The 142,495-nt window shown below is 44.8% G+C and overlaps 1 protein-coding gene across 1 annotated transcript; it reads left to right on the forward strand.

Annotated features, from left to right (window-relative positions):
- Positions 1-42,489: 42,489 nt before the first annotated feature.
- ldlrap1b (low density lipoprotein receptor adaptor protein 1b) lies at positions 42,490-121,193 on the forward strand. Its single transcript, XM_063033656.1, has 9 exons — positions 42,490-42,712; positions 89,571-89,713; positions 95,123-95,235; positions 104,616-104,730; positions 106,513-106,585; positions 110,447-110,539; positions 112,017-112,129; positions 115,425-115,459; positions 118,064-121,193. Exons 1-9 carry the CDS (start codon positions 42,628-42,630, stop codon positions 118,206-118,208), a joined length of 915 nt encoding a protein of 304 aa, XP_062889726.1. The 5' UTR covers positions 42,490-42,627; the 3' UTR covers positions 118,209-121,193.
- The last annotated feature ends 21,302 nt before the right edge of the window (positions 121,194-142,495 follow it).

Raw genomic sequence — 142,495 nt, forward strand, 5'->3', positions numbered from 1 at the left:
TTAATTCATTCGACACATTTCAAAGGCTCAAAGGTACATAGGTACATTTATTATCAAAGTATGTTTACAGTATACAACTCTGAGATCAGCCTTCTCCAGGTAGACATGAAACACAGAAAACCATGGAGGTTGTTCAAAGAAAATGTCGACCACCACCCCTCCCTGCACAAACAAAACCTAATTTGATGACACAATCAACCCCTCGTACTGAAAAAAATTGCACAAGCAGCAAAAAGAAGATCCTCCTGCACATAAAAAATTAACAAATTGTGCCAAACGACGACAGGAAAGACCATAAGACCATAAGATATAGGAGCAGAAGTAGGCCATTCGGCAAAAGAACAGGCGAAAGCACAGAATATAAAAAACAGAACTGAAAGTAGGGGCAAAAATGTCGACTTATTTCATTATGAAGAAGGCACAACAGTACCTCTACTTTCTTAGAAGTTGGCACAGATTTGGCAAATTGCCTATAACTTTGACAAATTTCTATGGATGCACAGTGGAGAGCATCCTGACTGGTTATCCTAGCTTTCTTCCAGTAAGCTGTCAGCAGGTTCGGATGTAGCAGCCCCTCGGGGGCCAACCAGAGGTATTTTTTCTCTTTGTTAATTGGGTACTTGAAGCACCTTCAATTACTTCAAAAGACTGAGGTTTGATAAAATACTAAAAGGCTTTTATTCGCTGTACAATACGACCTCCACAGTGAGTGTCTGCCCCCGGACTGAGGGGGAGGGGCAAGGCGAACACCTTTATACAGGATTCTGTGGGAGGAGCCACAGGGGCAGTCAGCAGAGGTGTGTGTCCAGACAGGTAACCGAGTTACAACATATATACATGGTTTACCACATTCACCCCTCCTTTTTTTAAAAGGAGTCCCGCGGGGTGAAGTGACTGACAATATTTACAAGAAGTACATTTACAGGTTAAGTCTATCAGGCGGTCGAGTCCGTCGCTGTGATCTACGTAGCACTGGCGATGGCGGTTGTGCTGGCTCCGGCCTGACTTCAGGTGTCAGCACGTTAGGCGTTGGTAATCCCTCATGCGTGTGCGTCGCGCCCGGTATGGGAGTGTCGTGTGGTGTCTGTATAGGGTTTGGGGTGCACGGTGTCTCGTGGGTACATACATTGGTGGGTACGGGGTCAATAGTCACCACGGAGTGTTCAGGGTAGGGGCCCGGAGCTCCTGCGGGCGCCAGGTCGCGGATGGAGACCGTGTCCTCCCGCCCATCAGGTAAAACCACGTAGGCATACTGGGGGTTCGCATGAAGTAAGTGAACCCTCTCGACTATCGGGGAGTATTTATTGCTCCTCGCATGTTTCCGGAGCAGCACTGGCCCCGGGGACGTCAGCCAAGATGGTAGAGTGGTTCCAGTGGTCGATTTTCTGGGAAAAGAAAAGAGCCGCTCATGAGGGGCGGCATTGGTGGCCGTGCATAACAGGGAGCGGATGGAGTGGAGTGCCTCGGGAAGGACCTCCTGCCAGCGGGAGACCGGCAGTCCCTTTGACCTGAGGGCTAAGAGTGTGGCTTTCCACACTGTGCCATTCTCCTTCTCTACCTGTCCATTCCCCCGGGGATTATAGCTCGTGGTCGTACTGGTTGCAATTCCCCTAGCCAGTAGATATTAGCGCAGCTCGTCACTCATAAACGAGGACCCTCTGTCACTGTGGATATAGCATGGGTATCCGAACAGAGTGAAGAGCTTGCGCAGGGCTTTTATAACTGACGTGGTAGTGGTGTCGGGGCAGGGGATGGCGAAGGGGAACCGCGAGTACTCGTCAATTATGTTAAGAAAATACACATTGCGGTCGGTGGAGGGAAGGGGGCCCTTAAAGTCAACACTCAGTCGCTCAAAGGGGCGGGTGGCCTTGATGAGTTGTGCCTTTTCGGGTCGGTAGAAGTGTGGTTTGCACTCTGCGCAGACTTGGCAGTCCCTGGTCATCATCCTGATCTCCTCAAGGGAGTAAGGCAGGTTCCGGGCTTTCACGAAGTGGAAAAGTCGGGTGACTCCCGGGTGGCAAAGGTCTACATGTAGGGCGTATAGCCGGTCGATCTGCGCGCTGGCACATGTTCCCCGGGATAGGGCATCGGAGGGCTCGTTGAGCTTCCCAGGCCTGTACATGATGTCATAGTTGTAGGTGGAGAGTTCAATTCTCCACCTCAGAATTTTATCATTTTTGATTTTGCTCCGCTGCTGATTATTAAACATGAATGCGACTGAGCGCTGGTCAGTTAGCAGGGTGAACCTTTTGCTGGCAAGATAGTGCCTCCAGTGCCTTATAGCTTCCACTATGGCCTGGGCCTCTTTCTCTACCGCAGAGTGCCGAATTTCAGGGCCTTGAAGGGTACGGGAGAAGAACGCCACTGGTCTTCCTGCCTGGTTGAGGGTAGCAGCCAGCGCAAAGTCGGAGGCGTCACTCTCTACTTGGAAGGGAATGGACTCATCCACCGCATGCATTGCTGCTTTGGCAATGTCCCCTTTTATGCAGTTGAAGGCCACGTGGGCCTCGGCAGAGAGGGGGAATGTGGTGGACTTGACCAGGGGGCGGGCCTTGTCTGCATAGTTAGAAACCCATTGGGCGTAATATGAAAAGAAGCCCAGGCACCTTTTGAGGGCTCTGAGGGTATTGGGAAGAGGGAGTTCCAACAGGGGGCGCATACGGTCGGGGTCAGGGCCAATGACTCCATTCTCCACGACACACCCAAGGATAGCAAGTCGGGTGGTCCCAAATACACACTTGTCCTTGTTATAGGTGAGGTTGAAAGATTTGGCCGCTTGGAGAAATCTTTGGAGGTTGTTGTCGTGATCCTGCTGGTCGTGACCGCAGATGGTGATGTTATCCAGATATGGGAACGTGGCCTTCAGTTGGCACTGGTCAACCATCCGGTCCATTGCCCTCTGGAAGACAGATACACCATTCATGACACCAAAGGGGACGCGCAGGAAGTGATAAAGCCTGCCGTCTGCCTCGAAGGCAGTGTAAGGGCGGTCCTCCCGGCGGATGGGGAGCTGATGGTAAGCAGATTTTAGGTCTATGGTCAAGTACACCTTGTACTGTGCTATCTGATTGACCATATCCGCGATGCGAGGAAGAGGGTAGACGTCGAGCTGCGTGAACCTATTGATGGTCTGGCTATAGTCCACGACCATCCTATTCTCCTCCCTGTTCCGAACAACCACCACCTGCGCCCTCCAAGGACTTGTGCTTGCCTCAGTGACTCCCTCCCTGAGCAGCCGCTGCACCTCCGACTTAATGAAAGCTCTGTCCCCCGCGCTGTACCTCCTGCTTTTAGTTGCCACAGGTTTACAGTCGGGGGTCAGGTTGGCGAACAGCGGTGGGGGAGGGATCCTGAGGGTGGAGAGGCCACAAGTGGTGTCGGTCGTGTGGCAGTTGGCATGATGTTGGGTGGGATGTGCGGATCGGTGTGTGTGTGTGGTCAGTAGCGGGGTACGTGACATATCTCTACAAAACAGGGGATTTACGACAGTAATTGGTGGGAGGGGCCCATCATACTTCATTGTCACGCTTTTCAGGTGGCTCTGGAAGTCCAACCCCAACAGCACAGAGGCACACAGTTGAGGCAAGACCAGTAACTTAAAGTCCCGATATTCTGTGCCCTGCACCACTAGTGTCGCTACACAACCCCCCTGGATGTCTGTTGTATGTGACCTGGAGGCCATGGTGACCCTCCGACTTACCGGCCGTATCATGAGTCCACAATGCTGCACCGTGGCTGGGTGGATAAAACTCTCCGTGCTGCCTGTGTCAAATAGACAGCTTGTCCTGCGCCCCTCCACCAGGGTGTCCTTCATTGACCTTGCGAGCTGGTGGGGAGCGCTTTGGTCGAGGGTCATGGAAGCCAGGGTGGGGTCGCTGTCTTGGTCTGGCGTGGTGGGGTGCCCCGTGAGCACCCGTTGGTCGTAGGCGGTGGGAGGTGGCGCCAAGATGGCCGCCCCCATGTCTCACACGTGGTGGTGGCGTGCAGGGAAGATGGTGGCAGGCAAGATGGCGGCCCCCACGTCTCGCACGCGGCGCTGCTCGATCCCGCTCGCGGTTTTGACTTACAGACCTTGGCGAAGTGGCCCTTCTTTCCGCAGCTGGAACAGGTAGCTTGTTGGGCCGGGCAGCGTTTCCGGGGGTGCTTCTCCAGTCCGCAGAAGTAGCACTTCGTGGTCTCACGACTGGCGGCAGCCGAGGTCGATTCGCCGGCGGGTTGCGGGGTCTGCAGCACCCACGAGGCCATCGGGGGATCGCGTGCCTGGAGAGCCTCGGAGTTATGCAGAGCAGCCTCCAACGTATCAGCCAGCTCCATCGCTGAACTTAGGGTAAGATCGGCTTTTTCCAGCAGCCGCTGGCGCACGTACACTGACCTGGTCCCCGTGACGAAGGCGTCTCTCACTAGGAGTTCTGCATGCTGCGCCGCCGTCAGCTCCTGGCAATTGCAGACCCGCACGAGTGTCTGTAGGGCCCGGACAAACTCAGCACTCGATTCCCCGGACCGTTGTTGCTGTGTCGCTAAGCGATGCCGAGCATAGACGCTGTTTATCGGCCGCAGGTATTGTCTTTTGAGTGCGTTCATTGCGCCGTCGTAGTTCGGCTGGTCTCTGATCAGCGAATAGACCCGTGGACTGACCCTGGAGAGTAGAAACTCTGCGCTTCGCTACGGGGTCGGTCGCTTTAATCTCCTCTAGATACGCTTCGAAGCAGGCCAGCCAGAGTTCGAAAGTGTTTCCAGCGTCAGGCATTTGCGGATCGAGGTCTAATTTTTCTGGTCTCAGGACCTGTTCCATGTTTTAAAATGTACAGCGAATAAAATTGAAGCACCTTCAATTACTCCAAAAGACTGAGGTTTGGTAAAATACTGAAAGGCTTTTATTCGCTGTACAATACGACCTCACAGTGAGTGTCTGCCCCCAGACTGAGGGGGAGGGGCAAGGCGAACACATTTATACAGGACTCTGTGGGAGGAGCCACAGGGACAGTCAGCAGAGGGGTGTGTCCAGACAGGTAACCGAGTTACAACATATATACATGGTTTACTGCAGGTCGACCCCATCAGTTGGTCAGAGTAGCTGTTCTGCGTGTTGGAGGAGATGTCTGGTGTGTTGGAGGAGCCGGCCTGGGTTTGGAGCAGACTATGTTGCTGCCTGCTACTCGGAGTTGGTGCGTGAAGGCAGCCTGCAGCATAACTGTGGGTGATTGCCTCGGCCATTTCTCTTGCAATCGCAAGGCCCCGTTGGACATTGACAATGTAAGATGCTGCAGGCCTATTTCTCTTGGTTGGTGGAAGAACAGGCAGTGGGGAAGCTGTGTAGCCTCAGCTGTAGCGAGGACTAGGCCTTAAGTCGCGGACTTGCCTGCTGCGGTCTAGGAGAGGAGGTGCCAGAGGTGGTTCAGCATGGCACCCGTGCTCAGCTGGGGGCTGCCCACATCCGTCGGTGCTAACACTGAACCGATTGCACAATCTGTGGACTCACTATCTAGGACTCTACAACTCGTGTGCTTAATATTATTTATTTACTTAGTTGTATTTACACAGCTTGTCTTCTTTTGCCCATTGGTTGTTAGTCAGTCTTAGCGCGTAGTTTTGCATTGATTCTATTGTAATTCTTCGTATCTACTGCGAATACCTGCAAGAAAATGAATCTCATGGTAGTATATGGTGACGTATATGTACTTTGATAATAAATTTACTTTGAACTTTAATAATTTCTTTTAATTATTGCACTTTTCCTGAAATTTGATATGTGTCCCAATATCTCATGCCATAGTTGCAATTTGCTAATGAGTTGAAGCTTCCTGTGTATTGCCCTGAAATTATCAATGCTTATGCCTTGTTTAATTAGATTATTAGGCAAATCCACATGCAAGAAGGACTCGATGTTAAATTATGGAACTGAGAAACAAAAATAAATACAATTCTACTTGGAGAGAAAATATAACGGGAAACAAACAGATACTTTTCAGTTAATCTACAATGCAGAAAACAGATTTGTGGATAGGGAAAGCTAAATTAAGGGATTCCCAACGTTTCTTATGCCATGCACCAATACCATTAAGCAGGGAGTCCTTGGACTCCAGGTTGGGAACCTCTAATTTAAAGGGATGTGAGCCAAATGAGATCAGCTCAAGTAAGCACCTTGGTTGACAAGAACAGATTGGCCCAACATCACCTCAGCTCAAATGTGGTTATAGAAAACAAGAATGCAAGCTCAAAACCAAAGTGGAAGGTTTGGAAGCCTTTCTCACTGGAAAAGAAATCAATGGAAAACAAAAAGGTAAGCAAATACTTGAGGTGGGAACGATCAGAGGAATGTTGTAAGATACCCTTTGTTGAGATCATCACTGCCATTGGATCTAAATCCTGCTGCTCCCAAGCTAACCTTCACCAGAAGGACTGTAGGGGTTCAGAAAGGTGATTCACCACAGCTTATGGAGACATGATAAATACTGGCTGTGTCACGGGCCTACATAGTAAGTTAATTTTTTTTTCAAATAGAGCGATAAAGTCATAGAATGCTGCAATATAGAAACAGGTCCTTCTGCCCATCTACCCCATGCTGAAGTATTGATCTGCCTGGACCCATCAACTAGCATCTGGACCATACCCCTCTCATCCATGCAACTATCCAAATTTCTCATAGAGTCATAGAGAAGTACAGCACAGAAACAAGACCTTCAGCCCATCTAGTCCATGCCAAAACCAGTTAAACTGGCTACTCCCACTGACCTACACCGGATCTGTGGCTCTCCATACCCCTGCCATCCATCTACCTATCCAAACTTCCCTTAAACGTTGAAATTGAGCTCATTCACACCACTTGTGCTGGCAGTTTGTTCCACACTCTCACAACCCTCTGGGCGTAGAAGTTTCCCCTCATGTGCCCCTTAAACTTCTCACCTTTCACTCTTAACCCATGATCTCTGATTGTAGTCCCAAACAAACTGTTAAAATTGAACCTGAATCCACCTCATCCGCTGGCAGTTCATTTCAGACTCTCACCACCCTCTGAGTGGAGAAGTCCGCCTCATGTTCTCCTTAAATCCCTTCTATGGGCTACAGTCAAGAGATAATTAAGTGATTAAAGTCTCATTGAAATTAATGCACAATTCACCGAATGGTTTTTTTGCTTATCCTGTAGGCAAAAAGAACAGATGACTATTTCGGAGCAATTTGTGTTTGGTCATAGGCAATAAGTGTGAGGCACTTTGGCAACTTGTGGTAGTCGTGTCTACTGAGGTGAAACAACTGCCAGGAGTTTAAGACAAATTTCACCATTTCACCCCCACAACTTGAGGTAGAAAGTTGTCAAATAATTCATCTAGCAAATGCCTCAAACAGACAACGTCTTTAAATTACCGTTTGTCAAAATTAATAACTTTTAGTTCTTCACATCCCCAGTCAGTTGGACAATTCAATGGTCAAGATGTCCCAGCCCAGCTGTAGTTCTCTTCTTTTGAAATAGAGAGATTGAATGGTCTTTGAGGCAGAAAATTGAAGAAGACAACTGTGATTTTTGTATGGTGATTTTGTAACTACAAACACTGACAAATTGGTCTAATCTTCCCAACATCCGTTTAAGGGAGAAAAAAACACGATTCAAACTACAAAATAATGTCTCTCAATTTTTTTTCTACCAACTTGCTCAATAAAAATCTAGCCTTAATTCTGGTTTCTGGATGACCCTCCAGACGACATCTGGTACTTGAAGGATGCCAAAAAGGATCCTCCTAGAGATGATGTAATAACAAAAAGAAGACTCAGCCTTCCTGGAGATGTGTAAGGAAAGAATGTATTCAGGGAAGAAACCTTTGGCTTAAACACTCTAAACCTATTATATATTATTGTCCAAAGACTTCCTTGATGATACACATAAGATTAATGTATTCTGCTCTTTTCATTTATTGTATAAATGCAGAATTACGGAATCATGCAGAGTCAAAGGAGGCCATTCGGCCCACTGTTCTCATGATGGCCCTGGAAAAACCTCAGTTTGTGTGATATTTTCCATTTCAATTTTCATTTAGGTTCCTTGCACTGTTGTTAGGGGTGAGGCTGAAAGCATGGGTGGAGAAGATTTTGAAGAAGATTGCTTGCCATAAAGAAAAGATTCTAGGACGTACCTTTCCTTTCAAGGATGATCTTATAATGGTGAGCAGTTCTGCTGCTTTATGTGAATCCTGACAACTCATTAAGTTCAAAGTTCAAAGTCCAAAGTACCTTTATTATCAAAGAACATGTATGTCACCATATGCAACCCTGAGATTCATTTACTTGAGGGCATACTCACTAAGTCCAATAACCGTAATAAGAATTGATCAAAGACCGCACCAAGAGGGCAGACAATCTGTGTGAAAAGACAACAAAAAATGCAAATGCAAGAAGAAAGAAAAAAAATAATAACAATAATAATGAATAAATAAATAAGCAATAAATATTGAGAACTTGAGGTGAAGAGTTATTGAAAGTGAGACCGGAGGTTGTGGAAACAGTTCAGTTCCGTGGGCAAGTGAAGTTATACCATCTGCATTAAGCACCTGATGGTTGAGGGATAATAAGTGTTCCTGAACCAGGTGGTGTGAGTCCTGAGGCTTCTATACCTTCTTGCTGGTGGCAGCAGTGAGGAGAGAGCATGATCTGGTTGGTGGGGGTCCCTGATGATGGATGCTGCTTTCCTGCGACAATGCTCCACGTAGATATGCTCAATGGTTGGGAGTGCTTTACCCGTGATGGACTGGGCCGTATTCACTACTTTATGTAAGATTTTCCATACAAACGCATTGTTGTTTCCATTCCAGGCCGTGATACAGCCAGTCGATACACTCTCCACCACACATCTACAGAAGTTTGACAACGTTTTAGATGTCATGCTGAATCTCCGGAAACTCCTAAGGAAGCAGAGGTGCTGCTGTGCTCTCTTCATAGTTGCACGTACGCTGAAATGATAGCACTGAGGAATTTAAAGTTGCTGACCCTCTCCACCTTTGATCAACCTATTGAGGACTAACTCACGGAACTCCTGTTTCCTCCTCCTGACGTCAATAATCAGCTCCGTGGCCTTGCTGACATTGAGTAAGGGGTTGTTATTGTGGGAGCACTCAGCCCGGATTTTCAACCTCCCTGGAATGGGCTGGGTTGATCCACCCCAAACAATTCAAGTGTCTAGGAGATGTGGTAATAGATGTGCAGGCACAACAATGAACTGAAGCCTAATTTATTATCATAAAACAGAGAGCACAGGTAAACCACACAGAACACTACACGGCAAGTCACAAAGATTTCCACCGGAGCATTACAATGGTCTGTAATAAACTCACGGCTGGCAGGAGCTCGTTCACAAGTGCCTGGACTTTCTAGAGGAGGAGGGTAGAGATTCCTGATCCATCGGGTGAGCTTTCATAGTCACCAACATGAGGTGTGCATTTATTAAAAGGGAAACTGGTGAGACTAAAGCTTAGCGTGGTTGGGATGAAGGCAAAATGGGGCAATGAGGCTGGTGCTCGCAATGAGACAGCAGCAGTGGTACAGAGAGGGTCGGAGCAAAGCTGCAGGTTTATCCAAGGGCTAGTCAAGCCTGGACCTGCAGCAGGAGATCAAGAGTGTTGAAGGGACTGTTTAATACACGGTTTTCTTCTGAGTGCTACTTATCTGATGCTGTGTTCCTGTGCAGCTGCTGCAAGTAAGTACAGGTATTTGTGCATCTGAAATATGCTTGACTTTTACTTACAACTGTGATTTTGGAGGGCAGAGTTACTGAATGGAATGGTGACGGGAGTGGAAAATCAGAAGGAGGTGAGGTAAAAGGAGAGAATTATCCGGCAACACACACAAAATGCTGGTGGAACGCAGCAAGACAGCATCCATAGGAAGAAGCGCAGTTGAGGTTTCAGGCCGAGACCCTTTGTCAGGACTAACTAAAAGAAGAGATAGTAAGAGATTTGAAAGTGGGAGGGGGAGGGGGAGATCCGAAATGATAGGAGAAGACAGGAGGGGGAGGGATGGAGCCAAGAGCTGGACAGGTGATTGACAAAAGGGATACAAGGCTAGAGAAAGGAGAGGATCATGGGTCGGGAGGCCTAGGGAGAAAGAAAGGGGGAAGGGAGCGCCAGAGGAAGATGGAGAGCTGGCAAGGACCTATGCCCTGTCTGCCAGAGAAAGCAGGATCTCCCAGTTTAATTCCACATCCCATTCCCATTCTGATATGTCTATCCATGGCCTCCTCTACTGTCAAGATGAAGCCACACTCAGGTTGGAGGAACAACACCTTATATTCCGTCTGGGTAGCCTCCAACCTGATGGTATGAACATTGACTTCTCTAACTTCTGTTAATGCCCCTCCTCCCATTCTTACCCCATTCCTTATTTATTTATTATTTTTTATTTCTTCCTTTTTTTTCCTCTCTCTGTCCCTCTCATAATAACTCCTTGCCTGCTCTCCATCTTCCTCTGACTCTCCCCTCCCCTTTCTTTCTCCCTAGGCCTCCTGTCCCATGATCCTCTCCCTTCTCCAGCCTCGTATCCCTTTTGCCAATCAACTTTCCAGCTCTTGGCTCCATCCCTCCCCCTCCTGTCTTCTCCTATCATTTTGGATCTCCCCCTCCCCCTCCAACTTTCAAATCTCTTACTATCTCTTCTTTCAGTCAGTCCTGACGAAGGGTCTCGGCCTGAAACGTCGACTGTACCTCTTCCTAGAGATGCTGCCTGGCCTGCTGTGTCCACCAGCATTTTGTGTGTGTGTTGTTTGAACTTCCAGCATCTGCAGATTTCATCGCGTTTGAGAATTATCCAGCAGTGGGATTCAAAAGAAAAGGGAAGAGAAAAGTAGATAGAGAAATAATTGGCTGGACTCCAGTGCGGCAGTCAAATGAGTCTGCAGAAAGATATGGAAAACTCAAGGCCTGATAAGAGGAACTTATTTTGTCATACATATTCTGTCTGCATCAGAGATAAGAGTTGTTGGAGGGAAACATAAGGCCCTTAGTTTGACCTCGGAAAGATTATTCAGTGTCCCTCTTTGCTGGTGTTAACTCTCTCTTGTATCGTCTGTAACACCTCGCCAACCATCCTCGTATTCTGCAAACAGCTGCAAAACTTGAGCTGTTTATAAGGATGTAATATAACTTCCTTGTTTTTGCACTGTGTGCTTCTGTTTATAGACAACAATCCTGTTTTGCCTTTTTAAAAAATCAATCTTCTTAGTATGTCCTCCCACCTTAGATATTTTACTTACATCCACCCACAAGTCTCTCAGTTCCTGCACTCCTTTTAAAACTTTGTTTTAGCATACATTTCCTTTGTTCATTTTCATATCTAAAAGCCACCTTAGACTTCTCTGCATGAAATGTAATTTGGCGAGAGCTGCCTTTCACGTCTATTGAGAACTTCTACTGTCTCCTTCTTTTCTAAGTTTCACGCTAACCCGCAACTACTTTAGTCAACGTTACCAATATAAAAGAGGAAGTGTGACACCTCTACACTGAATGATGGAGACCATGACTATGTGAGCCAGCTGGTGGTGTACTGTCATCAGCACTGGACTTTGAGGTAAATGGTCCTGGGTTCAAATCGAGCCTATCCATCTGTGCTGGGTTGATTCTTGAGCTAACAACATGGCCTTGTAAAAAAAAAGACAAATTCTAGAGACTTATTTATACTTGTGCATATGACCTACGCCGTAGGCCTGAATTTCACTTCTGCGTAGGCTCTACGCCGTAGCGAGCATGCGTGGGTGTGCGCCAAAATGCTATTTGGCAGTCTGGCTTCTATGCCACGAGGAAATGAATTTCAAACATTTTCTCATGTCGGCAGGTAGATTTAACGATTTGGTTCATTTATTTCGCATCGGTGTACGGACACGGCGGAGAAGCAACCGGAAATGTGTAGGAGGAAATGCGATGCTACCAAGCGGACCAATCACAGTTGTTGCAGTCTGCGTTGCTGCGACGTGTAAGTTACTTTTTTGGGGAGGTGCACGTCACCCTACAGCGTAGGGTACGTGGTACCTATGGCGTAGATGTGACACAGAAGTATAAATCAGGCTTAAGGAAACAACAAGCTGCCACCTGATGTGCCACAAGGTGTGGGAATGAATAATAAAGTCCCACTCTTTGGTCTGAGAAACAACTTCTCAACCAGAAATTTTATCCTTTATCTTATGTCATATCTGTAGCTTTCACCAAATCTTTCTCTTAATTTGTCAAATAGTTTCATCAAGTTAGTTAACCCCAATTTGTCTTTCATTAATCCTGGTTGGGGTTTTCATTCATTAACCTTTTGGTTTTTTTAAGTACTAATTAATCTGAACTACATTAGTTTGGGGCGTATGGGGTGTCCAGAGAGAAGCACCTCTGGCGAAGGGACTTGTCGTGTCCATCCCAGGGCAGCTCGCTCACCTTTTGTGCCCACCAGACACTCAGTTCTCACCTCTAGCTCCAAGTAGCTGTTAGAATGTGACAGCAGCCACAATCCGGTACATTTCTTCGACAGGCGGGCTAATCCCGGTGAGGGTAGCTGCCAGCCTCATACCCCGGAGAGACAGGGGCATGACTGTTCTGGCATGTGAAGTCACCTCTGGCAGACTGGGTGGATGAGATCTACAGTGAGATCCAACGGCCAGGAAGGAGGTACTGCATGCTCTGTGGAGAGCAAAGGACATGACAAGGCACAGAAGACGACATGGTCATCCACTGCAACCAGGGAAGACCCCAGTTTGTGATGCTTGTTTGTACGACTGGACCCGGACTTCTGAGGTCGAGAGAATGGAACTACACCAGTGCAATGGTAGCGGTTTCTCCCGCGTAGGTTTCCTGCCATCGTCAGACGCAATGGACAACCACCATGGCCACAAATGATGAATTGACAGGCCAATAGTTACCAGGTGGATCAAGCTCTTTTTGTGTAGGAGTTAGAGTCTTCTCCAGCTACTCCCATATCTACTGAGGACTGGAAGATAAAGGTGAGTCTTAATAATTCCCACCTTCTTCACTCTCCGACAGATGTGAACATGTGCCACCTTGACTAGGTGTCTTTCTACTCTTCCAATGTAAACCCTGAGGAGACTGAGGTGTACAAGGCTCCCCAGCCCATTCTAGCAACTTTCTACAGGATCGAGAGTATCCTGTCCAGCTGCATCATTGTGTGGTATGGAAGCCGCAAGGCGTCAGACCGCGAGACCCTACAGGGGACAGTAAAAACCGCCAAAAGGATCACCGGGGTCTCCCCCTCCCCATTTGCGACCCTTGCCAGGAGCGTTGCAGACGAATGGCCCAAAGCATTGTTGAGGATCCCCACCACCCATCCCACAATCTCTTTGATCCACTGCCATGAGGAAGGAGGTACGGGGGCTTCAGGACTAGGACTGCCAGACTGGGCAACGGCTTCTTCCCTCAGGCTGTGAGGCTAATTAATACCCTGCCACCACAGAGGTCTCATCACTAAGTCAGAGCGCTGTTGACTGTTTGCTGTTTACTCGTACTGCAAACTTGCATGCATTTTGACTTATATCTTATTAACTTATTTATGATAATATTTTGTTTTACGTGCTGTGTTTGATATATATTTTGCGGGTGTGGTCTGTGTGAGATATGATATATATCTTGTGGGTGCAGTCACTGTGGTCTACAGGAATATTGTTTCATTTGATTGTATAGATGTACAGTCAGACGACAATAAACTTGAACTTGGATACTTTTCAACTAGCCTATCCAGTATTTTCATTGCCTCCTCCTTCACTGGTATTGGCAAGAATGGACCAAAGTACTCAGTTCCGCAGTCTTGTTATTTTTCTTTATGAGAAGGTTCTGTTTCTAGATCACAATCAAACTTTATCTCCCCTTTACATTTATTTACTATTTATACTTTTAAGTTCCCTTTTATGTTGAGCAGTGTTCTATTTTCTTATATTCTCTTTACTCCTCTTGTTTCCTTTTTCATAATACATTAGAGAACTAAGCCATTAAAACAACCAAGTTGTATGTGGCTTGGTTCTCCATTGGGTAATGAACCTTATATTTGTCGTATGCCTCCTCTTTTCAGAATTTTGAGACTGGTATTTGAAGGGCCGTGTCACTAAGAGAGACAAGGGGTCACTAAGAGAGGCACGGAAGCACGGGGTCACTAAGAGAGGAAATGGTTAACTCTGTTACGATGAGTGCTATTCTTTTTTTATTTCCTTTCTAATGTCCAGAAAGGTAGGGTGAAGGAACCACGGGTGATAAGTGAGGTGGATAATCTAGTCAGGTGGAAGAAGGCAGCATATATGAGGTTTAGGAAGCGAGGATGAGATGGGTCTATTGAGGAACATAGGGTAGCAAGAAAGGAGCTTAAGAAGGGGCTGAGAAGAGCAAGAAGGGGGCATGAGAAGGCCTTGGCGAGTAGGGTAAAGGAAAACCCCAAGGCATTCTTCAATTATGTGAAGAGAAAAAGGATGACAGGAGTGAAGGTAGGACCGATTAGAGATAAAGGTGGGAAGATGTACCTGGAGGCTGTGGAAATGAGCGAGGTCCTCAACGAATACTTCTCTTCGGTATTCACCAATGAGAGGGAACTTGATGATGGTGAGGACAATATAAGTGAGGTTGATGTTCTGGAGCATGTTGATATTAAGGGAGAGGAGGTGTTGGAGTTGTTAAAATACATTAGGACGGATAAGTCCCCGGGGCCTGACGGAATATTCCCCAGGCTGCTCCACGAGGCGAGAGCAGAGATTGCTGAGCCTCTGGCTAGGATCTTTATGTCCTCATTGTCCACAAAAATGGTACCAGAGGATTGGAGCGAGGCGAATGTTGTCCCCTTGCTCAAAAAAGGTAGTAAGGATGGTCCGAGTAATTATAGACCAGTGAGCCTTACGTCTGTGGTGGGAAAGCTGTTGGAAAAGATTCTTAGAGATAGGATCTATGGGCATTTAGAGAATCATGGTCTGACCAAGGACAGTCAGCATGGTTTTGTGAAGGGCAGATCGTGTCTAACAAGCCTGATAGAGTTCTTTGAGGAGGTGATCAGGCATATAGATGAGGGTAGTGTGGTGGATGTGATCTACATGGATTTTAGTAAGGCATTTGACAAGGTTCCACACGGTAGGCTTATTCAGAAAGTCAGAAGGCATGGAATCCAAGGAGGTTTGGCCAGGTGGATTCAGAATTGGCTTGCCTGCAGAAGGCAGAGGGTCATGGTGGAGGGAGTACATTCAGATTAGAGGATTGTGACTAGTGGTGTCCCACAAGGATTGGTTCTGGGACCTCTACTTTTCGTGATTTTTATTAACAACCTGGATGTGGGGGTAGAAGGGTGGGTTGGCAAGTTTGCAGACAACACAAAGGTTGGTAGTGTTGTGGATAGTGTAGAGGATTGTCGAAGATTGCAGAGAGACATTGATAGGATGCAGAAGTGGGCTGAGAAGTGGCAGATGGAGTTCAACCCAGAGAAGTGTGAGGTGGTACACTTTGGAAGGACAAACTCCAAGGCAGAGTACAAAGTAAATGGTAGGATACTTGGTAGTATGGAGGAGCAGAGGGATCTGGGGGTACACGTCCACAGATCCCTGAAAGTTGCCTCACAGGTAGATTGGGTAGTTAAGAAAGCTTATGGAGTGTTAGCTTTCATAAGTCAAGGGATAGAGTTTAAGAGTTGCAGGGTAATAATGCAACTCTATAAAACTCTGTTTAGGCCACACTTGGAGTACTGTGTCCAGTTCTGGTCCCCTCACTATAGGAAGGATGTAGAAGCATTGGAAAGGGTACAGAGGAGATTTACCAGGATGCTGCCTGGTTTAGAGAGTATGCATTATGATCAGAGATTAAGGGAGCTGGGGCTTTATTCTCTGGAGAGAAGGAGGATGAGAGGAGACATGATAGAGGTATATAAGATATTAAGAGGAATAGATAGAGTGGACAGCCAGTGCCTCTTCCCCAGGGCACCACTGCTCAATACAAGAGGACATGGCTTTAAGGTGAGGGGTGGGAAGTTCAAGGGGGATATTAGAGGAAGGTTTTTTACTTAGAGAGTGCTTGGTGCGTGGAATGCACTGCCTGAGTCAGTGGTGGAGGCAGATACACTAGTGAAATTTAAGAGACTACTAGACAGGTATATGGAGGAATTTAAGGTGGGGGGTTATATGGGAGGCAGGGTTTGAGGGTCGGCACAACAGTTTGGGCCGAAGGGCCTGTACTGTGCTGTACTATTCTATGTTCTACGTTCTAAATAGGAGGGGGAGGAGAAGATGGCGGTGTGACGCAGCGCGCGCGGCCGTTCTGAATGATATCGATATGTGTTAACTAGGGGGCCGTGCAAAATCCTGATTTGATGAAGACAGATGTGAAGAAGCATGGAGGAACATCTGGAGAAACTCCTGAAATGCCCGCTTTGCTGCCGCTGCTACTGTGCGATCGAGAATCTCTGGAGGGGAAGGCCCCAAATCCTTGGCTTTGCTTATCGCCTGTTGCTGGGGCCAGGGTCGAAGCGCTCGGCAGAGATGGTGCTCGGTGCTCGGTGTCGGAGGGCTGGTTGGAGGCTCAAAGTTTTTGGACGGACTCAAGAGTCGGCTGGGGTCGGGTGCTTCTAGGATGCTGCATCGGCAAGTTTGCGGTGCTGGAAGCTGATGGCAGGAAGAGTATTTTTTCTTCCTTCTACCGTCTGCGTGAGATGATGGGACTTTCGAGAGACTTTGGGACTTTTTTTTACCATGCCCATGGTCTGTTCTTCATCAAATTACGGTATTGCTTTACATTGTTGTAACTATATGTTATAATTATGTGGTTTTTGTCAGTTTTTCAGTCGGTTTGTTTTGTGTTTCTGTGATATCATTCTGGAGGAACATTGTATCATTTCTTAATGCAAGCATTACTAAATGACAATAAAAGAGGACTGAGTGTCCTCATAATCTAATCTAAAGGCTCCACCATTGTTCTGTTCCTGTATTGTGACAAAGATGACACAAACTCTTCGATATACCAAACACTTAAACACTTCCTGATTTTCTGTGACTGTATAATGACTTCACTTTTACTTCTCTAGAGCTCTCCTTTGCTACTGAAGTACTTCCTCTGATCTACTAATGACTCAATTGTATAAACTCAAGAAAGACTGCAGATGCTGGAAATCCAAAGCAATGCAAAGTCAGCAAGAACAAGCATTACGTACCTCGTAACTGGGTTGCCAAACCAGCAGAAATGGAACGCTCGTTGGAGTCTGTGATTACTAGGAACTAATAAAGTTTTATTAAAGAAATAAGTAATACAGTACACTAATCGCAAGGATATAAATGTAACAGGTTAGCAATGATAATACACACCTATACACAGAAATAGGGTAATAGAAATCAACCAAGCTCTATCGCAGTCTAGGGGTAAAATGATCAGTCTTAAGTGAAGCAGAGCTGAGTTCAGTTTAGTGCAGTTCGAAGTAATTGCTGTTGTTGTACCGTTGGGGAGAGGGGGAGAGAGAGAGAGAGAGAGAGAGAGAGTGAGAGAGAGAGAGAGAGAGAGAGATTGAGAGATGCAGTTAGTTTCAGGCAGATGTTTTGATGTCTTCTGATCCCGCTGTGGTCACCGACTGTGACCCCTCCGTTCTGGATACGATCGTTCTTCCGCGGTGAACCCGGCATCCAGGCAAGGGCGGAGACACACCCCAGGTTCCCACCGATCGTACCTTTACACCTTGTGAGCCTCTGACCGATTGCCACGAACCGGTCCTCCAAACTCACACCAACTTGTGGGGGCAGACTGCTCTTTCCAGGGTCTCATGGTGTGTCATGCCTTAGCAATCCTGCTCTTTTTATCCCCCTGCTGGGGTATAACCTGTCCATCAAACTTCAAACAGTTCAGGTTCAAAGCAAACGGTCTGTCAATATCTGAATTTTGTTTCTTTCTCATTAATTTCTCTCTTCTCTCTTATTAGCATTTTGAATGTTTCTCCATTGTCTTCCGTTATCTCTCTCATTAGCATCATCCGTCCGGTAGCTCTCCTTGGCGTCACACATGACACAAGGAAATGATTACAGACTTCAGGAGAGGCGAACCAGAGGTCCCTGAGCCAGTCCTCATTGGAGGATCAGAGGGGAGAGGGTTAGCAACTTTGAATTCCCGGGTGTTTCTGTTTCAGAGGACGTGTCCTGGACCCAGCACATAACAGCAATTACAAAAAAAACATGGCAGTGCCTCCACTTCCTTAGGAGTTTGCAGAGATCCAGCATGACATCTAAAACTCTGACAAACTTCTATAGATGTGCAGTAACTGGCTGCAGTATGGAAACACCAATTTGAACGGAAAATTCTACAAAAGGTAGTGGATTCGGCGCAGTACGTCACGGGTAAAGCCCTCCCAGCCATTGAGCACATCTACATGAAATGCTGTCTAAGGAAAGTGGCGTCCATCATCAGAGATCCCCACCGCCACGGCCATGGTCTTTTCACTCTGTTGCCATCAGGTAAAGGGTACAAGAGCCTCAGGACTCGCACCACCAGGTTGAAGAACCATTACTGACCCTCAACCATCAGGCTCTTGAACAGAAGGGGACAACTACACCCACTTGCCCCATCATTGAAATGTTCCTACAACCAATGATCTCACTTTAAGGACTCTTTATCTCATGTTCTCATTGTTTATTGCTGTTAATTTATATTTCATTTGCACAATTTGTTGTCTTCTGCAGTCTGGTTGATCTTTCATTGATCCTATTACAGCTCCTATTGTATAGATTTGCCGTAAATACTGAGAGCAGCTGAGTAAATGGGAAACAAAATTAACTTCAGCCATTAGAATACATACCAGGAGAAATCAGAAACACCACAAACAGATGGATTGGTACCGATGGTGAGGTTACTGAGTCACAATCAGTGAATCATCAGACCACAAGGTCAGAAACAGATGCTGAAGGAGTCTCGTTGGCTCCCCATGCCTTGTCTAGCTCCACTGTTCAAATGGATCATGGCTGTTCTCTTATCTCAATTCCATTTTCCTTCACTAACCCCTATATAAGACCATAAGACAAAGGAGCAGAAGTCGGCCATTCGGCCCATCCAGTCTGCTCCGCCATTTTATCAAGAGCTGATCCATTCTCCCATTTAGTCCCACTCCATATTCCCACAAGGGAATATCCACCCAATTCCCTTAATAAAAATCAATCCACAATAAAATGAATTTCAGGTTTTATATGGTGACATATATGTACTTTGGTAATAAACTTAATTTGAACTTTGAACACACACAAAGTCCTGGAGGCAGCATCTACACAAATGAACAAACATTCGATGTTTCGGGCCGAGACCCTTCTTCAAGACTCATTTGTATGTTTCGATGTACACCTGACAAACAAGCTTGAATCTTGAATCTTGTTGATCTATGCTCAGATCTCTAATCTCTAATGCATGTCAGATCTGTCTGATCTACAAAAGCGGTTGGAGATACTGTATCAGAATCAGGTTTAATATCACCGGCATGTCGTGACATTTGTTGTCTTTGTGGCAGCGGTACAATGCAATACATAAGAATAGAAAAAACTGTGAATTACAGTAAGTACATATATAATTGAAAAGTTAAATAAGTAGTGTAAAAATGGAAATAAAAGAAGAACTGAGGTAGTATTGATGGGTTCAATGTCCATTCAGAAATATACAAACCCTATGACAACATTGTGGTCATCTTGAAAGATGTATTCTAATAGTTCAAGTTAATTTCGCTTCTCGTTTTCTCAGCCTGTCTCAGTATTTTATACACTTCCTTTCTTCCTGAGCCTATGTAATGTCCCTTCTGATTTTCCTATAATACTGCTATCCATTTATAATTTGTTCTAGCGTTGACAAAGTGCCCTCATCTGAAACATCACCCCTCATAAATGCTGCCTAAACTGAAGATTTTTGACATCTCCTGTTTTCGACTCAATAGTTTTTATGTATATATATAGTCTTCTGTCCCTCAATTAATATTGTGGAAACTTTCAGTCAGCAATGGACTATTTTGCTAATTCTTCACAAATTGAACCACCAGTGAACAATGTCTCTGACTGTAAATGTTAGGGTAATCATGCATTAACATCATGATACAACTGAATATTGTGTGCATTTTTAATGTTTTACTTCTTAAATTCCACATGTTGATCGAGGGCAAAAGTAATGATCAGTTTGAGTTCTTACATATCTTTTTGCTGTTACCTGTGATACATATCCAGGTGAGATAGGGACATGTCTGTCTCAGCATGTGAAATTATCTCTGTCAGACTGGGCGAATGAGATCTTCAGTGAGATACAATGGCCAGGAAGGTGGTTCTGCAACGCTCCGCGGAGAGCGAAGGGCATGACAAGGCACAGAAGACATCATGGTCATTCACTGCAAACAAGGAAGACCCCAGTTTGTGATGCTTGTTCAAACCACTGGATCCGGACTTCTGAGGTTGTGAGAGTGAAACTGCCCAGTGCAACAGCTTTTCCACTTTAAAAACTCTCCCGCGCAGGTTTCACTGTCATCATCGGACAGGATGGACAACCACCACCACGTTTGAAGGAGCAAGGATTTCATTAGTAATCTCTTAGGGATCTGGAAAGGGTTATTCTTATGTTTCTTTTCACCAATTAAAGTAAAATAATTCTAGTCTGCGTCTCTCTCTGTAGTAAGGAAATATGGGATAAATTAGTAGGTTAATACAAAACCTGAACGTTTGCCACTGCTTGTACAGGACAAATGCGGTGTTCACTCACTGTGGTCAGTTAACTGTCTCTGTTTTAAAGATTCCCGAGCACACTGTTATTTGCTGAAGAATGACCTCAGTTTGTGTCGCTTCTTTGTATCACTGGACCTGGGCTTCTGAGGTCGAGAGAGTGGACAGGCCCTACAGCAATGGCTTTTCTCCTTTTAAAACCCTCCTGCACAGTTTTCCTGCTCAGCGTCAGATATGGCAGGCAACCACAATACCATTACAGTAGAATTACTCCACAAAAATGCAGTTTACTGTTATTCATCCAGGCAGATTGTTGCAGAAGGCAGCACACTGCCTCACAAGTTCCAGGATGCTGGGTTTTGTTCTGACCTCTGGTGCTGCGTACGTGAAGAATTGGGGGTGGAGGTGGTGTTGGTAGACACGTGAGAGAATAGTTTACAAATAAAATAACAGGACTAATGGGATTGCTCTGAGTGCTTTTATAGGTCTTGTTCCATATCATTATGAGATATGATGTCGTTCCTCCAAAGTCAACGTCTGTTTTAACAACTGGTGTGGCATGGAAAGTATTGCAGTCTGATCTAAATTCTGCTTGAATAAAGGATTCCATATCTGGCCATATGCAATGACAGATTCTCAATAGGCACAATTCTTCTGCCATTCATGTGTGTGTATGTCGCATCCAGAATTTTCTGCTAGAGGGCGATTTCCTTCCACGCCGCTCTGACGTATTGGGAATTCATGTACGAGGCAAGTTACAGCAGTAGTTTGCCATTGCCTTCTGCTGGGTGAGTTTTTTTTTAAGGGATCACCAGCTCTTAACCCAGCATGGATGGAGAGCGTGCAAGGATGTCGGCTGGAATCGAACTCAGGACCTCATGCCCCGAAGTCCAGCACTGATGCCACTACGCCACCAGTCAGCTTCATTCCAGGGGGAATTTTCAGTGGCCAATTAGCGTAACTCCAGACATATGTTTGGCTCAAATATTTTCAGGATACTCTGCTGTACCTCCATCACTGAAAGTGGGACAGCGCAAAATCCATTATCTCACCTCTCCCAGCCTTGAGAGTAAAGGTAAAGAAAGGTTACGGGGTGTAAAGTGGGTGCTGGGGTGGAGATATGTCTCTACCAAAGGAGGAGTGCAGTGCTCCTTCCATCCGCTTGCCTGCAGGTCACCAGGTCACCCTTGGGCAAGGCGTAGTACCTGTTTAGCCTCCCCCCCAATGCCAATCAGGGGTCATAAGAGCAAGTGGTGGATGGTCGTATAAGCAGCTGGTGCATATCACAACTCCTGGTTCTGTGACCACTGACACCAGGCAGACAATCTCTGAAGGGTATTGATAACAGCTGGGGTCACCCGTCTTGTAAAGACACTGCCCAGAAGAAGGCAATGGCCAATCACTTCTGTAGAAAAGTTTGCCAAGAACAATCAAACAATCTCAGTCATGGAAAGGTCATGATCATCCACGTTCTACGACACGGTACACAATAAACAATCCTTCCTTTACACCTTCATATGCTGCACGTGATGTCAACTTTCAGGCCTTTCCTTGGTGAGCGTGATCTTGGCGTGTTAGAGCAAGCTGGATAGCTTTACTCTGGAAATACTGATGTGTTGTGGCCAGTACAGCAAAGACGTTGTTTGATGATGGGAACAGAGGATAGTTGGCAACCACTTGATAACTGTGACCCGGCTCTCAGAACAAAATAAGCCCATCTTCAGCCAAAGTTCGGAGGGCAGCCATTAACAGCAAATTGCGCAATACCAGAAGCAAAGTTGCACACAATCTTCAAGTCTGCTCGGTTGTCTTTGCTAACCAAGTTTTGAATCTACGCCAATCTCGAAGACAGAATCAATGCCAAAACAAGATCAGAGCCCATGTTCTGACCTGCCAATCTTGCTGTCTCAGCATTGCTTTTTGTTTAACTTTTATGCTGTATATATGATCATACTTGGCATATGAATAGGCTTTCCTGGAAATCCAGCATTTATTGCTTAATCTTAATTATTTCTATTTCAGCATTTTTGCTACAGTGACTCTAACAGCATTTTCATCATTTATACGTCTTTCTAGAAGCATAAAGCATTGACCTTAGAACATTACAGTGCAATACAGGCCCTTTGATGTTGTATCAATCTCACCCTTTCCTGCTACATCATTCTCCAGAATCAGGTTACATATCATCAGCACAAGTCGTGAAGTTTTGTTAACTTTGCAGCGGCGGTACAAGGCAATACATGATAAATACAGAAAAAAAACTGAATTACATCAAGTTTATATGTGTATATTAAATAGCTAAATTAAAATAAGCAGTGCAAAAACAGAAATAAATTAAAGTAGTGAGGTTGTGTTCACGGGTTCAATGTCCATTTAGGAATCAGATGGCAGAGGGGAAGAAGCTGTTCCTGAATCACTGAGTGTGTGCCTTCAGGCTCTTGTACCTCCCTTCTAACGGTAGCAATGAGAAGAGGGCATGCCCTGCGTGGTGGGAGTCCTTAATGATGGATGCCACACCTTGAAAATGTCATGGATACTATGGAGGCTAGTATCCATGATGGAGCTGACTAATTTTACCACATTCTGCAGTTTACTTCAATCCTGTGCAGTAGACCCCCTCCATTTTTCTATTATCCATGTACCAATCTGAAAAGTTTCTTAAATGCCCCTTATTTATCTGTCTCTACCACCACACTTGGCAGGGCATTTCACGCACACACCACTCTCAGTGTAAAAGATTTATCTCTGACATGGCCCTATTCCCCTATACTTTCCTCCTGTCACCTTAAAATTATACCCCTTAATATCAGCCACTTCTGCTGTGGAGAAAAGCTCGTGCTATCAACTCAATCTTTACCTCTTATCATATTGTACACCTCCATCAAGTCACCTGTTATCCTCCTCCTCTCCAAAGAGAAAAGCCCTAGTTCACTCAACCTATCTTCATAAGACAGGCAGCACCCTGGTAAATCTCCTGTGCATCCTCTGTAATCCAGGAAGCACCCTGGTAATTCTCCTGTGCACCCTCTCTAACCCAGGCAACACCCTGGAAAATCTCCTGTGCACCCTCTCTAATCCAGGCAGCACCCTGGAAAATCTCCTGTGCACTCCTTCTAACCCAGGCAGCACCCTGGTAAATCTCCTGTGCACCCTCTCTAATCCAGGCAGCACTCTGGTAAATCTCCTGTGCACCCTCTCTAATCCAGACAGCACCCTGGTAAATCTCTTGTGCACCCTCTCTAATCCAGGCAGCACCCTGGTAAATCTCTTGTGCACCCTCTCGAAAAAACAATGAAAACAAAATAGAGACATCCTCCAATGAAGTAATTTTCAGATTGAGCCACCAAAAGTAAGTATAAATAAATTATATGCAATGATATAGTCTCAAATTCATTTAAAAGTAAGAAAAGTAATCATTTATATTTCTATTTATTGAGCGTGGAATTGGCCCTTCCGGCCCTTCGAGCCACACGTCCCAGCAACCTCTGATTTAACCCTAGCCTAATGACAGGGCAACTTACAATGACCTACTAGCTGATACGTCTTTGGACTCTGGGAGGAAACTGGAGCACCCGGAGGAAACCCACGTGATTGTGGGGAGAACGTACAAACTCCTTACAGAAAACAGTGGGAATTGAACCCAGGTCACTGGTACTGTAAAGCGTTGTGCTAACCACTACCTACTATTGTCTGCATGTTTTGCAAGCATAGGTGGTCAGACACTAGCAAAACATTCAGCAGGATATCCTTTATTGAAGACTGCAATCCTCCACTCAGTAGTAATGCCTATTTCAAAAAAGTCATGCAGCATCTCATACGTAGTTCTTGAAGATGTTCTTATACTTGCATCCACTACGGAAAGGAGACATTTCTTTCTTCAGCTGGTTGGGAATTCTCTAGCCTGAGGTCGAAGATTTCAACTCATCATAAGACCAGTGGATTTTTGGCCACATAAGGGGAGTGACAATTTGCCAAGGGACTGGATCATGTTCATGTTCATGAATGACACAACAAGCTCAAGTTCCTTTTTGGTTTCTTCCCATTTCTGATCTTCAATTACTTAGCACTAAAGTGCAGTCTGGTACCCCTCCCTTAAGCAGCACAGCTGTAGGTTAAATGAGGCAATGCAAGTAACTCCCAAGCATCCAGGAATCCATTTCTGGGTTTAGTTTTGAAGTAAATTTATTATCAAAGTGCATAAATGTCACCCTGAGATTAATTTTCTTCGGGGCATACTCAGTAAACCCAACAACCATAACAGAATCAATGAAAGACCACATCAACAGGGTGGACAGATGACAACAAACACTGCAAATACAAAAAAAGGGAAATAATAATAATAATAAATAACTAGTAAGTATTGAGAATATGAGATGAAGAGTCCTTGAAAGTGAGTCCATAGGTTATTGTGGAAACTGTTCAGTGATGGGGCAAGTGAAGTTATTCACTCTGGTTCAAGAGCCTGATGGTTGCGGGGTAATAACTGTTCCTGAACCTTTTTAGATTATGAAGACACGCAGTCCTCTTTTATTGTCATTTAGTAATGCATGCATTAAGAAATGATACAATATTTCCTCCGGTGTGATATCACAAAACACAGGACAGACCAAGACTGAAAAAACTGACAAAACCACGTAATTATAACATATAGTTACAACAGTGCAACAATACCATAACTTGATGAAGAAGTCCATGAGCACAGTAAAAGTTCAAAGTCTCTCAAAAGTCCCACATCTCACGCAGATGGGAGAAGGAAGAAAAACTCTCCCTACCATGCCCGACCACAATCCGTCTCTGAGTGATCCGAAAACTTCGAGCCTCCGAGCCACCAGTAACCCGGTGGTGAGAGTCCTGAGGCTCCTGTACCTTCTTCCTGATGGCAACAGTGAGAAGAGAGCAAGTCTTGGGTGGTGGGCATCCCTGACAATGGAGTTCCCTCTTTCCCTCACATCACTCCATGCTGATGTGATCACATCCACATGGAGGTCTTTACCTGTGGTGGACCGGGCTGTATCCACTGCTTTTTGTAGGATTTTCTGCTCAACGGCATTGGTGTTTCCATATCAGGCTGTGATGCAGACAGTCAATATATTCTTCACAATACATCTATAGAAGTTTGTCAAAGTTTTAGATGTCACAATGAACCTTTGCAAACTCCTAAGGAAGTCGAGACTCTGCCACGATTTCTTCATAGTTGCACTTACGTGCTGGACCCAGGTCAGGTCCTCTGAGATAGTAACAACCAGGGATTTGAATTTGCTGACCCTCCCCACCTTGGATCCCCCATTGAGGACTGGCTCATGGGCCTCTGGTTTCCTCTTCCTGAAGTCAACAATCAGCTCCTTGATCTTGCTGACACTGTGTGACAGGTTCATTTTGTGACACCACTCAGCCAGATTTTCAATCTCCCTCCTATGTGCTGATTCATCACCACCTTAGACTCGGCCATCGACAGTGGTGTCACCAGCAAACTTAAATGTGGCACTGGGGCTGTATTTAGCCTCACAGTCACAAGTGTAAAGCGAGTAGAGCAGGGGCTAAGCACACAGCCTTGAGGTGCACCGGTGCCGATGGAGATTGTGGAGAAGATGAAAAAGGAATTCAAAAACGAACTTTCAACTCTTTTTGTAGCGAAGTGACTGAATTAGCAGTGCTGACTGGTGTCTGTTGCTATGTCAAGTGTAACTAATATGTTAATGTGCCAGTTTTTGCTGAACTTTGGGTCAGCCTCAGAAGCTGATAAACTCTGCCGAATACACTTGCTGGACGTAGCCGGCTGAGCAAATACCTAGGGATCAGGAACAGCCGCCCCAAGCAAGGGTTTCACATCTTGTAACTGCGAACAACAGCAGCATTGTTCGCTCCAGGCTGCTTTTCTGGAAGAATGCAGCCTTCCAATCTGTAGCATCTGCTAACAGTTTGAGCTGGCCTTGGGGGCCAGAGTCAGTGGTACGAAGAGCAAGTCTATGCTCTTTGCCAACTAGTCTGACTAATCTTCCACTCCCGTCACTATGAAGTCTGGCTGGGGATCCAGTTCTCAGGAGCCAGTGCATAAGGAAAATTTGGCTGAAATGGATAATCAGAAACTGGGAACATGCAAGTGGCACTCACTCCCTCCCCCAATGGTGGACAAAATCTTGGTCTTCGGGAGCGAGATACACTCATGGTTGCAATATATGGCACAGGTGTGGCCTGTAACCCAATCCTCACCCTAGCAGTCATCTGGTCTTAATCTCCTGATCTGTTTAAATCCTTCTGTAGCCTCTCTACTTCCTTAAAACTACTGCCCTTCCATCTATCTTCATATCATCTGCAAACTTTGCAACAAAGCCATCAGTTCCATCATCCAAATTACTGACATGTAATGTAAAAAGAATCGGTCCCAACTCAGACTCCCGTGGAAAACCACTATTCACCGGCAGCCAACCAGAAAAGGCTCCCTTTACTCCCACTCCTTGCCTCCTGTGAATCAGCTACTGCTTTATCCGTGCCAGATTCTTTCCTGTAATACCATGGGCTGTTACCTTGTTAAGCAGCCTCATGTGTGGCACCTTGTCAACAACCTTCTGAAAATCCAAGTACACAAAATCAACTGACTCTCCTTTGTCTATCCTGCTTGTTATTTCTTCAAAGAATTCCAACAGATTTGTCAGGTGAGATTTTCCCTTGAGGAATCCATGACGACTATGGCCTATTTTATCATGTGCCTCCATGTACCCTGAGACCTCATCCTTAATAATTGACTCCAACATCTTCCCAACCATTGAGGTCCTCTCTCATGCCTCTGTAATTCCCTTTGGGGGAACGTCGACTCAGACCATGAGAGGCCTGCGTCGGGCATTTTCATGCCTTACAAGGCGCAGATTGGAAGTCTGTGTGGGGCGCCATTCCTCGCACAGACACTAGAGCAATGTGTGGTTAAGTGACTTGCTCAAGGACACAAACACACTGCCACAGCTGAGGCTTGAACTAGCAACTTTGAGCTCACTAGACGAACGCCTGAACCACTTGGCCACGTGCCCAACACGAATTCCCTTTACTGCACTGTAATACTGATACTGTATATCTGACTTTAGCTTCTCCTTCTCAAATTTCAGGGTGAATTTGATCATACTGTGATCACTTTCTCCTCAGAGTACTTTTACCTTAAACTCTCTAATCAATTCTGGTTCACCGCACTGCACCCAATCCAGAATAGCTGATCCCCTGTGGACTCAACCATGAGCTCCTCTAAAAAGCCATCTTGTGGATACTCCAGAACTTCCCCTTTCTAGAATCCAGCACCAACTTGAAATTCCCAATCTACCTTTCCTGGAAGAGAGTTCAATGATCCAAAAATCTTATGCCCTCCCTCCTACACCAAATCCTTAGCCAGGTATTAAACTGTATATTATTCCTCATTCTGGCCTCAGTAGCACGTGGCACAGGTAGCAACCCTGAGATCACAACCCTGGAGGTCCTGCCCTTTAACTTAGCACCTAACTCCCTATGCAGAACCTCATCACTCATCCTACCCATGTCATTGGTACCTACATAGGCCACACTTTCTGGCTGTTCACCCTCCCACTAGGAATGCTGAATATATCCCAGACCCAGGCACCCGGGAGGCATTGTACCATCCGGGAATCTTGTTCTCGTCCACAGAACCGCCTGTCCATTCCCCTAACTAACAAATCCCCTATCACCACAGTGTGCCTCTTCTCCCCCCTGCCCCTCTGGGTCACAGCGGCAGACTCTGTGCCTGAGACCAGACCTTTGGGGCTTTCCTCTGTTAGGTCACCACCCCTCCCCACCGACAGTATCCAAAGTGATATACCTGTTGTTGAGGGGGATGGCCACAGGGGTACTATGTACTGGCTCCTTCATCCCTTTCGCCTTCCTGACTGTCACCTGGTTTCCTGGATGTAACTAGCTCTCTATACGTCCAATCTACCTCCCCTTCAGCCTCCTGAACAATCCGGAGCTCATCCAGTTCCAGCTCCAACTCCAATTCCTTAACTCAGTTTAGTAGAAGCTGCAGCTGGATGCACCTCTCACAGCTGTAGCCGTCAGGGACACTGGGGCCTCCCTGCCTTCCCACGACCCGCAAGAGGAGCATTCCACTATCCTGCCTGGCACCTCTACCATCCCAGCTGAGCAGACATAAGGAAGGGAAGGAAGAAAACTTAACCTTGAGCCTTTCTTTTCTTTCTCTGACTGAAGCCTGTCTTCGCGGAAGTCTCCAAGAGCTAAAGCCTCAAGATCACCACTCTCACTCTGTCCACTCAGATGATGGCTGCCGCACTTGCCTCCGCCTTCCTCTAATTTGCTCTCACTAATCAATTGCAAAAGCCAGTTGGCTGCTGGTCAAAACTCTTTTCCACTGCTGCTGTCTTTCGTACTCGAGCAGAGGACCTGATTGAAGTCCCCTCCTCTCAAAATTTCTGATGTCCAGTGTCCAGATTGGCCGCTGGTCAAGGCTCTTTTTTTGACATGGACCCTCTATTGTGGACTGAGAGTGGGGACAAGGGCAGGGAGAGGAGAATCATGGTTGGGAAAAGGGGAAGGGAGAGGGGAAGGAGCGAGAAGCACCGGAGAGACATTTTGTAAAGATCAATAAACCAATTGTTTGGAATCAAATCACCTTGCCTGATGTCTCAGGGGCTGGGTGTGTCTGCACCTGCACTAACCCCAGCCCCTGAGACACCTCCTCTACCAGCACCCCACTCTTGCCATTCATAACATTTTAAATACGGCAGATGCAGGAAATCTGATGCAAGGTCAGAAATGACTGGAAACGTGAAGCCGGTCAGGCAGCATCTGTAAAAAGAGAAAAAATTGTAGCCGTATAAAAGTTAATTCACTTTTTCACTCGAGTGCAGTTCTACAGAATTTCTGATTTCATTTTGAGAATATTCAATGTGTTGTTGAAGATGTGATGCTTACTGACAGAACAGGGTGGCATATTGGCACCACGCTTTACGGTACCAGCGACCGGGTTCAATTCCCGTCACTGCCTGAAAGGGATTTATGTGTTCTCCTGTGACAGTGTGAGTTTCCTCCCACAGTCCAAAGACATATTGAACTTTAGAAAGCGTTTGACAATGACCTACTAGCCGATACGTCTTTGCACTCTTGGAGGAAACAGGAGCACCCAGAGGAAACCCACATGGTCGTGGGGAGAACGTACAAACTCCTTACAGAAAACAGCGGGAATTGAACCCGGGTCACTGGTACTGTAAAGCGTTGTGCTAACCACTACCTACTATTGTCTGCATGTTTTGCAAGCATAGGTGGTCAGACACTAGTAAAACATTCAGCAGGATATCCTTTATTGAAGACTGTAATCCTCCACTCAGTAGTAATGCCTATTTCAATAAAGTTGAAGAGACCGATTAATGGTCCAATGGTCGAGAAGGCAGGCCAGCAGACGTTGTGGAGCGCTAAGAGCACGACAAGACACTTAGATGTCCTGGTCATCCACTGAAAGAGGTGGTGATCTCTTTAAACTCACCCGGCAGTAGGCAAAGGCAAACCACTGCCGTAAATTGCCAAGTACATGATTTCCCAATATGTCAGAGCGGCGTGGAGGGAAATCATCTGCCAACTGGAAATTCCAGATGCAACCTAACGACAAACGACGGAGCTAGAAAAGGGCCAGTAACCTCATGAAGGATCCCACCCATTGTCATTTATTGGTGGTAGGTGAATTGGTTATTGTAAATTGTCCCCTTATTTGGCTAGGATTAAATCAGGGGATTGCTGGGCAGCACGACTCAAAGGGCTGGAAGGGTCTATTCCACGCTGTACCTCAATAAATAAATAAACCACTCTAGCTTCTGTCATGCACCAGGCCCAGACACGCCTAGGAGACAGGGACACTTATGTCAGAATGCTGTTTCTGCTTGGCATTCAACACTATTGTCCCACAGCCCTTGGTGAATAATCTCTTACTCCTCGGTCTAAATATACCACTGTGCAACTGGGGGTTGGACTTCCTAACCAACAGGATGCAAAACTGCCCCTCCCTCCCCATCAGCCCTGACGCAGTTGCAGTTCTGTGTGCAGAGCCCACTGCTGTACACCCCGCTCACACAGACAGACACCCAAGCAGCCACGTTGTCAAGCTCACCGATTTCTCCACGGCGGTGGGGCTCGTCACCAACAACGGTGAGACGGTCTACGGAGAGGAGGTGGAAGAGCTCACGGCCTGCTGCCCGGCAAATAATCTCTTCCTCAACGTCAACAAGACAAAGGAGATGGTGATCAACTTCAGGGGAACTCGCACCACGCACACCCCTCTTTACATCGTTGGCATGGCAGTGGAAACTGAGAACAGTTTCAAATTCTGGGAGTGCACATCTTGCACAATCTCCCATGGTCCCAGAACACATCCTACACAATCAGCAAAAGCTCACCAATGCCTCTACTTTCTGTGGAGGCTAAGGAAAGCTGCATGAGGCACATTCATACTCTCATCATTCTACAGACAAACAGTAGAGAGCATCCTAACGAGCTTCATCATTCCTTGGTACGGAAACTGCACTGCGACGGACAGGACGGCTCTACAACAGGTCGTCAAGACTGCCCAGCCCATTACTGGCACCAGCCTACCCACCATAAAGGATATATATGCAGGATGGAACTAGAAAAAGGGGTGTATGGAGTGTCTATGGAGGGGTAGTACCTCTGGTGGGGGTGGGCCTGTCGTGCCCTTTTTCAGGGCAGCTCGTCCACCTTTGGTCCCCACTTGGCGCTCAGCTCTCATCTGTGGCTCCAAGTAGGTGTAACACGCACAGCGGCCACATCCTGGTAAACCGTCTTGGCAAGACGGACCAAACCAGGTGAGGGTAGCCGACGGGTCTTCGACCCCTGGTGAGGTAGGGGATCTGTCTGTCCCAGCGTGTGAAGTCTGGCACTGGTAGATTGAGCGGAGGAGACCGACTGATGGTCCAACCGTCAAGAAGGCAGGCCCAGCAGACGTTGTGGAGCGCTAAGAGCACGACAAGGCACTTAGACATCCTGGTCATCCACGACAAGAGGTGGTGATCTCTTTAAACTCACCTGGCAGTAGGCAAAGGCAAACCACTGCTGTAAATTGCCACGTACATGATTTCCCAATATGTCAGAGCGGCGTGGAGGAAATCGTCCGCCAACTGGAAACTCCAGATGCAACCTAACGACAAACGACGGAGCTAGAAAAGGGCCAGTAACATCATAAAGGATCCCACCCACCCTGCTCGAGGACTATTTATCCCTCTCCCATAAGGGAGGAGACTCTGTAGCATACATGCCAGGACCACCAGACTCACAAACAGTTACATTCCCCTAGCAATAAGGCTGATCGACACCTCCACCTACTGACCCACCCCTCCACACACCCCCAACCACCACTACTTTGTTACTTCCTGTCAGTCATCTTATGTACTTAGACACTCCTGTGCCTAACATCATATTATGGACATAGACAATAGACAATAGTGCAGGAGTAGGCCATTCAGCCCGTCGAGCCAGCACCACCATTCACTGTGATCATAGCTGATCATACAACCAATCTATGTTTATAAGCTATCTTATGTACTTATATTAATTGTGTGTTTTTTAAACTGTGATTATTATTGTGTTCTTTATTTTACTATATTTTTTCTGCTGTATGAGATCTGGGATAACAATGATTTTGTTTTCCTTTACACTTGTGTATTGGAAATAAATCTTGAATCTTGAGATTTTAATAAAGGGAAACAAATTTACACAAGATAAGACATTTTCTTTCAAGTTAAGTGAGGCATCATCTGATAAAGTGTGTATTGCAGCTCAGAGATGGTCTGTGTTTGTTATGAATGTTCTGAGGTGGTTCCATTCGTAATGTTATCACAATATCAGAATCATGTTTGCCCTATCATAAGTCAAAACTCATTAGATCATTGCCTCCATCACCAGTTATTTCCTTAATTTGTCCATGTTAACATCTTAATTGGAGCTTTAACCAACTTTAAGTGGAAACTATTATAAATCTTTTATTTGAAACAGAACAGAATAAACCAGACTTCCAAAAAGCTCAGACAGATCTTAAAAATTATTCTGCTTTAGAACTGTGTTTGCAAAATGAAGATTTCATTACCATGAAAATAAAATTTATCTTAAAAAAAAACAATTGCAAAAGCCTTTTGATTTTTTTTTCTGAATGTAACTGAAATGATAATAGCATAGCTTTAAAAGAGACACTTGCAAAGTTATTTGCAAACGTCTATACTGTTGGCGCATGGCCAAGTGGTTAAGGCATTTATCTAGTGATTTGAAGGTCACTAGTTCGTGCCTTGGCTGAGGCAGCGTGTGTGTCCTTGAGCAAGGCACTTAACCACACATTGCTCCAAAATGACACCGATGACAAGCTGTATGGGTCCTAATGCCCTTCTCTTGGACAACATCAGTGGTGTGGAGAGGGGAGACTTGCAGCATGGGCAACTGCTGGTCTTCCATACAACCTTGTCCAGGCCTGCGCCCTGGGAACCTTCCAAGGCGCAAATCCATGGTCTCATGAGACTAACAGATGCCTATATATATACTGGTGGAACTCTATGTAACAATATAAATTATTTGTAATGTCTCTGCCTTCTTTAGATAGAAGATTTCAATGGTAGAAAACAGTGGGGGAAGAAGATAGCTCACACCAGCTAGGCATTGATGTCAACACAGTGCTACCATTGGTATAGCAAAAAGTAATCGGCATTCAAGAAAGGACTTCAGGAAGCTGAAAGCAAGAACAATTCAATAGATAACTTTAATTATCCAGGACCAAGCACTTAACTTGCAAATCTTTACCCATATTACATCAGAATGGATTTCCATTGTAACCCATCTTCAGATTCACACATCAAGTGCCCCTTGTATCATAATGGATACTTTTATGAATGATCTGGACAAACTTTTCAGCCACTGTCAACGAACTTCAAGTTCAACTTAAAGTTTATTGTCATTCATACATGTAAACTGCCAAACAAAACAACATTCCTCCGGACCGAGGTGCACCACACTGTACATATAACTCATACGTGACCCATAAAGTAATATTACCACAAATAAATTAACACACAATAAAATACAGTGGACTCTGATTAACTAGGAAACATCAGGACCAGTACATTTTGGCCCAGTTAGGTGAATTTTCATGGAAATGGTTAAAAAGGCGTAAAAAGGACAAACTGCCAATTAACGAAGTAACAATTTGTGTATTTAAATGAAATACAGAACAAATTAGAACTTGACCAATACTACTACAGCACCATAAAACTGTGTATTAGTTCCTAATAGCTATCAACAGAATTCATCTACCGTATCCTTTTGATTTACTGGCACAGACACTTCGTGCAGATAATAGACTGCCTTCACAAAATTGCCTCCTCCAAGTTCATTGAAAATTAAAGATGCTTGTCAATATCTTCAAATTCTTCGTAGTGCCTAATTTGTTGAAGTGGTGAAATTGTTTCATTTTTCACTCCTGCCATCTCCAAGCCTGAACGCTTGAAACCACGGCCAGTAAAAGTGAATTGTTTTACTGCTTATCTCTAGCCAACTATCAGTGATAAAATCACTGCTTTTTGAACACAAACGCACACAACTGGTGCTAATTAAAAACTCTTCACTCTAAACTCGGTGAAATGTCTAAATAGCCATGCAAGTGCATATGTCTGATGTTAGTTAGAATCTGTTCAGCAACAGTCTCCTACCCCAATTAAGTGACACAGTGTCCCAAATAAATAAAGGGGATCCAGCTATCTTCTCCATTTAGTTTTTTCCCAAAGCCGCTATCCCGATTAACAGGACTTCACTGTATATTCCAGTTCATCTGGGAGATTTAGCCCCACCCTTCCTTGCAAGCAAGGAGCCTGGGATCACAGATCCACAATTCCTTTAGAGTGACATCACGGCTTGATAAAATCATAAACAGAGCTTTTGCATGTTGGCCTTCATAAATCAGGGCACTGAGTACAGGAGTTGGGATATTATGTTGAAGTTGTATAAGACTTTGGTGGGGTTGAATTTCAAGATTCAAGGTTATTTAATGCCATTTCCTGTACACAGGTGCAAAGAAAATGAAATAATTGTTACCCTGGAACTGACGCAGCACAAAATAAAAACACAAAAGATGAAGAACACAACAATAGTCATTATAAACACAATTAACGTAAAGACATAAGATCACTAAAATACATAGATTGTTAACTGTCCACAAAGTGATGCTCAGCTGTACATAAAGTGACTGACAGGAAATCATACAGTCATGATGGAGTTTGATTAATGTTATTTCCTGTACACAAGTGTAAAGAGAATGAAATAATTGTTAACCCAGATATGATGCAGCAGAAAGAAAAAACCATAATAAGATAAAGAACACAATAATAATTTTAAGAACACAGTAAATATAAATACATAAGATTGGTTATATATATTGGTTGATTGTCTGTCACACGATGTTAAGCACAGAAATGTCTGCACGTAAGGTGACTGACTGGAAATGATAAAATAGTGGTGGGATGGGTTAGTGGATGGAGGTGTTGATCAGCCTGAATACTTGGTGTTTGAGTCTGGCTGTCCTGGCCTGGGTGCTATGTAGTCTCCTCCCTTATGGGAGAGGGACAAACAGGCCTTGAGCAGTGTGGGTGGTATCACTCATGATGTTACTGGCTTTTTTCCACCTCCTTTCTGTGTGTACGTCCTTGATGGAGTATTGTATGGAGTTCTTGTCACCTACCTACTGGAAAGATTTTAATAACCTTGAAAGAAAGCAGGGAAAATTTACAAGAATGTCGCCAGGACTTGAGGAGCACAGATATAGGGACTTTCTTTCCGGGAGTGCAGGTGAATGAGGGGAGAACTTATAGAAGTATACAAAATTATGAGGGGTATAGATAGGGGGAATGCATGCAGGCTTTTTCCACTGAGGTTGGGCAAGGCTAGAACTAGAGGTTGTGGGTTAAGGGTGAAAGGTGAAATATAATTAAGGGGAATCTGAGGGGGATCTTCTTCACTCAGGGAGCGGTACGAGTGTGAAATGAGATACCAGTGGAAGTGGCAGATATGACTTCAAATGTAACATTTAGGAGAAGCTTGGATAGGTACGCGGGTTAGAAAGGAGGGCTAAGGTTTGGGTGCGGGTAGGTGAGTCTAGGCAGAAAACCAGGATGGCATGGACTAGATGGGCCAAAGGGCCTGTTTCTGTTCTGTAGTGTTCTGTGACCCTGTACTAGGATCATTTACAATGCTTCATGCATCATTCCATTTTACATCAATGAGAAGTTTTTCTAAGAGTTCATCAATTTGAAATGTTAACACGAGGAATTCTGCAGATGCTGGAAATTCAAGCAACACACATCAAAGTTGCTGGTGAACGCAGAAGGCCAGGCAGCATCTCTAGGAAGAGGTACAGTCGACATTTCAGGCCTGACGAAGGGTCTCGGCCTGAAATGTCGACTGTACCTCTTCCTAGAGATGCTGCCTGGCCTGCTGCGTTCACCAGCAACTTTGATGTGTGTAATTTGAAATGTTAACCATTTTTAACCACAAATGCTGCCTAACCTGCTGAGTCTTTCCAGCACTTTTTGTTCTTATTTGAATGAGTTGAATGCGGATCAGTTAAATAGTTACAGCTTTTACCAATCTTGCAAAATCAAGGGAACTGCTTCTCAATTGTCTATGCACTTGTTACAATTATAATATCTATATAATCAATTTCTAACTAATTTGGCACAGCAGTTAGTGTAGTGCTTTACAGTGCCAATGACCTGGGTCCAATTCCCACCACTGTCTGTAAGGAGATAGTACGTTCTCTATGTGACCGTGTGGGTTTCCTCCGGGTGCCCTGGTTTCCTCCCACATTCCAAAGACGTATGTTAGTAAATTAACTGGTCAGAAGGGTGTAATTGGGAGGTGAGGGCTTATGTGCCTGCAGTGCCTGTTACTGTGCTGTATCTCTGAATAAATTAATTAATTAATTGCTTCTGGTTGAGATGTATTAAATAAACTACATCTGCCTCTCAGGTTTACTGGAAGAGATCCCAAGGAGCTACTTACCAACAGAAAAGTTGCCACTAGCACAGTTTGTTTTTATGCAAGGAGGTTGATGTTCTTGTTGCTGTTTGCATGATTTGATTTTTTTGCTTGTGGGGGGGCGGGGGTGATGTTTTTTCTTCTTTGAACGGGTTCCACGGTTTTCTTTGTTTCCTGGCTAAATGTGGGGAAAATGAATCTCAGGGTTGTAAACTGCATATATACTTTGATAGTAAACATAGTTTGAATCTCTGAACATAGAACACAGAATCATAGAAATCTACACCATATTACCGGCCCTTTGGACCAGAATATTGTGCCGGCCATGTAACCTACTCTAGAAACTGCCTAGAATTTCCCTACCGCACAGCCCTCCATTTTCCTAAGCTCCATGTGTGTATCTAAGAGTCTCTTAAAAGACCTTTGGCTATCCACATGATCAATGCCTCTCATCATCTTATACACCTAAATTTATGGAAAACTTTGAAGTGTGTTGTGGCCTATACTCTGGCCAATAATCATCCCACAATCAGTCCCACTAAAATAGGCCATTGGATCATTACTACATTACCGACTGTGGGAGTTTGCTGTCCATAACTTGACTGCCACTCTTCAAACAATACAACAGCGTTTCTACTTTTAAAGAAGTTCTTCACTGGCTGTAACGAGCTACAGTGAGGGTGTGAAAAGGAAAAAGAGTGTGTATCTGTCAGTGGAGATTTATTTCCGATTGTTATCCTGCCTTGTGGTGTGTTCACATAACTTCCCCATCAACTTTATCAGAGTCGTACAGCACAGAAGGTCCTTCAGCCCATTGTGACCATACCAAACCGAGCCTACCTTTAATAATCCCACCTACCTCCATTACCTCAGAACCCTCTGCGCCTTGTTCAATTAAATATTTGTCTAAGCGACTCATAAATGTTATTACTGATCCTGTCTCCATCACCTGTTCCGACATCTCATTTCAGATACGAACTACTCTTTCTGTAAAAAGTTTACTCCTCCTCAGATTTCCTTTAAACCCACTGCCTCAAGCCTGAAACCACACTTATCGATTCAGGAACAGTTCCTTCCCCTACTTACTTAATTTAACTTTTTAAATATATGGTACTGTGCAAAAGTCTTAGACACACACTGCACATGCAGCTAGGATGCCTAAAACTTTTGCACAGTACTGTAGTAATTTTATGCATTGCACTGAACTGCTGCCACAAAAAAAAACCAAATTTCATGACATGTGTGAGTGATGATAAACCTGATTCTGATATGGGTCTCTACTGGGGACTGAGAGTGGGAAGGGGGCAGGGGCAGGGGAAGCATGGTTGGGAAAAGGGGAAGGGAGAGGGGAGGCACCAGAGAGACATTCTGTAATGATCAATAAACCAAGTGTTTTGGAATCAAATGACCTTGGCTGGTCAGTCCTGGGTGAGTCTGCACCTGTACCACCCTCCCCCCTTGGTACTCCTTCTTTGCCAACCGTCCCACACCCTCTCCCACAGCTCTCCACCCTCACCATTCGCAACATCATTTGCTCCCACCAGATTTACAAACTTGCTCTCCGCTCCACGTTGACAAATAGAGTTCTGGGCAGAAGTCTTAGGCACACTAACTATATGCTGATTATGTGCCTAAGAGTTTTACACAGTACTGTATATATATAAGTACAGACTGAAGCAAGACTTTCCAGGCGCAGATCCATGGTCTCGCAAGACTAATGGATGTCACCACACACACATACATATTTCTTACTCTAATTGATATTTTTTATTATTACTTATTGTAGTGCACTGCTGCTGCACAACAACAAACTTCACAACATGTCAGTGATATTAAACCTGATTGTGATTCTGATTCTCATCTTAAACCCATGTTCCCCAGTCTTAACCACTCTTACCCCCTTGGCACGACTTCAGGATTGAAGGACGTCCATTTAGAACAGAGATGCGGAGAAATTACTTTAGTCAGAGGCTGGTAAATCTGTGGAATTTGTTGCCACGAGCGGCTGTGAAGGCCAAGTCATTGGTTGTATTTAAGGCAGAGATAGATAGGTTCTTGATTAGCCAGGGCATCAAAGGGTATGGGGAGAAGACAGGGGAGTGGGGATGACTGGAAGAATTGGATCAGCCTGTGATTGAATGGTGGAGCAGACTTGATGGGCTGAATGGCCTACTTCTGCTCCTATATCTTATGGTCTTACCATGTGGAACAGACACTGGCTATCACCACTCAGTTCCCTTTGTTCCGGGGAAAACTGACCTCCTTTTGTAACTCAAGCTCTCCAATCCAGGCAACATTATTGTGTTATATCCTTATATACTTCCATCCCCCATCAGGAAGGTCTCAAAGCTCTACGCTTCTTTTTGGATTCCAGACCTAATCAGTTCCCCTCTACCACCACTCTGCTCCGTCTAGCAGAACTAGTCCTTACTCTTAATAATTTCTCCTTTGGCTCCTCCCACTTCCTCCAAACTAAAGGTGTAGCTATGGGCACCCGTATGGGTCCTAGCTATGCCTGCCTTTTTGTTGGGTTGGTGGAACAATCTATGTTCCGTGCCTATTCTGGTATCTGTCCTCCACTTTTCCTTCGCTACATCGATGACTGCATTGGCGCTGCTTCCTGCACGCATGCAGAACTCGTTGACTTTATTAACTTTGCCTCCAACTTTCACCCTGCCCTCAAGTTTACCTGGTCCATTTCCGACACCTCCCTCTCCTTTCTAGATCTTTCTATCTCTGTCTCTGGAGACAGCTTATCCACTGATGTCTACTATAAGCCTACTGACTCTCACAGCTATCTGGACTATTCCTCTTCTCACCCTGTCTCCTGCAAAAACGCCATCCCCTTCTCGCAATTCCTCCGTCTCCGCCGCATCTGCTCTCAGGATGAGGCTTTTCATTCTAGGATGAGGGAGGTGTCTTCCTTTTTTAAAGAAAGGGGCTTCCCTTCCTCCACTATCAACTCTGCTCTTAAACGCATCTCCCCCATTTCACGTACATTTGCTCTCACTCCATCCTCCCGCCACCCCACTAGGAATAGGGTTCCCCTGGTCCTCACCTACCACCCCACCAGCCTCCGTATTCTCCGTAACTTCCGCCACCTCCAACGGGATCCCACCACTAAGCACATCTTTCCCTCCCCCCCTCTCTCTGCATTCCGCAGGGATCGCTCCCTGCACAACTCCCTTATCCATTCGTCCCCCCCCCCATCCCTCCCCACTGATCTCCCTCCTGGCACTTATCCGTGTAAGCGGAACAAGTGCTACACATGCCCTTACACTTCCTCCCTTACCACCATTCAGGGCCCCAAACAGTCCTTCCAGGTGAGGCAACACTTCACCTGTGAGTCGACTGGGGTGATATACTGCGTCCGGTGCTCCCGATGTGGCCTTTTATATATTGGCGAGACCCGACGCAGACTGGGAGACCGCTTTGCTGAACATCTACGCTCTGTCCGCCAGAGAAAGTAGGATCTCCCAGTGGCCACGCATTTTAATTCCACACCCCATTCCCGTTCTGACATGTCTATCCACGGCCTCCTCTACTGTAAAGATGAAGCCACACTCAGGTTGGAGGAACAACACCTTATATTCTGTCTGGGTAGCCTCCAACCTGATGGCATGAACATCGACTTCTCTAACTTCTGCTAAGGCCCCACCTCCCCCTCGTACCCCATCTGTTACTCATTTTTATGCACACATTCTTTCTCTCACTCTCCTTTTTCTCCCTCTGTCCCTCTGAATATACCTCTTGCCCATCCTCTGGGTCACCCCCCCCCTTGTCTTTCTTCCCGGACCTCCTGTCGCATGATCCTCTCGTATCCCCTTTTGCCTATCACCTGTCCAGCTCTCGGCTCTATCCCTCCCCCTCCTGTCTTCTCCTATCATTTTGCATCTCCCCCTCCCCCTCCAACTTTCAAATCCCTTACTCACTCTTGCTTCAGTTAGTCCTGACGAAGGGTCTCGGCCTGAAACGTCGACTGCACCTCTTCCTACAGATGCTGCTTGGCCTGCTGCGTTCACCAGCAACTTTGATGTGTGTTGCTTGAATTTCCAGCATCTGCAGAATTCCTGTTGTTAACATTATTGTGTGTCGTTTCTGCACCCTCTCTTTCCAAGGGTTGACCAGAACTGGAAGAATACTTCTCACAATACTCTGAACACGTCATCAGTGATGTAACCTGGGGTCATCGGGTGCTTTGGGTCTTTCAACATCAGACACTCTCACCAGGCGACCCAACCAGGGTTGATCAAGCCATGTCTTGTCTTCAGGTAGCACGTGCTGCAGATCCCCATGGACTTGCTCACTTCATCCAGGGCCGTCTTGGGGCTTTCTCTGCTGCCTCGGTCATGTCACCAATGGCTCTCAGCTTCCTCGTACCAGCGATGCCCAGTGCGCTGAAGGCTCTGTGAAGAAACTGTCCAGTAAAGACCCAGCAGCCCATTTCAATGGGCATGCACTTGGCCATCCCCGCCTCCGATAATCGCTGACCAGTTCCTCGTACCTGGCAAGCTTCCTCTCATGGATCTCTTCCAGCTACTCCTCGCAGGTCACTGTCAGCTCCAGCAGGATGACTTGTTGTGCTGCCTCTGAGACCAGGAGCACGTCTGATCTCAGCCAAACATCTTGTCCCAACAGTGACATGAAGTCCCAGCACTTGTAGTCAGAGCCTTGGCCAATATAAGCAAGTATGGCATATCCCTCCTTCAGCACCTGCGTCGCCATTTTTAGGAAACTATTTATTGGTGCTCTGGGTTCTCTCTGTTCCAAACATACCCCAATACCCTTCCATTCTCGTGTTGGTCCACTCTGTTTGAACTTTCCAACATGCGTCACCCTGCACTTGTCTGACTTGAATTCCACCTGTTTTTGCCTTGTCCACTTTTCCAGTTGGCCTACATCCTGCTGCAGCCTTAGACAACCATCTTCGCTCTCCGCCACATCTACAATCTGCAAATTTATATACCAAGCTACCGACCTTCTTGTCCAAATCGTTATCGGTTAGAGCAAGCGCTTTACAGCACCGGCGAAATCCGATTGAGATTCATTGCCCGCCGCTGTCTGGAAGGCATCCGCCCCCCACCCCTCCCGCGACCTTGTGGGTTGCCTCTGGTGTTGCGGTTTCCTCCCACACTCCAAAGACGCACAGTTAGTGTCATTGAGTTGTGGGCATGTTATGTGGGTGCTGGGAGTGTGGCGACAGTTGCGGGCTGCCCCCAGCACATCCTCAGACCGCCGACATCAATTGACGCTGTGTGTTTCGAAGCGTCCGTGATAAATACAGGCAAGCTCTCTTTTTTAATATAGATTGCAGGCACAGAGGAGCCTGCAGCACGCCACTGCCACAGGTCTCCGATCCAAAAAAAAAATCGCCGCCGCCACCCTCTGCCTCCTATCACCAAGCCAATTTTGCATCCAATTGGCCATCGTATTCTAAGCTTATGGACCAGCCGACCAATGTCAAAAGCCTTCCGGACGTCCCAGGGGTTCTCTACCCGGGGTCCATGGACCCCTGGCTTAATGATATCGGTCCGTCTACCGCCCTGTCAACATCAATCCTCTTCGCGGAAAAAAAAGAAATCAAATTCAAGATTTGCCTAACATTGTGGAGTTTGATTCCAACTGCCCCGATGTCCCTTCGTGGCCGAAGTCACCGAGGATTCTCCGCAGCCCCTTTAGATGACACAGTGAGCTCTTCTATTGTTTTTTGAATTTCCGCCCCATCAAAACAGATAAAGGAGTTTGGTAATCCACGGACGTAATGTCAGGGGCGGGCGGCGTCACGTACTTTACATAAATGTCACCTCCCCTGAACTCTGCAGAAGGTTGAGAAAGTTTACGCGAGGAGGGCAGAAAGAAGAGAAGGCGCGGTCGGAGCGCTCACAGCGAGTCTCCGTTCGGGCTATTGTATTTTTTTTTCCGTGTGCGTGTGCGTGGAGGTGATTAATAACATGGACGCTTTAAAGTCGGCAGGTCGAGCGATCATAAGGAGTCCCAGCATCGCGAAGCAAAGCTGGGGAAGCGGTAAACACAAAAGTACGTTTATTTACGATGCCGTGCTGGTGGGGTGGCGGGGCGTGTGCGTGTGTGAATAGCCGCCAGATTGCTCTGTGTTGCCGGGTTGCGGACCTGTTGCGTGAGATCTTTGTTGGAGAGGGCTGCTTGTTCCCTCCCTCCCCTGGCACGCAGCCGGGCCGCAGCTCGCCCGAACCTCCCTGTGGCACGGTGAAACTTTCTGGTAGTTCGGAGACCGGAACGCGAGTAGTGACTGAAAAGAGGCAAGAGAGCGGCTGGATGTGGAGACACCGACGCCAGTTTTTCTCCCGCGGTCACAGCTAACGTGTCAACGAGTGTAACAAACCAGGAAACTGTCAGTTCAGCCTTCTACTTTCTCAGTTACAAGTGTTCTGCAGTCCTGTGGCTGTGAAGCCGATACGCACTGTATGGTCATTTCATCCTGTTCATTTTCTCCTATAAATATATATATTTCAGATAAAGCAGCTCTTAAGGCGGCTCCCTGAGGCATCTAGTCTCCTCCCCTCTTCGGGCCGGCTGACGGGCTCACCCCACCAGGCAGCACATGTAGCCGGCACGCACCCTGACTTTATCGCAGAACCGGAAAGAAATCTGAACTATGCCTTTGGCTTGCAAACTGAGCGCCGACAAAACACCCCCCACCCTCCCCCAAACGCGCCAGCTATTTATTTCAAGTTTATCACCCGCTCCCGCAACCTTGCAAAGTTGCTATCCGCCGTTGATCCTGTAATGTGACGATGGCACAATTATCTGAAACGGCGTTGGTAACCAAGGGCTGGACCGCTGTGGTCTTACAGTGTAATGCTCTGTCACAGATTGAAGTGTGGTCCGATCCTTTCAGCATTAGACCGCCTTTAGGATTATAGATAAACTGTCGCTGTTTAGCATATTGCATGTGGCCGTATACCATTGGTATATATTGTAGATGAAGTGCTTTAATTTGTTTTGCGTTATGTTGTCAGCGTTTGCCACAGGTCTGGGAGAACCATTGGGCCCCCGTTTCCAGTGTGATTTCTGTGATTAAAACAGAAATTGAAAAACTGCTATAATAAAAACAGGAAAGGCTACAGGACTTTTATTGTGGAAGGGTAAACTCATAAAATTTCCAGGGCTTGGGGAGATTGTTTATTAGTTACGTCAGCATTTTATTTGTAGAAACGGAGTTTACCTCATTTCATTTTGAAGAAGTTCCAATAGGAGTAATCTATACTGGAGTTCCCAACCGAGGGGCCCCTCCGTTAATGGTAGGGGTCCATGGCATAAAAAGGTTGGGAACCCCCTGCCAGAGAAGAAGGTAATTTTTGTATCAGTTAAATCTACTAAAACACTCTCCAGAAGAGCACCTGGTTGCTGACATAAAACTTAATTTGCCTGTGCAAATGGCAGAATTTGCTGTCAGTTTGGCAGAGTTATGATGGTAAGCATTTGAGATTTTTACACTGTCAATTCAGGGCCAACATTTTTTTTCAAAAGTGATGGCCTGTCAGCAATACTGCTCCAACTGATTAGTCAGATTGTCACAGCTGCTTATGGCACAATGTAAGCCTGTAGAGCCATTCCTAAAATATCTAATGACGCTTATGGCTTCTGCTAATGAGATTTTTAAATGAAAATGAGAGTGGATCAGTGAACCTGCGGCTTTGGAGACCTGTTAAATGTGCTGTGTTTGGAAATGTTTTCGTCATCATTGGAGAATGGAAAAGGATAGTTTCCAGCTTGTTGTCTGAATGAATTCAATTACCATATTTGTTTTTACCCCAGGTATATTCTTGTCAGCATTTGTTACAAGAGAAAAAAAAATGCGAGTAGCATTTGATACCTGAATCTTAAATATGAGACTTATTTTCTAAAACTTTATGTATGTTTAAAGAAAAAATGTCAAAGTTCAAAGTAAATTTATTATCAAAGTACATATATGTTACCATTTTCAGCCATGCAATAATAATAAATAAACAATAAATATTGAGAACATGAGATGAAGAGTCTTTGAAAGGGGGTACATAGGTTGTGAGAATAATTCAGTGTTGGGGTTGGTGAAGTTATCCCCTCTGGTTCCTGATGGTTGAGGGATAATAACTGTTCCGACACCTGCTGGTGTGGGAGCCTGAGGCTCCTGTATCTCCTGATGGCAGCAGACAGAACAGAGCGTTACCTGGGTGGTGGTGAGGGGGACGGGGCTCTCTGCTGATGGATGCTGCTCATTGTACTCAGTCATTTACCTGTGATGGACTGGGTTGTATTCACTACTTTTTTGTAGGCTTTTCCATTCAAGGGTGTTGGTGTTTCCATACCAGGACTTGATGCAGCCAGTCAAAATCCCCTTCATCGCACACCTATAGAGGCTTGTCAAAGTTTTAGTTGACACACTGAAACTTTGCAGACCTCTGAGAAAGTAGAGGCGCTGCCGTGCTTGCTATGTAATGGCACGCGTGTGCTGGACACAGGGCAGGTCCTCTGAAATGATAACACTGAGGAATTTAAAGTTGCTGACCCTCCCATAATGTCTTGTGCCTTTAGGGCACCCTTATTGCATATAATCCCAATAAATATGCGTGGAATGTCCATTGTAAGTTCCTGCAGGTGGTGATTAATCTATTAATAAAGTTCCTTCGCGTTGAGTGACAGAATTAAACTTGCTCAGTCCGTGTAAAGTACCAGCTATGAATGTCTAAACAAGCACCTCTCACAGTGTGCAGATTATTGTCATTACTGCACTGAATTATGTACTCAAGGCCTTGAGCAGGCATTGAAATCATACCTTACAACTTGAAAGGGCTCAGAATAGTTATGTTGACTGTACAATGGTGCCAGTAGGCTTGAGAGTAATTTATTTAGAGGGAAAATGACTTGAGCCTGAAGAACCTTGGTCATGTTGCTCCCTTGTCCATTTGTCCCATGGCTCTAATCTCCCTCCAGGCACTTGTCCCTGCAAGTGGCCCAAGTCTGTACACTTCCTCCCCCACCTCCATTCAGGGCCCCGAACAGTCCATCCAGGTGAGGCAACACTTCACCTGTGAACCTGCTGCGGTCGGCTGTTGTGTCCTGGGCTCCCAGTGCATTGGTGAGACCCGTCGTAAGTTGGGGGACTGCACCGTCGACCACCTCCACACCGTCCACCCCAAGCGGGATTTTCTGATGGCTGAACATTTTAATAATGATTCCCATTCCCATTCTCCTTTCCCATTCTCATTCTGACATGGCAATCCATGACTGCCAAAATGAGGCCATCCTCCAGGTGGAGGAGCAACAACTTGTATTCTGCCACAGTACGCTCCAACCTGATGGTATGAATATCAATTTCCCCTTCTGGTGAACAAACTTACCCCCCTCCTTCCTGTATTTCCCTCCATCTGACCTTTCACCTCTTCTCACCTGCCTATTACTTCCCCCAGGGCCCCTCCTCCTTTCTGCCATTGTTCACTCTCCTCTCCAATCAGATCCTTTCTTCTCCAGCCCTTAACCTTTCCCACCCACCTGGCTTGTCCTATCAGCTTCAAGTCAGCCTCTTTCCCTCCCCCTCCCTCAATCTTTTAATTCAGGTGCCTTCCCCCTTCCTTCTCAGTACTGAAGAAGGGTCTTGGCCTGAAACATGGACTGTTTATTCTTTTCCACTGATGCTGCCTGACCTGCTGAGGCAGCACTTTGTGTGTGTGTGTGTGTGACTTTCAGAAATCATAAACACAAGAAAGTCTGCAGATGCTGGAAATCTAAAGACACACACACACACACACACACACACACACACACACACACACACACACACACACAATGCTGGAGGAACTCAGCAAGTCAGGCCGCATCTGTGGAAATGATTAAACTGTCAGAATTTTGGGCCCAGACCCTTCTTTTGGACTGGAAAGGGAAGGGGCAAGACACCAGAATAAAAAGGTGTGGAAGAGGGGGAAGGAGGATGGCTAGAAAGTGATAGGTGAAGTGAAGTGGGTAGGAAAGGTAAAGGGCTGGAGAGGAATGCATCTGGTAGGAGAGGAGAGTGGACCATAGAGGAAAGAGAAGGAGGAGGGGACCCAGGGGGAGGTGATAGGCAGGTGAGAAGAGGTAAGAGCCCAGAGTGGGGAATAGAGGGAGAGGGAGGGAATTTTTTTTTACTGGAAGGAGACATGGATATTCATGCCATCAGGTTGGAGGCTTGACTTTGAACTGACTTGGGTCCTTGGCTTCTAAGTAGAGCACAGACCATTGACGACCTTCCGTCTCCATCATCCTCTGAAGATGACGGTACGGTTGGAGTTTGTCATCACTTCTGCAATCCATTGCACCCACTGTACTGGGGAATTGGCCTGTTCACCCTCACCAGAGCCCAGCTGGCCGGCCTGGCCCAGTTTCCACTCGCACAGCGAGGACGTAGGGTTGGACTTCGAGAGGCTGGTTGGCAGCTACCCAGGAGGAATATATGTTGGAAGTCTCGGAATGAAGGTTCACAGTGTTTTCATTAAGCTAGTATCCTGCTTCAAAGCATGACATTTGATCAAAGTTCTGTTTAAACTTGTTCCATAAGTAACCTGTTAGGTAGAATACCAATATATATGTTTCCACTTGCTTCATGCCCAGTGTGACGGCTTCTTCTCTTCACCCATTCTTTCCTTGCACCAGAGTACACAGCCCTAAGCACTATCTCACTGTTGTAACATTATAACCACTTGGAACTACAGTGTGCTTTGTTTTGTTCTAATTATATAATCTTATAAAAATTATAATCTTGTTTAATATGTTTCTCTTGTGGTAGTAAACCTGACTTTGACTTTGATGACATGGGAATGCTACCAGTTTCTCCAGCAGAATCCCAGTTCACTTTTTGTTTAAGGTCATTGATAACTTGATTAAGACCAGACCAGAAATAATAAAAATTCTGCCATGTTCCTTTCTTTTCCCTGTCATATCTTATTTTACCCATTCTGAGGCCTCCGTTGGCTGGAGTCACCCATGGATGATGTGTTCTAGCTGTCTAGGTACACAAGGCCGGGGCAGTACGATATGGAGAGCAAGCTGTTGCCAATGTAGCGAGCTCCCCCTCTCCACAAAACTAATTAACCCAAAGGAACGGCAGAGACCGATAGTTTGGCACTAGCAGTGTCGCAGGAATTGCCAGTCAGCATTGAGCTCAAAGTAGGACTCCTGCTCCGGATTTTTTCCACAGGATTTACTCCTGAAGCCTTCCCCATGCGTGCGTATAGCTGCAAGGCAGCAGAGGATTGGGATCAGTTTTCCTTCTCCCAAAAGAGCTGCCAATCACAGCTGACAAGCCCCAACTGCCCGAAGTGACTGGTTTTAAGGTGCCAGGAACCTGTCTTTGCCCATTCTTCTGTCAGTAGAAAGGGTTCTTCCAGGTTTAGTAGCTAAGGCCAGGAGCTGGACTTGGTTGTCAGAGGCTACTTGAGGTGCACGCCATTGGGAGCATTTAATAGGTAGTGGGAGTTTACCCTGATTACCACCCCTGGCTATAACAGCCTTAAGGAACATTTTCACCTATTACTGTGGATAAAAAAATCTATTCTCGCTTTTGGTTCCATGTGTACCAGGATTGGATCCTCACGTTGTCCTTCAACAAGCAGATTATTTCAGTCATGCTGAAAGATTTATCGGATCATGTGATCAGTGATTAGGTATTAAAAGCTTTTGTTCAGTAGTTTGAAACAATGCATTTGTTCATATTTGGCAATTTTACTTTTGGATTTGAACTTTAGCTTCATGCAACTGGGGTTTCATTGTAAACTGTGTGGTCTTCTTGTCTTGGAATTCTGGAGGAGGCTAATAGTACGTTATGTCACCCAGCTCCACATTAGCGCTTGATACCAATTATCTAAATGAATTAGTGCAAAACCTTTGGAAATCCCTTGACAAGTTCCTTGCATGTTGTCATCCTTGAGATAGCATATTTTCAAATAATTCAAACAAATTTTATGCCATACAAGTCAGTAATAATAAATATGATTCTGGTTGTTCCAATAGACACACTGTATTTATGGATAATTATATAAATGTGGCTGACGCAATTGGCAACAGCATCATCATAATGTGCCATATCATATGATGTAGGCATTCATTGACTCATGACCATGATTGTTCTTGACAAATTTTTCTACAGAAATGGTTTGCCTTTGCCTTCTTCTGGGCAGTGTCTTTACAAGACGGGTGACCCCAGCCATTATTAATACCCTTCAGAGATTGTCTGCCTGGCATCAGTGATTGCATAGCCAAGACTTGTGATGTGCACCAGCAGGTCACACGGCCATCCTCCACCTGCTCCCATGGGTTCAGGTGCTACACCTTGCCCAGGAGTGACCCACAGGCTAGCAGAGGGAAGGAGCACCTTACTTCTCCTTTGGTAGAGACGTATCTCCAGCCTGCCACCCAGTACAAGATGATAGCCCCATTCTTAAATGTGAGGGTGAGCAGTTGGAGGTTATGGTCCATACCGGTTCCAATGACATGGGTAGGAGGGGTGATGAGTTCAGGAAGTTAGGTGCTAAATTGAAGTTCAGAACCTCCAGGGTTGTGATCTTAGGACTGCACCCCATGCCATGTGCTAGTGAGGCCAGAAGAAAGAAGATCATATGGTTCAACACGTGGCTAAGGAGATGGTTCAGGAGGGAGAGCTTCAGATTTCTGGATCATTGGGCTCTCTGGGACTTGTACAGAAAGATTGGTTTGTACTGAAGTGAATGGAGAACTGATATCCTAGTTGGGAAGGTTTGCTAATGCTGAACAGATACCGGAGTGGTTGTGGAGAAAGACGTTGTTAAGCCTACGTACAAAGTCAAGAATCAAAAGGTTGAGCATGGAGCAACTAATGTCCTGAGCTGCGTATATTTCAATGCAAAGTGTATTGTAGGAAAGGCAAATGAGTTTGGTGCATAAATCAGCATGTGGAATAATGACATTGTATCTATTAGTGAGACTGGGTTGTAGGAGGGGCAGGACTGGCAGCTCATTGTTCTAGGATTCCATTGTTTTAGGCATAATAGAGCGAGAGGGATTAAAGAGGGAGTGGTGGCATTTCTAGTCAGGGAGAATGTCAGGACGAACTTGGAAAGCTCATCTAGTGAGGTATTTTGAGTAGAATTGAGGAATAAGAAAGATCTAACCATGTTAATGGGATTATATTATAGACCACACGGTAGTCAGCAGGATTTAGAGAAGCAAATTTGTACATAGGTCGTAGAGTGACTAGATAGATACATCGTAGACAAGAACCATAAGGTTGCAATCGTTGATAATTTTAACTTTCCAAGTATTGACCGGGACTCCCATACTGTATAAGGGTTGGATGGGAAGGAGTTCGTCAAATGTATAAACTGTTCTTGGGCTTCCAGCTGGGGCACAGGTGTCGATTATAACTGACGTTTCGATGGCAAGAAGATGGCAGAGTTGGTCATAGAAACATCAGTTATAATTGATACCTGTACCTGGTTGGAAGCTGGAGAACAGTCTGTTCATCATATATGCCGGGAAGGCACTAGATCCTTTGTCAAATGTGTTCAGCAAAGTTTCCAAAGTTTTCCATAGAAGACCCAGCTACAGGGAGTGTGATACTAGATCTCCTATTAGGGAATGAGATGGGGCAGGTGACAGAAGTGTGTGTAGGGGAACACGTTGCTTCTAGTGATTAATATGCCATTAGTTTCAAGCAATTATGGAAAAGGATAGGTCTGGTCCTCAGGTTGAGATTCTAAATTGGAGAAAGGCAGTTTTTTTGATGATGTCAGCAAGCATGGATTGGGACAGGTTGCTACTGCTACATCGACTCAGGCCTAGGGGGCCGGCGTCGGGCATGATGACGGACTCTCCACTTCTCCCTCTTCCTCATCAGTGTGTTCAGTTCATCTACATTAGCCGCGCTGCTGTCTTCTAGGAGCGTGTTGACCATAGTCTTGGGAGGGCGCCCAGGGTTCATCCTCCCATATGATGACTAGGCTGGCGGGTAGCTCGGGCTGGCGTAGACAGTGCCCCGCTAGTTGCAGTCTTCCGGCCTCGATTTTAGTGGTGAGCATCGGTAGGTCGTCATAGAGCTCGGCGTCATAGGTTGCTATCTGGCAAAGATGTACAAGGTGAATGCGAGGCCTTCAAAAGTAAAATTTTGAGAGTGTAGAGTTTGTATGTTCTTGTCAGAATAAAAAACAAGGATAACAGGTTTAAGGAACCTTGGCTTTCAAAAGATACTGAGTCCCTGGTTAAGTAAAAGGAAAGAAGTGCGTAACAAGTTTTAGGCAGGCAGGAACAAGTGAGGTACTTGAGGAATATAAGAAGACACTTCAGAAGGTAATCGGGAGGGCTGAAAGGAAGCATAAGGGAGGCTTCTGTGGCAGACAAGATGATGGAGCATTCTAAGGGCTTCTACAGATATGTTAAAAGAGCAAAAGGATAGCAAGGGAGAAAATTGATCTTCTGAATGATCAGAATGGTAATCTATGCGTGGAGTCAAAAGAGATGATGGAGATCTTCGATGGTTTTTTGCATTTGTATTTACTCGGGAGATGGATACAGAGTCTATAGATATGAGGCAAAGCAGCAGCGAAGTTATGGACCCTACATTTAACAGAGGAGGAGGCGTTTGCTGTCTTGAAGCAAATTAGGGTGGGTAAATCCCCAGGGTGTGGCAGGGTGTTCCCGTGGACCCTCTGGGAAGCAAGTTCAGAAACTGCAGAGGCCCTAGCAAAGATACTTAAATCATCCTTAGCGACGGGTGCAGTACTGCAAGACTGCAGGATAGCTAATGTTGTTCTGTTGTTTAAGAAAGGCTCTAAGAATAAGTCAGGAAATTATAGGCCACTGATCCTGGCGTCAGCCGTGGGAAAGTTATTAGAAGGTATTCTAAGGGACTGGATATATGAGTATTTGGATAGACATGGACTGATTAGTGATAGTCAGCATGGCTTCATGCATGGTATCTCATGCCTAACCAATCTTATAGAGATTTTGAGTAAGTTACTAGGAAAGTTGATGAAGATGAGGAGGTGGATATTGTCTACATGGAGTTTTAGCAATGCCTTTAACAGGGTCTCACATAGGATGTTGGTCAAGAAGGTTCAGTGTCTTGACATTCAAGATGAGGTAGTAAATTCGATTAGACACTGGCGTACAGGAGAGCCAGTGATTGGTAATAGATGGTTGCCTCTCTGATGGGGGGCCTGTGACTAGTGGTGAGCCTCAGGGATCGGTGCTGAGTCCGTTGTTCTTTGACATCTAAATCAATGATTTGGATGATAATGCGGTAAACTGGATAAGCAAATTTGCACACGACCCTGGGATTCGGGGGGCGTGTGGGTTGTGTGGATGACTCTTAAAGCTTGTACTGGGATCTGGACCAGCTGCAAAGATGGTAGATGGAATTTAATTCAGACAGGTGAGAGGTGTTCCACCTTGGAAGGATCAACCAGGGTAGGTCTTGCAGAGAGAATGGTAGGGCAGTGAGGAGAGTGATAGAACAAAGGGAACTGGGAATACAGATTCTTTATTCCATGAAAGTGGTGTCAAAGGTGGATAGGGTTGTAAAGAAAGCTTTTGGCACATTGGCCTTCACAAGTCAAGGTAGTGAGTACAGGAGATGGGATGTTATGTTGAAGTTGTATAAGACATTGGTGAGGCCTGATCTAGAGCATTGTATTCAGTTTTGGCCAACTACCTGGAGGGAAGATGTAAATGAGATCGAAAGAGTGCAGAAAAAAATTACAAGGATGTTGCTGGGACTTGAGGACCTGAAATATAGGGGAAAATTGAATAGATTAGGACATTATTCCCTAAAACGTAGAAGACTGAGAGGAGATTTCATAGAGGTATACAAAATTATGACGGGTATAGATTGGGTAAATGAAAGCAGGGCGAGACTACAACTAGAGGTCATGGGTTAAGGGAACATGAGATGAGGCTTCTTCACTCAGAAGGTGATGAGAGTGTGGAATGACTTTCCCGTGCAAGAGGTGGATGTGGGTTTGATTTCAACAATTGAGAGTAATTTGGATAGGTACGTGGACGGGAGGGGCATGGGGGGTTACAGTCCGGGTGCAAGTCTATGGAACTAGGCAGATTAATGGTTTAGCATGGACTAGGTGGGCCAAAGGTCCTTTTTCTGTGCTGTAACGTTCTATGACTCTGTGTTTATTCCTCTCCATAGATGCTGCTGGACCTGTAAGTCCTTTAAGAATATTGTATTAGTTCTGCATGTTTGCGTGCTGATTGAGTCTGTAAGCCAGAACATGTCTTAATGTTGGGGATGTTGATTTGGATCCAAGTAGGATCCTATAAAAGTTGATGCAGTTCTGACCAGGACCAGGCCATCCTAACTGTGGTGTTCCTCATCGATTCGATACTGATTGCTGGGGCTCACCTCTCTTTGTTTTGTCCCTTTAATGGGCTTTTAGATGAATGGTTCGTTCTTCTGAAGTCTTACCAGTGCCTCAGGCAATTTCAAAATGCCAAGTTCAGTCCTGACTCTTTGGCATTAACTGTGGGGTTTGCACATTCTTTGCATTTCCTTCCCACATCTTGCTGCATATAAATAGCCTGTAGTCTGTAGATGGGTTGTAGATTTCAGGGGGAGGTGGAGATTATGGGAATGTGGGGGAGAAAAAATAGAACTAATGTAAATTGATGCTTTGTGATTGGCAGGGTCAAAGGGCTGTTTTCCATTCTGTATGACTCTGACTCTTGAATCTAGCTTTCACTTTGCACCTAATCAGATTTTCAGCATGTGACCAAAACATTCTCTGGATCTACTGGGGTTGTCTGTTGTTCTGGTGCTCCTGAAGTGACCTCCTGTACAGTGGTGAGACCCTGTTGTGAATTGGGGGACCGCTTTATCGAGCACCTCCACGCCGTCCGCCACAAGCTGGACTTCCCGGTGGCCAAACATTTTAATTCACATCCGCATTCCCGTTCCGACATGTCGGCCCATGGCTTCCTCTTTTGGCAAAATGAGGCCATTCTCCAGGTGGAGGAACAACATCTGTGTACCTGATGGTATGAATATCAATTTCTCCTTCTGGTGAACAAAATTCTCTGCCCCCCCCCCCCGCATTTCCCACTCTGTCATTTCTTCTCCGCTGCCTATCACTTCCTTTGGGTCCCCTCCTCCCTCTCTTTCTCCTATTGTCCACCCTCCTCTCCAATCAGATTCTTTCCTCTCCTGCCCTTGACCTTTCCCTCCAGCTAGCTTGACCTATCACCTTCTAGCTTGCCTTCTTCCCCTCCCCCCACCATTTAATTCAGGCATCTCTCCCTCTCCCTCTTAGTCCTGAAGAATGGCCTTGGCCCAAAACGTCGACTGTTTATTCTTTTCCGCAGATGCTGCCTGACCTGCAGAGTTCTTCCAGCATTTTCTTTGTGACGCCTTGGATTTCCAGCAACTGCAGATTTTCTCGTCTCCGTGATTCTCTGGGACCTGTTCAGGGTCACAAACATACAACACGTTTGCCCAGAGTTGGCTCTGCTTTTGATTTACCTGGCAAACGTGATAGCAAAAATAGTGAACTTTATGGCCACACGGGAGCCATGCATCTGTTTTCTTCTGCATTGTATTCTGTGTTACACGTTTATCATGAGAGCCAGTTACGTGGGTGGTGGGGGTAGAAGAGTTTTAGTGACGTGTTCATGCTTTTTCAAGTCAGTCTGGTTAGTGTAGAACTAGGGAATATGTCAGGGTGATACCTTATTGACCATTTAATTCATTTAATCGTTTGTATTTAACTTCACTTAATTTTGTTAGCTTTAGTTTCATTTTTTTTATCGCTTTTGTTTTGCTATTTCCTTAATAAAGGGTCAAATACATTTCTTCAACTTTGAACGTTATTATTATTGGATTCTATGGAAGATGCGTCAACTAGGATTAATGCCCACCCCCGTGCCTAGTTTCTTTGAGTAGGCGCTGCAGGCCAGTTGTAAGACTGAATGAGAGATGATGTAGTGCAATGTTAAAAATTCTGCAGTCTGAGCTAAACTTTCTGGTTTAGTTAAAGTACATAAATGTCACCATATACAACCTGAGATTTATTCCCCTGTGGACATACTCAGCAAATCCCTAGAATAGTAGCTACAACAGGATATGAAAGATCAACCAGAGTGCAGAAGACAACAAACAGTGTAAATGTAAATATAAATAAATAGCAATAAATACCAAGGATATGAGAATTTGAAAGGGTGCAGAGAAGGTTTACAAGGATGTTGCCGGGACTTGAGAAACTTAGTTACAGAAAAAGGTTGAATGGGTTAGGACTTTATCTCCTGGAGCGTAGAAGAATGAGAGGAGATTTGAGAGAGGTATATAAAATTATGATGGGTATAGAACATAGGATAGTACAGCACAGTACAGGCCCTTCGGCCCACAATGTTGTGCCAACCCTCAAACCCTGCCTCCCATATAAGCCCCCACCTTAGATTCCTCCATATGCCTGTCTAGTAGTCTCTTAAACTTCACTAGTGTATCTGCCTCCACCACTGACTCAGGCAGTGCGTTCCACACACAAACCACTCTCTGAGTAAAAAAACCTTCCTCTAATATCCCCCTTGAACTTCCCACCCCTTACCTTAAAGCCATGTCCTCTTGTATTGAGCAGTGGTGCCCTGGGGAAGAGGCGCTGGCTATCCACTCTATCTATTCCTCTTATTATCTTGTACAACTCTATCATGTCTCCTCTCATCCTCCTTCTCTCCAAAGAGTAAAGCCCTAGCTCCTAGAGTGAATGCAAGCAGGCTTTTTCCACTGAGGCAAGGGGAGGAAAAAAAACCAGAGGACATGGGTTAAGGGTGAGGGGGGAAAAGTTTAAAGGGAACATTAGGGGGGGCTTCTTCACACAGAGAGTGGTGGGAGTGTGGAATGAGCTGCCAGACGAGGTGGTAAATGCGGGTTCTTTTTTAACATTTAAGAATAAATTGGACAGATACATGGATAGGAGGTGTATGGAGGGATATGGTCCGTGTGCAGGTCAGTGGGACTAGGCAGAAAATGGTTTGGCACAGCCAAGAAGGGCCAAAAGGCCTGTTTCTGTGCTGTAGTTTTTCTATAGTTTCCGTAACAAGATAAAGAGTCCTTAAAGTGAGATCACTGATTGTGGGAACATCTCAATGGATGGGCAAATGAGTGTAGTTATCCCCTTTTGTTCAAGAGCCTGATGGTTGAGGGGTAGTAACTGTTCTTTGACCTGGTGGTTTGAGTCCTGAGGCTCTTGTACCTTCAACATGATGGTAGCAGTGAAAAAAGAGCATGGCTTGGGTGGTGAGGATCTCTGGTGATGGATGCTGCTTTTCTACGACAGTGTTTCATGTAGATGTGCTCAGTGGTTGGGAGGGCTTTACCTGTGAGGTACTGGGCCGAATCCACTTCATTTTGTAGGATTTTCTGTTCAAAGGCATTGGTGTTTTCATACTAGGCCGTGATGCTGTCAGTTAATACACTTTCCACTACCCATCTATAGAAGTTTGTCAAAGTTTATGATGTCATGCTAAATCTCCACAGACTCCTAATGAAGTAGAGGTGCTGCTGTGCGTTTTTTGAAATTGCTTTTACAGGCTGGGTCCAGGATAATCCCTCTGAAATTGCTGTAGCCCAGTGTCTACTTACTGGTGGCAAAGAAAACAAAGAGCCTTTTGGGTTTCTTTGTTTTGTACCTGCCTGCATGGAGTTGAATCTATAATGTGTGCATACTTTGATAATAAATATACTTCAGAATCAGGTTTATTATCAGCGGCATGTGACGTGAAATTTGTTAACTTAGCAGCAGCAGTTCAATGTAATACATTATCTAGCAGAGAGAGAGAAAAAAATAATAATAAATAAAATAAAATATAATAAATAAACAAGTAAATCAATTACATATATTGAATAGATTATTTTTTAAATGTGCAAAAACAGAAATACTCTATATATAAAAGTGAGGTAGTGTCCAAAGCTTCAAAGTCTATTTAGGAATTGGTTGGCAGAGGGGAAGAAGCTGTTCCTGAATCGCTGAGTGTGTGCCTTCAGGCTTCTGTACCTCCTACCTGATGGTAACAGTTAGAAAAGTGCTTGCTCTGGGTGCTGGAGGTCTTTAATAATGGACGCTGCCTTTCTGAGACACTGCTCCCTGAAGATGTCCTGGATACTTTGTAAGCCAGTACCCAAGATGGAGCTGACTAGATTTACAACCTTCTGCAGCTTCTTTCGGTCCTGTGCAGTAGCCCCTCCATACCAGACAGTGATGCAGCCTGTCAGAATGCTTTCCATGGTACAACTATAGAAGTTTTTGAGTGTATTTGTTGACATATCAAATCTCTTCAAACTCCAAATAAAGTATAGTCGCTGTCTTGTCTTCTTTATAACTACATTGATATGTTGGGATCAGGTTAGATCCTCAGAGATCTTGACACCCAGGAACTTGAAGCTGCTCACTCTCTCCACTTCTGATCCCTCTATGAGGATTGGTATGTGTTCCTTCATCTTACCCTTCCTGAAGTCCACAATCAGCTCTTTCGTCTTACTGACATTGAATGCCAGAACTTTAATCCAGACATTCCTGCTGCTAAGTTAGTGAGCAGTTGGCCTGGCGTTGGAATTTGCTCTTTGACCGTGGCTATGATATTTCTCAAGATAAACCACCATCAGTTTTTGTTCCATAACTCCTTCTGTTCATGTCCCTGTGTGTGACAAATAATGATACAAGAGCAAAAAACGGCTGATACTAAATATCTGGAAATAAAAAAGCTGGGCATTCAGAAGTCTGGCAATATCAATGGAAAAGAAAGTCAATTATGTCCAGACAAATGATATTCCTATAATACTCTCTAGGAAGGTAGTTATACCGTGAGAACTATGTTCAGAATTGGTCCCAAGAGGTGCATATTGATTTTACTTTTAATGCAATTGAATACAAAAGGCAGCATCTGATGTTTAAAGTCTTGTGTGCATGGCATGGTCAGAATCTTGGTGTGTTCGAAAATCGTACATTTTTCACCCTTTAATTACATTGTGTCAGTGTCCTGACCGGACACTTGTGTAGCAATCGAAGTTCATCCTTTCTTAGGGCTCTGAGTGGAGGGTCTCTGTCAGACTAGCACCCTACTGCGAACTTATAAAGAAAAGTCAGGAACGTGTTTAAAAACAAGAAGTATCAGATGGCGCTTATCCAGTCTGTGTGCAGGGACTGTACCTGGATACCTGGTAATAGCAGAGCATGCCACCATCCTGACGGGGCTTAACAGATTCAGCAGAAACTCCAGAGCAACACACATGAGGAACTGATGAAGGTTCTCAGCCTGAAACGGGGGTTCTCAACCTTTATGCCATGGATGCCACCATATACCGAAGTGTCCGTGGACCCCAGGTTGGAAACACCTGGCCTAAAGCGTCGACTGATTATTCCTCTCCATAGATGCTGCTTGGCCTGCTGAGTTCCCCCAGCATTTTGTGTGTGTTGCCCTGAAATTACAGCGCTCTCCACAAGGAAGCAGATCAGAAAAAGAAATAGAAGCAACTCCCTCCCTCCCCCATCTCCTCCAAAATTCACATGTCCAATTGCTTCCTGTGTCCTATCCCCCTCCACCACCCTGCTCATCACTTCCCCTTCTCTACCTTGGAGTCTAGCTACCCTCTCCTCCCTTCTCCATCCTCTTTCCCCCTTGACCCTCCCCACACTTCTTTCCCCAAACTGATGTTCGCTTCCCGTATTCCATGAGGACACCCCTTCCTGCTCTTCCTGTTGACCGGGGGGGGGGGGGGTTGGGTTGGTGGAGAGGATGGTCACAATCGATCAGGGAAGCTTCCCCACCCCAACCTGCCTTAGCCAGGGTGACTCAATTCGTTCAGCATTAACATTTCTTCTGTGCGGAGACACCCCCAGCAGCCTTCAACCATCCGCCATCCCACCCCGTTACCATCGCTAAGCAGCTGCTCCGACCGTGGCTTCGTTCTGCCACAAAGAGGAAAAGAAATTCCGTCTGGGGATTGAGAAACAAAAAAATTCCAATAAAAATAGTAAACGTTAAAACAAAAAGCAGGAGACAGCCCCTTGATCTCAGATTGAGATTCATTTATGAAAACATACAGGGAAAAATGGCTGGGTTGAGTTGTTCTCTGACCTTGGCAATTTACTTGGCAACGGTTCGCCACCACGCGAGGAAACATCATCAGCGCGTTGTTGATTGTGGTGCGTCCCCTGAATGCTTGGCCCTTCTATACTTTTCAATCAGCGGATTGGTCATCATTTCGGAAACTCGGTGTGGGGAGGAAATCTTGTCGCTGATCGGCTGTGTGGTGAACTCTGTGTGTGTGTCGTGGGCAGGAATTTCTCCTGCATCGGCTCCTAAACAGGACTAAGGTCTACGCGCTTGTTCGCAGAACTGCTCGCGGAAAACCACGCTTCTAGGAATTTCCAACATACGGTGAAAAGCGCCTTTTTACATTGGCGACCAACACAACCCAAGCAGGCGGCCTGCCAATGTCGTCAAACATTCCGGCTCCAAAGCAGCATACCCAGAGTGTTCAACAGAATAACAGAATAACAGGACAAAAAAGGAACAAAACAAATCCCTTCCCTCCCTCCAGTCCACCCACTCATATATATACACACACACACACACAGTCTGACCACTGAATTAGACCAGGGGTTCTCATCCTGGGATCCACAGACCTTTTGCTTAATAGTATTGGTCCATGGTATAAAAAAGATTGGGAACCCCTCAATTAGACAGTGATGGATCTTCATGATCAGTGTCACGTTCTTGCTCTATTTCCATGTACCTTAACTAGCATCCACAGTGACATCTCCTTCCTGGTCCCAGCACCTGCTTCCATTTCCCTTCCTTTCCTTAGCCTCTATAAACCGTCCAGTTTTTATTTAATACCTCCCCGTGTCTTGCGGTGCGTCGGGTGGCAACCTTGCCATTCCTTTGGCATTTGTCCGTTTTTTTCGGGGCCGAGTTGCTAGCTTGGCACTCAACCCAGCGTGCAAGGAGCTGGTTGGGGTTTGAACTGGGACCACTGGCCTGGAGATCGAGGTCTGCCTCCTCACCACCGGCCAGCTGTAAGTCTGACCAGAACATACTTGGTGACTGAGCCTCATCCTCTGAATGGTGGTACTCATTACATTTACATTTGTGACTCTTTGATAGGAAGCTGGCAGCGGCAGAGCAGATGCTCTGGCTCCTTGCTGTGACTCCCCCCCCCCACCCCCCACCACACACGGAAGGGACAGGACACCCATCCTGCTGTTTGCTGACCCTGTGTTTTCTTCAGCAGGGCCACTGATTGAAACACATTGCAATAGTTAGAATTCCCAGGGAGAAACAGCTGTAATACATGACCTACGGTGACCCTGCTGTAAGAGACATGGTCAAACTCTGGTGAATCCTTTGCACCCTGAGCTTCCACAGAGTGTGGGAAATCCTGAGACCAACTTTTGCGTGTACTGTACTGCTTACGGGGCTGGAGATTTGTCTCTACCAAAGGAGGTGTAGGGCACTCCTTCCCTCTTGGGCAAGGTGTAGCCCCTGCTTAGCCCTCCAATCAGGGTCACGCGAAGCCAGGAGAGCAGGTGATGGATGGTTGTACGAGCAGCTGGTGCACATCACAAGTCCTGGTTATGCGACCACTGACTCCAGGGTATAGATAATGGCTGACGTCACCTGTCTTGTAAAGACACTGCCCCGAAGATGAAATGCAAACCACTTCTGTAGAAAAAATTGCAAAAACAATCATGGTCAAAAGGCCATGATCGCCCACGTCATAAGCCATGGTGTATAACGGACAAATGCTAAAAGGGGAGTCAATGGGCCACCAGCTAAACTGTTCTGTCAACATCCCAGGCAGGAACTGACACCTGAATTCCTTTTATTATTAAAAAAATAAGAAATTGGAATAAAAATGGAGCATGGCATAAACAAGATGAGTGATTTTAATTGTTGGAAATGTTGGAAACAGAAACGCCTCAAATTTCATCTCAAAATGGATTCAGGAAGTGTTATCTAATACACTGCCTCCTTGTACAACCTGTCAAATACAGGTTACTGTGTGAATAGAGCTGCAGAATTAAAATCCCAAGCAATGCAGACAAAATGCTGGAGGAACTCAGCAGGTCAGGCAGCATCTATGTAGAAAAATGAGTAGGCAACGTATTCTGCCCTTACACAATTGTTTGCCCCATTTCTTAATCTAGACAGCTAGATAACTCCAGTTCCAGTGTAGCTGTAGTTGAAGGTGGTTTTATTATTCGCCAACCCATTACAGCACATAAGGAACCAGTGTAAAAAGTCAATACTTCCTGACATTCTAATGAAAGGCAGATTCGAACACTGATCAAAACTCCCTCAACTTCTAACAAGTTGCTTCTAATTGATTGAAGTATACTTGGCCACCTTGACGATGAAAGGTAATTGCCTAACAATATGATAATGAGCTGAGAACTTACTATTAGTGAGATGCAGTAATGCAGATGGCTATGTCCACACTAGACTGGATAAATCCCTAACCGAAGCCTTTTCTCTTCATTTTGACCCTCCGTCCACACTGAAATGGCGTTTTCCTCCCGCGAAAATAGAGCTTTTCTAAAATGCTGTCCAGAGTGTATAAATCTGAAAACGCCGGTTGGGTGTTGTAGTGTGTATGGGGTAACCGGAGCTTTCTAAAAACGCTGTCATGACGAGCTGGAACAGATGGTGCATGACTCCCAATGGAAATAGCACAACGCGGCCGCAGAAATGGAAATAGTATACCGTTTCCCCTTCACTTGTTTTTTGTAGATGTGTCCTGTGCCTGCCCAGTAGGAGGAGATTCGCCCAAGTACCCATTTTAATGTGGACGGAGGTACTTTCAAAAACGCCTGGGGTGGACGCCTATCATTTTTACGCAAAACCAACATTTTCAAAATTATCCGGTCTAGTATGGACGTAGCCTATGTTTTGGGCCAGTCACTTCATCAGGACTCCCAACAGCATTTCAGATGCATGAAAGATTCTCCCCATGCTGGAAATCAATTAATTACTTGATTGATTAATTTATTTATTGGTTGATTGATTAAGATACAGTGCCAAGCCACCCAGCAATTCCCCGATTTAATTTGAGCCAAATCACAGGACAGTTTACAGTGACCTGTTAACCCACCAACTGGTCTTTGGACTGTGGGAGGAAACCAGAGCACCCGGAGGAAACCCACGCGATCACGGGGAGAATGTACAAATTCCTTACAAGAGTTACTGTATGAGGAATACCTGGCAGCTCTTGGGCTGTATTCCCTGGAGTTCAGGAGAATGAGGGGGGATCTCATAGAAACATTCCGAATGTTAAAAGGCCTGAACAGATTAGATATGGCAAAGTTATTTCCCATGGTAGGGGAGCCTAGGACAAGAGGACACGACTTTAGGATTGAAGAACATCCATTTGGAACTGAAATGCGAAGAAATTACTTTAGTCAGAGGGTGGTAAATCTGTGGAATTTGTTGCCATGAGCGGCTGTGGAGGCCAAGTCATTGGGTGTATTTAAAGCAGAGATAGATAGGTTCTTGATTAGCCAGGGCATCAAAGGGTATGGGGTGAAGGCAGGGGAGTGGGGATAACTGGAAGAATTGGATCAGCCCATGATTGAATGGCCTCCTTCTGGTCCTATATCTTATGGTCTTGTGGTCTTATGGAGTGGTGAGAATTGAACCTAGTTTGCCTGTATTGTAAAACATTGTGCTAACGGTCATGCTACGGTGCCACACAATGAAATCTTGGGCATGCAGGATGCTGGAGGAACCCAGCAGGTCAGGCAGTATCCATGGAGGGGAATAAACAGTTGACATTTTGTGCCGAGATCCTTCATCAGGACTGGGAAGTAAGGGGGCAGAAGTTGGAATAAGAAAGTGGAGGAGAGGGTAGGTAGTACAAGCTGGCATGTGGGGAAGTTAAGTGGGGATCATGGAAGGGGGAATGATGTGAGAAGCTGGGAGGTGATAGGTGAGACCAGGTGACGGGAGAGGTAAGTGGGGATGGGTGGAGATGATGGGAGATGATGGACATTTATTGCACACAAAGATCCACTAACTGGGCTCTGACATGAGGCAGAAAACAAACACATCCTTTCAGCCAGTGACACTTGATATTTTCAGTGTTGGCCCCAATTAGAAGGGCAGAGTGATTTGCCATGGCTCGGTTTTGTGCATAAGGTCTCTAGTTGGGGGTTGCTGGCTGTAGGGTGGAGAGGCCTGGGGTAAAGATGGATACTCACCCTGTCGTTCAATTTCTTTGCTACCTGCACCTGGCTGAGATGAGTAATAAGTCTTTGTAACACCACTTTTTTTGAAAAAGCAGGCAGCCCACGTATTGTCTAGTATGGGGGTGGGGGGGGTGGTTTTTACACAAGATGGAAGGTAAGTTGCAGAGACTTGTAAAATTACTTAACTCCATCATAGGTATTAGCCTCTGTGGTATCCAGGACCTTGGAAGCCTTGGGAAGGTGGCGTCCATGATTAAGGTCCCCCACCTCTCAGGACATGCCCTCTTCTCGTTGTTACCATCAGGTAGGAGATACAGAAGCCTGAAGACACACGCTCAGCGATTCAGGAACAGCTTCTTCCCCTCCGCTATCCGATTTCTAAAAGGACATTGAACCTGTGAACACCACCTCCCTAGTTTTTTTATTCATTTTTTTTGCACTATTTAGTTTAATGTAACTATTTAACAGGTATATATAGTTTTTTTTCTCCACATTTATTTATCATGTACTTCACTGTACTTCTGCCATAAAGTTAATGTATTTCATATGCCGGTGATGTTAAATCTGATTCCAATGTTACTGGTTTCAGGAAGTTCTTTCATTGATACTTGAAGTAGTGACAGATTTCTGCAACTTTGGCCCCTCTTTCCAACACTCTGTTTTCCACCCAAGGCAGAGACTGAGCCAGGTTTCCCCCATGTGGTGTCTCTCTCCTGCGGCCTCTGACCCGCCACTCTTTGCATAACCTCCTCCACAGCCCTCGCCAATCATTTCCCAAACTATCCGCATCACCTCTCAGCCCCAATTCTCTCTACAATCCCCTCCCCACCCTTTCATCCCCGAAGTAATTAAGGTGAGTGGCAACTGGTGTGACTCTGGTGCTTTGTGAAGTCGGTGTAACATTCTACCCTCAAAGGCCATTTTATTAGGTACACCTGTTCACCTGCCTTGTTAATGCCATTATCTAGTTAGCCAGTCATGTGGCAGCAACTCAGTGCATAAAAGCATGCAGACAAAGTCAAGAGATTCAGTTGTTATTCAGACCAATCATCAGAATGGGGGAAGAAATGTGATCTCAGTGACTTTGACCATGGAATGATTGTTGGTGCCAGATGGGGTGGTTTGAGGATCTCAGAGACTGCTGATCTCCTGGGATTTTCATGCACAACAGTCTCTAGCGTTTACAGAGAAATAAAAAAGAACATCCAGCGAGTGGCAGGTGTGTGGATGAAAATGCCTTCCTAATGAGAGAGGTCAGAGGAGGATTGCCAGAATGGTTCAAGGTGAGAGGAGGGCAGCGGTAACAGTAGTGTGCAGACGAGCATCTCGAAGTGTTAAGGGCTACAGTGCCAGAAGACCACATACATACACTCAGTGGCCACTTTATTAGATACAGGAGGTACCTAATAAAGTGCCAGTGAGTGTATATTTGTCCTGCACTTGTCATATTGGGTCACGTGAGTGGATTCATTTACCATCCCATCCAAATGAAACCGACAGAAGTTTGACTGTATGACCTGGTGCTGTGGGATCTTGACTGACTGGTGTTCCTTAGACTGCAGTAAGGATCCTAGTACTTACTGTAGCTGCATCAAGCTGTCCAGAGCAACAATATGTACTGTAATCCTGTCCCCCCATCATCTGCCTTCGGAAGGCTTCTGTCATTACATCCAATTCAAACTCTGATTTATTGTCATGTGTAAGCACATGGGTGCACAGGTTCAGTGGAAAACTTCCTTGCAGCAGCAAAAAAGGCACATAACACAGAAGGCAGAACATAATTAGAGGTTAAGTCCATTTTAGTGCAAAGCCATCAAAGTGGTAATAGTGTTGGTAAAGTTAGTGATCTTGGCTTTCTTGGTTGGTTCAGGAATCAAATGTCTGACGGGAAATAGCTGTTCCTGAACGTGGTGTTGCGCAAGTCGGGCTTCTGATCTTCCTGCCCAACGGTAGCTGCAAAAAGATGGCATGCACAGATGGAGGGGGATACTTGATAATAGGTGTTGCTATCTTGAGGCAGTGCCTTCTGTAGACACTGCCAATGGTGGGAAGAGATGTGCCTATGACGTATGGGCCAGAGTCCACTACTTCGCAGCTTCTTTTGGTCCGGGGAATATTTTGGAGTTACATGAATATATCAGATATTAATTCAAACAAGAACCGGAATTCAATTCTTAATGTAAATTGTAAGTAGAAACTGGTTTGAAGTTAACAGGACACCTTTTTAAATGCTCTCTGTGGTGTACAGGCCGGCTCACAGCAGGCAGTTGGCTGTGAAGAGATGTGGTTTGCAAAGTGAAGTGACCGTAAGATGTTCTCGTGTATGACAATGGGGTAATGTTAATTGGCTGGCATCAAACCAGGCAACATGAGCCAAGTTACTTGCACTATTGCGACTTAAGTTCAAGTTGGCAGATGTTACCATTTATCAAATCAAACACGGTCACAGGTATAGGCAATCAACAGTCGGGATATTTGTGTACTCAGTGGCAGTCTGAACATTAATTTTGGGTGCCTGGGATCTCATCCCCTGAAGCTTTCGGACCATCTGTGTGAATTACCTTGTCCTAGCAAAGGTGCTTGAACACTCAGAGGCATCTTCCATTGTAGATATGCAATTCAAAGGAAGCATTGTCAGCCCAAAATTATGAAGTAAACAATGTCATTGTAACTGTTGAAATTGTGTTGAATTGCTGACTGTTACCTTTGGTCTTAAGGGTATAAAAATGTGATGTTCTTTGAGTTTGTGAGACCGTCACAAGAGGGTCTCCAGGAGAATGGCCGCTTGTCATAATGAATGAAGACTTCTGCAGTACATCATCAGCTTCAGTGTGTCTCAAGTGACTTGGGTCACAGTCACAGCACTGCACATTAGAATTGCCAAAGTAAACCGTGATGCAACATTCAGGAAGCTTTCAACAGTACATCTGTAGAAATTGCTTTCACTTGAAAATTTAACAAAAGAAATCCACTACTCACTTTGATGTGATTGAGAAGTGGAAGTTGAAGAAAATAGTAGGAAGCACTTATTTTTAAAACTATATTACAGTTGGTTAATGTATGAAGAGGGTTTGATGGGTTTGGGCCTATACTCACTGGAGTTTAGAAGAATGAGGAGGGATCTCATTGAAACCTATCGAATATTGAAAGGCCAAGACAGAGTATTTGTTTTCATTAATGGGAGAGTCCAGCACCAGAAAGCACAGCCTCAGAGTAGAAGGATTTCCTATTTGAACAGAGATGAGGAGGGACTTCTTTAGCTGGAGGGTGGTGAATATGTGGAATTCATTGGCATGGACATCCGTGGAGGCCAAGTCATTGGGTGTATTTCAAGCAGAGGTTGATAGGTTTTTGGTTAATAAGGATGTCAAAGGTTATAGGAAAAGGGCAGGTGAATGGGATTGATAAGGAAAATAAATCAGCCACGTTCAAATGGCAGAGCAAACGTGATGGGCCAAATGGCCTAATTCTGCTCCTATGTCTAATAGCTTTCTGGTCTTCTGGTGATGTTACCATATCAGGCTCTGTTTATAGTATCCTCTCACCCAACTCTTTGAGTCGCAGACCAAGCCAGAGATTTGGTTTCTTCTAAGTTTCTCACTAGAATCAAAACAGTTGTGGAACTCTCAGTAGGTTTGGATCACTGTCAGTAGAGGTTGCTGAATGGTGATTGGACATTTATTAGAATTCAGCGGAGATCAGCTAAAGCAAAGAATCTGGGCTCAAATCTTCTGATTGTCTGGGCTCCATGCTAAAATGTGTTTGCCAATTGAGCCATCAGCCCCTTACAGTCTTGCTCACTTGGGTGGAGATTTTTGAGGGACGAATTCCAATTGTGCACTGCCTGGGAGAGATTAAAAACAGTTTGAAGGATTGGAGTTTGCTCACTTCCAGTCCCGGTTGGAAAGGCAGCTGAGGGGTGGGGGCACCGTCCCGGCACTTTCCACCAGGAGCTGTGTGTTTGGTGAGTTGCATGTTCGAGTCCAGCTGACGTACCAATATTTGATCAATGGCAGCGAGAGAGGAATGTGGAAATATTGAGTGAGGCAGGGGCAGAGGGTGCAACATTGATACCCCAGTGCAGTCTTATTGTTGGCACCTCCTTCAAGTGAACCAGAGAGAATGGATGGAGAGGAGGAGTAACTATTTTTCCTGGAGAGTTATGAATCTGCGGAATTCTAGTGAAGCTGTAGAAGGTTCCTCATTAAATGTGCTGAAGGCACATTCTTGCATCATCATCGTCATCATTACGTGCTGTGTTGTATGACATGGACGACCATGGTTTTATCCATGACAATGATTATTCTTGGCAAGTCTCTCTACAGAAGTGGTTTGCCATTGCTGCCTTCTGGGCAGTGTCTTTACAAGGCGGGTGACCCCAGCCATTATCAATACTCTTCAGAGATTGTCTGCCTGGTGTCAGTGGCCTCGTGATATGCACCAGCTGCTCATACGACCATCCACCACTTGCTTCCATGGCTTCAAGTGACCCTGATTGGGGTGGGGGGGGGTGGCGAGGACGCTAAGCAGGTGCTACACCTTGCCCAAGGGTGACCTGCAGGCTGGCAGAGGGAAGGAGCACCTTACACCTCATTTGGTAGAAACGTATCTCCACCCCGCCACCCTATTAATACACTATTGATTTAATAAAGTGCCTTGAACTTGACATCTTATATAAACAGACAAAATTAGGTGATTTTTTTTTGTTGTACAACTAAGTGTAAAATGTAAAAATTAAAGATAATCTTTGTTTCTCACATGAGGCTAGTGGACGGAGGTAAGGCCTTTCACCTCTTTCGGTAGAGACGTATCTCCACCCCAACACCCATTTCTTGAATAGTAATGGATTAAGGATTATGGAGAAAAGTTAGGCAGGTAGGTGAAGCTGAGTCCATGGTCAGATTGCCACGATCTTATTGAATAGTGGAGCAGGCTTGATAGGCCCTTTGGCCTACTTCAGCTCCTATTTCTTGTGTTCTTAATCCTACCAGGAGGAACAGGGACTGACTTCCTGACGACCAGGAGTAAGTACGTGAATTTTCACTGCAGTGGCCTGGTGTTTACAAAACAACTTGTGCATAAACTGATGTTTACAGACAAGTCTGATCTCTAGGCAACTATTTCTAATCTCCGCCTTACCGTGCATGTCTGGAGTTAGCCCTGAACAACTCAGTGCTTTTAACACACAATTAGCAAGCACAGGTTAGATCCAAACTCCAGAAACCAAAGGATCTGAACCCACATAGTTTAAACATTGTAATTTCTTCTTCCCCTCCCCACCTTATTACGCTGATTTCTCCCCTTCATTTCCAGTTTTGGGTCTCGACCCAAAACATCGACTGTTTGTTCATTTTCATAGATGCTGCCTGGCCTGCTGAATTCCTCCAGCATTTTGTGTGATTGTGTTCCTTTAGTTTTAGCCAACCTCAGCTGGAATATGAAGAATATTACATTCAGCATTCTAATGTGTGTATATAGAGAGAGAGAGAGAGAGAAATAGGTGCCAAGAATTAGAGGACCCTTTCATTTGGAGCACAGGCGTCTGCTGGGAGAAGTACGACTGCCTCAGTTTGATGGGGCGGGGGGGGGGAGGATTTATGAAATGGTTTAAACCGGAGCTTAAATGAGAAAACATCAACAGGGGCAGTTTGTATCATGAATCTGTAGTAAATGGTTTAAACCGGAGCTTAAATGAGAAAACATCAACAGGGGCAGTTTGTATCATGAATCTGTAGTAAAGGTTTCCCTGTGCCTTCTCCTACAGCAATTACAGTGGATTCTGGTTAATTGGGACACATTGGGACCAGTACATTTTGGCCCAATTAGCTGAAATTTCATGGAAATAGTTAAAGAGTTATGAAGAAAGACAAACTGAGTCTTGCACCTATTGTCTATTGTCTATTGTCTCAATAGACAATATTGTCTATTGTCTCAATAGATAATATTGTCTATTGTCTATTGATTAACAAGTTATGTATTTAAGTGAAATACAGAACAAATTAGAATACTAGCAACAGTACTGTAGTACATCTAGTGCAGACTCAGCAAGTCCAGAAACATCTTCAGATCAATGAGCAATATATAGGGATTAACCAAGCATAGCGTCCACACCAAGGTGAAGCTGTAGCAAAGGTGTGTTCTGTCCACACTGTTGTATGGGTCAGAATGCTGGCGCAGGACAGAGAACGACCTCGCCAAACTGACGTCACTCCTCACCATGTGCCTCTAGAAGATCTTCAGGAGGCCATCCTCTTCTTCATCTTTGGGCCAGGGAAGGTCTCCAGCCATGCCCTGCTCCTTCAGTGTCACCAAGAGGACATGGTCACAACCGTGAGCAAACATTGGAGATGGATTGTGCACGATACAAGAAGAGAGGCCAACGCCATCATCATTGAACCCCTGAAAGGCAGAGGAAACGGAGGAAACCAAAAGCAATGGTATCGTACCATGGAGGCAGAAATGAGGGCCCTGAACCACAGTGGGGGCTCAACAGAGAAGATGACAGAGATGGAGACCTCCAATGCTGGCCCAAACACCAGTGGCACAACAAGCAGTAACTAACTATAAAACTGTGTATTAGTTCCTAATATTTAATGACAGAGGATAAGTTCCTCGAGCATTTTGTGTGTATTGCATTGCAGTAAGCAGCTAGTTAATGTAGAAAGTTAAGAGCTTTGGTGTTGCAGCAGATGTAAAATTTTATGGGGACTAGATAAGCCTTCCTGCTTCTGGTTTCATTAATTTTGACTTTTTATTTCTTGGCGTGTGTGCCTCCTGACAAGCCTGATCCTTGTGGCTATCCTTGCTGCTCTTGAGAAGGTCGGGGATGAGCTGGTGTAATCCAGGGTTGGATGTAAAGTACGTTATTGTGGTGGTTTAATTTGTCAGCTTGACCTGTCATAGAGCTGTTGCTGCAACCATACTGTGGGCTTGGTGACACACCTACACCAGAGCAGTTAAAGACAAGAGGTTTCCTTCTGCAAAGGACATTTTTGAAACAGATTGGCTCGTGCAGCAATTCATTAGCTTTGTCATGATAAGCAGCTTGTACTTCTCAATATTTAATTACAGAAATTGTTTCCAAAGATTGCAGTGATATTAAAACTCCATTACCTAGTCAGTAGCCTAGAGCTTTAGATAAACAATTTGACCACCGTGCCCGAGTACTAGGTGCATTCCATATAGTTGTAGGCTTCAACACTGCTGAGGTAGTTTGCTCATGTGCCATCCAGAAATGCACCTTTCCTGCGGCTGCCTTGAGGAAAAGTATGTATCACCTTTTCACCTTAGGCCCAGTAGTGCTCATTGCTGCCTTTTCTGCATTTGTGTAGATTATACTCTGACCCAGTGGTGGGTGCGGCATCAAACCACCAACTTTCCTGTTTGGTGCATGCAATAACCACTGACATTCACTAGTTTAGAGGTTAAACTTTCGTCTACACCCAGTGGCCACTTTATTAGGTACACCTGCTCGATAATGCAAATACCTGATCAGGCAGTCATGAAAAAAAGAATAAAAGCTTGCAGACGTGGTCAAGAGGTTCAGTCATTTTTCAGACCACACATCAGAATGGGGAAGAAATGTGATCTAAGTGATTTTGAATGATTATTGGTGCCAGATGGGGTGGTTTGAGTATCCCAGAAGCTGCCGATTTCCTGGGATTTTAACGCACAACAGTCTCTAGAGCAGAGCTTCCCAACCTAGGTTTCACGAACCTTTCAGTTAATGGTCAGGGTTCCATTGCATAAAAAAAGGATGGGAGCCCCTGCTCCTGAGTTTACACAGAATTAAAAAAAACATCAAGTGAGCGGTATTCTGTGGGCGAAAATACCTGGTCAATGAGAGAGGTTAGAGGAGAATAACCAGACTGGCTCAAGTTGAATGGAAAGTGATGGTAACGCAAGTTACCACGTGTTTCTTTTTTTTTTTAATTTTATTTTTATTTGGATATGGTATTCACAAGTAATACACAAACTTTTTTTTACTTATATAACCTTTTCCATTTTTTATGTGAGTAAATCTATATTAATTTGTACATTCACAAGTGCACACTGAGATAATATAGAAAATAATTAGGCACTCAAATAGATGTTTATGTGCAATTGTAATTCCACTCTATTAAACTAAATAATGTTAGTAGTTGTTATAAAAAATATTAATAATAGTGGTTGAATACTAATGTCCATGTATCTCTTCCGGTCCTTTTCTTTCTGGTCCAAAATTTCCCCAGATCGTTTCTTTACTTGTGTTAATTCCACATTTTCCAAAAGGAACGGTAAACATTGGAACTATTACCACGTGTTTCAGCAGTGGTGTGGAGAAGCACGACACGTCAAACCTTGAAGTGGATGGGCTACAGCAGCAGATGACCACGAACAATGCAATCAGTGATGACTTTGTACCTAATAATAATAATACAGGGTAGCACAGTGGTGTAGTGGTTAGCACAATGCTTTACAGTACCAGCGTTCTGGGTTCAATTCTCACCGCTGCCTGTGAGGAGTTTGTACGTTCTCCCCGTGACCGCGTAGGTTTCCTCCGGGTGCTCCGGTTTCCTCCCACAGTCCAAAGATGTATCGGCTGGTAGGTTACTTGGTGATTGTAAATTGTCCCATTATTAGGCTCGGGTTAAATCGCTGGTTGCTGGGTGGCGTGGCTTGGGGCTGGGAGGGCCTATTCTGCGCTCTATCTCAATTAAGTGGCAACTGAGTGTAAAAAGGATTGCAATTGCAATTATAAAGTGGGTGCTCCCCTGCTGAGAGAGAAGTTATTGAATTTGTGGATCTATTGAAGTGGCTATGAACTGTGTTTTAGAGTCTGCCTGGCTCGGTGTGTAACGCACAGGAAGTAGAAACTAAATGGCCCCAGCCTGTTTGCGTTGCTCTTGGGACCAGTCAGCTTAAACATTTATGAATGAATGGCCTGGCACAGCAGCAGGATGCTTTTACAGAGCGGTCGGGTGTAGTTCAGACCGGTGGAGGTAAGGAGGTGTACGTTCTTGCTGTGACCATTTGCACTTCTCCTGGGTGCTCTGTTTTCCTCCCGTGTTCCCACGGAGCACAGATTAGCGTTAATAAGTTGTGCTCATACTACATCGGCACCGGAAGCAAAGCCACAGTCGCGAGCCGCCCAGCGGCACATAGTCATGATCATGCTTTATTGATCCCGAGGGAAATTGGTTTTCGTTACAGTTGCACCATAAATAATAAATAGTAATAAAACTATAAATAATTAAATAGTAATATGTAAATTATGCCAGGGAATAAGTCCAGGACCAGCCTATTGGCTCAGGGTGTCTGACCCTCCAAGGGAGGAGTTGTAACGTTTGATGGCCACAGGCAGGAATGACTTCCTATGACGCTCTGTGCTGCATCGCGGTGGAATGAGTCTCTGGCTGAATGGACTCCTGTGCCCACCCAGTACATTATGTAGTGGATGGGAGACATTGTCCAAGATGGCATGCAACTTAGACAGCATCCTCTTTTCAGACACCACGGTCAGAGAGTCCAGTTCCATCCCCACAACATCACTGGCCTTACGAATGAGTTTGTTGATTCTGTTGGTGTCTGCTACCCTCAGCCTGCTGCCCCAGCACACAACAGCAAACATAATAGCACTGGCCACCACAGACTCGTAGAGCATCATCCGGCAGATGTTAGAGGACCTCAGTCTCCTCAGGAAACAGAGATGGCTCTGACCCTTCTTGTAGACAGTCTCAGTGTTCTTTGACCAGTCCAGTTTATTGTCAATTCGTATCCCCAGGTATTTGTAATCCTCCACCATGTCCACACTGACCCCCTGGATGGAAACAGGGGTCACCGGTGCCTTAGCTCTCCTCAGGTCTACCACCAGCTCCTTAGTCTTTTTCACATTAAGCTGCAGATAATTCTGCTCACACCATGTGACAAAGTTTCCTATCGTAGCCCTGTACTCAGCCTTATCTCCCTTGCTGATGCATCCAACTATGGCAGAGTCATCCGAAAACTTCTGAAGATGACAAGACTCTGTGCAGTAGTTGAAGTTCAAGGTGTAAATGGTGAAGAGAAAGGGAGACAAGACAGTCCCCCGTGGAGCATCAGTGCTGCTGATCACTCTGTCAGACACACACTATTGCAAGCACATCTTTGCATTCTGTTATTCGTTAATGCAAGTGATCCATTTCACTGTCTGTTGGGATGTACGTGTGACAAATACGGCCGGCCTCTAAAACATAATCGGATGGTCAGAGATAAGGAGTCTTCCCTTTTATTGTCAGGACGAATCAGTTCTAGTGCCAGATCTCTCACTTCTGACAGTTGACTTGCTTTTTTCTCTCCACAGATGCTCTTTGATGTGTCTGGTATTTCCAGCATCCTCCTCCAGTTCAGGTTTCTGCCGTGGACAGTCTGTTTTCTTGTTCTCACCCACCCCTCCTCCATTCTCATGCCACCAGTCAGATCGCTCACTTGGAACGCATCAGAACTAAATGCGGCCTGAACAACCTCGATTGCCCCCCCCCCCACCCCCCACCCCTGTACAGATATTCTCCCTGCCCCGTCCACTGCTTGGCCTGCCTGCAGCATTAAATCTACGTGTTCTTATATTTCTAGTTCCCATGAAGGACCATTGGCCTAAAATTTTAATTCCGCCTCTCTCTTCACAGCTGCCTCCTGACTGGGTAAATAGTTCCAGCATCTTCTCTCTTTATTTGAGATTTGCAGCATCTGTGGTTTTATTTTTGCTATTTAGAATGTTTACTGATGGTTACAACCACAGAATGAAATCTGATCAGCCCTCTGTAAAGTATGTTGACTGCACTGAACCTGTCTAAATGACTAGCTGAATGATGATCAAATCTAACAGCAGATTTAAGCTGACTGGCCAAAAGTGTCCTATTTTTGACCCCCTCCTGACTTAAACAAGAGCCTTGGCTTCAGGCTTTTCCAATTTAATGGCATGCTGCTGGAACTTGGTGAGTTTTGAAAATCCTGAGTCATGTTTCTGCTCCCTCTGGAGCTGCTTCCCTTAAAAACATTTGAATACACAGGAAGGAGGTACAGAAGCCTGAAGGCACACACTCAATGATTCAGGAACAGCTTCTTCCCCTCTGCCATCCAATTTTTGATGGACATTGAACCCATGAACACCACCTCACTACTTTTTTTTCTCTTTTTGCACTGCTTATTTAACTTTCTAAATATAGATATGGTAATTGCAATTTACAATTTTTGTTACTATGTATTGCAATGGACTGCTGCCACATAATAACACATTTCACGACCTATGTCAGTGATATTAAACCAGATTCTGATTGTGATGTAAGCACTGGGTCCCAGCAACAGGTCTGCTTTTATTCCCATCAGCTTTTCCACTACTTTTTCTCCCTCAGGTTCAAGTTCAAATTCAAGTTTATCGTCATTTCAACTGCATACTACCCAACGAAGCAGCATTACTCCAGACCGTGAATAACGCAGTACACATAACTCCCCCGCACCCACCACATAAAGTAATATTACCACAAATAAATTAACAAATCATTAACTGCATTTATGACACAATTTAAAAAGTAAAACAGTGCAGCACTACATACATGATGAGACCTCTTTGGTGCTGGTTCTGAAAAAAAAATCTCAGCTCTGTGGTCTATCAGTAATATCTGCATTTTGGCTTGTTCTGGCTTTTGATTCAATATTTTCCTTGACCTCTGTTAACCACAGATGGTCATCTACCTCTTTAAAATCTCCTTTCTGATTGGTTTATACAGCATTTCTGCTGGGTCGTGTCAGATAGCTGCTTAAACATTTGCCATTGCTCATCTACTGATGTGTCTTTCAGACCGTTTTCCCAGTACACTCTGAGCAACTCTTCCTTCTCTCTCTGTCCCTCTCACTATACCCCTTGCCCATCCTCTGGGCTCCCCCCCCCCCTCGGCCTCTCGTCCCATGATCCTCTCATATCCCTTTTGCCTATCACCTGTCCAGCTCTTGGCTCCATCCCTCCCTCTCCTGTCTTCTCCTATCATTTCGGATCTCCCCCTCCCCCTCCCACTTTCAAATCTCTTACTAGCTCTTCCTTCAGTTAGTCCTGACGAAGGATCTCGGCCCGAAACGTCGACTGCACCTCTTCCTAGAGATGCTGCCTGGCCTGCTGCATTCACCAGCAACTTTCATGTGTGTTGCTTGAAATTCCAGCATCTGTGGATTTCCTCGTGTTAACTTATATAAACTGCTGGAGGACCTTGGCAGATCAGGCAGCATCTATAAACAGGAATAAATGGTCGACCACGGTCCTCTCTTCTCCCCTAACAGATTCTTCTTCTTCAGCCCTTTACCTTTTCCAGCTATATGAAACCCCCTTTTAGCGGGGGGTGTCTCTATAGATGTGGCCCATTAGCCCCTCGCTAACAACCACCAGACAGCGGCGAGAAAACCACCTTTCTCAGGCTCCTGCTGAAAACCACCTTTCAGCAGGACTGGAGAAGAGCACTCCTGCTGCAGGGTCTCAGCCCGAAGTGTTGACTGTACTTTTTCCCGTAGATGCTGCCTGGCCTGCTGAGTTCCTCCAGCATTTTGTGTGTGTTACATGATGTCTTAGATGAGATTAATCTGACCTCCTTACATTGGAGCAAATCTGAAAGTAGTCTGTTCCTGTTTAAGTTCCCTAACATGTTAATTCTAAGAGTCCACATATAGAACCTTGCCAATCTGATTAGCACAATTAACATAATATTACCCTCAAAAATTGCAGTTCCCTTAAATGTGTTTTTTTTAAATATTTCTCCATTCTTTGGGGATGTCTGTGAAGAGTGAGAATTTCAGGTTGTATACTGTATACATTCTCTGATGTTCGTGGATGTGTGTGAAGAGTGAGAATTTCAGGTTGTATACTGTTTACATTCTCTGATATTTGTGGATGTGTGTGAAAAGTAAGAATTTCAGGTTGAACCCTGTATACATTCTCTGATATTAGATTGAAGCATTGAACCATTGAGTTCAGCGGTGAGGCAAAGCTCTCACTTGTGCTTTTCTCCCCCCACCCCCAAATCTTTATTTCCACCAAACTGACTGTACTTCACTACCCAGTACACCTGCATCTCTGCTCACTGCAGTGATTGATGGCTTTCTTGATTAACAGTGCTACTACACATCCCTTCCCCCTTTCCTCACTCAAAATAGTCTATGAAAGCACAGCTTATGACCTTGCTACCAGTATTAAGGGTGGTGGGGTGGAGATACATCTCTACCAAAGGGAGGTGTAAGGCGCTCCTTCCCTCCGCTTGCCTTGGGCAAGGTGTAACACCTTAGCCCCCCCACCGCCCCCGATCAGGATCACATGAAGCCATGGGACCAGGTGGTGGATGGTCGTATGAGCAGCCGGAGTGTATCACAAGTCCTGGTTATGGAACCACTGATGCCAGGCAGACAACCTCTGAAGAGTATTGATAATGGCTGGAGTCACCCCCTCTTGTAAAGACACGGCCCAGAAGAAAGCAATGGCAAACCATTGCCTTTGTCCCCTCTGCCATCTGTTTTCTGATTGGACACTGAACCCAGGAACACTACCTCACTACTTTTGCTTATTTGCATTTTTGCAGTACTTGTGTAATTTAACTAGTTAATTTTATTTTTATATATACTAATTCACAGTTTGTTCCCTATTATTATGTATTGCATTGAACTGCTGCCGCAAAGTCGGCAAATTTCACGACATGTGCCAGTGATATTAAACCTGATTCTGTAGAAAAATTTGCTAAGAACAATCAGACCATGATTGCCTACGTCATATGACACGGCACATAATGAATGAATGAACCAGTATTATAAAAGGTTGTGGTACGATTCAGTTGAAGCTACCATTTGCTAGCTTGTAGCAAGCCAAAAACTTAACTGCCCCTGCCTGGCTAAATGCAGCAGGATTGCCAAAGGCTCCTCATCTGCTTCGAAGCACAAAACTAACCGTAGTTACGCGCATCTGAGCATTTTTCTTTAAACTGCCTGCTGGTTAGCTATGTACTGAACGCAACTTAATTCAAGGGAGACTATTTATTTGTAAAGTTGAATTACATGTATCATGAAACCAATTGGACCAGACGGTATTAATTTAGATTAGCATAACATTAGAAATTGGTATTTTTTCAAATATTCGTTCAAAGGATGTGGGCTTTGCTGGCTGAGCCTAATTGCCCGTGAGAAAATGCTGGTGATATCTCTTCATGAGCCTCTGCAACACACACAAAATGCTGGAGGAATTCAGCAGTCAAGCAGTGTCTATGGAGGGGGTTAAACAGTCGACATTTCGGGCTGAAAAGGGTCTCGGCCCGAAACGTCGACTGAATATTCCCCTCCAGAGGTCTGCTGAGATCCTCCAGCACTTTGTGAGAGCTGCACTACACTTTCAGCAAACCTTCAGAATCTTTAGTGTTTTCAAACATCTGCAGTTCTGTTTGGGATAGTGTTCCTGCATTTAGACCCAGCAGCGATGAAGCAAGGGCAATGTATTTGCAACTGAAGATGTTGTGTGTTTTGGAGGGCAAGTTCCAGTTGGTAGGTGGTGTTCACATAATTTTGTTCCCTTCTCCCTCCATCTGGTACATGTGATGGGTTTGAAAGGTGCTGTCTAATGAGTCTTGGTGAGTTCCTGCAATGATGTTACAAACTATTGCTACAGTGCTTCAGTAGTGGAGGGAGTGAACTAATAGATGTGTGGTGGGGAATATATATAGACTGGCTGCATCACAGCCTGGTATGGAAACACCAATGCCCTTGAATAGAAAATCCTACAAAGAGTAGTGAATACGGCCCAGTCCAACACAGGTAAATCTCTCCCCACCATTGAGCACATCAATATGTAACGCTGTCTCAGGAAAGCAGCATCCATCATCAGGGACCATCACCACCCAGGACATGCCCTCTTCTCACTGCTGCCATCTGGAAGAGGGTACAGGAGCCTGAGGACCCACACCAAAAGGTTCATGAACAGTTACTACCCCTTAATCATCAGTATCTTGAACCAAAAGGGATAATTACACTCAACTTCACTTGCGCCATCATTGAAATGTTCCCAGAGCCAATAGACTCACTTTCAAGGACTCTTAATCTCATGTTCTTGATAGCTTGTTGTTTATTTATTTATTATTATTTTTATCCCTTTCTTTCTGTATTTGCACAGTTTGTGGTCTTCTGCACTCTGATTAAACTCCCAAGTTGGATGGTCTTTCAATGATTCTGTTATGGTTATTATTCTATGGATTTGTTGAGTATGCCTGCAAGAAGATAAATCTCAGGGTTGTATATGGTGACATGTACGTACTTCGGTAATAAAATTTACTCTGAACTTTGAAATAAATCAATATAAAATTTCAAATAATGGTAGCATTTCCAATGTATAGTTAAGATTTTTACTTGTCAATTTAGGTGGATTTAAAATTTTGACTTTGCTTTAATGATTATATTTCTTGACATTTTTAAAAATTGTAATAAAAACACTACACACTTTTTGGGTAAAGCTTTAACAGTTGTTAATTTCAGTTTTCCACCTCTTATATTGTGATAAATTTTTAACCCGTGACATCAGTTTGTCTCTGTACTGATTTACTTTACTCTTTTCCAACTGTGCAGACACCTTGCTCTGTTAAAATCAATGTGATTACCATTTCAGAGAGTATGGTGAATAAAGAGATGTTTTCTAAACATACAGTGGATTTAAAGTTCGCTGTTGGCCGTTTGCTTGTGCTTTTAAGATAATGACTATACTGGGATTTGGAGGTTATTTTCAAATCTCGTCTACAGTAAATTATCTGTTGCAGACATTTAGTCTGCTTGAAAAATCCACAAAATTAAAATAATTACAGTTTTTAGAGTTCAAATGGGGAAAAAAAACAAGTCTATTCTTGATTAAGTTCTCAGAGTTCCTGGAATCTGTATTCCTGGTTGTATTGCCATCATGAAGAAACTCATGATGTAGAGTAGTGCCTGATTGGACTGAAGTTTTAGATGCTAAATGTAGACCGAAGGAATATACTAACTGATTACTGATCTGTTACTATTATTTAAAGTAACTAGTGATAAGGGAAGTATTTTGTGTTGTTACAATAGATGCATCTCACGTATGTGCCACCTATTGACTCTGGACATGATACTGACTCTGTCTTGGTGAAGGGTCTCAGCCCGAAACGTCTGTTTACCCTTTTCCATAGACGCTGCCTGGTTTTTGTGTGTGTTGCTTGGATTTCCGGCATCTGCAGATTTTCTCTTGTTTGTGTCCGGACGTGGACCACTTTCAGTCTCTAAAGAACATTTTCCTCAGAATTTTGTTTTACTAAAGAGTGAAAGTTGCGATTTTGCCATCAAATCTGTCTCGTTGGTTTTTTCCGAACCAGCCTGCTGGTTTAATCCTACATTCCTGCTCACTGATGCCAGCGTTTTTATAAGAAGCTCTCTAATTCCTTTGGGATAACCTTATGGACTTCAGCAATCATTTGTAACAAGTTCTTCCACGTTATATGTATTCCCTGTAAAGCAAAATATTATACCGTTACCTTCTTTTGAGTCTTCTTGTGACTACCTTAAAAGGTGGTTTTCTTGTGAAAGGAATTTATCCAATCAACCCAAATAATTTAGCCAGTTCTGATAAGAAATGTTGCAGGTGAAGTATACTACAAGCTTTGTATTTAGCATAGAGGAAAGTATGTTTCAGCTATTTTTCTATTTATTTATTAAGATACAGTGTGGAACAGGGCCTTTCATCCCTACAAGCCATGCGACCCAGCAATCCCCCGATTTAACCGCCGCCTAATCACGGGACAATTTACAATGACCAGTTAACTTACTAACTGGGACGTCGTTTTTCCGTGGGAGGAAACCAGAGCACCTGGAGAAAATCCACGCTGTCATGGGGAGAATATACAAACTCCTTACAGGTAGTGGCGGACAATCAAAACTAGGTCGCCTGTACTGTAAAACCTTGTGCTAACCACTGTTGTGCTCTTCCACTTTTTATATGTATTCTCTGTGGGCACGTAGCCAAGTGGTTAAGGCATTCGACTAGCGATCTGGAGGTTGTGAGTTCGAGCCCCAGCCAAGGCAGTGTAACCACACAGTGCTCAGCGACGACACCGGTGCCAAGCTGTATTGGCCCTTGGACATCATTGGTGTCATGGAGAGGGGAGACTTGCAGCATGGGCAACTGCCGGTCTTCCATACAACCTTGCCCAGGCCTGCGCCCTGGAGAGTGAAGACTTTCCAGGTGCAGATCCATGGTCTCGCAAGACTAACAGGTGCCTTTATTTATGTATTCTCTGTAAAACAAAACAGCATGCTGTTATCATCTTTTGATTCTTCTTGTGACTACCTTAAAAGGCTGTTTCCTTATGAAGATAATCTATCCAATAAACCTAAATAGTTCAGCCGGTTCTGATAAGAAATATTGCAGGTGAAGTATATTACAAGTTTGGCCTTTAGCATAAAGGAAAGTGTGTTTAAGCTATTTTTCAATGATTAACTTGGTTTAGAGTCAGTTCTTAGAAATACAGAACTTTGAGTTCTCTGCATGGCCCCAGTTTATGCTTAACTATATTGATGTTGCATGTATATGCCACAAATGTGTCCTACCCTGAAATGTCACATGCTGGCTGATGCCGCTGATCGGTCTGTGTCTGTGTCGGGTTGCACCTCGGTTCCCATGGAATGGAATCTATCTTGTGAATTAGAGCTTCGCAGTGACTGGGTTCCACGATGGCGACAGTGAACCATCGCAATGTGTGGCGGGCTGCTTATGCCCGCAAGGAAACGAATCTCATGGTTGTATATAGTGACATATACGTACTTTGATGGTAAACTTACTTTGAACTATTTTCTTCAATTCAGCTTTTTGTCTTCCAACAATGTAGAGTTAGAGCTGCAAGTAATTCTCATGATGTAAGATAGTCCTGTGAATTGAATAGAAAGGGCTCTGAACTTGAAACTTAGTTCCTGGTTACCTCAGATTCTAGATATAGTAAAACTCTGCACACCTACTCACCTACACACCAACCTGTCGTAGAATTGATATATGAGATACTTGCAACTCTGATACTGGATGAGCAGATTTTCAGAATTATTGGATGTTATTCATACTAAAACAATGTTTTAATTCAGTTTTTTAGATTATATAAATTTCCCAGCAAACACAGTAAGTCATAGTCATAGTAATACTTTATTGATCCCGAGGGAAATTGGTTTTCGTTACAGTTGCTGTAATTAAAGAGTAATAAAACCATAAATAATTAAATAGTAATATGTAAGTTATGCCAGGAAATAAGTCCAGGACCAGCTTATTGGCTCAGGGTGTCTGACCCTCCAAGGGAGGAGTTGTAAAGTTTGATGGCTACAGGCAGGAATGGCTTCCTAGGACGCTCAGTGTTGCATCTAAGGATAAAGAGAGCCCAGGGAATGACACTGTTCTGTTATGATTGTCACTTTGAAACATTAAATTAATTCTAAGGAAGACATGGGAATCCGAATTGCGGGTCTAACTTTGAGTTTACCTTAGGCGAGGCGTGCACATATCACGTGGTAGCGTGATGAGATCTGCAGTTCATGTATTTATACTTGTAACCCGTGATGAATTATTTAAATGATCAAGAATGCTTAATCAACCTATATGTATACTTGATTATTCAAATGTTACTGAAATATTAAATACACAACTGTTGGAAGGGACCATGGAATCCAGGGCACCAGCACCTCGGAAAGGAAAATAGCAAACATTTAGTGGGCCAAGTTCTGAACCTTGAGCTTTACCAAATGTTATTATGTGCCATGCTGTTTGACATCATCATTATGTGCCATGCCATATGACATCATCATTATGTGCTGTGCTGGTTGATGTGGACAATCGTGGTCGATGACCATGATTGTTCTTGGCAAACTTTTCTTCTGAAGTGGTTTGCCATTGCCTTCTTCCTGGGCAGTGTCTTTACAGGACTCGTGACCCCGGCCGTCATCAATACTCTTCAGAGATTGTCTGCCTGGCGACAGTGGTCACATAACCAGGACTTGTGATATGCACCAGCTGCTCGTACGACCATCCACCACTTGCTCCCATGGCTTCAGGTGATCCTGATCAGGGAGCTAAGCGGGTGCTACACCTTCGCCAAGGGTGACCTGCAGGCTAGCGGGGAGAAGGAGCGCCTTACACCACATTTGGTAGAAATGTACGTATCTCCACACCGCCACCCAAACCATATGGTTGAACACTGGATTATCACAGAGTTTCACTGCACAAGAGTGCCAAGCCACTTCTGGGATGGGAACTGTGGTTGGTGGTTGAAAGGGGAAGAGCATTCTCTCTCTTTTTGCTACAACTTGCAACTTCATACATTAATGTTTCAGTTCTCCCTGGTGGCAAAATATGTTCAAAATTGAGGTTAAATGGTTTTCATAGAGAACTTTGAATTGAGTCTCCAATCTGCTGATGAAGTTTCCAATCTGGTTTTGGTTTAAACCGGTCATCAAAACCTTAATTTAAGGTCTTCCAATATCTCCATAGAACAGAACACTGGACAAATATCAGAACCTCTCTTGAGAAGATTTATAAATAATCTACTGAAGGTCTTTCATTAATATCACTCTTCTTTTTCTTTCGAATAACTTTATTTAAATGTCAAATTTTGTTTTTATGTTAGATCAGTGGATTCCAACCTTTTTTATGACATGGACCCCTACCATTAACCGAGGAGTCCATGGACCCCAGGTTAGGAACCCCTGTTTTAGATAGACTCTAATCCATTACCAAGACAACATTGACTGTTTCCCATCAACCCCAGGATAGTTCATTCCTCCAAGAGGACCACAACCTTGTCATGGTTTGGAGGTTCACGTTTCTCAGTGACCCAGAGAGTTATGTTGGTTGGAGTCAGGGCCTTGTGCTTTGACTCTTGGTAGGGTCGACAATCCTGAACTGCTCAAAGGGTGGAGGCCAGACTAAGAGTGGTCCATTGATCCTCCAGTTTCAGGGGTTCATCTCAGGGCTGACAACCTCTACTGGTCAAAAAAATTGTTATGGAAACAGCAATGAAGAATTCTTCTATGTGGCCAAGGACAGATAGGGATGGAGGACCTTCACTGCTGCCCTAAACACCAGCAGTATAGACAGTAGACAATAGGTGCAGGAGTAGGCCATTCAGCCCTTTGAGCCAGCACCGCCATTCACTGTGATCATGGCTGATCATCCACAATCAGTATCCAGTTCCTGCCTTATCCCCATAACCTTTGATTCCGCTACCTTTAAGAGCTCTATCCATCTCTTTCTTGAAAGCATCCAGAGACTTGACCTCTGCCTTCTGGGGCAGAGCATTCCACATATCCACCACTCTCTGGGTGGAAAAAGGCTTTCCTCAACTCCATTCTAAATGACCTACCCCTTATTCTTAAACTGTGGCCTCTGGTTCTGGACTCACCCATCAGCAGGAACATGCTACCTGCCTCCAGCGTGTCCAATCCCTTAATAATCTTATATGCTTCAATCAGATCCCCTCTCATCCTTCATGAGAAATCAATAATAAAAGGCATTTAATTAGCTGATACACACAAAATGCTGGAGGAACTCAGCAGGCCAGGCAGCATCTATGGAAAAGGGGACAGTTTGCATTTCAGGCCAAGACCCTTCAGCAGGATGTTGCTTGGATTTCCAGCATCTACAGTCCTGACGAAGGGTCTCGGCCTGAAACGTCGACTGCACCTCTTCCTACAGATGCTGCCTGGCCTGCTGCGTTCACCAGCAACTTTGATGTATCTACAGATTTCCTTTTGTTTGTGACTAGGTGATGACTGCCCTTATGATGCATGTGAATAAGTCAATCGACCTGAAGTACCACTTAAGCCCATCATCCCTACTGGGACACGGCCCACTGACAGCAGCTTGCCAGAGTCCATTAGCCTAGGCCAGTCTTTCAAGTTGCCCTCGGGTGTAGTTCATCTTCCTGCACCAGATGAAGGTCCTTCCTCTTCCAGGGATGAGGTCTTTGGAGCTTCTGTTGGCATTTCTGTAGCTCTGGGTTTTCATGGAATGGGTTTGCTCGCCCCGTGCTCAGCTCTCCTCCTTTAGCAGCTAGGCTTGGGACCTTCCAAGGGGAGTTAACCTGAATAAGCCAGGGTTATTTCCTGGCCCCAAGATACAGGTGGACTGCAAACAAGTTTACAATATCACTGATGCTGGAAATCTTCATCTACTTGGGCAGCATCCATGGAGGGAGAAACAGTTGATGTTTCTTATCAGAAGCTTTTCAGATGTCAATACATGGTTGGTTATTGAGAGGAAAGTCCAGTGTGTGTGTATTATGCTCCACACTGTTGTTTAGTGGTTGATATGTTGTTGGGTCTGTCTTTCTGGTATCAGCTCAGATGTGGAAAGTAACAACTTTGGGTTTGGGGGGGGGAATAAATATCTATTCATGTCAGTGTGATTAGCCAGATGGAATCATTCAGAGCCGTTCCAGTTTGCACATTGCTATGGCAAAAAGCCGGCCGTTGGCAGAGTGGCATCCGCACCGGACTTCGAGGCGAGTGGTCCTGGGTTCAAATCCGGCCGGCTCCTTGCACGCTTTCCGTCCGTATTGAGCTATCAACTCACGCTCGTTTTAAAAAAAATAGACAAAATGTTAAAGAAACAGTAAGGTTGCTACCCAATGAGCCATAAAGCGCAGAAAGAAAAAAAAATAGCAAAAAAGAATTAATGTTTATTTGCATTTGGCTTGGGAGACAAACTCATGTATTACCTATTGTATAATTACTCTTGTGCATCAATTGGATTTCAACAATTACAAATCTTATGTTAAGAATATTTATTGAGATACAGCGTAGAATAGGACCTTCTGGCCCTTAGAGCCATGCTGCATAGCAATCCTAACCCATTCAATTTACAATGACCAACCACCCACCCAACCGTGGTCCATGGGGAGGACGTGCAAACTCCTGGCAGGAAGGAGCAGGAATTGAACCTGGGTTGTCTGTGCTGTAAACTATTGTGCTAACCCCAATGTTCAATCTGTCTCTCATGCTCCTGACCTCTATTGACTCTTTCTGTCTGTGCAGAGCTCCCAGTTATGGCTTCTTATCTCTCTTCTAACTATCACCCCCCCCCCCCACCTCCAGCTACATCTGTTAGGCTAATGAATTCTTTAAAATGAGATTTGCTAATATTAATGTGTGTAAAATATTCTCTGGCTACTCAGTTTTGTTTTGAATCTCATCCAATTTTATTTTTAACTCAAGTTGCCTTTGGGGCAAGCATGGGAAAGATAATACCAGCAATAAACAACATTTATATCTAAACAATCTGATATACGTGTGTGTGTGTGTGTGTGTGTGTGTGTGTGTGTGTGTGTGTGTGTGTGTGTGGTCTATATCAAAATTATAGGGTTAAGTCACAAAGTAATGCTTCAAGGTGTGCCAACTATCTTTGTAATTGATTGGGTGCCTATTTGCTTATTTCTTATTGAATCATGCACTCTGGTCCGAAGTACCCTTGATCCGTTTTTAAATTGGATCAGTTTGGTATCTTCAGTGTTTTCACTTTAGGCTTAAGCCTTTCAATCATTAAAATTGCTGAAAGTATATCAGTTTGCTTTCAACCTCCGTAAGGGTTAGCGATCTCCTTTCCTTTACAGTCTTGAGTAATGGAATAGATGGAAGTTCAGATATTCACAATGTTTGCTATGGAATGTACAACTGAATGCAACGTAAGCTCTAGTGTTGTATCTATCACAATGGAGAGGTAATAAATGATGGTGGTGGGGTAGGCATTGATTTACAGAGCACAGCAACAGTTTAACTTAGGAGTCTGCGGAGATTCAGCATGACATGTAAAACTGTGTAGTGGAGAGTGTATTGACTGGCTGCATCACAGCCTGGTACAGAAACATCTTACAAAAAGTAGTGGGTATGGCCCAGTCCATCACGGATAAAGCCCTCCCCACCATTGAGAACATCTACATGAAATGCTATCGCAGGAAAGCAGCACCCGTCATCATGGATCCCCACCCACCAGGTCATGCTCTCTTCTCGCTGCTACCATCAGGGAGAAGGTACAGGAGCCTCAGGTCTCACACCACCAGGTTCAAGAACAGTTATTGCCCCTCAACTACTTGGCTCTTGAACCAAAGAGGATAACTTCACCCAACTTTACTTGCCCTATCATTAAGATGTTCCCACAACCAATGGACTCACCATCTCATGTTCTCGATATCTTTTGTTTATTTATTTATTGTTATTGATTCTTTCTTTTTGTATTTGCACAGTTTGTTGTCTCTTGCACACTTTTGGTACGATCTTACATTGATTTTAGACCATAAGATAAAGGAGCAGAAGTCGGCCATTTGGCCCATCCAGTCTGCTCTGCCATTTTATCATGAGCTGATCCATTCTCCCATTTAGTCCCACTCCCCCGCCTTCTCACCATAACCTTTGATGCCCTGGCTACTCAGATACCTATCAATCTCTGCCTTAAATACACCTAATGACTTGACCTCCACTGCTGCCCGTGGCAACAAATTCCATAGATTCACCACCCTCTGACTGAAAAAATTTCATCGCATTTCTGTTCTGAATGGGCACCCTTCAATCTTTAAGTCTTGCCCTTTCATACTAGACATTATTATGGTTATTTTTCTTTTGGATTTGTTGAGTTTGCCCACAAGAAAATGAATCTCAGGACTGTACATGGTGACATAAATGTACTTTGATAATAAATTTACTTTGAACTTTGAACAAAATGCTCTGCAAGTGAGGCAGCATCTGTGGAAATGAACAAACAGTTGACATTTCAGGCTGAGACCCTTCTTCAGAACTGCGAAGGAAGGGGGAAGACACCAGAATAAAAAGGTGAGGGGGGAGGGGAAAGAGGATAGCTAGGTGAGGCCACATGGGTGGGAAAGGTAAAAGGCTAGAGAGGGAATCTGAGAGGAGAGTGGATCACTGGAGAAAGGGAAGGAGGAGAGACTCCAGGGAGGTGATAGGTGGGTGAGAAGAGATAAGACGAGAGAATGGGGAATAGAAAAAGAGGGGAGGGGGAGGAAAATATTTTTTTACTGGAAGGAGAAATCGATGTTCATGCCATCAGGTTGGAGGCTACCCAGGTGGAATATAAGCTGTTGCTCCTCCAACCTGAGAGTGGCCTCATCTTTGCACAAGAGGAGGCTGTGGACCGACATGTCAGGACAGGAATGGGAACCGGAATTAAGATGTTGAGCCACCAGGAAGTTCTGCTTTGGCAGATGGGGTGACAAAGCAGTCCCCCAGTCTGCAATGGGTCTCACATGGAGGCCGCATCAAAGACACCAGATGCAATAGGTGACCCTGACATATCTGCAGGTGAAGTGTTGCCTTACCTGGAAGGACAGTTTGGGGCCCTGAATGGAGGTGAAGGAGTGCTTTGGCCGCTTACAGGGATAAGTACTGGGGTGGGGGGGAGATTAATGGGGAGTGATAAGGGTGGGGGTGGGGGAGATTAATGGGGAGGGATGAATTGACAAGGAAATCATGGAGGGAGCAATCCGTGTGTAAAGCGGAGAGTGGAGGAGAGGTAAAGATCTCTTTGCTGACAGGATCCCTTTGGAGGTGGCGGAAGTTGCGCAGAATGATGGGTTGGATGGAAGGTTAAAAATTTCCAAAGTTTTAACCTTGCATCTGAATGCAAGATGAGGGCTTCTCTAAGTGGAAGTGGAGGTGGTCTACAGGAATCTTACCAATTTAGTAGTTTCCATTAGTCACTTAAAGTGCAAAAGATCCTTGCCCTGTGTGTGCGGTCCAACCAGAGATGGCTGTTCAACAGATAATATAACAAATAGTCCTGGACCTGAAATGTTTGCTTTTTTTCCCACACATACTGCCTGACTTGTGGAGTATTTCCAGCATTGTTTTGTTTTTATTTTGGGTGAGCCTCGGACCGGAAGCAATAGCCTCAGAACAGAAGGTGTCAAGAGATGAGGAGGAATTTCTTTAGTGGTGAATCTGTGTTATTCATTGCCACAGACATCTGTGGAGGCCAAGTCATTGGGTATATTTAAAGCAGAGGTTGATAGGTTCTTCATTAGTAAGGGGGTCACAGGTTATGGGGTGAAGGCAGGAGAATAGGGGAACAGGAGAGCAATAATAAATCAGCCATGATTGAATGGTGGAGTAGACTCAATGGGCCGAATGGCCTAATTCTGTTCTACAGTCTTTTTTTCAACTTCGGAATTGCTTTTAATTTTCATCAACAGAAACATTCCCCAGTATAAGTGGTATTTACAATGCAGAGAGATGTTTTGATCTTGAATGAGCTTTTGTGTCTGTTATTTGAATTCCTCGATCTGACTCCAGGTGTGATAAAGTGTGCCAATAATCATGTGGTCTTAATTGGAAGACGAAAAGTAAAGGGATAAAGAATGCATATTTAAGTTTTAACTAATAGTATGTCTGTTTTAACAATGTCAATTTTATTAGACCATCTCTTCCTGATAATATTATTTGTACATAAATGATTTGATCATTAGGAGCAAGCTAGAGAAAGTGCTTTGAAGTATCTCTCATGTTAATTATCTTAAGAAATGTGTTGTGCAGTGTAAATGGCTGAACGTTAGCTTCAGGAAATTGCATGCTTTGAGGTTTTAATGTACACGCCTGGACGTGTACCTTGACTGCTTCTGGAAAGTCAAGTGCAAACTTCACTCGTTTTGAGGTGTATTTTCTGCAACTTCTTTCAAACTTCTTTTCAAAAGTTCAAAAAGATCAAAGTAAGTTTATCGTCAAAGTACATATATGTCACCATATATGACCCTGAGATTCATTTTCGTCTGGGCATACTCAATAAAGCCATAATAGGATCAATGAAAGACCGCAGCAACTTGGGCAACAGACAACAAACTGTGCAAATGTAAAAAGATTATCATTGATTAACAAAATGTAACTTGTTCCATAGTGCAATTCCACAGATTTTCTGCTCTCTGGCTAAAGAAAGTTATCTGGTCTTAGACTCCCCCACTATAGGAAACATGCTCTCCACATCCGCTCTATCGAGGCCTTTCAACATTCGATAGGATTCAATGAGGTCACCCCTCACTCTTCTGAATTGATAGCTTTGCACCTAGAAAATAGAGCTTTTGGTTTAAAATCATCTACAATGCTTTGCAAATGAGCTAGTTCATAAAACTGCTGAATGATAATTAACTTCATGTAGTTATTAAGATACAGCGCAGAATAGGCCCTTCGAGCTGTACTGCCCAGTAACCCCGGATTTAACCATTAACCTAACCTAATACAATGACCAATTAACCAACCAACCAGTATGTCTTCGGACTGTGGGGGGGAGAAACCGGAGCACCCAGGGGAAACCCGCATGGTGAGGGGGGAAATGTACTGACCCCTTACAGGCAGCAGTGGGAAGTGAACCCGTGTCACTGGTATTGTAAAGCGTTGTGCCACCCAAATTTGATTTGGTGATGGAACTCATTTCTAATTTAGTGTTTTTTCGAATGAGTGCAAAAGGTAGAATTGTGGAATCCTTTCCCGTCGGATCACTGAATTCAGGTAACTGGAGAAGTCCTCCAGCAAGAAGAAGTGGAAAATCTACTCCAATGTTCTGTTAAATCTTGTAGCTACTGATTTAAATAAAAAAGGTGCAACAGAATCTGAACTTGCTTGCTTTGAACTTCCATGTCTTAATCTACTTTCCTTTTTTTTTCTTCAAGAGTTGCCAGAAAACTGGACAGATACAAGGGAAACACTCCAGGAAGGAATGATATTTAATCTGAAGTATCTGGGCATGACCCTAGTTGAAGAACCAAAGGGGGAGGATATGTCTTCTGCCGCTGTCCGAAGGATAGTTGCTATGGTAATGCCTGATTTGGCCTAAGTGTTGTCTACATTGTACATTTTGAATGCTTGATTATGGGGACATGAAAGCATTGAGTTTTCCTGGGTTTAGACATCCAAACTTGTACCAGCATGGAATAAATGATGCATCATTGTGGGCTACGTCACTTTTGCAGAGTCCACTTCTGCATTTGTGCTTGATTGAAAACTTTTATGAATATCAAAATTACCTTCTGTCACTACCAGGAACTGGCATATTAAACCTCCTAACTAAGCACGGGATCAAACACCAAAATTAATAATTGGTTTATTATTGTCATATGTACTAAATTACAGTGGAAAACTTTCATGGGTATGTCATCCTGATAGACCATCCCGCACAGAGGTACTGTAGGTAGTACAAAAGAAAAGCAGAACTAAATCAATGGTTCAGTTTAATATCAGAGAATGTATACAGTACACAACCTGAAATTCTTACTCTTCAGACATCCACGAATATCAGAGAATGTATACGGTATACAACCTGAAATCCTTACTCTTCACAGACATCCACGAATATCAGAGAATGTATACGGTATACAACCTGAAATCCTTACTCTTCACAGACATCCACGAATATCAGAGAATGTATACGGTATACAACCTGAAATCCTTACTCTTCACAGGCATCCATGAAACAGAGAGAAAAAAATCCCAAAGAATGAATGACAGAAAAACATTAGAACTGCAGTGCCCCAGTCTCCCTTCCCATGCACAAGCAGCAGCAAAGGATGAACCCTTCCCGCCTCCCGCCTCCCCCCTCCCCTACTTGTTCCAGCAGAAAGCATCTGATTCCCACCGCCTACAAAGCAATATCAAGCTGCCAAAGACCATGATCAATAGTCCTGTCAAAAACTACTGTTCATCCCAACACCTCAACATCTCAACAGGCCCTCCCTGTCACTAGTGAGGGAGACAGAGTTATCATTCCTGCCACATTGAGACAGGAGGCCAACAGCTCGCTGTTCCAATGTTACAATCTGCAGTGTCGCTTATTTCAAGTTCCCCTGACTTGAGTATCAGCAGAAAGCTCTCTCTCACTATCGAGAGGGAGAGAGAGAGCGATTACTCGCGCGCAGAGGCCCCCCACAGCCGCACCTGCTCTGTCGATGATTTGATCTCGCGCAACACAGGGCTGCACGAAGCAGCACCTTAAAGGCACATGTCTTCCAAACCCCTCCTGGAGATCCCGAAGCGCGGGCCAAAGAGCAGGAACCACAGTCTGTGAAGAATGTAGTCTGATTGAAGCTGGAGATTATGGACTCCAACAACATAGAGCAGGAAGACAAATAAAGATAGCATTTATCCATTATTAAACAAGCTCATGAAGATGTTCATGTTAGTAATAACGTATTGATGCACACTGATTAAATACACAATAGAACATAGAATAGTACAGCACAGTACAGGCCCTGCGGCCCACAATGTTGTGCCAACCCTTAAACTCTACCTCCCATATAACCCCCCCACCTTAAATTCCTCCATATACCTGTCTATCAGTCTCTTAAATTTCACTGAATGAAAGGAGGAGATTTGATAGAGCTCATCATTTTGTTTTGGGGTATAAAGGATAAATGCAAGCAGGCTTTTTTTCCACTGAGGTTAGGTGGGACAACAACTGGAGGTCAGGGGTGAAAAGTGAAAAGTTTAAGGGGAACGTGAGGGGAAACTTCTTTACTCTGAGGAGTGTGGAACAAGCTGCCGGCGCAAGTGGTGCATGCGAGCTCGACCTCAACGTTGAAGAGAAGTTTCGATAGGTACACGGATGGTGGGAGTATGGAGGCCTACGGTCCCAGCGCTGGTAGTTGAAATGGTTTGGCACAGTCTAGATGGGCCAAAGGGCCTGTTTCTGTGCTGTACTTTGCTGCGACTCCTCGACTTTCATGAAGGGCGGGAGGTGCGGGAGTCTTGGGCCCCACACCGCCAGGTTCGGGGGCAGTTGTTCCCCTGCAGCTGTCGGGCTCCTGGACCGGCTTCACTCACCCCAGCGCTGAACTGACTCTGCGGCCTGTGGGGTCACTTCTGCGAACTCTGCAGCTCATGTTCTCAATTTCATTTGTTTCATTTTTTTAACTATTTGCACAATACGTCCCCTTTTGCACGTGGGATGTCTGTCGGTCTTTGTCATGTCGGGATTTTCGTGGGTTCTACTGTGTTTCTTTGCTTTTGTGGCTGCCTGCAGGAAGATGAAGCTCAGGGTTATATATGGTATACGTACTTCGATCCTGTCCTCTGGCAGTGTAGCAGTTAGCGCAACAATATTACAGCTGAGGATGTCAGAGTTCCGAGTTCGATTCCAGCATCCTCTGCGGGGAATCTCTGTACGCCTTCCCCATGGAATGTGTGTGTTTTCTCTGGGTCCTCCGGTTTGCGCCCACAGTCCAAAGACATATTGGATAGGTTAATTGGTCATTGTAAATTGCCCCATGATTAGGTTAGGGTTAATTGGGATTGTGGGGCTGTGTGACTCAAAGGGCCGGAAGGGCCTATTCCACACTGTATCTCTAAATAAATAAACACAGTAGTATTGAACTTGGAACTTAGAAATGGCATTGATCAGGGTGACTTTTGAAAAAGTGTTGATGTTTTCCATTTCCATTATAAATATGGAATTAGTTCTTTCAATGAATAAATGTAAGGATGAAAAGAATGGTTTAAAACTATTAGGACAGAGTTATATTCAGGAGTTCTGCATAAAGTATTGCAAGTTTGTGTGTCTATTCTGACCAGAAGTATTACCCCTGTTTTGCTTCCCACAGATGCAGGCTGACCCACTGAGTATTTCCAGCATTTTCTTACGTTTTGTTTTAAATAGCATTTTACGGTTTTATATATTTATTTATCAGGCACAATTTATTTGGTGATACAGTGCAGAGTAGGCTCTTTGAGCCACACCGTCTCAGCAGCCCCACAACTAGGGTTGTCAGCTGTCCCCTATTAGCTGGGACATCCCGTATATTAGGCTAAATTGGTTTGTCCCATACGGGACTGCCCTTGTCCCGTATTTCCCCCACTAAGGTAGAGCGTTCCTATGAAACCTTTTGTGCTGAAATGGTGTAAAGCGAAGAAGCAACTACCATTAATTTATATGGGAAAATTTTTTGAGCGTTCCCAGACCCAAAAAATAATCTACCGAATCATACCAAGTAACACATAAAACCTGAAATAACACTAACAGGAATGATATGATAAATACACAGCCTATGTAAAGTAGAAATAATGTATGTACAGTGTAGTATCACTGAACAGAATCGCCAAAACCGATTTGTAGAAAAAAATCGGCACGTACACGCATGCGCACACAGGTTCCCACGCAAGGCTTCATGGTCATGGTAGTCTTTCTCGGGGTAAACACAAGTATCCTGTATTTGACTGCTACTTTTGTCCCTTACTTGGGAGTGAGAAAGTTGGCAACCCTACCCACAACCCCGATTGACCCTCATTACAGAACAGTGCTGGAAATGGACTCTGAATTCCGGAACGCCCCGAGCTGTAATAGCATCACGCTAACCACTACTCTACCGTGGTTTTTGATCCATTACCTGTAGCTGAATATCTGTCTTATTTCAATCTTCTTTGAATCCATTCTTTTGAAATGAACCAATTTGTTTAATGTTTTTCCAGGTCTAAATATTTGACACTAACAGCCATTTTCACCTGATGCCTGTAATTCACAGTGCATTGATTATCAAAATATGTATAAATTATACAAGCTTGAGCCACAAAGCAAGAAACCCGAAAGAATCCAATTTTAAAAAATGAAAGACCAACACCCAATGCGTAGAGAAAGAGCAAAAACACAAACCGTGCGACCCCAACAGAAGCAAGCAATAGCATTCTGAACCAAATTGAGTCCATAGCCCTGAATCACCGGGGCAACTGGAGTAGGCCCAAAAGCCTGGATCTCAGTTCAACATATAGCGGGCCAAACTGCTGCGAAGCAATGTCTATAGTGATGGGTACTCCACTGCTAAAATCAACGAGTTAACTTAAAATGCAGACTTTTTGTTTAAATTTGTGGATCCCAATTCTGATCCTGGACAATTCATGAGTTCTCTTTTTTAAATCTCTTGTGACCCAGCTGACAGATGTGGTGTGTGGTTATGGATTATGTGTTCTTCTTGTGACAAACTATCTCTGCTTCCTTGTGCTTAACTAATCGAAAACTTGAATTTATGAATATCAAAATTAACTTCTGCTATTACTTGGAATCAGCACACTAAACCTTCTAAATAATATTCCATAGTTTCAGAGGAACATATCCTGCTGTCAATTCAATCTGGAATGACTGGCCCTCCGTTGGTCAGGGTTGACCCTGGATATTGCTTCCTACCTGTCTACATGACACCTAAGCCTGTACGCTAGCCAGGGTGGTACGTTATGGAGAGCAAGCTGATGACCACTCAGCAGGCTCCCTCTCTCCACGTAGCTGATGAACCCAAAGACATGGCAGGGAGCGATACAGTTTCTCACTCACTCACTCATAAACTTGTAAAACTTATCTTTAATATGTTTCTGTTGTGATAATAAACTCGACTTAGACTTTGATGACATGGGAATGTTAACAGTTTCTCCAGCAGAATTCTAGTTCACCTTTTGCTTACGGTCATTGACGACTTGATTAAGGCTAGAAATAATGGAATTTCTCCCTTGTTCCTTTTTCCTCCCCGTTATATCCTACTTTGCCCGTCCTGAGGCCCACATTGGTCCGGACTGACCATAGAAGATGCACTCCCGGTGTCTAGCTACACAAAGCCAGAGCAGTACAATATGGAGAGCAGGCTGTTGCCCTCGCGGTAAGCTCCCCTTCTCCACGCATCTGATGAAACCAAAGGAATGGCACATACCGAAGTAGCTCGGCACCAGCGGCAGGAGTTACCAGTCAGCATTGAACTCAATGTAGGACTGCTTTAGGGACTCCAGCTCCAGATATTTCCCTCATGGTTTACTCCCGAAGCCTTCCCCATGAGTGGGTTTACCCGCAAGGCAGGGGAGGTTTGAGATCAGAGTTTTCCTTCTAGATGAGCTGCCAACCACGGCTGATAAGGCCCACCTGCCCAAAGCAACTTGTTTTAAGGCGCGGGTAACCCAACTTTGCCCCTTCTCCTGTCAGTAGATATCGTTCTGTCGGGATTAGTAGCCAAGTCACACGTGAAGGCCAAGAGCTGGACTCGGTTGTCAACTTTGAGGCGCACACCATTGGGAGTATTTGATAGGTAGTGATGGCTGATCTCCACCGCCATCCCTGGCTGTGTGAACGTTAAGGGACCAACATCTGGAATTCTGCCAGAAATAGCCATGCTGAAACTATTGAAACATGTTCAAAGGTCTGTTCTCTGAACCCATCACCAGGAATTGTATTTAAAATGAAGCTTTTTGTTTCACATAGGCTAAAGCAAGTGGGAAGAAATTTCAGAAAGTGGTGTTGACTGTGTCACCGCGAGGAATAATTCTACATGACGGGACCAGTAATGAACTAATAGAAAACGTCTCCATTTACAGGTACAGGGCATTTCCGTTCCAGCACTTAGACACAAATATTGACCACACACTAGTTAGTGAATTGGTTGACGAACTCTTGTGGTCATGTGAGATTTCTTTTTAAAGAGTATTAGGTATTGTCTTTGAAAAAGGAAGGGATTACCTAATTTATGTGTTTATCATCTCCTGCAATCAGTCTGCACAAAAGTGACAGTTAGAAGCAGATGTTTAAGGAGCTGGGCTTTAATTGTGACAACTTTTGTGAAGTAATCTTCTCAATTTTGGTGGGTGATGGGGTGGGGCAAGGAAAAGATTGTTTCTTTTCACAAGCACATTTGACTTTTTTATGAGCACTGTTGTAACACGTGGTTATTTGAGTTACAGTCAGGTTGAACCAGTCTGGCCATTCTCCTTTGACCCAGTCTGGCCGTTCTCCTTTGACCCAGTCTGGCCGTTCTCCTTTGACCCAGTCTGGCCGTTCTCCTTTGACCCAGTCTGGCCATTCTCCTTTGACCCAGTCTAGCCATTCTCCTTTGATCCAGTCTGGCCATTCTCCTTTGACCGCTCTCATTAACAAGGCCTTTTCACCTACAGAACTGCCGCTCACTGGATGTCTTGTTTTGTTTTTCTCACCATTCTCTGTAAACTCTAGAGACTGCTGTGTGTGAAAATCCCGCGGGGAGAACGTACAAACTCCTTTCAGACAGCGGTGGGAATTTGACCCGGGTCACCGTTACTGTAAAGCGTCATGCTAACCACTACGCTACCTGTATTTTCCTTACAACTTAACCTACTTGCATTCCCATCGTTTCTCTCCCAGATTTTACCCCTCATAGCACACTGTGGCCCATACGCAGCAGCCAGTAACCTAGCAACACAAAACGTAGAAATCGACAGCAAATTACAGGCCCTTCGGTCCACGATGTTGTGCGGACCATGTAACCTACTCTAGAAACTGCCTAGAATTTCCCTACCACATAGCCCAATTTTCTAAGCTCCATGTACCTACCTAAAGAGTCTCTTAAAAGACCCTATTGTATCCGCCTCTACCACTGTTGGTGGCATTGCATTCCACGCACCCACCATTCTCTGTATGAAAAATTTACCTCTGACATCCCCCTTGTACCTGCTTCCAAGCATCGTAAAGCTATGCCCCCTCATGTTAGCCGTTTCAGCCGTGGGAGAAAAACCTCTGTCTATCCACATGATCAATGCCTTTCATCATCTTATACACCTCAATCAGTTCATCTCTCATCCTCTGTCGCTCCAAGGAGAAAAGGCCAAGTTCACTCAACCTATTCTCATAAGGCATTCTTTCCAATCCAGTCAACATCCTTGTAAATCTCCTCTGCGCTCTCTCTATAGTGTCCCTGTCCTTCCTGTAATGAGGTAACCAGAACTGAACATAGTACTCCAAGTGGGGTCTAACTAAGGTCTATATAGCTGTAACATTACCTCACGGCTCTTGAACTCAAACCTGTCGTTGATGAATGCCAACGCACCACACGCCCTCTTAACAACACCGTCAACCTGCGCAGCAGCTTTGAGGGCCCTATGGATGCGGACGCCAAGATCTCACTGATCCTCCACACTGCCAAATGTCTTAGCATTAATGTTATATTCTGTCTTCAAATTCAAATTTGACCTACTGAAATGAATCACATCAGACTCCACAACCCACAGGTTTTCACACATGGGAGGAAGTAGAAGCACCCAGCCACGTTGGGAGCAGTGTAGATTCCATATAAGTGGCACCAGAGGTCAGGGTGAAATTGAGTCATGGAAGTCGTGGCACCTCTTCCAGCTCTGTTACTGGTGATGCAAACTCTCTGTTTTATCCTGGCTCCAACTTAATGGAAAAATTATGGATAACATTTTAAAAGTTGTGGGTCCTTTTATGTTAGCACATCTATCACTCCTCCAGAAAAAGTGAACGAGCAACATGTCTATGAGGGTTCTCAGTCATACAGGTCATTGTATAACAAGCAGTAATAAATCAAGGCAACTGGAATTTCTGTGTTGTGTAGAAGAAATTTGGCTACTCATCCAAGAGGCTTCTTCAGCTTCACCCTGACTGGGCCTTCAACAAAAACCAGCAGGGACATCAACCCAGCAGACAGAGGTGAGGAGCAAGGCAGGCGGAAGAACATAGTCATCCCATATGTAGCTTGAGTTTCAGAGAAACTCAGAAGAATTTTCAACAAACACCAAATCCCCGTGTTTTCAAACCTACAAAAACACTCGGACGGAAACTCATCCGCCCCAAGGATCCTACACCCAAACATGAACAGGGCAATATTGTACATGCTGTCCAATGCAATGAGAACTGCACAGATCTGTATAGCAGCGAGACAAAACTACTTCACAAGTGGATGGCCCAACTCAGGAGCTAACACCTCAGGTCAAGACTTGGCTGTATATTGTGAGGGGATCCAGGAGTGCCCCTATTAACTGTTTGAAGAGAGACAGAGAGAGACATTCATCTTTGATGGTTTGTTTGGAAAGGAGAGAGAGAGACGAAGATTGACAGTTGGACTGACATGGGAGTTAACTTTGGAGTTTTACTTTGGAGATAAAAACTGAGCAGCTCAAAGGTTGCTATGGTGACTAACAGGACATTATTGATGTTACTTCCAAGGACTTGTTGCCTGCTCGCATTCCTTTACAGACAAAGGAAGGAGGGACTCTGAATGACAGGTGATGTTCAACCTGGTGGGATAAATGGGAGGTCAGATGATACAGACCTCAGACACGTGATCTGGACACTGAATGAGCATTGTTGTGCCCGCAGAGAAAGTGGATTTTGGGGGATCAATTAGCCGAATTGATTCCAAATTGCTGTTCCAGTCAAGGAGAAGGGGCTGACTGGTGGGGAGTTGCCTATCTGTCCACCCTTGCCGGGGTGATAGCTCCACCACAGGAAAACCGGTCCCCCGGTAAAAGTCACAGTCGGTGACTTGTAAAGGATTTCGGAGGACGACGAGAAGATCGACGGCATCAGCTCACCTGAAGACTCAACTCACTCTCCCCCTCCCCCTCCCCCTCCCCCTCCCCCTCCCCCTCCCCCTCCCCCTCCCCCTCCCCCTCCCCCTCCCCCTCCCCCTCCCCCTCCCCCTCTCCCTCCCCCTCCCCCTCCCCCTCCCCCCCGCTATTCAACTACATACCATGAACTGAACTGAACTTTACTCAACGTCATAAGACTGTATTTTCTTACCCTTAGACTTAAAGAAGCTTGGTTTTCATACATATATTTCCACACTTACTGATTTGCGTACTTAGATATATATTCATTGCTAACCTGTGTGAATTATTTACTTAATATTACTGTATTGCATAGTTACTAATAAATATTATTAGTTGTTAGCAATACGAGACTCCAAAGTGGTTTCTATTTCTGCTGGTTCTTTATCCCTGTCATGGGGTACGTGACAATATCTACACCTAAAGGACAAGGGACACTCCTTTGATGATAACAATGTGCACATTTTGGACAGGGAGGACAAGTGTTTTGAAAGAAGGGTTAAAGAAGCCATCTTTGTCAAACTGGAAAACCCATCCCTGGAACAGAGGGGATGGGGTACGACACCACCATTCGGCTACTTACAATGCAGTCCTAACATCTCTGCCCCGGGGTCTCCACAACAATTTACACCTCAACTCATGCAAAGATAAGACTAATAACCCTCTCATTACCGCTTTAACCCTCATGTGATCGCTATACCTCACAACTCAGAGTTTATAAACTGGAAAACTACCCACCGTGGATCAGAACTGAAGAAGCCGCTCAGATGAGTGGCGAGACGTCTTCTAGACAACACAGCAAGTCCAGTTGCCTTCATTTACTACCACTTGATATATTCAGGGAATTGTTGACACATTCATTGTATGGTAAATGGTACCGCTACCATGGTAATGTAGCGGTTCGCACGATGCTATCACAGCTCAGGGCACTGAAGTTCAGAGTTCAATTCCAACGTGATGTGTAAGGTGTCTGTACGTCCTCCCCGTGGAATGCGTGGGTTTCCTCTGGGTGCTCCAGTTTCCTCCCACAGTCCAAAGTTGGTAGGTGAATTGGTCATTGTAAATGATCCCATGATTAGACTGGGGTTCATTCAGGGGTTGCTGAGTGGCATAGCTCGAAGGGCCGGAAGGGAAAAGTAAGTAAGTAAGCCAAGTCAGTCAGTCTCTTCAATGGCTCCAAAAGTAACTGGAGATTGTGCTCTGCAGCCAAGCAGCCGGATTATTCTGGTGTTCCATCACTTAAGAAAATGCATGAAGATTAAGATGAGAATATATTGGTGAAAATTCTTCTTGGAGTTGTTGTTCGACACAAAACACAGCGCTGAACAGTGCAGGAACAGAACCTTCAGCCCATAGTTTGGCCTGACAATTTGACTAATCCCATCTGCCCTTGCATGGTCTATGTGTCATTATTTTACTTAGAGATTCAGCGCAGAACGTGCCCTTCTGTTCCAACGAGCTGCCCTTCCCAGCAACTCAGCCATTTAACTCTAGCCTAATCTATATTGACCAATTAACCTATTATCCGGTACATCTTTGGGCTGTGGGGAAAGGACCAGAGCACCTGGAAGAAACCTTTGTGGTCACAATTGTTACTTCCCTTGCCTCCTTATATATCTGCCTAAATATTCCTATTGTACCTACCATCTACCTCCTCCCCTGCTAGAGTGATTCAGGAACCTAACACTCACCACCAAAAAAAAAATTCTTGTAACTTGCCTTTAAATTTATCCCTCCTCACCTTTAAGCAGGGGTCCCCAAACTTTTTTTATGCCAAGGACCCCTACCATTAACCAGCGGGTCTCAAAGATATGCCTGCTAGTATTTGAGAATTCTAACCCAGGGGATAAAAAGACCCTGCCTACCTACCTTATCTAGGGGTCCCATAATTTTATATATACCTATCACATTGCCCCCTCGGCCACTAATGCTTTGAGAAAACAGTCCACGTTTGTTGAGCCTGTCCTTCCAGCTAAAACACCCTAGTGCAATGTTGCACCCTCTCCAAAACTTCCACATCCTTCTCACAATGTGGTGACCAGAATTGCAAACAATATTCAAATCTAACCAAACTTTTGAACGGCTGCAGCATTACTTCCTGAGTGTTATACTCAGTTCACTGACTGATGACTATCTGCCTGGAAACATGCAAGAGCTCTCGGCACATCAAAGGTCCTGCCATTTACTCACACTTCCTTCATATATATGACCTTTCAAAGTGCAACACCTCACACTTGTCCAAATTGAATTCCAAATGCCATTATTGCTCCCTGCATACTTTCAACCTATTTGTAATCTTCCACACTATCCAGGACTCCGCTAGTTTTCGTGTCACCTGCACATTTACTAATCAACCTATCTACTTTTTCATCCAAATGATATAGTAGCCACTGAGTATATGTTTGTGGCCTTCTCCTGCCATAGCCTATTTACTTCAAAGTGCAAAATCTGTGTCTTCTGCACAGCACTGTTGTAACACGTGGTTATTTGAATTACTGTTGCCTTCCAGTCAGGCCAATGTCCTCTGACCTCTCTCATTAACAAGGTGTTTTTGCCCACAGAACTGCTGCTCACTGGATGTTTTTTATTTGTTTTTTGCACCATTCTCCATAAACTCTAGAGCAGGGGTTCCCTCTGGACCCCTTGCTTAGTGATACTGGTCCGTAGCATAAAAAAGATTGGGAACCCCTGGTTTAGAGACTGTTGTGTGTGAAAATCCCAGGAGATCCCACCAGCGCCTTTACTTCCTGAGAAAGCTAAAGAAATTTGGCCTGTCCCCTAAAACCCTCACTAATTTTTATAGATGCACTGTAGAAAGCATTCTTCTGGGGTACATCACAACCTGGTATGGAAGCTGTCCTGTCCAAGACCGAAAGAAGCTGCAGAAGATCATGAACACAGCCCAGCACATCACACAAACCAATATTCCGTCTTTGGACTCACTTTACACCACACGCTGTCAGAGCAGTGCTGCCAGGATAATCAAGGACACGATCCACCCAGCCAACACACTTTTCGTCCCTCTTCCCTCCAGGAGAAGGTTCAGGAGCTTGAAGACTCGTACAACCAGATTTGGGAACAGCTTCTTTCCAACTGTGATAAGACTGCTGAACAGATCCTGACCCGGATCTGGGCCGTACCCTCCAAATATCCGGACCTGCCTCTCGGTTTTTTTGCACTACCTTACTTTCCCTTTTCTATTTTCTATTTATGATTTATAATTTAAATTTTTACTATTTACTATCGATTTGTACTCCAGGGAGCGCGAAGCGCAGAATCAAATATCACTGTGATGATTGTACGCTCTAGTATCAATTGTTTGGCGACAATAAAGTAAAGGTTAGCAGTTTATGAGATACTCAAACCATCCGTCAGGCACCAACAATCATTCCACCATCAAAGATTTAGATTAGATTTCTTCCCAAATCTGATGTGTGGTCTGAACACAACTAAATCTCTTGATTACACCCGTTTGTTTCTGCTCTGCAGAGCAACACTGCTCATCGGCGACATGTGCTAGAATAACACCCTTCCATCGCTGTCTTCTATGGCCATGGCAGTCTTAAAATCCAATCCATGAAGACATTATGCATCGCTCATGTGCCTTAATCTTTTGGATCAACTGACCACAAGTGACCCTGTCAAAAGCTTTACCCAATCTTTGTATATATAATATCCTCTGTTCTACTCCCATCATCTTTGTCACCTCCTCAAAAATTCTCAGTCATGTTTTAAAGAAAATGACTCCCTTGCACAAAATCATACTGACTATCCTGAATAAACTAAAGATTTTTCTTCCCCCTGTGAATAGATCCTGTTCCAAAGAGCCTTAAGTAATTTCCCTACCACTGATGTAAGTCTCACCGGCCTATTGCCCTCAGAGGGGCCATCTGATCCATGTGGTCTGAGAGGAGGTGCTGTTGTTAGGCTTCCTGTACACCTGACAGCTCACTGATCTCCCACATCTCAAAAGAGGAACATACCATTCCACTGCCTGCCATTGCTGGTTCTTTTAGAACTACTGGACTAAAAACAAGAAATAATCTACCTTGTCTTTAACATTCCCTCTAATTTTTTTATGAACCAACCATTGCTCTGAGCAGGAAACTTTTATGTGACCTGAAAACTGTGCGGCACATTAATTATCATCATCGTTATGTGCCATGTGCCATTATCATCATCGTTATGTGCCATGTTATGATTTGGGCGATCATGATCATTATGACCATAATTATTCTTGGCGATTTTTTTTCTAACGGTTTGCCATTACCTTCTGCTGGGCAGTGTCTTTACAAGATGGGTGACCCCAGCCATTATCAATACTCTTCAGAGATTGTTTGCCTAGTGTCAGTGGTTGCATAACCAGGTCTTGTGATATGCATCAGCTGCTCATACGACCATCCACCACCTCCCATGGCTTCATAGGACCCTGATCTGGAGCTAAGCAGGTGCTACTCCTTGCCCAAGAGTGACCTGCAGGCTAGAGGAGGGAAGGAGTGCCTTACACCTCCTTTGGTAGAAACCCCACTACCCTGACACTTGAAACATTACATACAGGAAAATTCCTGCTACATAGCAATGAAGGCTATGTGTGGGGGAACATTTTAGTTACTGCGCGGCCACACAGCTGCACAGCTTAGAAGGAACAGTTGAAGCCTGGCATTCACAGAGGCGTGAACTTTGACCATTTTGACGTCAGGCCAGCTCTTCTCCAAAGGGCAGGAAGACCACGTGCCTCTCAATAACGCTGTACCCAATTATAGTGCATACACACTGGATGCCATGTATAGATGCTGTATGACCATATATTGTTTCAGGATGTGGGTTTGTCTTAGCAGTCCGCTCCCTAAACCACATGTTGATTGCAAAAATCTTGCCTCTGATGTTGTGAAGCACATTGATGACAACGATATTTTGATTCAGATTCAGGGAGGCTGGCATCCTGACTTTACTCTTTGAATATTCACTGAACACGAAGGAGGTGGATGCGGTAATTAAACTAGCATAATTTGAACACTCCTAAGAAAATTTCCACTCTGCACCTGTTTCCAATCTCGCCACCATCAATTGCAGCATTCACTGGAGTCTTAAACACTTACTTTGTCATTTTATCCAGCGTTCGGCACGGACTAGAAGGGCCAAGATGGCCTGTTTCTGTGCTGTAATTGTTATATGGTTATATGATTCATGTTATTCTCTTTTGATAATTATTTGGGGAAAATAATAGGAGGGATTAGTATTTGTGTGTTTTTGATTGGTTTTTTAGCCTATTCCTGTGCTGTACCCTTCTCTGTTCTGTGTTTAAAAACAATATGCTATCTGGTCTGAACCCCATGACCTTTTATTCTGTTAAGCGATTTATTCTTACATAATGGGCTCCACGGCAGTGTCACTGTTAGCGCAACATTTTTACAGTTTGGGGCGTCACAAAGTTCAGAGTTCAATTCTGGTGCCATTATGTAAGGAGTCTCTGTACGTCCTCCCCGAGGAATGTGTGGGCTTCCCTCCGGGTGCTCCGGTTTCCTCCCACAGTCCGAAGACATCCCGGGTAGGTTAATTGGGCATAGTAATTTACCCTGTGATTAGGCTAGGGTTAAATCGGGGTTGTCAGGGGTTACTGGGTTGGGCGGTTCAAAGGGGCGGAAGGGTCTACTCAAAGCTGTTTTGCTGAATATAAAAAATAAATAAATTTCCACTTTCTCCTTCACCTTCAGCTTCCTTAATAGTTTCTACAAGGTCAGTGAGATGTCCTTCCAGATGAAAATGCATTTGTTCCGTTTGCTTAGCTCTTCTGCATGTGGTCGTTTACTCCATCTCTGCTGGAGTTCTCCACCCGATCTTAAACACAAGAGATTCTGCAGACGCTGGAAATCCGGAGCAAGGTACAGCCGACGTTTCGGGTCGAGACCCTTCGTAGTCTTGACGAAGGATCTCGGCCCGAAACGTCGACTGTACCTCTTCCTATAGATGCTGCCTGGTCTGCTGCGTTTACCAGCACTTTTTGTGTGTGTTGCTTGAATTTCCAGCATCAGCATATTTCCTCGTGTTTGCTTTTTATGAGGCCGAGTTGCTAGCTCGGCGCTCAACCCAGCAAGGACAGAAAGCGCGCAAGGAGCCAGATTCGAATCCGGGACCCCTTGTTCCGTAGTCCACTCACCCACAGGCACATTGATTGTGGGCAAGGGCTCAAAATTATTTTATGTTGATATCTAATGGCTTGGGCATTGCAAGCCAAGGTTTGTTCACCTTTATCATCTTCTTCAATGGATAAACTAAATTCGATGCATAGAGATTCAGATTGATGCTATTTACCTTGTTACTTTCTGGCTTGTCTTAAATCTGTTTTCTTATCCGTTTTATTCAACTTTTTTCTAAACCAGGATATCCTACTGCACAGCAGACAAAGTGCATGACAAAGTTTTTGCTTACATTGCTCAGAGCCAGCTGAATGAGACATTAGAATGTCACGCCTTCCTTTGTACCAAGAAAAAACTGGTAAGTTCTCGTGTATTTATTGATGACTCGTCCCCTATCCCTCATGTCCTATTCTGCTTCTAAGCCTTTACATTTCTCTCCTAATTGGTGGCATGAGCAATGCGAATGGTTACTCAAAGCAATCTGCAGACATTATCTGCCCTTCTCTCACCCGGTACTGGTTTGTTTTGGAGATTACCAGGTTGCTACATAAACAGTGTCACTGACAGCAGTGGCTGCAAAGAGTTGAGATTACACCTATTGAGAAAAATGCTAAAAATTCTTCTCTGATTGTCTCTAATTAATCCCAGACAGGGTTTGTCCTCTTTCTGTTTAAAAAAAAAAGCCTGAATTATGTGCTATGTCAAAATACATCACATTGTTATCTCCAAAAGGATCCCCATGAGACCAGATCAGGTTCTGTATCTGCCAGTAATGAAGCTTCCATTTCCACCCCTCTGTGTGTCACTAAGGAGGACTGCAGATGTTGTTGTTAGAAGCAAGAAGTTCAGGAAACACAGCTGAGGAGATGCTTGTACACTTGAAATGCATGCCTTTCGAAGTCCAAGGATCATTCTTCTTCAGTTTCTGTTTCTTTCCCTTTCTGGAATGTATACCTGGTACAATTACGAAAGTGAAATCCTTTCATCTTTCACGATAGTGTTTTTTTTTGTATCATCAGTCATCAATTAAGTTTAGAGGTTGGGTTGAGTTGTTCTCCGATCTTGGCAATTTACTTGCAAACGTTTCATCACCACGTGAGGAGACATCAACAGTGCACTGTTAATTGCGCTCTGACCATGTCTCCTCACATGCTAACAGAACATTTGCAAGTAAATTGACAAGATTGGAGACCAACCCAACCCAACCATCGTCCACCCGAGTTACTCATTTTCCAAATTACTTCCATTAAAAATAGTTTCTTGTCAGCTCACGATCTTACATTTCCTCTCCAATCCATGCTAGAGGTTGTTGTGAAGATGGTGGAAAGTTACAATGGTAAAGTGGTCGCACAATTAGATTATGAGGACACTCAGTCCTCGTTTATTGTCATTTAGAAATGCATGCATTAAAAAATGATACAATGTTTCTCCAGAATGATATCACAAGAAACACAGGACAAACCAAGACTAAAACTGACAAAACCACATAATTATAACATATAACAACAGTGCAAAGCAATATTGTAATTTGATAAAGAGCAGACCATGGGCAGGGTAAGAAAAACTCTCAAAGTCCCGATAGCCTTTTCATCTCACCCAGACGGTAGAAGGGAGAAACTCTCCCTGCCATGAACCTCCAAGCGCCGCAAACTTGCCGATGCAGCACCATTGGAAGCACCTGACCGCAGCTGACTCTGAGTCCGTCCGAAAACTTCGAGCCTCCGACACAGCCTCTCCGAGCACCATCCTCTGCTGAGCACTTTGACCCCACCCCGGCCACCGAGCAACAAGCAAAGCTGAGGACTCGGGGCCTTCTCCTCCAGAGATTTCGGACCACACAGTACAGTAGCAGCACCAGCGAAGCAGGCATTTCAGAAGTTTCACCAGATGTTCCTCCGTGCTCTCACGTCCGTCTCCATCAAATCAGGATTGTGCACGGCATCCTACTTGACAAATAACAGATATCACCACCGGAGTGGCCGCTGCGAGCTGCGTTGCGCCGCCATCTTCTCCTCTCCTCCTAATTCTGGTTAATCCTACAGAAAAGCTTGTGATATTATGAAAACCTGAAGTGATTTCCTTTTCTCCATTATGCCTGTGAATGCCATCTAATCCTAATTAATCTGTTGTGTCTTCCTAGGCTCAGGCAGTGACATTAACCGTGGCCCAAGCTTTCAAAATAGCTTTCGAGTTCTGGCAAGCTGCCAAAGAAGGTGGGTTTTCATTATCAGGGTTAGATGATGAAAATTAACATTTAAAAAATATTTTGTTATTGACCTCTCCATAGTTGCAACAAAATTGTTTTGAAATTAAAACAAGCCGCCCCTGAGTTCAGTGCCGTTAATGTTGTGATACTTTTGTTGCTGTTGTTGCCATTTTGATAATCGCACGGTAGCGTAGTGGTCAGCACAACGCTTTACAGTACCAACGACTCAGGTTCAATCCCCACTGCTGCCTGTATGTTCTCCCCGTGACCACGTGGTTTTCCTCCCGGTGCTCTGGTTTCGTCCCACATACCAGTTGGTAGGTTAACTGGTCATTGTAAATTGTCCTGTGATTAAATTGGGGGAGTTGCTGGTCGGCGCAGCTCGAAGGGCCAGAAGGCCGACTCACGCTGTATGTCAATAAATAAATAAATAAACATTTCTCACACCCACTTGGGTATACCTATCACCTTAGCTGGCCTCCTTCCCCTCCCCGCACTTTTTAATTCTGGCGTCTTCCCTCTTCCTTTACCATCCTCAAGAAGGGTCTTGGCCTGAAACATCTTCTGTTTATTTATTCCCATAGATGCTGCCTGACCTGCTGAGTTCCTCCAGCAGTTTGCGTGTGTTACATTTAGAATAAGTTTTTCTCATATCTGTACATATTTCTTTTATCATTGCTGATAGAGAGGAGTCCCTAGTGCATTGAGGATTATATTTCTCTGCTCAATATCATAAGGAAGGATCTTGCTGAAGGTGGCTCTTTGGGATCCCACACATGAAGGATGCTAACTTCTTCAACTCTGTCCCTACTTTTACAAGTTGGTTTGAATAATTAAAAGCAACACACACAAAATGATGGAGGAACTCAGCAGGTCAGGCAGCATCGACGGAAATGAATATGCAGTCGACGTTTTGGGCCGCGACCCTTCTTCAGAACTGAGAAGGAAGGGGGAAGATGCCAGAATAAAAAGGTGGAGGGAGGGGAAGGAGGCTGGCTGAAAGATGACAGGTGAAGCCAGGTGGGCGGGAACGGTCAAAGACTGGAGAAGAAGGAATCTGCTAGGAGAGGAGAGTGAACCACAGGAGAAGGGGAGAGAAGAGGGAACCCAGGGGGAAGTAATAGGCAGGTGATACAAAGCAAAAGGTCCGAGTGGGGAATAAAGGAAGGGTGGGGGAGTCTGGGCCCGGAACGTAGACTATCTATTCATTTCCATATATGCTGCTGAAATCCTCCAGCATTTTGTGTGTGTTGCTTTGGATTTCCAGTATCTGCAGACGTTCTTGTGCTTTTGAATAATTGAAGTTTCACCTGAAATAGTCTCTGCCTCAGCTGGACTTGGTTAGCAGCATGTGGCAACAGAAGCCATAAAGGTCTCTGATTTTACCTGGGATGTTTAGATCCAAGGCTGGAGAAGAATGGCAGAGGCCGGAGGAAGATTCACATTCGGCTCTTGTCTGTGATCAACAGCGATGAGTAACCTCGGCTGATCCAGTTTACCCTTTAGTCTCAGGGGCAATGAATCATCTCTTGTCCTCTCAGCAAGAAATTACCATCTGCAGTACGATGTTTATTTGTCTCCCCAACACCACAGCCAAAATAACTTCCTCATCAGGGAGATTGTTCCCATTATTTCAATTTTGAAGTTGACTTACGGTAACATCCTCAGAAGACCAAGCAATCCTGTTTAAGTAGGTGATGGGAAGGGCTTGTTTTTCACATCTTGTTGATGTTTTTAATCGTCCTGCTCATCTGAAGGTGTGAGTTTTAATTATATTGCAGTTCACCGATGGATTATGCATTGGCTTGAAATGGAGATGACAGTTCAAGCCTTTTCTTTTGTTAAGTGAACTCTAGGTAGCAGACTGGTGTTTTGCTTTAATCCTAAGCAATACACTGTATAATTATTACAGCGTGCCTTTTTTTTTAATAAAGGCTCAAAGGTTTATCTTAATATCAGAGAATATATGTAGCATACAACCTGAAATTCTCACTCTTCACAGACATCCACGAAACAAGAAATCACTTAGAATGAATGATAGGAGCATCAATGCCCCAAAGCCGTCCCCTTGCAGCAGGAAAAGCATCAAGACCCCCTCTCCCTCCCACTCGAGCCAGCAGAGCACTGATGCTCCCACACCTCACCATATAAGCAACAGCAAACCCCCCCCCCCCCCGTAAAGACCTTGATCTGGGCTGCATCGAAACTACATTCCGTAACCGAGCACTTCAGTATCCCAGACAGGCTCTCTTTCTCCAGCAAGAGAGAAGTCGCTCCTGCAACGACCAGAGTGGGAGGCCAGCAACTCGCTGTCCCAATGTTGCAATCTTCTTCTCCATTTATTTAAAATTTTCAAGAAACGTCTTCTTTAGTATACTTACCGCGGTATTTAATTGAATTGAAAAAGATACACAGCCTATTTATCAGGGGAGTTTGATTTACTTTTTAATTTTAGGCAATTACAAGCTCAACTGTTTCTTTGTTCTTCAGAATGAGACAGGTTTTCATGAGTTACGATGTATGGCCAAATCCTCCAGCACCTCAGACGTCCTGGCTAGAGAGCTCCATTCCTATATTTTTGGTTTAATTCTTTTTTTCTTTCCCATTGCACATTCACAGTTCTGTTTTGAATGCCTCATGACAATTTCAAAGCTGAACGCTCTTAAGAATATAGTGCGTCTGCTCTGAGGGCAAAGCCCTTCCCAGCACTGAGCACATTTACAAGGAGTGCTGCCACAAGAAAGCGCTATCCATCAGTAAGGACCCCTCTGTCCAGGCCTGGCTGTCATCTCAGTACCACTATCAGGCAGAAGGTACAGAAGCCTTGGGTCCCACACCAAGAGATTCAGGAACAATTATTACTCGCCAACCATCAGGCTCTTGAACCGGTGTAGATAACTTTATTCACCACAACACTGAACTGATTCTATAACCTACAGCCTCTACAATTCATGTTCCCGGTATCAGTCATTTTTAAAAAATTTGCACAATTTGTCCTCTTTTGCTTAATGGTTGTTTCTCAGTCTTTGATTATATATTGTTTTCTCATAAGTTTTACTGTATTTCTTTATTTTCCTGTAAATGGCTGCAAGAAAATGAATCTCAAAGTAGTATATGATAATATAGTACATAAAAGAGAACAGCTCAGGAACAGTCCATTCGGCCCACAATGTTGTGCTGAACCAGCTACAAAGCAAATCAAATACACCCAAACACTAAGTCCTCTGACCTACACCATGCATCCTCCTTGCATCCATGTGCCTCTCCAAACGTCTCTTAAAAGCCTGTAATATGGTTGCCTCTACCACCATACCAGGCAGTGCACTCCTGGCATCCACGACTCTCTGAGTAAAAAAACCTGCCCTTCACATCCCCCTTGAACCTACCCCCCTCTCACCTTCAATGCCCTCAGGTATGAGACATTTCCACCCTGGGAAACAGATACTCCCTGTCCACTCTATCTGTGCCTCTCATAATCTTGTGAACCTCGATCAGGTCTCTCCTCGGCCTCCGGCACTCCGGAGAAAACAACCCAAGTTTATCTGGCCTCTCGTGACAGGACATGCCTTCTAAACCAGGCAGCATCCTGGTAAACCTCTTCTGCACCCTCTTCAAAGCCTCAACATTCTTCCTATAGTGAGGCAACCAGAAATGTACACAATACCCCAGATGTGGCCTAACTGGAGTTTTATAAAGTTGCAACATGACCTCCTGACTTTTGAACTCAATGTCTCAACTAATAAAAGCAAGCATTCCATAAGGCTTCTTAACATATATGTACTTTGATAATAAGTTTGACTTTGACTTTGAAATTTGAAATGGCTTTATTTCCGTTGTGTGAAGACTGTGTTACTCTGTTCCCTTGTAGAGAAAGAAAAAAGAGTGGCAATTGGGTCTTCTGTCAGTGGGGCAGCTGATAAACCTCCACTGGAAAGGTCAATCAATAACCACTTCAAAACAGGTAAGGGTTTTTTTTTACTTGTTGAAGTATTGTCATCCATCAGGCCCCTGAACCAGTGTGGATAACTTCACTCACCTCACCACTGACCTGATTCCACAACCTACAAACTCACCTTCAAGGACTCTGCAGCTCCTGTTCTCAGTATTATTTATTTTCTATTTATTTATTATTAATAATTTTGTATGTGCACAGTTTGTCTTCTTATGCACAATGATTTTTTGTCAGTCGTTGTGTGTAGTTTTTCATTGATTCTATTGTATTTCTTTGTCCTTCTGTGAATGCCTGTAAGAAAATGAATCTTACGGTGAATCTTATGTGGGAATATTTACAGAACTGTGCAAAAGTCTTAGGCACATGTAAAAAAAGTTCTGTAAAGTGAAGATGCTTTAAAAATAATGAAATAACAAGTTTCTAAATATCAAAACCTTTACTATAAAGAGCAGTAAATAGTTAAAAAAAAACTAAATTAAATTAATGGTGTGACCACCATTTGCCTTTTAAAACTGCATCAATTCTCTTTGGTACACTAGAAAATCAGTTGGTAGGTTGTTCCAAGCATCTTGAAGAACTTGCCACAGTTCTTCTAAAGACTTCTGGCTGTCTCGCTTGCTTCTGTCTCTCCAGGTAATCCCAGACAGCCTTGATGATGTTGAGATCAGCTCTGTAGAAGCCATAACATCTGAAACCATATATTAAAAAAAACTAGGGTGCCTAAGATTTTTGTACAGTGCTGTATGTACTTCAGTCCTAAATTTACTTTGAACTTTGATCCCAACCATGAAGAGCAAAGATCAAAAGAGCCTAAGGTAGGAGTTCCCAACCTTTTTTTATGCCATGGACCAATACCATTAAGGAGTCCATGGGACCAGACTGGGAACCCCCGGTCCAAGAAGAGGGGAGCTGTTGCTTGCAGGAGGTGCTAATGCATGTGACTCCTATTTTGCTCTGTACTCGGTTTTCCTCTCATGAAGCTCCAGTCTGGTGACAGAGCAGTGCAGCCTGTGGATTTTGCTTTCAAATCTCTGCCTTAAAAGAAGAGCATGTGCAATAATTGCAGCATATGAAAGATACTTCGGAGCCTAAAGGCTGTAATAGTTTGAATCTTTAAGCTTACCATCCACAGCATAGGATCCTTAATTCGTAGTAAAGGCAGTCTTGTTCATAACTATTCAACTCATTTTTTTTTTAAATTGGGGTAATTGCAGGAGGTGAGCGTCCTTTTGCACATGATTAATTTTAGCTTTTTTTTCTGAGAACATTTTCTTACCTCCGTATGAGCTTGCGGTGATATTCATGGTTTGCATTCTCCGACTGTCAAGCCTGTGTAAGATTTGTTCTTTGTGTCTGGATGTACAGCGGGAGCGGGCAGCTATCTACGTTGAGACTTTATACGCATTACGTCTCCTTTTTGACTCCTGTTGTGGCTGGGCTATTCATTTACAAATAATACATTAAGTTGTTTTCAACTTGCCTGCAGAAGTAGCCACGGCAGATTTGTTGGATTTAACAGAAGGAGCCAAGCCAGCAAACCGCAGGAGTGGGCCCTCCAGTGCAGATAAACAATATTCGATCAACGACAACCTTGTGTGGGTAAGACCAGCAGTACTGTGGAAGACAGCATTGTTAGTCATTAGCTGAAGGAATCCAGCTTCGCTGCACTTGGAATAAAGTCTTAGAAAAGAATTGTAGAAGAAACTAATAGGTGTACTTCAGATACAACCCTGAACATACTTCCTTTAATTCTTATGGTCCTCCTCAGTAATAGTAATAATAGGCATCCGTTAGTCTCGTGAGACCATGGATTTGCGCCTTGGAAGGTTTCCAGGGTGCAGGCCTGGGCAGGGTTGTATGGAAGACCGGCAGTTGCCCATGATGCAAGTCTCCCCTCTCCATGCCACTGATGTTGTCCAAGGGAAGGGCACTAGGGCCGATAGAGCTTGGCACCGGTGTCGTCGCAGAGCAATGTGTGGTTAAGTGCCTTGCTCAAGGACACAACACGCTGCCTCAGCTGAGGCTCGAACTAGCGACCTTCAGATCACTAGACTGATGCCTTAACCACTTGGCCACGTGCAGTCTCTCAGTGTTGTACACTAAATACTCTTCCTAATATGAAAAAACCTGCAGATGCTGGAAATCCAAAGCCACACGCACAGACACACACACACACACACACACACACACACACACACACAGTGCTGGAGGAACTCAGCAGGCCAGGAAAAGAGTAAATAGTTGACCTTTCAGGAGTCCTGGTGAAGGGTCTTGGCCCGTAACCCCGACTGTTTACTCTTTTCCAAAGATGCTGCTTGGCCTGCTGAGCTCCCCCAGCATTTTGTGTGGGTTGCCTCGGAAGTAAATACACTTTTTGTGGGGCACTTGGCTACAGCTCCCAAGTGATCCTCAAGCAGAAACACAAAAGGCAATAATTTGGAAAATGTGTAGCTCGGGTGGTTGTTGGATTGAGTTGTTCACTGATCTTGGCAGTTCACTTGCAAACATTTCGTCACCGTACGGGGAGACATCTTCAGTGTGCTGTTGATTGTGGTCAGTCCTCCGAATGCCTAGCCTTAATATGGTTATCAATCAGCTGATTGGTCGGCATTTTGGAAACTCACTTATGATGTGGGAGGAAATCTCGTTGATGACTGGTTGCGTGGTGAACTTCGCGCATTGTGGTCTGGAATTTTGCCTGCATTGGCTCATAAATAGGATGAAGACCTACATGTCTGTTTACAGAATTGTTCATGGAACTAGGAGGAAACTATCCACAAGGATCTGTGAACACCAACTGGTTGTAAAGCGCCATGACCAACTCTCCCTAGTCTCTCCTCATGAAGATCAAGAGGGGCACAAAATCGACTGGGCATTAGTGAAAGTCACGGCGCAAGCAAACACGTGGCATAGAAGGGAATTCCTCAAAGTGTAGTTTTTCGTGAACAATCCTTAAACACGTAGACCTCGAACCCTCTTTATGACCTAATGTGGCCAAGATTCCCGACTGCAACACACGAAGTTCGCCACACAGCCAATCAGCAACAAGATTTCCTCCCTACGTCACAGCTGAGTTTCTGAAATGATGACCAATCAGCTGATCGATAAGCATATAAAGGCCAAGCATTCGGAGGACACACCACAATTATCAGCGCGTTGATCATGCCTCCTCGTATGGCGAGGAAATGTTTGCAAGTAAATTGCCAAGATCGCAGAACAACTCAACCCACCAAGGGCAATTTTAACCCAACTGAGGACATGGAATTGGGAGTATAGGGTGGAGTTCTAAGCAAGCTGGTACGAAGTGTCAGCTTCTGAATCTTATTGAGGCAACTGAAATGAGTGAAGGAGCTCTCAGGGGCAGATTAGCACTGATAATGCATTGTATTCTGAAGGGGATGGTCACAAAATGCCTGGATTGCAAGTTTCACTCTGGGCAGACAGGTGACCCCAGACCTTGGGATTCCCGATGGACCTTCGGTGCCATGATATCCTGGCAGTTTATGCGGCACTATTACAACTCGGGGAGTTTTCCGGAGTTCGGAGTTCAATTCCAGCACCGTTCCGTAAGGAGACGCTGCATGTCCTTCCCATGGAATGCCTGGGTTATCTCTTTCTGGTCTCCTCCCACAAGGACGTACTGGGCAGGTTAATTGGTCGTTGTAAATTGTCCCGTGATTAGGTTAGGGTTAATCGGAGTTGTGGGTTTGCTGGGATAGCATGGCACGAAGGGCCAGAGGTGCCTACTCAGCGCTGTGTCACTAAGTAAGCAAACAAACAAATAAAGGTTCAGTGAGAAAAGGCAATCGTTGTGGAGAAGAATTCCTGGTGGGCCAGGAGGCAGGGGAGTGCTTTGTTCTGTTCTGAATCCCAGACCTCTCCTCCACTCCTGCAGACTGCTCTGTCATACTCCCCACCTGTCTTAATACTGATCCTAACAATTAGTTTTGCGCGCAAACACGAGGAAATCTGCAGATGCTGAAAATTCAGACAACACACATCAAAGTTGCTGGTGAACGCAGCAGGCCAGGCAGCATCTCCAGGAAGAGGTACAGTCGACGTTTCGGGCCGAGACCCTTCGTCAGGACTAACTGAAAGAAGAGCTAGTAAGAGATTTGAAAGTGGTGGGGGAGGGGGAGATCCAAAATGATAGGAGAAGACAGGAGGGGGAGGGATGTGTCTTGTTCAACTCTTCACCCACCCCTGCCGATGTCACACAACTCGCACATATCCAGACCAATAATTCTGGTCTGTAGCCCCCAGAATGACTTTGAGATCATTCTAAATCTGAGCTACTTTCCACGCTGATCGCCCCCCTTCGGGCGGATTCTTTTTATTGTTCTTTCTCCAGCACACACCATTATCTCTCCCAAAAATAGCTGTGCTATTAACCCTCCGGCATGCAGATGTGCTATTTGAATCCATTGATCTCATCTATCCACCTTTACTCACTGAACTCTAGAAGAATGAGAGGGGGGAAATCTCGCTGAAAGTTACTGAATATTGAAAGGCCTAGATAGAGTGGATGTGGCGAGGATGTTTCAAAGAGCAGTGAAGTCTAGGACCAGGGGGCACGCCTTTCAGAAGGATGTCCCTTTAGAACAGATGTGGCCCCTCGGTTAATGGTAGGGATGCATGGCCTAGAAAAAGTTGGAACAGAGATGAGGGGAAGTTTCTTTAGCCAGTGGGTGGTGAATCTGTGGAACTTGTTGCCTCAGATGGTTGTGGAGACCATGTCATTGTGTATATTTAAGGTGGAGTTTGATTGGAGGAGGATAAAAGGTTATGGAGAGTAGGCAGGAGAACGGGGTTGAGAGGAAAAGTAAATCAAATAGTGGAGCGGACTTGATGGACTGCATGTTGTTATAAAAACACTACTTTTGTTTGTTTTTAGGAAATGAATGATGATCTGGATGAAGCTTTTGCCAGGTAAAACCAAACTCCCTCTCTTTTGCTTTGAGTGTCTAACCGATGTGTAAACTGGCCCACCGAGCGCTTGTCGCGCTGACCAGTTCACCTTACTGTGTACCTGTCTCACCTCTGTCTGCTCTGACTTTTCCAAGCTGCAGTCTGGACAGCTTTGACCCAGCCGAAGGTAAATAAAACCCTTCTATGTTTTAAACCATTCAGCCAACCAGCTCGGCGCATCTTCATCTCTCCACTGAGTCTGTCCTGCGGTGTCCCAGCTCGCTTGCCGCGGGCTTCATCCCTGCTGAGATTCATTGCCTGTTGCCAATGTGACTAAGTTATCCTGTTGTGCAGAAGGAATGTGGCTCATCTATGTGACTAACTGATTTGCATATGAAATCCTCTTTGCTACCATATCACTCATTTTAGATCTGGAAATCCATTCACCAAGCGTTTTATTCATAAGCCTGAAATTAGTTCGATAGTTAAATCTGGAGAAAATAGCATGAAAGTGGACTGTCAATGCTGAGTATAAGTACCAAATGCAATTTCCTGATAAATGGACTTCCCTTTTTATGATGTCATAAATGCTGTTGATTTGACGCTTTGCACAAAAGGTTGCTTCTTATGGTAGACTTGCTGAGTAGTTTTGGTCACTGCGAACACAAGAAAATCTGCAGATGCTGGAAATTCGAAGCAGCAGACACAAAATTCCGGAGGAGCTCAGCAGGTCAGGCAGCATCTATGAAAAAGAGTAAACAGTCGACGTTTTGGGCCATGAAGGGTCTCGGCCCGAAACGCCAACTGATTTTTCGGTGTCTGTACTGCCACCGTTTAGCTACCTGGTGGGGCTGTGGCATCTGCACAGGACTTCAAGGCGAGCGGTGGTCTCCCGGCTCGAATCCGGCCGGCTGCTTACACGCTTTCCATCCGTGCTGGGTTGCGCACCGAGCTAGCGACTCCATCTCATTAAAAAGAAAGACAAGTGCTAAAGAAACGACAAGGCGCCACAAGCCGCAGGGAGAATCAATAATTGCTACTATTAGTGAAGGAGGTACAGGAGCCTGAAGATACAGACTGACCATTTTAGGAACAGTTTCTCTCCCTCAGCCACCAGATTTCTAAGTGGACAATGAACCCATGAACACTACCCCACCACTTTTGATCTCTATTTGCACTACGTATTTATTTTTAAATAGATATTTCTCACTGAAATTTATAATTTTTCATGTATCGCACTGCACTGCTGCTGCAAGACAGCAAATTTCACAACATACAGTACTGTGCTACAGGCTTAGGCACACACTTGTATAGCTAGGGTGCCTGGGACTATAGCAGAGCGCTGTAGTAATTTTTGTATTTCACTGCGCTGCAAAAGAAAACAATTCCCTGACATATGTGTGTGATGATAAATCTGATTCTGATGTGGGTCTCTATTGTGGACTGAGAGCGGGAAGGGGGCATGGAGAAGGGGAATCACAGTTGGGAAAAGGGGAAGGGAGAGGGGAGGGAACAGGAAGCACCAGAGAGACATTTTGTAATGATCAACAAGCCAGTTAGTTGGAGTAAAATGACCTTGCCTGGTGTCTCGGGGCTGGGTGTGTCATTACCTGTGCCAAACCCTCCCCGGCACTCCTTCCCTGCCACACTCACAACACGCTGGAGGAACTCAGCAGGTCGGGCAGCATTCATGGAAACGATGAGTCAACGTTTCGGGCCGGAACCCTTCGTCAGGACTGAAGAGGGAGGGCAGAACGTGGGGGGAGGGTGGGAAGGAGAAGGCTGGTAGGTTCCCCTTACTGGTTTTTCACCTGAACCTACCAGCCTTCTCCTTCCCACCCTCCCCCCACCTTCTTTATAGGGCCTCTGCCCCTTCCCTCTACAGTCCTGAGGAAGGGTTCCGTCCCGAAACGTCGACTCATCATTTCCACGGATGCTGCCCGACCTGCTGAGTTCCTCCAGCGTGTTGTGAGTGTTGCTTTGACCCCAGCAACTGCAGATTATTTTGTGTTTACTCCTTCCCTGCCACTTGTCCCACACCCCGATTATCTGTTGCCAGTTATTAAGTTAAATTTCTGCTGCTTTCAATACAATTCCTGTGACTGTTGCTGCTTAAAGAATGTCCTGTATCTGTCTGCAAGTTGGCAGATGTAAGTAAGTGAAAACTCCCGTAGGTGGCAGCCTTATCATGCTCGATGCTTTTGAGCTTCTGGTATCCAACTCCCCTTGAGGGAGATCTGAACTGTTTCAGAATCACCGGCATATGTCATGAAATCCGTGGTCTTTGCAGCAGCAGTACAATGTAATGCATAATGATAGAGAAAAAAGATTGAATTTCAGTAAATATATATATATATATATATATATATATATATATATATATATAGTCCATTCAGAAATCGGGTGGCAGAGGGGAAGAAGCTGTTCCTGAATCACTGAGTGTGTGTCTTCAGGCTTCTGTACCTCCTCCCCGATGGTAACAATGAGAACAGGGCATGTTCTGGGTGATTTGATGTTTGAGCAACCACTGTTTGCAGTAGTAGTTCTCTTAGTAATAAATTTACATTTCTGTGTCATTTTTTTTGTGTGGCTCAGCAGCTAACGTAAAATTCTGATCTCTTCCAGGCTGGCTCAGTCTCGAACAAACCCTCAGCTTCTGGACATCGGCGTGAGCCCCCAGGACGTGCAGACAGACGAATGCTTATCTCCATCAGACTGGGAGAAAGGTGACAATGGAGTCACAGAAAAAGATGACCTGTTTGGGCTCTGATACCACGAGGGCCGTGGGGAATAAACAGCTCGGCCCAAAGGAGGAACTCACCCACCCTGAAACTGAACACCGTGCCTTCTCACTGTCAGATGGAATACTAGAAGGCTGGTTTGTGAAAGGTTTGATCTGTGTTGCTGCAGGACTGAAACGGAGAAATAATGATGTTAACACTTGTGGTGCTGCCTTTAAGGAGGTCCAGACCAAAGCAATCAAAAGGCCTTGAAAAGAAACCATTTAAGCTTCTAGACCCAGCCAGTGGTACACATTTCAGCCTAGGTTGGTTGTTAGCTAGCTGCCTGTCCATTCCAAAAGTTATTGGTCAAAATGAATCTTTTAAAAGATTACAGATTTGTATCTATGTAGATAGTGGATTTCCAGTGAATGCTAACTGATTATATATTTTTTCCAATAATTATTCATACTAAATGAACAAGCATCTTATTTTACCTTTGACACTTGCATTGTTCACCCAAACCACTAAAGTAGGACTGATCAAAACCGTGTAACTTTCTTTGTTACATTTCAGATGTAAACATTGTTACTTTGAATGTTAGGAAAAGCAAGAAAAAATGCAGATGCTGGAAATCTGAAATATAAAAAATATTGGAAATGCTCAGCAGGTCGGGCAGCGTCCGTGGAAAAGGAAACAGTTGCTGTTTTAGGTGAAGACTGCTTCCCCAGGTTCCCACAGCTACCTTGACTATTTCTTCCCACTCTGCCTCCTCAGGCCCATTGTATTAGCTCGGATGAGACTCTCCACGTAGGTGTTCCTTCTTCCTAGCTTCCACTCTTCCATGGATGACAAGACACCATCGCCGTACTTAATCTATTTCTTTTGCCCTCATCCCTCCTCTCTCCTTGCACAAGGATGGGGTTTCTCGAGCTCTCGGTTTCAACCCCATGAGCCTCTGGATTCAACTGATCAGCCTTTTCAAATTCCACCACCTTCTGTCAAACGACATAGATTCCCCTCCCCTTTCAACATTCTGAAATGACCATTCCTTTAGTGGAATGCCTGTGATTTCCGCCTGCACTCACCGTAGGAGATACAGCACCCAGCGCTGTCTGTGAGGACTTTGCTTGTTCGCTCCGTGACTGTGTGGGTCTTCTCTCGGTGCCCCAGTTAGTAAGATTAGGGTTAGAAAGTTGTTGGCGCGTTGGAAGCGTGGCTGATCCCAGTTCAGTCTCAGACTGTGTTGCTCCTTGCCGCAAACAGAGTATTTCGCTGTATGGGTTGATGTACATGTGACAAATAAAGCTAATGTTAATCTGTCTGTTTTAGCTCTTCCTTCCCCATCAGCTAAGGATGCAAAAGCAGTCCGTCCAAGGGGAGCACCAGTTCCGCTGCAATTTCAAGCTAGTGTATTGCATTCATTGCCCGTATGTTGGGGAGAGCAAACCGAGATTGTGATGCGCCAGTGTTCAGTTTGCAGAGATGATATTGTGCTTCCTGTGCCCGCCTCTTTAAACTCTCCTTCCTGCACCCACTCCGAATTCTTTATCTTTGGATTCCTGCACTGTTTTAATTCAGAAATTAAGGGTGTAAAGGGACTTGGGAGTCCTTGTGCAGGATTCCCTAAAGGTTAACTTGCAGGTTGAGTCGGTGGTGAGGAGTGCAATGTGATGTTAGCATTCATTTGGAGAGGACTAGAATATAAAAGCAAAGGTGCAATGCTGAGGCTTTCTAAGGCTGTTGTGAGACCTAATTTTGGAGTATTGTGAGCATTTTTGGGCCCCTTATCTAAGAAAGGATGTGCTGGCTTTGAAGGTTGCCCAGAGGAGGTTCACGAGAATTATCCCAGGAACGAAAGGGTTAATGTATGAGATGCATTTAATGGCTCTGGCCTGTACTCGCTGGAGTTCAGAAGAATGAGGGGGGGATCTCATTGAAACTTGTCAAATACTCAAAAGCCCAGATAGAGTGGATGTGAAAAGTATGTTTCCTATAGCGGGGGGCATCTAGAACTGGGAGCACAGCCTCATAATAGGACATTCCTTTCGAAAACAGATGTGGAGGAATTTCTTTACCAGCGGGTACTGAATCTGTGGGATTCATTGCCGTGGGCGGCTGTGGAGGCCAAGTCATTGGGTATATTTAAAGCAAAGGTTGATAGGTTCTTGATTAGTAAGGGCGTCAAAGGGTATGGGGAGAATGGGGTTGAGGGGGATAATAAATCAGCCGTGACGGAATGATGGAACAGACTCATGTGGCTGAATGTTCTCATTCTGCCCCTATGACTTATGGTCTTGACAGGACCCAAAATAAGTTTGAGGAACAACATCTCACCTTTCATCTGGGCACATTGCAGTTTTCTGGAGTCAATACTACAACTCCAAGTAATTTGCTTTCTTTCCTTGTATCACAACGGATTCATTCTGCTGTAGGTAATCAATCCAATTTCTTTTTCTCTTTGTACTAGGACTGCTGGGCATTTTACACAACATTACATTTTTGTGGCTTTTAGGATCATTTCTTTGTGTTCTCACTAAACACCTTCATTAACCTATCAACCTAATGGATTTATCTACCACATGCTTCCATGGTAATTCTGGTCTCAGATTCCTTCTGAATTTCTTTCCCTACCCCCTAGGCATCTTGAAACTGGTCCTCACTCTTCCTCCATTCTGGTAAAAAGTCTTCAACCTATAAAGTTAATTCTTTCTCTCTTTCCACATGCTGCCTGACCTGCTGGGTGTTTCCAGAATATTCCATTGTTATAACCATATTTAGTTTCTTCCTTTTGTGTTTTATATAGCTTATGAATTATAATGTACAATATTATTAAAACTTTTTGTTCCCATTATGTTCCCAACGTCTTCTTGTCTTGCATTAGTTTGGATAATGATTTTCCCCTAAAATGTTTTGGAGAGTGAAAACAGAATTAATTCCGCAATATTTTAATCTGTTTTAATAGAATCTGCTTATGACTTGTGTAAAAGTGAAGATGCAGGAACTTTAGGCATCCGTGGATGTATTTTTCTGTAGATGTGTAAAATGAGTAGCAAGACCACGAAGTTGACGCCATCTATGGAGTGAAGTACTAATATTGCAAACAATTCTAAATAGAGAGAAAATTCAAAAGTATGCAGTGCAAAAAGACTTGGGAGTCCTTGTGCAGGATTCGCTAAAGGCTGATTTGCAGGTTTAGTCAGTGGTGAGGAAGGCAAATGCAATGTCTCATTCATTTGAAGAGTACTAGAATAGAAAAGCAAGGATGTAATATTGATGCTTTATAAAGCACTGGTGAGACCTCACGGAGTATTGTGAGCAGGTTTGGGCCTCTGGGACCCTTTCTAAGAAAGGATGTGCTTACATTGGAGAGGGCTCAATGGAGGTTCACAAAAAATGATTCCTGGATTGAATGGCTTGTTCAATTGAGGAGCATTTGATAGCTCTGGGCCTCTATTCACTGTAATTCAGAAGAATGAGGGGTGACCTCATTGAAATCTATCGAATGTTGGAAGGCTTCAATAGAGTGGATGTGGGGGAGACCAAGACCAGAGGACACAGCCTTGGAACAGAGGGACATCCTTTTAGAACGGAGATGAAGAGGAATTTCTTTAGAGTGGTGAATCTGTGGAATTCGCTGCCACAGGCAGCTGTGGAGGCCAAGTCATTCGGTATACTTAAGGCAGAAGTTGACAAATTCTTGATTAGTCAGGGCATGAAGGAATACAGGGAGAAGGCAGGAGATTGGGACTGAGGGGGAAAATGGATCAGCCATGATGAAATGGCAGAGCAGACTCGATGGGCCGAATGGCCTAATTCTGTTCCTATATCTTTTGGTCTTAATATTCTCCACAGGATAAGTAATAATTGACGGAGTTGTATTTGAAATGTAGTTTTATTTGCAAACAGTTTTGTAATAGTGCTGTGGTTCTGCGTTAATTGGCCCACAAATTAATTGGAGGACAAATAGAATCAGTAGCCAACTTGCAACCTTAAAGGTTTAAAAACATCCAAGTAATCTTGAATTTCTTTTATGTACTGATTATAAAAATTAAGTAAAAAATGACAAACTTGCCCACTTTGATTTTGAACGGCATATCACAGTAGATAACATTTTGTAATGTAGTTTTAGATTTTTAGATTTTGTGCTCATCAAACTCTGATGATACCAGTGTGGAATAACAAAAGTGTCTAAAAGTATAACTAAACCAAACCACCTTTCTTCATTGAATGATTTAGTTATTAGGTTATTAGCAGTTATTAGACTTAATTTATTACAAGTAGTATTTCCATTTCAAAATGTGATTCACAACTGTAACAATCTAATTATAGCTTTAGTATCTGATAAGATGGGTTCAGAATGGCTTCATGCAATGGATTTTTTTTGCTGAAATATTCCACTGAGTTATTTGCAATAGCTGATAGCGGATATCTGACTTTTAAATGGTGATAATGTTGTTGCCTTATCTCACAATGCACAATAAGTGCACTACTGCCAAAGGTTTTCCCTTATAATATTTTAGCAAACATTTTTTGTGTACACTCCTGTCAACTTCAGCCCCTTCTCACAGGTGAGGGCTGCTTCTCTGAGCAAGATCTTGGTGCTTGTTGGTGAGTTCTGACAATGAGAAATTCTGTTGGATGATTTTGAGTGTCTACTCAGGAAACATTCCATCGTTTTTGACTTCCGACAAAAACGACAAGCGGTTTTGTGCTGACCATTGATAATGGATTCCAGTCAAAGGTGTTTCTTGGAAGGAAATTCTCTACCAAGGACGGGTAGGGCAGCTGAAGGGTGCTCTGCACAGAAACAAGGCCAGGGCCATCCTTCACAACACCATGGGACAAGAAGAACCTCAGCACATGTTGCTTGCATACCTTGGTCCAGTATATGGCTTGATACGGCCACTTGCAAAGGTAGCCATCAGGGTAGGAGCAAGGTCTGGTGCAATTTTTCTCCCATTCTCGGGGAACTTGTGCATCATGACCCATCAGACATTATCTTGGATCTTAGGAAGAAAATTGAAAAATGTCTCTGGTGACTGCCACAGGAAAGAACCGCGGTTTGGGCCATATCTGTGCCATGTATAGAAATACCAAACACACCTCACACCTGCTGATCAGGTTTTTGTCCACTGTCACTCCACACTTGCCCCTTTTTTGTTGGATTACCTTTATCTGTTTCAAGCCATCTCCTGCCATGTGCCTTGGCTCTTCTGAATCATGTTCCCAGCATCTTAAGGCAGTCAGACTCTACAGCAGCAACTCCCAACCCTTTTAATGCCATGACCCCCTAACTATTAACCGAGTGATCCGTGGACCCCAGTTTGGGAACCCCTGCTCTGCAGTGAATGGGAGAGAAGGCTGGTCGGAGATTCTTATCAATCCACAGAGCAAGGAATGAGCAGGAGATGGTTACATTGTCCAAGTACAGGGAGGCTTTGATCTGAATGTAACAGTTACCTGCCAATGACAAACTTGCTCCTCCTCATGCCTGAGTTCTTCCTGACAGATTGGCCAAGAGCTTACAGCAGAGTGATGGAAATGGATTGAGCCCACCCTTGCTTAACACCGGACTTGTAGACACACTACCTGCTCCTAACTCAGTCATAGTCATACTTTATTGATCCCGAGGGAAATTAGTTTTCGTTACAGTTGCACCATAAATAATTAGATAGTAATAAAACCATAAATAATTAAATAGTAATATGTAAATTATGCCAGGAAATAAGTCCAGGACCAGCCTATTGTCTCAGGGTGTCTGACCCTCCAGGGGAGGAGTTGTAAAGTTTGATGGCCACAGGCAGGAATGATTTCCTATGACGCTCAGTGTTGCATCTATGACATTACTGCTGTTTGTAAAGCACTTGGATTCAAGGAGTTCCTGGGACAAGAAAATGGCAGATGAACTGAATAAGAATTTTGCATCCGTCTTCACTGTGGAAGACACTAGCAGTATACCGGATGTCTGAGATGTAAGGCAGCAGCAATGAGTGCAGTTGCTGAAATGTCTGAAGGTGGTTAAGTCACCTGGACCAGATGGTGTACACTTCAGGATTCTGAAAGTGCTGGCTGAAGAGATTGTGGAGGCATTAGTAATGACCTTTCAAGAATCATCAGATTCTAACATGGTTCCGGAGGTCTGGAAAATTGCAAATGTCACTCCACTCTTAAGGAAGGGAGGGAAGTAGAAGAAAGGAAACTATAGGCCAGTTAGTCTGACCTCAGTGGTTGAGAAGATGCGAAAGTCGATTGTTAAGGATAAGGTTTCGGGGTATTTGGAGGCACATGATAAAATAGGCTAAAGTCAGCATTGTTTCTGTCAGAGAAAATCTTGCCTGACAAATCTTTTGGAATTTTTTGAGGAAACAAGCAGGATAGACAAAAGAGAATTGGTGAATGTTGCATACTTGGATTTTCATAAAGCCTTTGACAAATTGCTGCACCTGAGGCTGCTTGACAAGGGCAGAGCCAGTGGATTTACAGGAAAGATACTAGCATGGATAGAGGACAATAGACAATAGAGTAGGCCATTCAGCCCTTCGAGCCAGCACCGCCATTCACTGTGATCATGGCTGATCATCCACTATCAGTATCCAGTTCCTGCCTTATCCCCATAACCTTTGATTCCACTATCTTTTAAGAGCTATATCCATCTCTTTCTTGAAAGCCTCCAGAGACTTGGCCTCCACAGCCTTCTGAGGCAGAGCATTCCATATATCCACCACTCTCTGGGTGAAAAAGTTTTTCCTCAACTCCATTCTAAATGGCCCACCCCTAATTCTTAAACTGTAGCCTCTGGTTCTGGACTCACCCATCAGCAGGAACATGCTTCCTGCCTGCAGCGTGTCCAATCCTTTAATAATCTTATATGTTTCAATTAGATCCCCTCTCAGCCTTCTAAATTCCAAAGTATACAAGCCCGGTCGCTCCAATCTTTCGACATATGACAGTCCCACCATCCATGGAATTAACCTTGTGAACCTACGCTGCACTCTCTCAGTAGCAAGAATGTTCTTCCTCAAATTTGGAGACCAAAACTGCACACAGTACTCCAGGTATGGTCTCACCAGGGCCCTGTACAGCTGCAGAAGGACCTCTTTGCTCTTATACTCAATTCCCCTTGTTATGAAGGCCAGCATGCCATTAGCTTTCTTCACTACCTGCTGTACTTTGATGCTTGCTTTCAGTGACTGATGTACAAGAACACCTAGATCTCGTTGTGCTTCCCCTTTTCCTAACTTGACTCCATTTAGATAATAATCTGCCTTCCCATTCTTAACACCAAAGTGGATAACCTCACATTTATCCACATTAAACTGCATCTGCCATGCTTCTGCCCACTTACCCAGCCTGTCCAAGTCACCCTGCATTCTCATAACATCCTCCTCACATTTCACACTGCCTCCCAGCTTTGTGTCATCGGCAGATTTGCTAATGTTACTTTTAATTCCCTCATCTAAATCATTAATATATATTGTAAACAGCTGTGGTCCCAGCATTGAACCCTATGGTACCCCACTGGTCACCGCCTGCCATTCCGAAAGGGACCCGTTAATCACTACTCTTTGTTTTCTGTCAGCCAGCCAATTTTCAATCCATGTCAGTACTCTGCCCCCAATACCATGTGCCCTAATTTTGCCCACTAATCTCCTATGTGGGACTTTATCAAAGGCTTTCTGAAAGTCCAGGTACACTACATCCACTGGCTCTCCCTTGTCCATTTTCATAGTTACATCCTCAAAATTCCAGAAGATTAGTCAAGCACGATTTCCCCTTCGTAAATCCATGCTGACTCGGACCAATTCTGTTACTACTATCCAGATGTGTCATAATTTCATCTTTTATAATTGACTCCAGCATCTTTCCCACCACCGACGTCAGGCTAACCGGTCTATAATTCCTGTTTTCTCTCTTCCTCCCTTCTTGGACAACATCAGCCACCCTCCAATCCACAGGAACTGATCCTGAATCTATAGAACATTGGAAAATGATTACCAATGCATCCACGATTTCTAAAGCCACCTCCTTAAGTACCCTGGGATGCAGACTATCAGGTCCCGGGAACTTATCAGCCTTCAGACCCAACAGCCTATCCAACACCATCTCCTGCCTAATATAAATTACCTTCAATTCATCCATTACCCTAGGTCTTTTGGCCACTATTACATCTGGGAGATTGTGTCTTCCCTAGTGAAGACAGATCCAAAGTACCTGTTCAACTCGTCTGCCATCTCCTTGTTCCCCATAATAAATTCACCCGCTTCTGTCTTCAAGGGCCCAATTTTGGTCTTAACTATTTTTTTCCTTTTCACATACCTAAAGAAGCTTTTACTATCCTCCTTTATATTCTTGGCTAGTTTACCTTTGTACCTCATTTTTTTCTCCACGTATTGCCATTTTAGTTACCTTCTGTTGCTCTTTAGAAGTTTCCCAATCTTCCGGCTTCCCACTCGTCTTTGCTATGTTATACTTCTTCTCTTATTTTTATACTGTCCATTACTTCCCTTGTCAGCCACGGCCTCCTCTTACTCCCCTTAGGATCTTTCTTCCTTTTTGGAACAAACTGATCCTGCACCTTCTGCATTATTCCCAGAAACACTTGCCATTGGCTTTCCACTGTCATCCCTGCTAGGGTATTGTTCCATTGAACTTTGGCCAGCTCCTCCCTCATAGCACCATAGTTCCCTTTGTTCAACTGTAATACTGACACTTCCGAGTTTCCCTTCTCCCTCTCAAATTGTAGATTAAAACTTATCATATTATGGTCACTACCTCCTAATGGCTCCTTTACCTCGAGATCCCTGATCAAATCCGGTTCATTCCACAACACTAAATCTAGAATTGCGTTCTCTCTGGTAGGCTCCAGTACAAGCTGTTCTAAGAATCCATCTCGGAAGGACTCCACAAACTCCCTTTCTTGGGGTCCAGCACCAACCTGATTCCTCCAGTCTACCTGCATGTTGAAGTCCCCCATAACAACTGTAGCATTGCCTTTCCAACATGCCAATTTTAGCTCTTGATTCAACTTACACCCTACATCTAGACTACTGTTTGGGGGCCTGTAGATAACTCCCATTAAGGTCTTTCTACCTTTAGAATTTCTCAGTTCTATCCATACTGACTCTACGTCTCCTGATTCTATGTCCCCCCTTGCAAGGGACTGAATATCATTCCTCACCAACAGAGCCACCCCACCCCCTCTGCCCATCAGTCTGTCCTTTCGATAGGGCGCATATCCTAGAATATTCATTTCCCAGGCCCTGTCCACTTGAAGCCATGTCTCTGTTATTCCCACAACATCATACTTACCAATTTCCAACTGAGCCTCAAGCTCATCTACTTTATTTCTTATACTCCATGCATTCATATACAATACTTTTAATTCATTACTCCCCTCACCTCCCATATCAATTCCTATTTCACTTGGCCATACTGTACGATCCCTTCTTGAGCTTTCTGCTCTGTTGATTCTGCTGTCTTTCTTAACTTTTCTTATTCTCACTTTCCCTTTATCTCCATCCTCATGTTTCCAGTTCGTCCCCTCCCCCCCACTACTTAGTTTAAACCCACCCGCGTTGCAGAGGCAAACCTGCCTGCCAGAATGCTGGTGCCCCGCTTATTAAGGTGCAATCCGTCCCTTTTGTACAATTCATCCTTACCCCAAAACATACCCCAGTGGTCCAAGAATGTAAATCCTTGCTTCCTGCACCAATTCCTCAGCCACACATTCAGATCCATTATCTCCCTGTTCTTGACCACTCCAGCAGGGGAACTGGAAGCAAACCGGAGATAACCACCCTGGAAGTCCTGCTTTTCAGCCCTCTTCCGAGTTCTCTGAAGTCACGCTGTAGAATGTCTTTCCTCTTCTTCCCCACGTCATTTGTGCCGACATGCACCACCACTTCTGGATGTTCACCTTCACTCTTGAGGATTCCCTGCACCTGGTCCGTAACGTCCTGGATCCCGGCACCACGGAGGCAACACACCATCCTTAAATTCGCCTGTTGCCACAGAAACCCCTTTCTGTACCTCTCACTATGGAGTCCTCTACTACCACGGCTCTGCCTGACGTCTGTCTCCTTGGCTTTGCCTCAGCGCCAATTGTTGACTCGCAGATCCGTCCGTCCTGTCTTCTGTCCCGACAGCTTCCAAGAGGGAGAACCTGTTTACGAGAGGCACATCTCCCGAGGTCTCCTGTACTTCAAGCATTCTTTCCTTGCTCATCGTCATCCTCCTACTCTCTTCCTATATCCTGGGTGTAATGACCTCACTGTCGGTCCTGTCCAGAAAACTCTCGTTCTCCCGGATTAACCTAAGTCATCCAGTTTCCTCTCCAGTGCTGCAACATGGTCCCTCGGAAGCTGAATCTGGACACATTTTCTGCAGGTGTAGGAGCCAGAGGCACTATCAGTGTCCCTGACCTTCCACATCATGCACGTAGCACACTGAATCAGCCTAGTGGTCATCTCTTCACCACTTCTCACCCTGTCCAAGTGTGGCGTAGTCTCCTCTCTCAGCCTCCTCGCCGAAGAGTCCTGAGCCAAAGACTCGCACTTTTCTCACAAGGCACTTCCCTCGACAAGGCCACTCCCTGAGAGCGAGCCTTGCTGATATTAGCTGTAATTAGCTTCACCTGCCTCACCTCGTCTGACCTCGAAGGTCTGGTTAGCTCGCAAAGGATTGGCTGATTGGAAGGAGGCAAAAAGTGGGAATAAAGGGGAGCCTTTTCTAGTTGGCTGCAGTGACTAGTAGTGTCCGGACTGATTCTTTTTATATGATATGTCAGTGATTTGGAATTCAGAATTGATGGCTTTGTGGCCAAGTTTGTGGACATAGGTGGAGGGCAGGTAGTTTTGAGGAAGCAGGGAGAATGGAGAAGGACCGGACAGATTAGGAGAATGTGCAAAGAAGTGGCAGATGGTATACAGTGTCAGGAGTTGTATGGTCATGCACTTTGGTAGAAGGAGCAAAATTATTAATGTTTGTAAATAGGCAGAAAATTCAAAAATCTGAGGTTTCAAAGGGCCTTGGGAGTCCTCGTGCACGGTTCCCTAAAGATTAACTTGCAGATTGAGTTTGTGGTGAGGAAGGCAAATGCAATGCTAGCATTCATTTCAAGAGGACTAGAATATAAAAGCAAGGATGTAATGCTGAGGCTTTATAAGTGAGGCCTCGCTTCGGTTATTGTGAGCAGTTGCTGACATTGGAGAGGGTTCAGAGGGGGTTCATGGGAATCATTCAGAGAATGAAAGAGTTGTGGTATAAGGAGGATTTGATGGCTCTGGGCCTGTACTCACTGGAATTTAGAAGAATGGTAGGGGGGAATCTCATTGAAGTCTATCAAATGTTGAAAGGGCTAGATAGAGTGGATATGGAAGGGTGTTTCCTATAGTGGGGAAGTCTAGGACCAGAGAGCACAACTTCAGAATAGAGTGATGTCCATTTAGAATGGGGATGAAGAGGAATTTCTTTAGTCAGAGGGTGGTGAATTTGTGGAATTTGTTGCCACAGGCAGCTGTGGAAGCCAGATCACTGGGTGTATTTAAGGTGAAGGTTGATAGGTTCCGGATTAATCTGAGTGTGAAAGGTTATGGGAAGAAGGCAGGAGGAGACAGGGAAATTGGATCCGGTATGATGAAATAGTAGAGCAGGCCCGATGGGCTGAATAACCTCATTCTGCTCCTATCTCTTATGGATCGAATTCCTGACTCCCTCTCCACAGCCCAGATTAGAGCATGTTCATCATGTAGATGTGCAATGTCCTGTCAAAGACCTTTAAGTCTGAGCTAACCAGAGAAGTGTCCATGGCCAAACACCCCCACCCACCCCGTCCTACACATAGGCCATGGCGTCCCTCTGCAGTGCTGGGTTGGCGGATTCAGGCCCTGCCAGGTACAGGTCACCTATCCCCTGCCAGCACTTGCTCCACCCCTTCCTTCCTCTTTTCTCTGGCTACCTCCTCTCCTTCAGTCCAGCTGAAGGGACTCAACCCAGAATGATGGCTGTCACTTTCCCTGTGGTGGCCAGCTGAGAGCTCCTCCTGCAATCTGTTCATTGCTCCAGATTCCAGCATCTACAGCCGCCAGGTACAGAACAGATTTGGTCTAGGTATGTCATTAGTCCCAGAGCAGACCTGATTAGGCTGGCAATGACCTTGGACAAGACCTTTTGTTTATTTTGCAGCTAAATACTTGCCGACGAACCTGCACCATCCTTCCAGCATAGTGAGCCTGCACTGCCCAATGACACCCATGGGTCATTAACCCATCGTCTTTGGAAAGTGAGAGGAAACCGGAGCACCCAAAGGAGACCCACCCGGTCTCAGAGAGAACAAAATCACCCAGAGGAGACCCACCTGATCTCAGAGAGAACAAAATCACCCAGAGGAGACCCACCTGATCTCAGAGAGAACAAAATCCTTACAGATGGCTGCAGAATTGAACCTGTGGTACGGGCGTGTAATAGTGTTACGCTAACTGCTACACTACTGTTCCGTCCCTAATCTTGTCATCCACATTCAATGAGATGGTGGATTACTAATCCCTGGTGGCCACTCCCTCTTCTTTCTGCTTGTGGATGAAGCTGATGAAGCCGTCCTAATGGTTTCTGCCATGCTACCAGCAAGAAGCAGAGCATTGTACACTTCTGCAGGTGAGTTCATTAAGTCCCACAGACCGGAGTACAACAAGTCTGTAAGCTATTACTTTTGAGGAGTTTTATTCACCTCAAGGGAAACAATGGAACTTTTCAGCTCTTCCACTCAATGGCTATCTCGCTTCTCAGAACTCTGCAATAGAGTTCAAAGTTCAAAGCAAATTTTTTATCAAAATAGATATATCCACCAATTTTCCACTGAGGTTGGGTGGGACTACACCCAAAGGTCATGGGTTAAGGGGAACATGAGGAGAAACTTCCTCACTCAGTAGTGAGAGTGTGGAATAAACTGTCAGCACAAGTGGTGCATGTAAGCACAATTTCAAAGTTTAAGTGAAGTTTGGATAGGTACATGGATGATAAGGGTATGGAGGGCTATGGTCCTGGTGAAGGTCAGTGGCAGTAGGCAGTTTAAATGGTTTTGGCATGGACTAGATGGGCTGAAAGGCCTGTTTCTGTGCTATACTTCTCTATGTCTCTATACAACCCTGAGATTCATTTTCTTGTGGGCATTCGCAGCCAGTACAAGAAACGCAACAGAATCAGTGAACGACTGCCTCCAACGGGACGGACAAAAACCAGTGTGCAAAAGACAACAAAATGTGCAAGCACAAAATGAGGGGAAAAAAAACAAAGTAATAATAATAATAAATAATTAAACAATAAATTTTGAGAACATGAGTTGTAGACTCCTTGAAAGTGAGCCCATAGGTTGTGGAAACAGTTCAGTGATGGGGCGAGTGAAGTTATCTCCTCTGGTTTTAGGGTAGTAACTTCCTGAACCTGGTGGTGAATGAAGTAGAATTGAACTTTGTCATTGCTCAGAACAATGAGATTGCATTGCTACTCCAGTCCTTGCAAAACTGATATTTACAATGCATGCAATATGGCTTAATTTTTTTTAAATCTGATATTTACATGCAACAACTGACATTAATAGTCCATAACACTCAAAGGCCACTGGCAAGCCGGGGTGTAACATTATTCAGTGACACAACTGCCCTCAGGAAGAAGCTGTCTTCATTTTTACTGTCTTTGCTGAGGTGTTTCTGTATCTCCTACCAGATGGCAGGAGATTGAACAGATACTGTTCAGGATGAGATGGCTCTTTAATAACGCTACCAGCGTTGAGAGCTGTAGATTGTCTCTAGGTCCAGTGGTTGAGTCCCAATGATGTGCTGGGCCATCCTAATCACCCTGGGAGTGCTTTGTGATCTGTCTCGCTGCAGATGGAGTCCCACACTGTCATTCCATATGTCAGCATGCTCTCTATCGCACATCAATAAAAGTTGGCCAGCAATTTTTGGGGCAAATTAGCTCTCCTTGAGCACATTATAGTTGCTGTTGTGCCTTCCCTACTATCGAGGTTGTGTTACCGACCTTCGTCCTATAGAGCTCCTGTACCATCTTCCTGATGGCAGCAGCAAGAAGAGAGCGTGATCTGGATGGTGGGGGTCCTTGATGTTGCGACAGTGCTCCATGTAGATGTGCTCAATGGTGGGGTGGGCTTTATTCATAATGAGGGCAGGAAGTTGCTAGAGGCTGTGCTGTCCGTAGCCTTTCTGCCAAACACAATGCCACAAAAAGATTTAATGCGTCTGGCAGTACTGAACCATCCTCTTTGAAGGCCGTGAGTCACAGAACTTCCGCGTGAGCCTTTTAGAAGAATAAGCATATGGGACAGACTCTGCATTAGAAGATAAACTTGGCTGATTCCAGGGCAAATTCTAAGCCTTTCAAACTCATCACCTTAGAGTACCTTTCTCAATATCCTCCCTCTTGACTGCAGAAGGAAAAGATACCTCCACCCCACCTTCCCACTGCCTCAACAGTGATAAGAGTTCCTTTTCTCCTTGTCTTCCACCCCATGAGCCTCTGCATCCAACACATCACTCTCTGCAGCATCCACCACCTTCAAAGTGATCCTATCTGCAGAATTTCTTGTGTTAAATATGCTGCAAGTCGGAGGTCTTGCAATCCCCTATGACAGTGGTCCCCAACCACCGGGCCGCGGACCGGTACCAGGCTGCAAAGCATGTGCTACTGGGCCGCGAGGAAACTATATGATTTGGCGGTATGATGAGTAAAACAACAAATGTCACTTGAGAGTTTCTTTAGAAGAGGTGGTAGGGGACGTAAAAGGCCTAACGATGATGATTATGCAAAGACAGCTGAGGCCGAGACTACAAAAAAAAAAGAAAGCTTCCTTCAACAGAAGATACGACGAGTTGTACATAAAATATGGCTTTATTGCGACTGGCGACTGGCATGTTCCAAGCCTCCTGTGTGTGATGTGTGGAGACAAATTGTCTAATGTGGCAATGAAGCCCTCAAAACTGCTTCGGCACCTTGAGTTCAAGCACCCTGCACTTAAAGACAAACCCGTTGAGTTTTTTGAGCGGAAAAAACGTGAGCAATCGGGACCGAAGCAAGTGCTGGCAGCCACCACCTCCACAAACACTGCTGCTCTGAGTGCGTCGTACTTAGTGGCTAGCCGTATTACTAAGGCTAAGAAACGTCTGTTTGAGCAGCTTTGCGAGGAAATTGATGCAGAGCACAAATGCTTCTCTTACACACTGAAGTCAGCTGGCTATCAAGGGGGAGAGCCCTGGCCAGGGTTTTTGAGTTAAGAGAGCAGCTACAGAGATTTCTTTCAGGAAAAAAGTCACCACTGGCAGCAAACTTCAGTGACGAGGAGTGGATAGCAGAACTCGCTTATCTGTGTGACATCTTCAACCTGCTCAATGAACTCAGTTTGTCACTTCAGGGGAGAATGACAACTGTCTTCAAGTTGGCAGATAAAGTGTCTGTTTTCAAAGCCAAACTGGAACTGTGGGGACGGCGAGTGAATAGGGGCATATTTGACATGTTCCCAACATTAGCTGGGATATTAGGAGAGACTGTCTTTCTCACAGCTGGTGCGCGATCACCTACCTTCGCTGTCGACAGAATTCGAGAGTTACTTCCCAACCACAAATGACCCAAGACATGCAAAGGAATGGGTCCGTGACCCATTTGTGAATGTCCCTGGTGATTCATCCATGTCAGCGCGGGAAGAAGATCAACTCCTCGAGCTTGCAAATGATGGTGGGCTGAAAAGTATGTTTGACATAACATCTCTGCCGGCATTCTGGATCAAAGTCAAGGCTGAATATCCTGAGATAGCCATGAAAGCACTGAAAACATTGCTTCCATTTCCAACATCATATCTCTGCGAAGCGGAGTTTTCTACAATGAATACAACAAAAACTAAATTGCGGAATAGACTGGACATAAGGAACCCCCTTTGAGTATCGCTGTCTCCCTTCACCCCTTGATGGTACTGTCTCGTTGCAGGGAAACAAGCCCAGGCCTCCCACTGATTCAGCGATATTGGTGTGTTGCAATGATTTTATATATTCATATGAGGAAAATATGCACTGTATGTTTAATATCCAAATGTTACTTAAAATGTTATGATGCTATTGACTTATAAGTGTCTTATAATTGACTTATCACTATATTCATGCGAGGAAAATATGCGCTGTGTGTTTAATATTAAATTCGTTAGATAAACTCTTTTAGAAACGAAATTGAGTGTATTAGCAATTTATAGTTGACTTATCACCTATATTCCAGTCGTGATTAACACCCAGCACCCCCCCCCCCGCCGTTGGCCGGTCCGCAAGAATATTGTCAATATTAAACCGATCCGCGGAGCAAAAATAGGTTGGGGACACCTGCCCTATGACTATCTCACTTTCTGAACATCCTTGAAAAATCTCTGAATAGAATTTTCTTTGACTGCTTCTCTCCAATGCAGCAAGGAGTCAAAGATGGGTTTCAAGGTTCAAGTTTATTGTCATCTAACTGTACGTATATGCAATCCTGGTACATCTGAACGGCGAAGGTGCGTACGTCAAAATACTTTTTTATTGACTACAGCTCAGCATTCAATACCATCGTCCCCTCAAAACTAATCAATAAGCTTCAAGATTTTGGCCTCAATTCATCCTTGTGCAATTGGATCCTCCATTCCTCACTTGCAGACCCCAGTCAGTTTGGATTGGCAACAACATCTCCTCCACCATCTCCAGCAGTACAGGTGCACCACGAGGCTGTGTGCTTAGCCCCCTGCTCTACTCATTCTACAATTGTGACTGTGTGGCTAAGCACAGCTCCAAAGATATATTCAAGTCTGCTGTCCACCTCACTGTCATAGGCCAAATTAATGGCCGTGATGAATCAGTATATAGGAGGGAGATTGAAAATCTGGCTGAGTGATGCCACAACAACAACTTCTCACTCAATACCAGAAAGACCTAGGAGGTGATTATTGACTTTAAGAGGAGGAAACCAGAGATCCATGAGCCAATACTCATTAGAAGTAGGCTTGCAACTTTAAATTCCTCGGTGTTATCATTTCAGAGGACCTCTCCTAGGCCCAGCACATAAGAGCAATTACAAAGAAAGCACAGCAGCACTTCTACTTCCTTAGAACCTGGCATGACGTGACATCTAAAACTTTTACAAACTTCTATAGATGTGTGATGGAGAATATATTGACTTGTATGGAAACGCCAAAGCCCTTGAATGGAAAATCCTACAAAAAATGGAGGATACGGCCCAGTCCATCATGGGTAAAGCCCTCCCCACCACTGAGCACATCTACAGTTCTGCTGTCATGGAGGAGAAGCATCCATCATCAACGAGAGGCCATAGACAGTGCAGCCTCCCGTAACTTCCTGTCCTCACCATGGGTAAAGCCTTCCCCACCACTGAGCACATCTACAGAGAGTGCTGCCACAGGAAAGCAGCATCCATCAAAACAAGCCCCATCACCCGGGTCATGTTCTTTAATCGCTGCTGCCACCAGGAAGAAAGTACAGGAGCCTTGGGACTCATACCACCAGGATCAAGAACAGTTACTCTAACATCAGGCTCTTGAACCAAACTCAACTTCACTCGCCCCATCACTGGCTCCATCAACTCAAGCACGCACTTTTAAGGACTTTTCACCTCATGTTCTCAATATTCATTGCTTACTTATTATTTATTAATTTGTATTTGCACAGCTTGTTGTCTTTTGCACACCGTTTGAACGCACAGTTGGTGCGGTCTTTCATTGATTCTATTATGGTTATTGTTCTATTATGAATTTATTGAGTCTGCCCACAAGAAAATTAATCTCAGGTTTGCATGTGGTGACGTACAGTATATGTACTTCGATAAAAAATTTAGTTGGAACTTTGAACAAAACGGAACAACTTTCCTTTGGACCACTGTGCACTCACAATACACATGTCACATACTGCACATAAACCAAAAAATTGCCATAAATAAGTGAATAAAATATCTTTCAAAATGCATTTGAAGTGTGCAGCACAGGTAAACAGTGAACAGCTCGCTGTCCTCGTGGATGTGACCTCGGTGGTGGCAGGGTGTTCACGAGTCTCACAGCCCGAGGGGAGAAGCTGCTACCCAGTCTGGCAGTGCTAGTCCGGATGCTCCTGTACCTCCTTCCTCACGGTAGGGGGACAAAGGGATTGTGGGATGAGTGGTAGGGATGCTCAACAATGCTTCAGATCCTTTGTCTACAAGGCTCCTGGTGAAGGTCACGAATAGGTGGGAGGGAGACCACGGCAATCCTCTTGGCAGCTTATTCTATCCCCCGTAGGGTCTTGCAGTCTGATGCCTTGCAGCTTCTGTACCACACAATGTTGCAACCAGAGAGGACACTGTCGATGCTGCGCTCCCGTAGAAAATTGCTAGAGTGGGGCCAGGGATCTTTTCATGCGTCAGTCTTCTCAGAAAGTGTAGATGCCCCTGTCTCCAATCTGAATAGGCCCTCTTTAACTGCTCAGTGTTTTCTGGGCTAGGCAAGGTTCAAGATTCAAGATTGTTCCATGTAGTTTCCAGAACATAAGTGTAAAGGAGAATGAAATAATTTTTACTCCAGATCTGATGCAGCACAAAAAAAAACACAGTAAGATAACGCAAACACGAGGAAATCTGCAGTTGCTGGAAATTCAAGCGACACACACCAAAGTTGCTGGTGAACGCAGCAGGCCAGGCAGCATCTCTAGGAAGAGGTACAGTCAACGTTTCGGCCCGAGACCCTTAGTCAGGACTAACTGAAGGAAGAGCTAGTAAGATATTTGAAAGTGGGAGGGGGAGGGGGAGGGGGAGATCCAAAATGATAGGAGAAGACAGGAGGGGGAGGGATGGAGCCAAGAGCTGGACAGGTGATTGGCAAAAGAGATATGAGAGGATCATGGGACAGGAGGCCCAGGGAGAAAGAAAAGGGGGAGGGGGGGAAAATCTAGAGGGGTATAGTGAGAGGATAATAATAAAAATAACACAAAGGATAGCTTATACACATAGATTGATTGTATATCCACATGGTGTCTATACATAAGGTGACTGACAGGAAACCATAAGGTTGTGGAGGGGTGGGTTAGTGGGTGGAGGTGTTGGTCACCCTTACTGCTCGGGGAAAAGTAACTGTTTTTGAGTCTGCTTGTCCTGGTGTGGATGCTATGTAGCCTCCGTCCTGGTGGGAGTGGGACAGACAGTCTGTGAGCAGGGCGGGTGGGATCCTTCATGATGTTACTGGCCCTGTTCCAGCACCTTTCTGTCCTTGGTGGGTAGGCTGGTGCAGGTGAGGCACTGGTCAGTTCTGACCACCTGTTGTAGAGCCTTCCTCTCCCCTGTGGTGCAGTCTTCCTACCACGTGGCAGGTTAGAATGCTCTCAAATACACACCTGTCAAAGGACGTGAGCATGGATATGCAGCTCTCTTGAGCCTCCTCCGAAAGTAGAGGCATTGGTGACCTTCCTTGAATGTGTAGGATATGTTCTGGGACCGTGAGAGATTGTGTGTGACATGCGCTCAGAGGGGTTTAAAACAGCTTGTGGTTTCCACCGCCGTGCCGCAGATGTAAAGAGGGCTGTGAGTGATGCGAGTTCTCCTGACGTTGAAGTTGATAAGTTGTCTCGCTGACATTGAGGAAGTGGTTATTTGTCTGGCACCAGGCCCCCCGGCTCCTCCACATCCTCTCTGTAGGCCGTCTCACTGTCATTAGCGACGAGCCCTCCCCCCGCCCCCCACTGTCGTCTCATCAGTGAACTTGACAAGGTGATACTCGGGTGTTCGGCCGTGCAGTCGTGTGCGAGCAGAGTGTGCAGCACTGGGATTAGCACAGGACCCTGAGGGGGGAGCCTGTGTTGAGGATGATGAACTAGCTGAGGTCTGCTGGTTAGCAGGTCCAGCACACAGTTGCACAGTGGTATAGTTTGACCAAGGAGTAGGAGTTTGTTCACCAAGGGCTGTGGGACAATAGTGTTGAATGCCGAACTGAAATCCAGAAACAGCGATCTGACACAAGTGTCTTCTAGGTGTGTCAGGGCCCCGTACATGACAGATGCTATGGATTCTTTCGTAGAGCAGTTCTGTTGCTAAGCATATTGGAGAGGGTCCAGTGTGGCAGGAATGGAATTTTTGATATGTACCAGCCATTTAACACACTTCAGGATGATTAGCATCAGTGTCACTGGATGATAGTCATTCAGCTATGAAGGTGTAGAGTTGCTTGCTACAGGGTTGATGGTGGCTGATTTGAAGCATGTGGGAAAAGCCACCTGGATGAGTGAAGTGCTGAAGATATCCACGATGAGATCGATGAGCTGGTGTATGCACTCCCTGAGAACTCAGTCTGTACTCCGCTCCGTCCGCCACAACAGACAGGATCTCCCAGTAGCCACCCACTTCAACTCTGCTTCCCATTCCCATTCAGATATGTCCATATGTCTCTACTGCCATGATGAGGCTAAACTCAGGTTGGAGGAGCAACACCTCATATACCGTCTGGGTAGTCTCCAGCCCCTTGGTATGAACATAGAATTCTCCAACTTCCGGTAATTCCCTCCCCCTCCCTTCCTCTATCCCTATTTCGCATCACCTCCCTCATAGTTCCGCCTCCTTCTACTATTGTTTTCCTGCCAATCACCTCCCTGCTTCCCCTCCCCCACCCCTTTGTCTTTAAAATTACTGTTTTTTTCAACTACCAGCATTCTTCAAACCCTCCCCAAAGTTCTTCCTTCAGTCCTGACGAAGGGTTTCGGCCAGAAACGTCGACTAATCTTTTCAACTGATGCTGACTGACCTGCTGAGTTCCTCCAGTGCATTGTGAGTGTTCCTTTGACAACAGCATCTGCAGATTATTTTGTGTTCAGTCTGTAAGGTCATCTGGCCAGCTGCCTTACAGGGGTTGACTCTGTGTAGCGTCCTTCCATCTGCGGCGGTTACAGACAGCAGCTGCTCCCCTGGGAAAGGGTTGGCTTTGTGTTGCATGCCCCGAAGCGTGAATAATAGTCGTTTAGAGCATCAGGAAGGGAGGTGCCACTGATACAGTCAATGTTGTTTTCCCTTGTATGGTCAGTAATGCCCCTGGTCCTGAATTATTTTTTGCGTAGACAATCTTTGCCCTCCTGATGCCTAAGAATAGGTTTCTTCTGGCTGTTCTGAGAATTGTCATGTCTCCGGACTTGAAGGCAGCTTATCAGGCTTTTAGTTGGGAGCACACCTGTGCATTCAGCCAGGGCCTCCTGATTCAAAGAGGCTGTGGAATGGGTGGTAGGGATCCTCAACAATGTCTCAGTTAGCCTGCGAGATAGCCAAGAGCAGCATGACTTTCAACTTCCCTTCTGCCCTCCCAGATCTCTGGTCTTCCTGTAGGCGGCAATCTCGTCAGTAGAGGCAGTGGTCAGGGACGAACATCAGTGGATCTACTGCGGGTGACTTGGACGTGAAGAGGAAGTCCACCCTCGTCTGGAATGAGTTGCCTTTTTGAGGTTGCTGCTGGTGACCCGCAGTGAGGAAACAGCATGGCCTGTGTGGTGGGGATCTCTGACGATGGACGCAGTTTCCTCTGACAACACTTCACGTAGATGTGCTCAGTGGTCGGGAGGACTTTACCCATGATGCACTGGGCCGAATCCACTACCTTTTGTAGGATTTTCCATGCAAAGGCATTGGTGCTCCCATGCCAGGTTCTGATGCAGCCTGTCAATACACACTACACGTCGATAAAAGTTTGTCAAAGTTTTAGATGTCATGCCCAATCTGTGCAGACCTCTAAGGAGGTAGAGGCGTTTTCGTGCTCTCTTCACAATTACACTTATGTGCAGGGTCCATACTAATAAATATAAGACTTCGACCCATATAATTTAGATTTAAAGAAGTATTAATCATCAAGCATTGTTCCTTTGTTTTAAAAGGTACTGTCATTTCTGAATTTCCTGAAATGATTCAGATATTTGTGACCATCCTCCCACACACCAATCTTCCTTTGAGTCTGCACTTACATCACTTTAAGATGCTACTGACAACAGACGGCAATGTTTTGTGGGCAGCTACTAAATATATGTCTCCTGATCTGCTATCTCTGCAGTCTGTAGCCTGTAAGTTCCCTTTTGATGATGCTGTGGCATTTCCTTGTTCTTCCGTGAACGCCTGCAAGAAAATAAATCTCAATGGCGTATTTAGTGAAATATACATACTTTGAACTTTAACAGCAAAAACTTTTATTTACACACTGCAATTAATATCGCGAAATGCTTTGCAGTTCTTCACAGTAATGTGACCAGGCATTCTAAAGATGTCATCAATCCAGTTGGGTTTCTCACGCAGCCTTGTGAGCAGCCAGAGGGTGATTCAGTCAGCTTCACCTGTCACTCGAGCCTTGGTGGACAGGGTCTGGACTTGATAGTCCATTGATTTCATTGATAGTTCTGGTCTGTGGATTGGGAGGTAAAGGGAAAGTTTATTTTTGGTTTGGTTGGGGTTGACCATGGTAAAGGCAACTAACTGTAGTCATATACTATGTCATAAAACAGAGATGACACGTTGGCCAAGTGGTTAAGGCACTCGACCAGTGACCTGAAGGTTGTGACTTCGAGCCCCAGCCAAGGCAGCGTGTTGTGTCCTTGAGCAAGGCACTTAACCACACAGTGCTCTGCGACGACACTGGTGCCAAGCTGTATCGGCCCTAGTGCCCTTCCCTTGGACAACATCGGTGTCGTGGAGAGGGGAGACTTGCAGCATGGGCAATTGCCGGTCTTCCACACAACCTTGCCCAGACCTGCGCCCTGGAGAGTGAAGACTTTCCAGGTGCAGATCCATAGTCTTGCAAGACTAACGGATGCCTTATAAACAGAGATGTGGGCATTCAAAGTTCAAAGTAAACTTATTATCAAAGTACATATGCTGCTCTAAGATTCATTTTTTGCAGGCATTCTCAGTAAATCCAAGAAATGTAATAGAATCAATGCAAGACTGTTGTGACTGTCAACGGAAGCCACCAGAGAGGCAAACAGCTGGTAGTATAAAAGTCTTTAATCGGCACACACAAGCTGGCAGTATTTGGAGTCACTCTGCAGAGAGGCTCCCTGGCCCAACATTACATCACATTTTTCTATGCTAAAGATCAAAGGTCACAACAGGACAACTTCCATAGTTATAATGTACCTACAATGCTTCCTTTGAGTTACATATAATTTTCAAACACCTAGATCTTCACACCAACACTCCAGACACCCAAAATGAATGTTAATCACCCCTGTCTCTCAGCTGCATTCATGCAAATGCAGACATCTTAGGTCAACGGGGTGTTTCCTGGTTTGCAATTGACTCCAGTCTGCAGCTCCAAGAAGGCCATTGTTCTGAGCTGCATTTTAAATTCAATCTACAATCCACATTCAAAGCACATTTATTATCAAAGTATGTATAAATTATACACCTTGAAATTTGCCTGCTTACAGGCAGCCACAAAACAAGAAACCCGAATAACCCAATTTAAGAAAAGACTGAAAACCACTGTGCAGAGAAAGAGGGAGAAAACAAAATGCACATCACGCAAGCAATTGAAGCAAGCCAACAGCATCCTGAACGAGACTGAGTTCCGGATCTGCTCCCGGGGCATCCGGAGTAGGGCCAGGCCTTGGTCCCCAGTTTTCACACCAGCAGCCAGATCAGTTCACAGCCTCTTCACCACGGAGAAAGGAATGAACATTCCCCAGAGAGCGAGTGAAATCGGCAAATTCCGATCTATAGACTGGTTGCTGTTGAAAATGATATTCACTATATTCCACAACTCTGTAATATGGCCTTACAAAGACCACATGCAGCAGGATGGACAAACAACCAACGTGCAAAAGACAATGAATTGTGCAAATGCAAAAATAAATAATAATAATAAATTAGTAAGCAATACATATTGAGAACATGAGATGAAGAGTTCTTGAAATTGAGTCCATAGGTTGTGGGAACAGTTCAGTGATGAGGCGAGTGAAGTTATCCCCTCTGGTTCAGGAGCCTGATGGTTGAGGAGTAATAACTGTTCCTGAACCTGACCTTGACTGCATCCCTGTGATCACTTTGGTTACGAACTGCTCAGCAAAAGCCCCTCTCGTAAGGATGGAGTCAGAATGACTGCGATAAGGAAATCCTGGGTATGAAGCTTCTTTGTGAGAGTCCAGAGTTGGTTGGTAAAATGTCTGGTAAACATCATGAGAGAGCCCACAACTGACCATGAGCTGATCAATCACATGATGTCTGATCCTGAACTTGATTGATCTGTAACCACCTAGGATGGCTGAAGTAAGTAGGCATGGGGTGCACCATATCCTTTGTAGATGGTGTT

This window comes from Mobula hypostoma, chromosome 26 (assembly GCF_963921235.1).
Source record: "Mobula hypostoma chromosome 26, sMobHyp1.1, whole genome shotgun sequence".
Taxonomy (NCBI): Eukaryota; Metazoa; Chordata; class Chondrichthyes; order Myliobatiformes; family Myliobatidae; genus Mobula; species Mobula hypostoma.

Excerpts from the sequence above, each read along its gene's own strand:
- ldlrap1b (XM_063033656.1), top strand. The coding sequence starts at position 42,628 with ATGGACGCTTTAAAGTCGGCAGGTCGAGCGATCATAAGGAGTCCCAGC. Across the intron at positions 106,586-110,446 it reads CTGGCAAGCTGCCAAAGAAG|AGAAAGAAAAAAGAGTGGCA; the intron begins GTGGGTTTTCAT and ends GTTCCCTTGTAG. Across the intron at positions 115,460-118,063 it reads CTGGATGAAGCTTTTGCCAG|GCTGGCTCAGTCTCGAACAA; the intron begins GTAAAACCAAAC and ends GATCTCTTCCAG.